The sequence below is a fragment of the Trichomycterus rosablanca genome, chromosome 4, assembly GCF_030014385.1.
Source record: "Trichomycterus rosablanca isolate fTriRos1 chromosome 4, fTriRos1.hap1, whole genome shotgun sequence".
In the NCBI taxonomy this organism is placed as follows: Eukaryota; Metazoa; Chordata; class Actinopteri; order Siluriformes; family Trichomycteridae; genus Trichomycterus; species Trichomycterus rosablanca.
In genome coordinates, this window is record NC_085991.1 from 45,115,248 (window position 1) to 45,247,534 (window position 132,287).

General features: G+C 39.3%; 1 protein-coding gene across 1 annotated transcript; it reads left to right on the forward strand.

Moving 5' to 3' along the window:
• Window positions 1-12,465: 12,465 nt before the first annotated feature.
• Window positions 12,466-108,975, forward strand: LOC134312444 (tensin-3-like). Its single transcript, XM_062994395.1, has 27 exons — window positions 12,466-12,635; window positions 43,438-43,587; window positions 44,747-44,797; window positions 46,177-46,299; window positions 47,105-47,169; window positions 49,835-49,918; window positions 51,498-51,610; window positions 54,857-54,917; window positions 56,402-56,477; window positions 58,160-58,286; window positions 59,739-59,804; window positions 62,700-62,801; window positions 73,205-74,278; window positions 86,566-86,717; window positions 86,843-86,975; window positions 89,253-89,342; window positions 92,535-92,646; window positions 95,941-96,371; window positions 96,859-96,945; window positions 99,188-99,319; window positions 99,867-99,965; window positions 100,603-100,680; window positions 103,327-103,404; window positions 104,210-104,378; window positions 105,709-105,777; window positions 105,905-105,934; window positions 106,670-108,975. The coding sequence occupies exons 2-27, from the start codon at window positions 43,438-43,440 to the stop codon at window positions 106,812-106,814; spliced, it is 3,897 nt and encodes a 1,298-aa protein (XP_062850465.1). The 5' UTR covers window positions 12,466-12,635; the 3' UTR covers window positions 106,815-108,975.
• Window positions 108,976-132,287: the final 23,312 nt, after the last annotated feature.

Here is a 132,287-nt window from a genome sequence, read left to right on the forward strand (position 1 = left end):
ATTACATATGTACACTGTATCACCAAACGTGTGTGGACAGTTCTCCTGACTACTGAGTTCAGGTGTTTTAGCCACACCCATTACTAACAGTGCTATTAGATTAATTATACAGGTTAAAATAAATAGATTGTCAACTTTGTGGGAACAGTTTAAGGAAGGTCCTGTTACCTGTTTTAGTATGACTGTGCCTCCATGCATAAAGCTAGGTTTATAAAGACTAATTTGGTGCAGGGAAAATCTAGACCTCCACCCAATAAACACCTTTGGGATAAAATGGTTAAAAAATGCTAATTGTGAGCCAGGCCCTTCAACATCAGTGCCTGACCTCACAAATGCCCCAGAGTAGAGACTACTATAGAGAAGCCTTATAGAGTTTGGAGTGAGATATGTCAAACATTCAAGGTAATAGGCCAAAATAACCAGAAGTGTGTAGGACATTTAAATCAACACTGTTTTGCACTGTTATAGGTTTAAAATCATTGGAAAAACTACTATCCTTTTAATAACCTTCCCAAAGCCCTGACCTCAGACATGTCTAGAATATGTTTGTTCCAGGAGTCTACTGTATGAGTTCATTCTTAATTTCATTTAATTTCAGTTCATTCTAAATTCATTCTTAATTTGCTGGCATCATAAAGTTCCAGGGAAAAAAAAACAATATCACAACACTGCTTTCTGTTTTTATTTGTATTTTACTATACCAACTTTTTTTGGGTTGTACCCCTCAGGAAACATGCATGGGTTGGACCAAACTTGGTTTAAAGTACTGAGAGCATTTAAAGCAGGCTGTATCCTAAACCTCAAAACTAAAAAACGGAATAGCATGTTTAGTTAGTGCACTACTGGTGTTATTATGTATGTATACATGGGTGTATGTACAGTGTATCACAAAAGTGAGTACACCCCTCACATTTCTGCAGATATTTAAGTATATCTTTTCATGGGACAACACTGACAAAATGACACTTTGACACAATGAAAAGTAGTCTGTGTGCAGCTTATATAACAGTGTAAATTTATTCTTCCCTCAAAATAACTCAATATACAGCCATTAATGTCTAAACCACCGGCAACAAAAGTGAGTACACCCCTTAGTGAAAGTTCCTGAAGTGTCAATATTTTGTGTGGCCACCATTATTTCCCAGAACTGCCTTAACTCTCCTGGGCATGGAGTTTACCAGAGCTTCACAGGTTGCCACTGGAATGCTTTTCCACTCCTACATGACGACATCACGGAGCTGGCGGATATTCGAGACTTTGTGCTCCTCCACCTTCCGCTTAAGGATGCCCCAAAGATGTTCTATTGGGTTTAGGTCTGGAGACATGCTTGGCCAGTCCATCACCTTTACCCTCAGCCTCTTCAATAAAGCAGTGGTCGTCTTAGAGGTGTGTTTGGGGTCATTATCATGCTGGAACACTGCCCTGCGACCCAGTTTCCGGAGGGAGGGGATCATGCTCTGCTTCAGTATTTCACAGTACATATTGGAGTTCATGTGTCCCTCAATGAAATGTAACTCCCCAACACCTGCTGCACTCATGCAGCCCCAGACCATGGCATTCCCACCACCATGCTTGACTGTAGGCATGACACACTTATCTTTGTACTCCTCACCTGATTGCCGCCACACATGCTTGAGACCATCTGAACCAAACAAATTAATCTTGGTCTCATCAGACCATAGGACATGGTTCCAGTAATCCATGTCCTTTGTTGACATGTCTTCAGCAAACTGTTTGCGGGCTTTCTTGTGTAGAGACTTCAGAAGAGGCTTCCTTCTGGGGTGACAGCCATGCAGACCAATTTGATGTAGTGTGCGGCGTATGGTCTGAGCACTGAAAGGCTGACCCCCCACCTTTTCAATCTCTGCAGCAATGCTGACAGCACTCCTGCGCCTATCTTTCAAAGACAGCAGTTGGATGTGACGCTGAGCACGTGCACTCAGCTTCTTTGGACGACCAACGCGAGGTCTGTTCTGAGTGGACCCTGCTCTTTTAAAACGCTGGATGATCTTGGCCACTGTGCTGCAGCTCAGTTTCAGGGTGTTGGCAATCTTCTTGTAGCCTTGGCCATCTTCATGTAGCGCAACAATTCGTCTTTTAAGATCCTCAGAGAGTTCTTTGCCATGAGGTGCCATGTTGGAACTTTCAGTGACCAGTATGAGAGAGTGTGAGAGCTGTACTACTAAATTGAACACACCTGCTCCCTATGCACACCTGAGACCTAGTAACACTAACAAATCACATGACATTTTGGAGGGAAAATGACAAGCAGTGCTCAATTTGGACATTTAGGGGTGTAGTCTCTTAGGGGTGTACTCACTTTTGTTGCCGGTGGTTTAGACATTAATGGCTGTATATTGAGTTATTTTGAGGGAAGAATAAATTTACACTGTTATATAAGCTGCACACAGACTACTTTTCATTGTGTCAAAGTGTCATTTTGTCAGTGTTGTCCCATGAAAAGATATACTTAAATATCTGCAGAAATGTGAGGGGTGTACTCACTTTTGTGATACACTGTATGTATGTTATGTATGTATATGATTATGGCATATTTTATACTTTTTTTTTGTTATACAGTCTTATCTCATTCTCAAACTTTAAACCTTAGCTCCTTTAACACCAAACAATATAAATACTACGTTACTTTAACTTGTAATGACAAGGTTTTTTGTCATTAGGCTTCACTGTACTATCCATCATCATGCTTTAACACTTAAGGTGTGTTACACCGCCTGAACTGGCGTCTTCTCGCTCCTCCAATCACTCTTGCAGCAGGTTCTAAGCCAATCAATCGCTTCTCTATATGGGGGCTGGGCTTGCCTTTGAATAACCTGCACATCTCTACAACCAACCAGGAGGCAGGAGCCCACAGTTTAAAACCAGATCGTAGTTTGTTTTAGAGCCTCATTAACGGACGGTTTGTGTAGCTGCTTCACAGCTTTGTTTGTAGAATGTTCATGTATAACAATCCAGCATACAACGAATTCACTAAAATGAATGATATAGGAGGCACAGTGGTGTGGTGGTGGCTGCCGCCTCACAGTTAGACCATCCTGGGCTCAATGCTCTACTTTCTGTGTGGAGTTTGCATGTTCTCCCCGTGTTCATGTGGGTTTCCTCTGGGAGCTCCGGTTTCCTCCCACAGTCCAAAGACATGTAAGTGAGGTGAACTGGAGATACAAAATCGGCCGTGATGGTGTTTTACATAAATGAATTGAATAATCATGTGTAACCAGTACTACCCGTCCTGTCATGAATGTAACCAAAGTGTAAAACATGACCATATATTTTTTTTTATAAATTAATGATATTCTTTAAATAATTATTAGGTGCATCTTTACTCTGCTTTACAGCCCATTATCACAGCGAGTTACTTCTAATTCACTTACTACTGGGCTAATGGCAGCACTTTTTTCTTTTTTTTTCAATTATTAATTCATTATTTTATTATTTTTAATTATTCAATGATTGTAATTATTGTTTAAACCATTCTGTTTGGAATTAGTTTTTTTATAAGATAATTTAATAACATATTAGCAGTGTAAAGTTTGAATCCCATTTTATACTGTCATTGTATGATATAAATGTTTATAATACCAGAAATACATGAAATGACTTGTTAAAGATTTATAGAGACACCCCAGAAAGTACTGTTTGTAATGTCTCCCAGAATCTGAACCTAGCCAGGTTTGAAAAGCAGAGTGATAACACTGGGTACTGTAAGATAAGTAAGTTCTAATCTACTACTACTAATGTTTAAATCATTAATTCATTATTTCTTTTTCCTGTTTCTTATCGACTTGTGTTTACACATGCATTAACCTGCTATTTACCCAACAAGAGTCCTAGGTCTTATGCACTATATGCATAGTATTTCTATATGCACCCTGTAAAACATTCCTCATTTGTAAGGATTTGATTTTGATGTTTTGTTGACACTTTGTTTACTTGCCTTGTTAAAGTGTAGTTCTGATTGTGCACATCATTAAACAGCCTGTATATTATGCTCCATGCATTATTACATTTTTACTTTTTAGAATTGAAAGGTATTTCTCTTATTTATTAATTAATTATATGTTGAGCGTTTCATTTAAACAGCTGATTGGCCAATTGGCGCACTCTTGCTTAAAATAACCTGCGGTTTGCCAATTTCTGACTGTGTTGCATCCACAATCCACACTTTGTTCTGCTGTTTACAGAGTTTCAGACTGTGACTTAAAAGCATTATGATCTAAAAGATGTAGTCACACCCAAGTGTAATGCGATTGCACCATAAATATTCTGCACAAAATTGAATATAACCTCCCTTTATGGAGGCTTGATCACAACACAACATCCAAATACAGGTAGGACATGATTACTGCAGACACTGCTGCCATGCAGTGAGGGTTTAAGTATTCAGCACCTGTAACAGCAGGTATAATATACTGTACATCATAGTTTTTTTTTTTGCAATTATAACTCTTCCAGAAAGGTTTTGTACAATATCTTGAAGTGTATTGGAAGAAATTTGTGTCCATTCCATTCAGTGAAAAGATCATTTGTATGGTCATGCTCTGATGGTGGACTAGAGGATCAAGTCACTAGTGTCCCTTTATACCAAAAATGTCAAGCCATGTTTTATGGACCTTGGAAGCATTTAAATGATTTTATATAATTAATTTAATACACCAGTTAGCAATAGTTGTTTAAAACAGCTTAATGATTAGAAGTGGTATCCACATACTTTTAGCCAAATAGTAAATGAGTAACTAATGCAGAAATCCTTTTACTTCTGACTCACACATGACTTACTCTTGGCACACTTGATAATGGAACTGGATACACTTCAAAGTTCAAAGTACAGTCAGCTTTTCATGTACTGGTTTAATGCATAAATACACAACCATTTGCTGTTTTCTTTTTTAACAGGTTATATAATTAACATTAGTAATGCTCCTGAAACCCTATTTTAAGAAACATCTGAGTCTGTAATTTGTTAATTATCTTGAGCTTTTACTTTACTGACAAAAGTACAAAGAAAAAGATTTGCAATGTTATTAATGACCAATTGCATTTTCTAAATAAAACTCAAATCCAAAAGTTGGAACAGAGACAAAATAAGAATGTAAAGTTTATAGAATGCTGCATTTAAAAGCAATCCACAATAAGCAAGTGATATGATAAAAGGTGAGGGAATCATGATTGAGTATAAAACATGGATCTTTGCAAGAAAAGAATTTTACTGCAATTTCCCTCTGGGATCAATAAAGTATTCTGATTCTGATTCTGAAAGATTGGTCTTGGATTACCACTTTGTGCCAAACTTGGTCGAGAGTACCAGAAATAATTTGTTTTTCACCTTCTACCGTGCATAATATTGTGAAAAGATTCAGAGAATCTGAACAAATCTTTGTAGGGCAAAGCCTGAAACCACAGTTGAATGTGCATGACCTCAGATGGCAATGCATCAAAACCTGTCATGCTACTGTGATAATTAACACAGCATCAATAAATGCAACCTGTAATTTTACCAAAAAATTTTGGTAAATATTTTGGAAAATATGTGCTGTACTCATATGTAATGTGCTGTGGTCATGGGTCCATGTTTCAATTTGTTGTCCTGAAAAATAGATGTTGAGACTGTTAAGCAGCTGAAGTCTTGAATGGGAAAAAATTTCACTTACAAAACTGCATATATTTGCCAAAAGGTGATGTAACATTGGTAAACATGCCCCTGTCCTAACTTTTTTCAGTGTGTTTAACTTTGTTTCTACATAGCCTACATAAAACTATTACGTAGGTCAGTGTAAACATTGAAAATGGTGTCTTTATAGCTTTGTCAGTTAAATTAGAAAATGTCCCAAATTGTCTGGAGGTGCTGTTTGTAAATGTGTAGCATAATTTAGACAGAATTTCTTGGATTAAAATAGTATTTTTCTTATTTCATATTTATTAGCTCCACTTACCATATAGAAGCACTTTGTAGTTCTACAATTACTGACTGTAGTCCATCTGTTTCTCTGTATGCTTTGTTAGTCCCCTTTCATGTTGTTCTTCAATGGTCAGGACCCCCACAGGACCACCACAGAGCAGGTATTATTTGGGTGGTGGATCATTCTCAGCACTGCAGTGACACTGACATGGTGGTGGTGTGTTAGTGTGTGTTGTGCTGGTATGAGTGGATAAGACACAGCAATGCTGATGGAGTTTTTAAATACCTCACTGTCACTGCTGGACTGAGAACAGTCCACCAACCAAAACCATCCAGCCAACAGCACCCCATCGGCAGAGTCCTGTGACCACTGATGAAGGTCTAGAAGATGACCAACTCAAACAGCAGCAATAGATGAGCGACTGTCTCTGACTTTACATCTACAAGATGGACCAACAAGGTAGGAGTGTCTAATAGAGTGGACAGTGAGTGGACATGGTATTTAAAAATTCCAGCAGCGCTGCTGTGTCTTATCCACACATACAAGCACAACACACACTAACACACCACCACCATGTCAATGTCACTGCAGTACTGAGAATCATCCACCACCTAAATAATACCTGCTCTGTGGTGGTCCTGTGGGGGTCCTGACCATTGAAGAACAGGGTAAAAGCAGGTTAAAAAAGCATGCGAGCAGAGAAACAGATGGACTACAGTCAGTAATTGTAGAACTACAAAGTGCTCCTATATGGTAAGTGGACTGATAATATGGACAGTGAGTGTAGAAACAAGGAGGTGGTTTTAATGTTATGGCTGATCGGTGTATAACATCTGCAGCAGGGCAAACTGAAAATCATCCTTTTGTTTTTGTTGTTATTGTTTACAGTTACCATGGGGTATTGGCACACATCAGTGTTTGTCTAGCATTAGCAAGAAGCATCTGTATGATCCTTAAACATTTGAGGTTAATGTTCTTTGAACGGATACATCACATATTTAATTTATTGGGCAGCAAGAGTCTCTTTATGCCTGCTAAAAAAAGTAAATAAAAAACACACACAATAATTGTAAGATTAGAAAATTCCTATCTAAAGAAACTGAAGTAAAGCTTTAGAGTGGCCAAGTCTGGACTTGAGCTCAACAGACATGTTGTGGCAAGACATGAAATAAGCAATTCATTCCTGAAAACCTAGAAGTGTTAACTTTAAAGAAGTTATGCAAAAACAAAATTTGTAAAATGTGTAACAGTTTCCAAAAAGTCTTTAGTCATTGTTGATAACGGTGGTGCAATCAAGGACAGTTTTCAAAAGTGTGAAATGAGTGTCAGATAACTATCTATTTCTTAAATAAATTATGTTTTATGAAATGTGTTATGTTGTGTGCTATTGTGTGCTCAAAACTACTAGTTGTAACCTCACAGTCTACAGTCCAGCTTGTAAGTCATCATTGAGCACCAGTAGAATATTTACTAGGGTTAGTTACCCACAGAGGGCACTCTTTACTCTTCACAAACATGCAAAATTGTCTTTAAACTGTTGTGTGAATAGAAATGTATTAATGTTCCTTGTACCTGAGAACAAACTTGAGTAAACTTGAGTAAATTTTAACTCAAATAGTATCCAACCCCTGTTAATGTTGCGTATTTGCTTTTTTCCACACCTGGTCTATTATTGTTTTTTTTTGTTTACTGTACACACCTGCTCCTCATACTTGTATAAGTTTATGTATTTATACTGTATACCTGCTCTTTGTTATTAGCAAGATAGCATATTATCCTGCATTAACAAACATTACTGTTATCCATGTATTGTTTTTTGTGTTTCCAGTCACTATGGGTAAGATTTCTCCATGGAAAGCTTTGTGGCTGTATAATTTTGTCTAGTTTCAATGCCCTGAGAATTTGGAGGTTCCTGATGGGACCAGGAATGCTGCACTACTCCCTTGTGGCTTGTCTGCTTTCTAAAGGCTTTAGGGATGTAGATCTGTTTCCTGAAAGCACCAACAATGCCACTTTTCTCCCTGCCAGCAGACCATCCTGCTTTAAAAAAAAAGCATTGTTGTGTCTCTAAATAGGGATTGATAATTCTTTCAGCCTTCAAATAGATACAGGTGGCACGTTGGTGACCCTCTTGTATCTCCTTTTAATGCCTGTGGTCTTTGTCTGTTTCCAGAGATTGGCAACCTGCTGGTTCATTTGGTCATTGTACACAATTGTTGCCCTTCTGGCTTTAAGAAGTTTGTGCGTTTATGCCTTATGTATTCATTTTGTTCCTTGCAAAACTTGTAGTATCTTATACTGCATTACCCAGCATTCCAGGTACTTTATATTCTGCATCTCTTACAGACCCTTTGACTTTATTGAGTTGTGAATTTAATTTTGAATGGATATAAATGCCATTTTACCCATCAATCAATCAATCTACACTTAATCACCAATAATAACAAAGTGAAAACATATTCATTGTGTTTTTAGAAAATTATTATTTTCTAAAATAATTCCCATATTTATTCAAACCCTTTGTTGTTTTGGAATTGTAGTCAGGTGCATCTCATTCGCTTTAATTGTCCTTGATATACTGTATGTCTAGAACTCAGTTGGGGTCTACGTGTTGCAATTCGAATTGACTGGACGGATTTTTGGAAATGCACACAGATTTTAATTTAATTAATAGATTAAATTAAATTATTCTGTGATATATCTCAGTACATAGCTCTGTTTATGTTGGAATCAGCTTGACAGCTGCTCCACCATGATACTGCTACAAATTTAAAAGTAAAATCTGTCATTTTTACTTCATTTTACAATCTTACTACTTAAAAGTAAGTAGAGTAAAAAGACTTAAATGACTTAACAATGCTTAATTAAGAATTTACCCACTAAAATATAATAATAATTATCATTATTGTAAAATTATGACAGGTTGTGTCATAACTTGGTTCAGATATTGAAGAAAATGGTAAGTCTGGAAGTCTATTTGAATAGTCCAGGCTTTTAGAAGCGATTCGATTCCAAGATTTGGAGTCGATTCCACATAAAGCTGATTCGGCTCAAACTCGTGCACGGACAGTGATTCGTTCGCGCGTGATGTTATCGATTACCTGACAGACGACTTTTACTCAGTTCAGGTAATATTTTACTTTAAAGAAAACAATGAACAATATACAGTATAAATAATAGTGACGAAATAGCTTACCTTGAAATAACCTCTTTACTACTTGCGTTTTATTAAGAATTAATTTACCAAAGAGAAGAAAGTCAGGTAACAGGTATAGAGCCTCTTAGTCAGGTTAATTTAGCCAAAGTTAGCTTTTCGACTGCTACTCGAATTGACAGTTGAATATTTAAATATACAAGTAAACAGCAGATTTAGTTTTGTAATTTTTTATTATTTTGTAAGATTTAAAAATGGAATTGAACATGTATACTTTAACTTATATGAAGGAACAAGTTGTTATTATATTTTGGCCAATATAGGGTTTATAATATATGTTCCTATCAGGTTGAATAGTGGTTCTGAGGTATAGGCCATTAAATATTACAACTGGAAATACTTTTATTAATTAAATTACTTTTACTTACTTTTTTGACTTTGAGGGTTGCAGTGGGTCTGATGCAACCCAGAAACACTGAGCACAAGACCAGAGCAAAGCATCAACCGGGGCATTAGGGTCAATTTAGAAAGGCCAAGCCATATTTTTGGAAGGTAGTACAAAACTGAATTACCTGGAATAATTTATTATATATTAAAGTTCCCACAGGATCAAACCCAGGTCTACAGGACCCTTGTTGCTGTGCACCCTTCTCTTTGCCACTGTGACCCCCCTCCCATCCCTGGAAAAGAAGTCATAGGAGTTCTTTTCAGTAAGGAATTGTAATGTCTGAATCACATTTCAAACAAAGTAATTTTTAGCATCTATAGTTTTACTTAAGTATTAAAATGCAGGCATACTTCAGCTTTAAACTGGTGAAAGTCAGCAATGCTGTCAGCCAGTCGGGCACCTACACAGACATAATATGGCCGAACAGCCTAGCCACTGGGAAGTGCACTTGTCGGTGCCGGTCCCAAGCCCAGATAAAAGTAAGGAGGATTGTGTCAGGAAGGGCAGCTGACATTAAAACAGTGCCAAATCGGGTATGCAGACAAGAATGATATGCTGTGGTGACCCTTAAATACGTGAGCAGGTGAAAGAAAAAAACAAAACTAGTTTTAGAAGGCCTTTGGTTAATGTACTTTGCAATAAACAGGCTCTGGATTTTTTAAAAGGGTTAGGTGGTTGTGATATTTTAATGGAGAGGTGTACATAAACTACAGTGTGATATAACTTAAGGCTGCTTTACATTCATGTTCTGAGGTACGATGCCTGTGTATGGTTGTAAAGGTGCATTGTGTGAGGCAGACAAGGGTGCTTTGAAAAGCCATATTTTTAAAACGAGAAGCGCACCCACCTCAGCAGTGATTGGATAGTGAAGATACACGGGTATAGGTGGAGCAGTTGGAAGCAGAAGCAGGTGGAATCAGGTTGGAAGCAGATACAGCATGCTGTAAAAGTACTATTTAGTGTTGTAACGACATTTAAATACTACTTAGTACAGCAGTACTTTAATCATGTTATTGCTCACATAAGTCATATTACATTCATCCATCCATTTATCATATTCTGAACAGAGGAAAATCCCTTGCACCCAGACTGCAGACTGCACTGTGATGTTTCCTTAAGTCTTTTCTCAGATACACTTATAAAGATTGCATAAAACCCTAATTGCATTAAATATCTAAAGGAAATCACAGATTATACTTCTTGCTTGTTGATACTTGTAATGCCACAGACATTTGTTTAAACCTTTTTTATAATAAGCCATGGGCAGTACATTGGTGCAATGGGTAGCGCTGTTGCCTCACAGCAAGCTGAGTGGAGTTTACATGTTCTCCCTGTGTCCACATAGGGTTTCCCCCAGGTGCTCCGGTTTCCTCCAAGTCCAAAGACATGCAGCCAGGCTAATTGTAGCTACTAAAAATTGCCCACAGTGTGAATGTGTGCGTGTGTGTTTTCCCTGTGATGGACTGGCGACCTGTTCAGGGTGTTTCCTGTCTTTTGCCCAATGAGTCGAACCCACCGTGACCCTGACCAGAGTAAAGAGGTTGTAAACAGTAAACAGTTAGTATTAATAAATAAATTAATGAATTGTACTACACTGTAAAATACAACACTGTACTATACACCATGTTTTATCAAACTTTGTGCCTTCATGTCTGGTAACGACATTTTAAAATTGACACATTAATGATTGAGATGGATCTGGGTTCTTTGGGTCCTGGGTCCTTTCTGAGTGGAGTTTGCATGTTCTCCCTGTGTCCACATAGGTTTCCTCTGGGTACTTCGGTTTCCTCACATAATTCCAAAGACATGCAGTCAGACTAATACTAATTGAAGCTACTACAGTGTAAATGTGTGCATGTGTGTTTGCCCTGTGATGGACTGGCGACCTGTTCAGGGTGTTTCCTGCCTTTTGCCCAATGAGTCGAACCCACCGTGACCCTGACCAGGTCGTAAACAGTCTGTTAGTATCAATAAATAAATGACTGAATTTTACTACACTGTATGTGCTGTAAACTTGTATAAAACCATGGTTTTATCAAACTGTGTGTTACCACGTTTGGCAAAGAAGTTTTAAAACTGATACATTAGGTCTTGGGTCCTTTCTGAGTGGAGTTTGCATGTTCTTCCTGTGTCCACATAGGTTTCCTCCGGGTGCTTCAGTTTCCTCCCACAATTCCAAAGACATACAGTCAGACTAATACTAATTGGAGCTACTACAAATTGCCCACAGTGTAAATGTGTGCATGTGTGTTTGCCCTGTGATGGACTGGCGACCTGTTCAGGGTGTTTCCTGCCTTTTACCCAATGAGTCGAACCCACCATGACCCTGACCAGGGTAAAGAGGTTGTAAACAGTCTCTTAGTATCAATAATTAAATGACTGAATTTTACTACACTGTAAAATACTACACTGTACTATAAACTTGTATAAAACCATAGTTTTATCAAATTGTGTGTTTCCATGTATGGGCAAAGATGTTTTAAAATTGACACATTAATGATTGAGATGGATCTGTGACACTGAAATAGATTTTAGAAAATCATAGTACAAACACAAAGTTCAGAAAAGTGATTCCTTGGTGTCCATTCAATCAAAATCCTATGAACATAACTATTGTTCTGGCACTAAGGCATGTGCTTTCCTGTTCGTGTGTTAAACCCCCTTCCCCCAAATCCACGATTTCAACCCCACTGCCACAGACCGGATGGAGGGAAAAGGATGAAGGGGGTAGAAAGAGAGAGCGACTGAGAGCAGGAGAGAGAGGTAGAGGTAGAGGCAGAGGGAGGGATCAGAGGGGGAGGACTCATGCTAGGGCTTGTGGCGCTCTCTTTCTCTGTCTGGGTTTAGAGAGGCAGAAGTGAGTCAGGTCCGCCGAACGTGTGTGGGACTCCATTCATCAAGCTTAAAACCAGATCAACCTGCAATTAAGCTCGGATAGAAGGCATCAGTTTATCTGCAGCCATGTTCCACATGTAATCCAATGGCAAATATTTTACTTTGCAGCTCTGTGCGAATGCATGCAGAACTTCTGAACTGGGATCATCTCAGCTTTTTATTGTATTGCAAAGACTGAAAAAGAAGAATATCAGTAAAAGTGCACTCCTGGACATTAGACGTAAGCGCTTTACCTTTTGTTGCACCTCTCAAACAACACTTAAATAAACTTTTCTCTGACTGTTCTCCCTTCCCTTCCTTTGACTTTTCCTACTTTCTGAATTGTTATGCATGATGACTGCAGAGCTTGAAAACTGAGAGGACTCACAAATGTGTGTTTATGTATTTTTTGGGAAGGGGGGGGGGGGAGTATTTAAGCAAGCGCTCTGAGAAGAGCTCATTGATCTGTGAGAGTGATTGAACGCTTTGAGCTGTCTTGAGTTTTGTGGCATTACTTCATTCAGCATTCAGCATATCAACACTTCGCAATTTTGTTCTCGTTTCTCACTGAGCTTTGGACCTTATGCTAATTGGAAGCATATGCTGACGTGCAGCTGAGTGAGGAAGTCATACATGTTTTTTCTTGTTGCTGTTGGCTCTGTGCTAAAGGTACTTTTGGAGCTTGAGAGCTGTATTTTCTCCAGTTATATACAGCTGTAATGAAGCATTTAGTGCCCTTAAGGCTGGAGTTTTTTTAATTATAGCTGTGAGTAATGTGTGTATAATGTGTGCATAGTCCTATCTGCTGGCACCTCAGGCATCTTGTACTTTTTCTGGTTTCAAAGTAACTTTTAATAATAATACATTTTAATAGTTTTGCAGATACTGGTATGATTTTGCATTTGCATCTCATAAATTGTAAATGTGGACTTGGTCATTCATTCTCTGAATTACCAAGTTTTATGGCTTTTTTCTTTTAAAGAGTTTAAATCTGATTGTGATTTTATACTTGTGGCGCAAATAGCATTTTCTGCTGTATAACAAACCCATGTAGTATTTTGTTTGTGCCACCACAAAAATTTCATTTTATTTTCATGTTTTACCACCTCTTTATCCTAGTCAGGGTTACGGTGGGTCAGGCTTCCCCAAAATAATTGGGCATAATGCAGTAACACACACCAGAGGAGAATGTCAATCCATTGAGGTCCCCTTCAGATGCTCGACCGGTTGATAGCACAGCTGGGGATTTGAACCCTGGATCTTAGTGGAAGTGTGCTGGCATAATTTACAGTTTAATACATTAGTAGTTTATTATTATTAGTTTGCCATTTTTTAATTGTTTTGTAGGTGAACAAAGTAAGGAACCTGCATAATGCCAGTGCTGGTACTTCATTCAAGTCTCATATGCTGCTGAAATGATTCATTATTAATCAAAAATACCCAAACATGATTGGTCCTGGACAACACAGTGGTGCAGTGGTTGGTACAGTTAGTGTCAAACTGCTTCAAGGTCCTGGGAACCTGGAATTGACCCTTGCCTTCAATTAATGTCAGTGTAAATCTGTATGTTGTCAATGTGTTCATGGAATGAGTGTTTGTCTGTGGATTTTAACTAGATAGTTTTGAGATATCCATGATTTATTAAAGTTATCAAATGATGAGAAGATAAAGAATTTGCTCAAATAGATTGTTAATGCCTCCCATGTTTTACTCATTCATAGTACATAAAAGTGTGTTGCTGCTCCAACAGATTTTCTGCATTGATAAGGTTTAAAGTGCAATCTACTAGGAATCTTCTATAAAATGGTTTCTTCTGTAAGGGTTTACTTAGAGTTAGACAAACTGTTTGTGTGCACTACTGTGACATGTCTCTTACTGCATATTCCATTTAATCATTTATCCTGATCAGGGTTACAGTGTGTCCAGTGCCACCTACAAAATCCAGACAAAAGCAGTAATACACCCTGGAAAGGTGTTGGTCCATTGCAGGACAACACACTTACTCATTTATTTACTCACTCACACCTAGGTGCAATATAGGGTAATCTGGAGTTTACAGAAAAGTGGGGGAAACCTACTGAAGAGAACATGGCCTTATACCAGAACTGAATAGGATCTTATAACCCTGACTGTTTTAGATCATAAAAAATCATGACATTACAGAAAGGAAACTTGCTCTTACATTTATCATTTCATTTTCATGCTGGTGGGTCTGGCTTCCCAGGAATCACTTTGTTTATTGCAGTAACACACCCTGGACAGGACACAAATCCATCGCTCCTCAGATCCAGCTCCCATCAGATACAACCAATCTTGTCTGTATGTAAATACCCGACCAGCTGATAGCACTGCTGGGGATTCAAACCCCATTATCCATCAAATTGGATGGTGAGTGTCTGTGATCTTAAGGTCTCTCCACAGATATTTGATGGGGTTTAAGTCTGAGCTTTGGCTGGATCACTCAAGCTAATTCAGGGACTTGCCTCAAAGCCACTCCAGTGTTGATTTGATGTTGGTAGTGGGCGAATTTCAAAAAAGTGCACTCCTGGACATTAGACGTAAGCGCTTTATCTTTTGTTGCACCTCTTCTCTGACTGTTCTCCCTTCCCTTCCTTTGACTTTTCCTACTTTCTGGATTGTTATGCATCATGACTGCAGAGCTTGAAAACTGAGAGGACTCACAAATGTGTGTTTATGTATTTTTTTGGGAAGGGGGGGGGGGGGGGTATTTAAGCAAGCGCTCTGAGAAGAGCTCATTGATCTGTGAGAGTGATTGAACGCTTTGAGCTGTCTTGAGTTTTGTGGCATTACTTCATTCAGCATTCAGCATATCAACACTTCGCAATTTTGTTCTCGTTTCTCACTGAGCTTTGGACCTTATGCTAATTGGAAGCATATGCTGACGTGCAGCTGAGTGAGGAAGTCATACATGTTTTTTTAGTTGTAAGATCACCACTGTGGTTCTGGGAACATTAAAATCCTTACATATTGTTTTATATCTTACACTGATCAATGCCTTGCCACGATTTGATTGTGGACACCCAGACCCAGGTGTGCGCCTTTCCAAACTATGTCCCATCAATTCTAACTGCAACAGGTGGACTCCAATTAAGTTCTAGACACATCTCAAGGTTAATGAACGCAAATGGGGTGTACATCACAACAACTTGGAATGCCACAGCAAAGGGTCTGAATGTTTTTGTGAATAAGACATTTTGGTTTTTGATTTGTAATTAACTTTTTAAAAAACTGTATTGTGGGTGATTAAGTCTAGATTGATGGGTAAAATACCAGTTACATTTATTCAGAATTAAATCCACAGCAAAATAAATTCCATAAAAACGTTTAGGGGGTTAAATACTTTCTGAATCCACTGTATGCAAAAGAAAAACACATGAAAAGGGACAATTTTAGGTTGGATTGTGCAGCTCTGGGTATGACATGATGATTTTTTTTAATACATGGCAACGAATCTTCCATGATATTTAAAAAGAAAGTCTACAACATATTAGCAAAGCAGTGAATTGCCCAAAGCAGAGTTTGCCAAACCCATTTAAATGAAGTAAAATTAGTAATAGTGTATTTATGTCCATTTGGTTGCTCTGCAAACTACCTTTGCAGAGCTTTTATACTGTCCCGAATATGCAGAGCAGCCATATGGTTGACATATGTAAACCATTACAATGAGGAGTTTCATGACCACAAAGGACCACAAAGCAATCTTGGAGTTTCCAACATGCTAAAGAAAGAGCGATGGAGCCATGGTGTCCTTCTGTAATTCATAAACAAAGCTCAGAATAAAAGTTTAAGACAAAAGAAAAGAAGGAAAAACCTTATAAAGACAAAGCAACATGTTTGAGTAAAATAAGTAATAAAATGGTAGGCATTGTAAGAGAACCAGAAAAAATAAAAAGGGAGAGAATATAGAGAAAACGTAATCTATTTGGGAGCACATTCTTTTGGTCCTGCGGCTCTGCAGGCCATAATTTTCAGCTGCATTAGGAGCTGTTATGCAGCCCGCAGGATCCTCTGGCCAGCCGACTTGGTGTATATTGTTTCCGGCAGATTTTTCCCTGTCGACAACATCCAGCGTGGGAGGCGAGACAAATACAGGTTGAAGTTCCAGAGAAGCCTAACAAACATGGCAAAAATAGCTTTTTCACTCCTCCCTGTGCCTCTTCTACCAGATTCTATGATTCATTTAGCGCAAGGACTGCATGCTGAGTTGCAACCCTTTAAAAGTAATTCTTGGAAAAGCACAGGTGGAACAAGGATAAGTTTAAACTAACACATGCTTTATGAAGACATTATTCTGAGGTTCTTAGGTATAAAAGAGCAAGTTTATTAGAAAGAAAGTGTAACAAGATTTGGGTGTTTTAGCCATACCTGTCCATTACATATATAACTTGGACTGTAAACTACAAAAGGCAGGGCAATATATTTCTGTAGATTTCTCAAGATTTTCCAAAAAATCATTCTAATTCATAAAAGACACTAAACAGAACAACTATACAGAACTTTAGCTTGGACAGATCGCCTCACAGCAAGAAGGTCCTGGGTTCGATCCCCAGGTGGGGCGGTCCGGGTCCTTTCTGTGTGGAGTTTGCATGTTCTCCCCGTGTCCGCGTGGGTTTCCTTCGGGAGCTCCAGTTTCCTCCCACAGTCCAAAGACATGCTAGTGTGATGAATTGGAGACACTAAATTGTCCATGACTGTGTTTGATATAACCTTGTGAACTGATGAATCTTGTGTAAAGAGTAACTACCGTTCCTGTCATGAATGTAGCCAAAAGTGTAAAACATGACATTAAAATCCTAATAAACAAACAAACAAACAGTTTGGACAGAAGGAGCTGAACCGGCATCACTACTGATAGCACAGCAGTTTCATTACAAACTGTGAACAATCTGTAAGGAGATTATATAACTCATTCAGAAATATGACTATACTGATGCTTGTGTGGTGCGGCCCAATGTGCTCGTCCACCACTATTGGCTGTACCTGAGGATGGGTGGTTGATGGGGTTCTTCATTGCTGCTGCAATAGCAGCCTTTGCTGGCGGGTTGAAGGCACATACATGAGAGAGGGATGGCCCACAGACAGCGTTGTGTGAGGTCAGCGAGTGCTCACTTGTTGGAAGGGGCACGTGATTGTCTGTGATTCTTCTCCATCAGGGCAGGGGTTTGCAAGGTTTGGAAGAACTAACAATTAAGTGTATCCTAATTTTACAGATCCAACAAGAACAACAGCAGCAAAAACCAACCAGACCAAAACTATAAACCAATTTGATGTGCTGATAGGAAGTCTTGCTTGATTACTGAAATATGCACTGTTATGCACTGCATTGTAGAAATCAGAGTCAGAATCAGAATCACTTTGTTTTGCCAGGTATGTTCAATGTACAGGGTGGGCCATTTATATGGATACACCTAAATAAAATGGGAATGGTTGGTGATATTAACTTCCTGTTTGTGGCACATTAGTATATGGGAGGGGGAAAACTTTTCAAGATGGGTGGTGACCATGGCGGCCATTTTGAAGTCGGCCATTTTGGATCCAACTTTAGTTTTTTTCAATGGGAAGAGGGTCATGTGACACTCTGTGTAACTTTATTCTTTCATGAGTTATTTACAAGCTTCTCTTTGTTTACAGCCATTGACATGTCGCAGAGGTTAACACGTGAGGAGCGGATAGAAATTGTGTTGATGTCTGGTGAACGCAGTACCCGGGTCATTGCAGCAGATTTCAATGCAAGACACCCTACGAGACCACCCATCTCCCATGCTACAGTTAGCAAACTGCTTGCCAAGTTTCGTGAAACTGGTTCAGTGTTGGATTTGCCAAAATGTGGACGCATGAAAACTGTCACTAATGAAGAAACATCAGTGGCTGTCCTAGCTTCATTCAGCAAGAGCCCACAGCGTAGCACTCGCCGCATGTCACTGGAGAGTGGCATCAGTCGAACATCCCTTCGGCGGATATTAGCTACTCACAAATGGCACCCTTACAAACTCCAGCTGCTGCAGCATCTCAACGAGGATGACCCAGATCGGTGCACTGAATTTGCAGAATGGGCAAAACAAAAATTGGAACAGGACCCTCAGTTTACACAGAACATTTTGTTCAGTGATGAGGCAAACTTTTATGTGAATGGTGAAGTTAACAAACAAAACCACCGCTATTGGTCTGACACTAACCCACATTGGATAGATCCCTCCAAGACTGTTGGAACACAAAAATTGATGGTATGGTGTGGTATATGGGGTACAAAGATAGTGGGGCCATTCTTCATCAATGGAAACCTCAAGGCCACTGGATATTTGAAATTGCTACATGATGATGTGTTTCCCTCTTTATGCACTGAAGCTGGCACGTTCCCTGAGTTTTTCCAGCAAGATGGTGCACCACCACATTATGGGTGTCAGGTCCGAGCATTCCTAGATGAACAGTTTCCTGGAAAGTGGATTGGTTGTCGTGGGCCAGTCGAATGGCCCCCAAGGTCTCCCGATCTGACCCCCTTAGACTTTTATCTTTGGGGTCATCTGAAGGCAATTGTCTATGCTGTGAAGATACGAGATGTGCAGCACCTGAAACTACGGATACTGGAAGCCTGTGCTAGCATTTCTTCTGCGGTGTTGCTATCAGTGTGTGAAGAGTGGGAGAAGAGGGTTGCATTGACAATCCAACACAATGGGCAGCACTTTGAACACATTTTATAAGTGGTCAGAAACTTGTAAATAACTCATGAAAGAATAAAGTTACGTTAAAACCAAGCACACCATTGTTTTTCTTGTGAAATTCTCAATAAGTTCTCACATGACCCTCTTCCCATTGAAAAAACTAAAGTTGGATCCAAAATAGCCGACTTCTAAATGGCCGCCATGGTCACCACCCATCTTGAAAAGTTTTCCCCCTCCCATATACTAATGTGCCACAAACAGGAAGTTAATATCACCAACCATTCCCATTTTATATAGGTGTATCCATATAAATGGCCCACCCTGTACAAGGAATTTATTTTGGTGACGTAATAGTACACGTAATACACATGTGTAACAGACCCGACAGGACATGGTCTGTTAACCAGTATTTAACCAGTATTTAATCAAAAGAGAATCTGTGGTTAAGAAGTGTTACAGCTCTGGGGAAAAAGATGTAAGCATGTCTGGTTGTGTTCGTTCGTTTTGGTTGCCCTGAGTCTTCTGCCAGATGGAAGTGTTTGAAAAAGGTGATGAAAGTGAAGTTTTTAGTGTGAGAGGCCCTAAAAGGAATTGGTGTTCTTTTCGCCATGGGTTAATGCATTGCGGCCAGTGATTCCGGGATAAATGGACCCACCGCAACTCTGACCAGGATAAAGCAATGGTAGAACATGAAAATCAAATGATATGTTCCATAATTTTGTGACCAGCCATGTATACTTTATTTAACTTTTTTTCAGCAAGTGAAGTGGATCAAAACCTTGTCAAAAATGCCATAACAGAGCCATCAAACATGGGACAGTCATGGGACAGTGGTATCTCAGGGGTTAAGGAACTGGACTAGTAATCGGAAGGTTGCCGTTCAAGTCCCATCATCATCATGTTGACACTGTTAGGCCCCTGAACAAGGTCCTTAACCCTTAATTGTTCTAAGTGTGTTCAGTCATAGTTTTAAGTCGCTTTGATTAAAAGCGTCTGCAAAATGCCACAGTAAATGTAGATTAAACCCCCACTCACTGTAGGGGTTAATTGTCTATGCATGCCATACATACAGTGGTCCACTTTTCAAGAATGTGGTAAAGCATAATCTAAACATTATACTCACTGTGCATTCTCCACAGTCTTGCTTTAGTTCTTTCCCTATTTTTCTGTTTATAAGTGGTCATCACAGGGAGCTTCCCTCCACCTCTCAGAGCCAGGTCACATTCCTGACTAATGGCCCCTGGTCTTCTCTCACAGAGCCCAACTATCTGGTGTATCGTCCGGTGTTCCCGCTGTTGCTCGGGGTGGAAAGCAGCTCTGAGCATCATTAATCACTCTGTTTCTTGTCCTGATGCTGACACAGAACGATCCCCTACAGCCAGAGATCCTTCAGCCTTACCTCAGACAGTCTGTTATGATCACTGGGATTTGATTTACTGGAACGTTTTAATGTTTGATGAGCAGCTTGGAAAATGATAAGTAATAGTTACGACACGCTTGCTGCTTAGAATGTGCTGCTCTGTTGTGGTTGATTTTGCTGTCAGGTTTTGATTATGTTTTCAGTGCAGAAGCTCTTGGATTTCTTAGTATCTGGATGTGTATTGTTCTTCTGTGTAATGAAAGGCAGCTGCCAGACAACAGAAGCTGGCAAAGTCTGTCTGCTCTAATATGACCCACAAAGGAGTCTTGAGTCAGTTTAACAGTGGAATAGAAATATACATATAAATAGCAGTTTGAGAAAACTCTATATGGGACGTTCCACATTCAGCACACAACAGGAAATTCTAAATCTGTATTTACTCCTTCTACTTGCAACATATTATTAACTTTATGGAATATAATACGAAACAGGGCAACACAGTGCGGTTGTTTCGTCTTTCAGCTTCAGGGTCTGAAGCTTTTTATTCATGTTTTTATTCATCACCTCGGTTACTGCCTGTGTGAAGACATATTTTCCGTGTAGTTCTTTGTATTTCCTTTGAGTAGTCTGTTTCTTTTACACCTCCCATGCCAACAAGTGGATTGCCTACTTTTAATTGCTCCTAGATGTCAGTAAAATGTCAAATGTTCAAGTAAATGATTGAGTTAGTGAAGCCCTTTAATTGATTGCGGGCCTGTCCAGGGTGTATTCTCACATTTGTGTTTTTAGTACTGTCCATCTTTCACAATCATAACTAGGGCCCTACTAAATTCACTGAATAATGTGCTTAATGTCATGGATTTCATGGGTTTTTAAAGGAAATTGCCACATTTCAGGGCGTCACGGTGGCTCAGTGGGTAGCACTGTCGCCTTACAGGTCCTTTCTGTGTGGAGTTTGCATGTTCTCCCCGTGTCTGCGTGGGTTTCCTCCGGGAGCTCCGGTTTCCTGCCACAGTCCAAAAACATGCGGTCAGGTTAATTGGTGACACTGAATTGCCCTATAGGTGAATGGGTGAGTGTGTATGTGTGTGTGTGTGTGTGTGTGTGTGTGTGTGTCTGCCCTGCGATGGAGTGGCGCCCTGTCCAGGGTGTGCCTTGCGCCCATTGAAAAGCTGGGATATCGCTAAACACATACACTGATCAGCCATAACATTAAAACCACCTTCTTGTTCCTACACTCACTGTCCATTTTATCAGCTCCATTTACCATATAGGAGCACTTTGTAGTTCTACAATTACTGACTGTAGACCATCTATTTCTTACATAAATTTTTAGCCTGCTTTCACCCTGTTCTTCAATGGTCAGAACCCCCACAGAGTAGGTATTATTTAGGTGGTGGGTCATTCCCAGCACTGCAGTGACACTGACATGGTGGTGGTGTGTTAGTGTGTGTTGTGCTGGTATGAGTGGATCAGACACAGCAGCACTGCTGGAGTTTTTAAATACCGTGCCCACTCACTGTCCACTCTATTAGACACTCCTACCTAGTTGGTCCACCTTGTAGATGTAAAGTCAGAGACGCTCACTCATCTATTGCTGCTGTTTGAGTTGGCCATCTTCTAGACCTTCATTAGTGGTCACTGGACGCTGCCCACAGGGCGCTGTTGGCTAAATATTTTTGGTTGGTGGACTTTATTGTCTGGTGACTTATTCTCAGTCCAGCAGTGACAGTGAGGTGTTTAAAAACTCCATCAGCACTGCTGTGTCTTATCAACTCATACCAGCACAACACACACTAACACACCATTGACACTATCCAGACCATTGAAGAACAGCATAAAAGGGGGCTAACAAAGCATGCAGAGAAACAGATGGACTACAGTTAGTAATTGTACAACTACGAAGTGCTTCTATATGGTAAGTGAAGCCGATAAAATGGACAGTGAGTGTAGAAACGTTGCATGATTTTCACAGCCGTGAATTGGGTAGGGCTTTATTTATAAAGAACCAAAGAATAGACAGTAGTCTCAACAATCCTGATCTTTGTTTGGAGACACAGATCTTTAAATCTGCAGATCTTTTTCAGTTCCTTCATTCTTGTTCTCTTAAGTACCGGTCTGTGTTGTGTTTCCTGGCTGTTGGATCCTGAGCTGTTAATAATTGATCCAAAAGCCTACCATGCCCACCACTTCATTATCTCCATCAAGAACTTTGTCTTCCTCATGTTGAGCTGAAGTCCATACAAGTTAAAGATGACAGTGAGGAAAGAAGAGGAAGGTCTGTTTGTTTATTTTCAGCCATGACTGAGGCTTGTTGATCAGGACAGAGACTCTTTATTAGAACAATAAGATGATCTGGTATTCCCACCCCCCTGAGGGCTTTTCCTCATTTTATGTGGTTAACAAAGTCAAAAGCTTTGCTATAATCAATGTAGCACACAGACTTTTTTGGCTTTTTCTATAATTCAGTGTACAGATAACATCCGAGATGATGTCTCTCGTTTTTCTGCCTTTTCTGAATGCTCCTTGCACATCTGGCATAATTTGGTCATCACTTTGTCTGAATCTTCTTTAGAATCTTGACATTTTTCTGTTGTGGTATTCTTGATTCCTGTGGCTAAGGGCTCGTCTGACTTCATCTTTAAGAACTGAAGGCTCTTTTATGTAGTTGAACCATTGCTCATGTTTAACGCCTAAACAATTATTGTTTGTGGAGAAAATGTAGTCCTACACTGTAAGATAATGTGATTTTATCTTGGTTGTAACGCTTTTATTGTTGTCTTTGTTGAGATGAGATGGCATTTTCTTTCATTTATTCATTCATTGACTGTTTTACCACCTCTTTATCCCGGTCAGGATCATGGTGGGTCTGATTTATTGCACGTAAGGCAGGAAACACCCCAGTTGCCAGTCCATCACAAGGCAGACACACATGTATTCTCTCTCTCTTACACACACACACACACACACACACACACACACTCAGGACAGTTTTTTAGTAGCTTCAACTGGCCTAACTGCATATTTTTGGACTTGTGGGAGGAAACCGGAACACCATGTGGAAACTGACGTAGATATAGGGCGAACATGCAAACTCCACACAGAAAGGACTCCCAGACTGGGAATCAGACTCAAGCCCTTCCTGCTGTGAGGTGACAGCACTACCCTCTGCACCACTTTGCCGCTGACCGCTACCATGCAGTTTCTGTTTGTTTGGGGAACAGCTAAACCCCTACTGTTTTAATACCACAAATACTCTGGGCTTAACAGTTTTTGAAGAGTTCTTGAGACACTTATAATGAAGCATAAACTCGACTTTACTTAATAGACCAATAAACTTGGCTTTACTCAATGGATCAATGGGTGGCATGGTGGCTAAGTGGGTAGCACTGTCACCTCACAGCAAAAGGGTCCTGGGTTCGATCCCCAGGTGGGGCAGTTTGGATCCATTCTGTGTGGAGTTTGCATGTTCTCCCTGTGTGTGTGGGTTTCCTCTGGGTGCTCCGGTTTTCTCCCACAGTCCAAAGACGTGCAAGTGAGGTGAATTGGAGATACAAAATTGTCCATGTCTGTGTTTGATATAATCTTGTGAACTGATGAATCTTGTGTAACGAGTAACTACCGTTCCTGTCATGAATGTAACCATAGTGTAAAACATGACGGTAAAATCCTAATAAACAAACAAACAAACATAGTACCTGGATTAAAACTCATACCCAATAAAATTTTACTTCTACTTCATTTGAATGCTTTCTTGGAAAGAACCAATTAAATTAGATGATAGTAACAGACTATAAACTCATTTGCGCACTGCAATAAAACACAATCCCAAATCATTGCTTGATAAACATTTGATAAATATTTTGCTACCATGGGAACCCTGTTTGAAATGCAAACCAGGATTGACCACCTATGTAGCATTAACACTCTTTTCAACCTCAGTCACGTCTGAGCACAGTTCTGAGGGCTGAGCTGAACCACCCTCAATGTCTTTGAGCAGCTGTGTGTGGGTGATAACAGATCATATATCTGTATGAAACTGGTACTTCCTGGGTTCCATGACATATGAAAAGTTTACTGTAACTGTTCATAGAGATTTTAACTAGGTATAGAAACTAGGATATAGCAGCATTTACAGCTGGGATTTAGGAAACCTCCATATAGAGCTAATACAGTAAAACACAGTCTAATCTGCAGACATGATGTGCACTTTTGTAGTCATTCCTTAACTGATTATGAACATAATTTTGGGTGCATATATGTCTTCTTTATCTAGAAATAAACATCTGTGTTTTGTCAGCTTTCCAGGTTCCAGGCTTATTAAAGAATACTATACACAGAATACCCCTCTGCAAAGTGGATTTTTGTTGCTGGTAATACATCTGTTTTTTGGGGGTAAAAATAAGAATTAATATTGTATAACATTGGCAGAAGATGTTACAAAACCATGGTCTGACAGCTCCTAGTGAGGCAGGGGCCCCAGTGCATGACATTTTCTGGAGGTCCACAATTCCTAGCAGCTTCCCTCTCCCACTTAAAGTAAAATATTGGCATGGCTTCTCCGGCTTTGTCTTATCCCATACATTTCATGCATTCCAGAGTACAGACAAACAGCAGCCTATATCATACAGATTCAATCAGCTTTGTTTTATCCACTTAGCTTGAGTGAAAAGTTTGAAATTTGTCTAAATGTTGTGTTTTTTAAGATATGTTTTTGTGCTTTCGTGGTGTTCAACACTTAGTAGACTTTTAATTAGATAAAGATACAAAGTAAAATAGCTATAGGTAGTAATAACAAGTAACTATTTAACTTACCAAAAAAAGAATACATTTATTTAAATGAGGTGCATGCTAAACTCAAATACCTTAAATCCCATGACATGGGCATGTGATAACACAGTATATTATGTATTTACTTGGACTGTGCTTGTAAATAATTAAATGAATTAAATAATAATTTCTCTAAATCAGTCGGGATTTTTCCCACATTGTTTCAGGTAGGGATGTCAAAACTAAAAAAAAGAATATTTTTGGCATCACAGTCCCTCCTAACTTCTAACAAGTCTTACCACTGGGATTTAAGCTTGTAATTTACTTCTCTTAAAGTCTCTGTGGATGAGCCGTAAGTTCTTGACCTCTCACTTCAAAGTTCACAAGGCATGATGAAGTAAAGTAGTAATGAAGAAGTTGTAATAAAGCATGAACTGTAAAATACATATTTAATATAGTCATTTAGCATGTGATTGTTTTATTGGATAATATTTACTGCTTATATAGTTTTGATAATGTACAGTAGAATTGTCCTTAATTGCATTTCTTTTTTTCTGTTTTTTCCACTACCAACTTTTTATCAACACAGCTGTAAGTTTAGAAGCTACATTTATACACAACCATGTATCTTAAATACCAAGTGTAACACACTGACCATGTGAGGCCATATTTACAGTCTCAAATCAAATTAAGGTTTATTTGTCACACACAGGTCATACATGGTATAACTAGCAGTGAAATGTTTTTTTATAACTGCCCGGACACATTTAGTACTAAAGGACCAAAGAAAAACGTTGAGTTGAAAAATAGGAAAAAGAAGAAAAAATGCGATGTAATGTGCAATATAAGCCTATAAAGTGAATACAGTGTGCATAAAGTGCAGACCAGTGTTGTGCAATTTTTGGTGCAATCCCCAGGTGGGGTGGTCCGGGTCCTTTCTGCGTGGAGTTTGCATGTTCTCTCCGTGTCTGCATGGGTTTCCTACGGGAGCTTCGGTTCCCTCCCACAGTCCAAAGACGTGCAAGTGAGGTGAACTGGAGACACTAAATTGTCCATGACTGTGTTTAATATAACCAAACAAACATATTAAGATTTGCATGATGGAAGTTGTTGGGAAGTACAATTTGTGTACAACACATATTATTATTGGAGTTTTCTGAACACGAGAGGACTGAATTGGTAAAAGAAGAAACCAGTTAGAAAGTACTTGTCCTTTGTCCTTTTTTGGCTTTGGACTTTGTGGGTAGTTCTTTTGGTCATCGTGGTTTGTATTGTGCAGCTCTAAAAGATAACCTATAAATTAATATTCTTAATATTGAAATAAACAAATCATGCAGATTTTGTGTTTAAGAAAACCAGTGAAGAATTTCAAAGATCTCTTGATGAAGCAAACAACAGAATAAACAACCCTGCTGTGCCATGTCATGTTTTTTCCACACATTAAACCTTGTATTTAGCAGATGGTTAGTAGATTAGTAGGTAGGTCTAATTTCTCTGAAGGCTTTCCCTCTTTACCCTCGGGTGTCAGATCCCTTTGTGCTGATCCAGGTGAACGGTGGGGCCAACAATCCTGTTTATTGATCCGAAATCAAAGTTTTCACCTCAATGCACCTTAAATGGCTCTATGTGTCCAATAAGCAGGCTTGTTTTTTCAGTCACCGTTGCTGGAGTCTATTATTAACTGTAAGCTCTTCTTTAACAAAGCAACATGAAATGGATATATAAACACATTAAATGTATGGTTTTCTTTAAGTGAAGAGGCCAAACTAGGGCATAAGCAATGGAAGAAAGGGCATTTTATTCATTAGTATTTTATTGGCCTGTGATAATCTAGGTAGGAGTGACTAGCTGAATAGCATTAGTTTGCTTTCATCTGCCTCAGAGGCAAGCCTGGAACTACACAAATGAAAAGTCACTGCATAAAAAAATAGAAAAATGTGTCTTTTAACTGGTGAATACATGTATTTATTGGTTGTAAAAATTCTCACCATGGATAAATGAAACAAAAAAGTTAATTTTGTCCTCTAATGTGGACATCACAAAGAAACAGTAGCATTAAGTAGAGAAAAGAGGAGTGAACTTCTCCAAAGCAAATGCATCACATCATGTGTAACAGGATTTTGATGACAAATATATTAATGGATGCAAGCCTGGAAGCCTACCCAAATTTAAATAATACAAAGAGTTAAATCTACCAGTGCTTTTAAATGTAAAATGCTCAGAATGGTTCTCAGTCACCGACATTTTGCATCACATTTTTTGAAGGTGCTTTGAAGAAGCTCTGTTTTGAAGGTACCTGTGTGAACAAGCCCCGGTGTCAAAGCCAGTGATCCCTCTACTGCTTCTGGTTGTTGGACTCATCCTTGTACCTTCAGGGTTGGAGCACACTTAAAATCTGCCCCAGACATGCGAGCCATGCGGTGGGCTTGTAGCAGCATGCTGCGTAGGTAATAGCATGCTACAGCACACTGATGCACCACTGCCAGTGTAAATGTGTTTGCAAAGAGCTGTTTAGGTGTAAGTTGTGTGCTTAAGTATTGCTTTCATACCATTAGCAGGTAAACAGACTATCTTAACATAGGGTTGATATTCAGCTTGGCTGGCTCATTTCTTATGCTGTACATATAATGTAATGTGAAACAGTGCCTTAGGCTGTACATTTTGCTAAAGCTTTTTTTTTTTAAATATTAGCACATTTGTACAATCACATTAGGGATGTTTTATTATACAAGATTAACTAATTGAACTAATTGAACTAACTCGTGAACTAATTGACCATTAACAATGTAAAGGTATTAAAAGGATGTAATTAAAAGTAGGGGCACTATTTGCTTTCAAAGCAGCTTTAATCCTTTTTGGAATGCTGTCAGACAAGTCTCAAACAGTTTGCGGTGGAATAAAGCATTCTTAAGGAAGAGAATCTTACTGTTATTTGCATAGATAAAGGAGGCAACCCTGTCCAAATATGATTAAATCTTTTAATTACCAATACAGTCTTGTAATTATCAATGCATTGTACTTGATTTTGGAGGGAAATAAGTTTAACTGAATCCACTTGACATAGTGGAACATCATCAGGAACCGGGACATCTACACCATAGGGTGCACATGTTTCTGTAAAATAGCCTTATACATGTTTGCCGTTCTACAACCCTACAAAGCAGTCATTGGACATCATCTAGATATTTGTATAACCATTCCATGACTTATGAAGGTCAACACACTTAATATTGTTAGACTTTTATCTTAGCCTTTCGGCCACATACTGTATTTTTTTTAATGATGGAGGAATTTGTCTTGATTGCATACATTTGGCTTAACATGGTCAGTTTTTTGGTTTTTAAACTCTATATTCATACTGTTGCATATTATTATTACTTAAAATGTTAAGATGCTTGAAATTGGTATTAATAACAATGCTTCTATACTGGTTGGGCCATATAATATATGATAATTAATATATATTTTTTTTAAATAGTTTGGAATAATAAATTAGATAGCTGATCACTTTATGTAATGTGTATAAAGTAAAAAAAAAATTTTTTGTTTATTTTTAGCTTGACTTAGAAACCAATAAAAGCTGCAACAAAATTGTACTCGGGGCCAAATTTGGCCCAAGTGGCACTTAAAAGGCAGCTTGCATTCCTATAAAACACTTCATATCTTGATTTATTGCTTCCTCAATGTGGGAAGTTCTCTGTAATTGTCATGTCAGAGGTTATCAATGAAAAACAATCATTAAAAACCTCAACGCAGTAAAGGTCAGAGGGTCACACTATGTGTGTTAGTTTGTGTGTGTGTGTGTGAAGAAACACTTTTAGAAGAAAGATGTTCTTTATTGTGAAATGACATTGTAATAAACCTAGGCAATGTTTATTCTGGTCAACTTATCAACTTAATGAATGGGTGGAGGTATGTAACAAATGTTAGGTTTCAGACAGAACCAACATGAAACAATTAAGAAAATATCAATCCTATCACGCTCTGGAACATGAATAGAAAAGCTGAGCAGACTGGGTTAGAGTTTAGTGATGCAAAAACCATCTACAGAGATAGTGAAAGAAGTAGTATGGTCAGATAAAGCATAAATCAGCTATATTTTTAACAGGTGGTTGAGTACCTGTTCCATACACTCAAGAGGGATCTGTACAGATGCGAATGCTTTTAATACAACAGTAAGAACGTTCTCTGTCTCTGTTTTGCAGTCAGAAGCATTTTGGGTCGACTTGTCCCCTCAGAGATAGGTCTGCAAATCAAATCAATGCAAAAATGTTCTTTTTTGTTTTGTTTATTCTGGTCATCTACCTGGATCATTATGCAGGAATACAGTTCACCTACAGAAAACTGTGCTACTAGAGGACGTGCAGACACTGGTAGATGTTACATGTTCCTGTAAACATGACCCAAACAGGACAGCTAGTGAAAGTTTTCACCGGTTCAGCCTGAACAGGTCAATATTCATTAATTTACCTCTATAATTAATTCTTTAAATGGCTTATTATGGCATTTAAACCTAAATTGAGCGTAAGATACAGTTGCCTGGGTCATGGGAAAAGTTTTTGCAAATTGACCAAAATTACCCTCATAATTGGTCCCATTCCTGCCTGAACATCCCTCTACAGATGCACACACATGAAAACAGATGACAAATTACTGGGAAAAACATCAACGTACTAAACGGGTGTAGATACGTAACAAATGCAGAAGGTTCCAGACAGTTGTAGTACATGAAACAATTAAGAAAATATCAATCATATTATGCTCTGTAGCATGAATAGAAAGGCTGAGCAGACTGGGTTGACTTTAATGTTGGATCAAGAAAGCCCGTATTTCCCCTTTTTTCCCTTTTGGAGAGTTTAGTGATACAAAAACCATCTACAGAGATTGGAAAGAAGTAGTATGGCCAGATCAATCATAAATCAACTATATTTTCAACAGGTGGTTGAGTATCTGTGGCATACACCAAGAGATCTGTACAGATCTTGACCACAAGAGTAAGGATGTTGAGTAGCTGTATTTTGCAGTCAGAAGCATTTTTGGTCAACTTATGCCAAGTTCACACTACGCGATTCTTGCCCTGATTTTTGCCGATCGAAACTCGGCTCTCAATCGCTATGTATGAACTAATCAACGACTCGATCCGAGCGGCTCGACTGGAGTTATATATCTAGCATGTCAAATATCTGGATCTGAGTCGCGTGACTTTTAATGAGTACTATGTCGAACAGCCAATGAGAACACAAGATATGGTGTGAGGGGAAACAGGAGAGGAGTTGTAAAAAGGTGGGACAGGGTATAATATAGTTTATATCAGAATACATCGGCACACACACAAGTTTTACAGTATTTCTGACCTTATTATTCTCTACAAAACAAAACACCCACGCTGCATTGCAAAAAATATTTATTAACCTCCAACTCACTATAGAACAATCCCTGCTGTTTGCGTAGCCAAATCCACTCAGATTTATTTTTTCTCCTTGATTTTACGCTGCACATCATCATGTTTTTGTGACAAAATGTAGTTTGGGAGACCAGAGAAGCTCGCCTGTGATTCCAGTTGGTGATAGATGGTGTAGTGTGAAACCCCCTATCGCCGATCAGTCGTGTAGTGTGAAATACACACTGACTTGAAAGACTCCCGATTACAAGAGATCCAGTTGTGTAGTGTGAACTGTGCAGCGACCCGACAACTTGGAAAGTCGTGTAGTGTGAACTTTCCATTAGAGAAAGGAGTCACTGCAAATCAAATCAATGCAAAAATGTTCTATAGGATGGAACATTTCCATCTGGATTGAAGTGGACTGATTTAGGAGGACAGACACCAGTTTTCAACCCAGTTTGATTTCAATGGGAAATTTTGATTCAGCATGTAACACAGAGCTTAAAACCATAGTGAAAAACAGTTATGGAACTGTGTTTTGGGGGGGAAAAAACAGCGCTTCTTTCTTCCAGTACACGTCTAAAAAAATCTTTCCTGAAGTGCACTGAAACTGTTTTTTGCTTAATCAAGATTACTCAACAGTCCAAAAACACTTAGTTTTACTGGGTTTGTTTTCTGTCTGTATATTTGTCCACACACAGCACTTACCCAGACGTTTTTACTACTCCATTAATATGTAATTAAGCAGCTCATAATGACTTTAGCTCTCTTTAGACTGTAAGTGCTGTGCCTGCCGTGGCCGAACTCCATCAACCCTTCCATATGTTACCCTGGTGATGACCTCCTACACACAGTCTCCTTTTCATTCTGATTAGTGGGGCCTTTAAAAGATCTCCAGCCCCCATTTGGATTTACAACTGGCTGCATTGTGTGTGTGTGTGTGTGTGTGTGTGTTTAAAGTTTGGAGTCACTTTAGACTTCAGTATGTGACACATTGAAGGAGCAAACTGTTAGAAAAACAAACAGTCCTCTGGCACAGATGTAGACATGAACTACACTGCTTGGTAGTAGGGATGCGGAATAGGTGGGTGGAAAAAAGAGAAAATGTGTAAAGACATTTTAATTAGACTTTCTCTGCCATGGAATACTTATCTAATGTAGGAATTTGGCATAATTCTGTACACTACTTGAATTTTCCAGTCAGCTATTTATACTGGTAGGTACACAAGTTCCCCATTCATTGGTGACTTGACTTGGGTGTGCTCATCATGAGCACTCATATAGTGGGCACCATTCAGTAAACTGTTAGTGCTTGAGCCTTTGAAAATTCTTAGCTTCTTCTATTAAAAAAAAAAGCATATTTTTGGCGATCAATTTGCAATTCTAAATAATGCTCTGTAGCTCTGGTTGACTTTAATGTTGGATCAAGAAAGCTCGTATTTCATCTTTTTCCCTTTTTGAGTTTAGTGACACAAAAACCATTTACAAAGATTGGAAAGAAGTAGTATGGCCAGATCAATCATAAATCAACTATACTGGTGCTGATCATAAAATTCATCATGAAATCATGAAAAAGTTGATTTATTTCAGTAATTCAAGTGAAACTTGTATATTATATTCATTCATTACACACAGACTGATATATTTCAAATGTTTATTTCTTTTAATGTTGATGATTATAACTGACAACTAATGAAAACCCCAAATTCAGTATCTCAGAAAATTAGAATATTGTGACAAGGTACAATATTGAAGACACCTGGTGCCACACTCTAATCAGCTAATGAACTCAAAACACCTGCAAAGGCCTTTAAATGGTCTCTCAGTCTAGTTCTGTAGGCTACACAATCATGGGGAAGACTGCTGACTTGACGGTTGTCCAAAATACGACCATTGACACCTTGCACAAGGAGGGCAAGACACAAAAGGTCATTGCTAAAGAGGCTGGCTGTTCACAGAGCTCTGTGTCCAAGCACATTAATAGAGAGGCGAAGGGAAGGAAAAGATGTGGTAGAAAAAAGTGTACAAGCAATAGGGATAACCGCACCCTGGAGAGGATTGTGAAACAAAACCCGTTCAAAAATGTGGGGCAAATTCACAAAGAGTGGACTGCAGCTGGAGTCAGTTCTTCAAGAACCACCACGCACAGACGTATGCAAGACATGGGTTTCAGCTGTCGCATTCCTTGTGTCAAGCCACTCTTGAACAAGAGACAGTGTCAGAAGCGTCTCGCCTGGGCTAAAGACAAAAAGGACTGCTGAGTGGTCCAAAGTTATGTTCTCTGATGAAAGTAAATTTTGCATTACCTTTGGAAATCAAGGTCCCAGAGTCTGGAGGAAGAGAGGAGAGGCACAGAATCCACGTTGCTTGAGGTCCAGTGTAAAGTTTCCACAGTCAGTGATGGTTTGGAGTGCCATGTCATCTGCTGGTGTTGGTCCACTGTGTTTTCTGAGGTCCAAGGTCAACGCAGCCATCTACCAGGAAGTTTTAGAGCACTTCATGCTTCCTGCTGCTGACCAACTTTATGGAGATGCAGATTTCATTTTCCAACAGGACTTGGCACCTGCACACAGTGCCAGAGCTACCAGTACCTGGTTTAAGGACCATGGTATCCCTGTTCTTAATTGGCCAGCAAAACTCGTCTGACCTTAACCCCATAGAAAATCTATGGGGTATTGTGAAGAGGAAGATGCGATACGCCAGACCCAACAATTCAGAAGAGCTGAAGGCCACTATCAGAGCAACCTGGACTCTCATAACACCTGAGCAGTGCCACAGACTGATGGACTCCATGCCACGCCGCATTGCTGCAGTAATCCAGGCAAAAGGAGCCCCAACTAAGTATTGAGTGCTGTACATGCTCATACTTTTCATGTTCATACTTTTCAGTTGGCCAACATTTCTAAAAATCCTTTTTTTGTATTGTTCTTAATTTTCTAATTTTCTGAGATACTGAATTTGAGGTTTTCATTAGTTGTCAGTTATAATCATCAACATTAAAAGAAATAAACATTTGAAATATATCAGTCTGTGTGTAATGAATGAATATAATGTACAAGTTTCACTTTTTGAATGGAATTACTGAAATAAATAAACTTTTTCATGATATTCTAATTTTATGACCAGCACCAGAATTTTCAACAGGTGGTTGAGTACCTGTGGCATACACCAAGAGATCTGAAAATTCTTAGCATATTTTAAAAAATATGCATATTTTTTGCGATCAGTTTGCACTTCTAAACCACTAGATGCAGCCCGTTGTTTTGAGACTGTTGGAAAGCAGGAGAACCTGGAAGGGTTACTGAAGCTGCGGCTGAAAACCTGGTTTTAACCCTCACATTTCTCCAGGCACCTTGGTTTCTTCCCACCTCCCCAGAGGGTAGACAGTCTTATCTAAATTGCCTCTTAGGTCTAAGCAATTGAGAATTGAGCACACGGGTGAGTATGTGGTGTCCTGCCTCTGGTCACTGTGAGGAGTTCGGCATGTTCCTTCCAGGTCAGCATGAGCTCTCTGGTCTCTTTGGGTTTCCCCACCTCCTCCCAAAAAGACACTCGTTAGCTAATCTAGGTGTTAAGTAAATGAGGAAAAGGGTGAGTGGTGTATGTGGAGCCTTGCATTTTTTCCAGGGTGACTTTCCACCCTGCATTCAGATGGCACTGGACCCACCCACCACTACAAACCAGCCAGGAAAAGCAAATAACTGTTAGCATGTTGCTAAATACCCTGCACACCTTCAGTATTTAGGCTTACCATTAAATGTAATGACTAACCCTAAAGATCAGTACATTAAGACAGAACAGCAGGCTTTGGGTTTATATATTTCATTTATATGGCCATTAAACACACATTTGCACATTTATTTACTTATTAACATTTTATTAACGGAAAGAAATTAGATCTAACTCCATTCACAAGCACTTTAATAGTATGATAATAGGACAACACTGAACCAAAATTGATCAGCCAGTATTTACAGTTTTGGTAGGTAGTGTGATTTTTGGTGAATCCTACAAAATACATTCCAATAGTGATGTGGTGGCGTCACTATATATACACAATCCAAATTACAATACTCTGTTTAAGCTGTTCGTTCACTGATCCAAAAACTGAGGGTGTCTTAAAGATAGGTTGGTAGGTAGGTAGGTAGATGCACTGAAGAATATTTCATTATTGTTACAACACCACTGGGGGCAGCACGGTGGCTCAGTTGGTAGCACTGTCACCTCACAGTCACCTCACTGTCACTCCCTTTCTGTGTGGAGTTTGCATGTTCTCCCTGTGTCTGCGTGGATTTCCTCCAGGAGCTCTGGTTTCCTCCCACAGTCCAAAGACATGCAAGTGAGGGGAATTGGAGATACAAAATTGTCCATGACTTTGTTTGATATAACCTTGTGAACTGATAAATCTTGTGTAATGAGTAACTACCGTTCCTGTCATGAATGTAACCAAAGAGTTGCATGATGTTAAAATCCTAATAAATAAATAAATAACAACATCACTGGTCATTTACTGGTTTTTGACATACTATGTTGTGCCCTGTACATGGTTTAAGACACGGCCTACACAATCTGTGTTTCTGAACATGCACAGTTGTAAACAAATTACATGAACATGCACAGTTGTAAACTAATTTCCTTCGGGATCAATGAAGTATCTATCTATCAAATGATCCAACAATGCATACACTATGACCAAAAGTATTTGGACACCTGACCTTGAGCTTGTTGGACATCCCATTTAAAACCTTTGTGACCTTTGTGTGGATTTTGTCAGCTATATCAGCTATATCAACAGCACCTTCTGTGAAGACAAGAAGGCTTCTCTCAAGACTCTGTGGAAATTCAGTCATAATAATAATAATAATAATAATAATAATACATTTAATTTGTAATGCACTTTACATTTGTGTACAAATCTCAAAGTGCCACAAGATAAAGACATCACTACAATTAATAAATAAATAAATAAATAAATAAAATAGCTACAATCACTACATAAATTAAAAATTATTCATAGGTTCTGCTAAAAAGAAAGGTTTTGAGTCTCTTCTTAAAAGTCCCAATCGGCTGTGGTGCCCTCAAATGGTCAGGGAGGGCATTCCAAAGGCGAGGGGCAGCAGAACAGAAGGCCCGATCACACATGGTAGTGAGCTTGGTTCTTGGGAGGAGAAGGCGATTTGAGTTGGTAGAGCGGAAGGATCGGAATGAGGTTTGAGTGGTGAGCAGTTCTTTCAAATAGGTGGGAGCATATCCATAAATACACTGGTGAGTGAGGAGGGAGACCTTGTATTCAATCCTAACAGAGATGGGAAGCCAGTGAAGAGAACGTAGAATCGGTGTGATATGCTCATATTTTCGCACTCTCATCAGGATCCTAGCGGCGCTGTTCTGAATGCTTTGTAATCTATGAAGACTTTTGCTAGAAATCCAAATGAGAAGTGCATTGCAGTAATCCAGTCTGGAGGAGACAAAAGCGTGCATCAGTTTTTCAGCATCTGATAGAGTGAGAGTGGGACGAAGTTTAGCAATATTTCTCAGATGATAAAAAGAGATCTTGCAGAGGTGTTTAATATGGGTATCGAAAGTGAGATGTGAGTCAAATCTTACACCAAGATTGGTGACTGATGAGGAAATGGGAATATTGTAACCAGAGAAAGTAAAGCTGTCTATGGAAGATGACTGAATCTGATGTGGGGTGCCAACCAAGATTGCTTCAGTTTTGGCACTGTTCAACTGGAGAAAATTGTGTTTCATCCATGACTGTATCTCCTCCAGACAGGCAGTAAGCAATGTCAGAGAAGATGATGAAAATGATGATGATGAAGAGGAGGGTGTGTTGATTTTCAAATACAGTTGTATGTCATCAGCGTAGCAATGGAATGAAATTCCATGGTGAGTAATGACATGACCAAGCGGGAGCATGTACAGATTGAAAAGGATGGGGCCAAGAACTGACCCCTGTGGGACTCCGCAGGTCACAGTATGTGTCTGGGACCTTGCATTACCGAGGGAAACATACTCTGTTCTGTCACTGAGGTAGGATTGAAACCAGGAAAAGGCAGCGTCCGTGAGGCCAATGGTGTCATGTAGCCGATTTAGGAGTATTCCATGGTCCACTGTGTCAAATGCAGCTGATAAATCAAGAAGGATGAGCAAGGAAGGTGAGCCAGCATCAGCTGCCATTAATAGGTCATTAGTGACTCTGATCAATGCTGTTTCGGCGCTGTGAGCAGAACAAAAACCAGACTGGAACTTTTCGAAAAGGTTATTGTCTCTAAGGTGGACCTGAAGGTGGGCAGCAACTGCTTTTTCCATTACTTTGGAAAGAAAGGGAAGGTTAGAAATGGGCCTATAGTTTGCAAAAACCTCAGGATCTAGAGTGGATTTTTTGAGAAGTGGTCTGATAATGGCAGTCTTAAGAGCAAAAGGAACATGTCCAGCCTGGAGAGAGTGGTTTATTACGGTGGTGATCAGAGGACTTATGGCAGAAATATTTGCTTTGACTAATTGTGTAGGAAAGGGATCTGAGGCACAGGTAGACTGTTTCATCCTCCTAATGATGTCTTCGACTTCTTGCTGTGAGGCTTCTGGAAAACAGTTAAGGGGCTGAGAGACCTCAAACTGTAAATGATTAGTCTGCATGGACAGAGGGGAGGAGCCAGGAAGGACAGAATGAATTGACTCTGTTTTCGTTCTGAAAAAGGTCATACATTTATTACAGTGCTCTTCTGTCATTTCCGCAAGTGAGGGAGCGTGTGGATTGAGGAGATGATTGATGGTGGAAAACAGCTGTTTGAATAGCATTTGTATGGCTGGGCACTGATGTTGGTCAAGAAAGTCTCAATGGATGATCCAATTTATTCCAGAGCTGTTCAGTAGGGCTGAGGTCAGGGCTCTGTGCAGGCCACTGGAGTTTCTTTAAACTGAGCTTTTCTTCATGTCTTTATAGAGCTTGCTTTGTGCACAGGGTCACAGTCGTGCTGGAACAAGAAAGGGCCTTCCCTAAACTGTTGCTGCAAAGTTGGAAGCATATACATTTTTCCTTTTCTTTTGAGTTATTACATGTTGGCCCATGTTGAGGCTGAAACATGAATTTAATCTAGAATTTAGAAGTGGTGTCCCAATACCTTTGTCCATATAGTGTGCACCAGATTACTCTTGTGCAGGTCTAAAATAGAGCTGACTTTGTAGGGTTAACTAAATATTTTAAATTTGTTCAGTTTTCAGAACCCTACATAAGTGTCTTACACTGAATTACACTTAAGGTTCATATTGGGCCAGATTGTAGCCCACAGTGGTCCCAACACTGGGGACCTGATTAAAGTGCATTATTTGGGGTGCCCAGAAATGACCCAATTTACAGCCTATTATTATTCTATGCATGGCCAGGAAGCATGTGCTGGCTGAATGCTAATTAGATAAGTTTAGAGATCTGATAATGATCAGATCATTAGTACTTGCTTGAGATATAGTTGCTTGGTTGGTTTCCAGATCTTGGTAAAATTCATCACTACACTTAACCAAGAATAAAATTTATTGACATCACAACGTTGATTTCATTATCTGGGGCTAGTCCGCTACAAGCGACACAAGACAGAGAACACTGGAGAAAGCTGACCCATCCGCGCAGCCAACCATCACAAAACGATGACGCATAGTGACTTGACATGACTACTCTATAGAATGTTTTGTTTTTCTGTCTCTGACCAAACTAATCAGCTTATGAAGCAACTGATGTGCTGAACCAGAGCAAGTAAAAGACACAGCTCAGGGTGACAGGGATCAGGAACTCCAGCCTCATGAGTTCATAAGCTCCCTGACTGAGCAGAATCTCGTCTCTGTTAATATCGGTGTGTTGGTATAAGCAGGATAACGGGAGATGCCCCAGATAAGCCATGTCAGGGAAAGTCTTTAGAAAGACAGGAAGTGCTTAGTGTTGAGCATGTAATAGCAATTCAGAAACTCTTTATTCACAGGAGTTAGAGGAATTTAACTGATAAAATCACTGCAAGACACCATATGTTCTCATTTATAGTTTGTTACTCTTACAAGGTTCTTCAAAGAAAAACTGTTTAAATTCATCATTTATTTGACTGGTTTTGATTTCGAAACAGCATAGCTGAGCCTTAACCCACTGGACCTGAAAGCTCAGGGGATTGGCCTATAGATGCTTATGGTGATAAACTGGGATCAAATTACTAACCAAATGTATTTCTAAATACTATAAATCTAAATTATGTTGGATTACGGGATTGTAGGCTTGTGGTGCAGTCACGTTTCACACAGCTCAGTGATTTATTCTGTCACTCTGTTACTGTTAGGTACAGATCCAACATGTTTGGTTGTTCATAACTTAATAAAATCCTAGTAAAATGATAACGTGGGCTAATATTAATTAATTTTCCATATGAACAGTTATACAATGTTCAGCTTATAAAAACACAGTACTCAGATGCATTAAGCCTTCTATATATCCATAGCCTTCCAACTTATCACTTGATCCTTATCACTTAATTCACAATGTTTTAGTGTCTTATAATTGACACAAATGTGTAAAGACATTGTTAAAATAAGAGTTTTGTCATTACTGTAGTGCTTTATATAAATCATCATGTACAAATTTACAAGTGTGTTAGGTTGGTTTAAGCACCAAGTGCATTCGGAACTATACATCATAACAAATGTGAGAATAATCAAGAATAATCAGTAATTTATAATAAAAATTAACATCATTTGAACAGACAAACAGATTTTTAATTATGATGCTGAAAAATCTAATCGTTACCACAAATATAATGGGCCCAACTAGTACAACAGAATGGCATCAACTGCTTTCTAATAAAGTCAAGGTTAAAGCAGTAACTAATACATTTGAATCCAGCAAAGAAGGAAAAAGCACTTTGGTTGTCTTTGCTGACGGTCTCATGCAGAAACACTAAAACATATAAAATATCCTCAAGTCTCTTCTTCAGACCAGTTTCACATTGTGTAACAAGTTCTTTGATTTAAAGTGCACATCTTGAGGCATGTCTGATTGAATCTGCATGTGCTTACACACACACACACACACACGCACACACACACACACACACACACACACACACACACACACTCCTCTATACACTGTACATAAACAAAAATATCCAGAAATAGATAATCAGTGATACAAGTCTTTTAGACATGACTAAACTTAACAGTATTTGGGCCGTAAACACATCAAATGTTTAAGGGGTTTTTAGGTATTTTGCACATAAAAATGTTGGGTATCCACAAGATATAAACATTATAAACTAAACTGAGGATGTGTGATCACAAAAAGATTGTTCGATCTTCAAGACTACTGTACTGAGTACATTTACATTTTCAGCATTTAGCAGACGCTTTTATCCAAAGCGACTTACACAATGAGCTGAACACAATGAGCAATTGAGGGTTAAGGGCCTTGCAGGGACCCAACAGTGGCAACTTGGTGGTGGCGGGGCTTGAACCGGCAACCTTCTGTTTATTAGTCCAGTACCTTAACCACTGAGCTATCACTGCCCTGTGTAGCTCAGTACAGTAGAGGGGCATGAAGGCCATTCGCTCCAGGTGGAAGTTTTTCTATATATTATAGTTATTTCCCCTCATGCTGGCCAGTTTCTTTGTTGGCAAACCTGTTCTTTTCTGAAACCATGATACCGGGCAGCTTGTTCTGGTCCAGTTTCGTGTGTGTGTGTGTATGTGTGTGAAGTGACTGGATGCCTGCCCATGGCGCGCTTAATGTTTTACGATTTGCTCTGAACTCACTGCAAACCTGACCAGAATATGGTGAATAAATGTACAATTGACTTGGTCAACCTGCTGACTGCATTTCTCTTGTCCAACCTTTGTGAATTTCCCCACTGTGGGACTAATAAAGGATTATCTTATCTTATTAAGCATTAATTCTGTCCAGGTGGAAGTGTCTCTATTTAATTACGGTTTACCCATCAAAGTTGCTGCCATCTCTGTTGTAAACCCTAATTTTTCCTAAATCTGTGATGCCAGGCTCTGTCCGGTCTGGTTTTTCGATGCACAAATGTTTACCCTCTACCTTTACTTTCTTTCCTGGGAACTCATTTGGCGTGGCACAACTTATCAGCCTCCTGAGGCACTGTGACTACTTCCTTATAATCGAGCCCCACAGGGCTACACTCTTTTTATAGAACACTGTGGTTAAAAGACTGTTCTCTTTACATCATATTGCTCAGGAGTCCAAGTTATGAATATTTTTAAATTTGCCTTTAAAACAAAAGGTTTAGAAATTGTAGGCATATCTTATATGTCCGCTTTGTATAGCCAGAGGTGAAAGTTTATTTTTATACTTATCAGGAAATTTGCAACCAGTTTCACAATGCTGATGCCATTTCTTATCGTTAAACATACACTGGCATTGGACTTTTTACCACTCGTTGAATAGTTCCTGACCTACAGCCTAATATAATCATTTATATTTTCAGCATTTAGCAGACACTTTTATCCAAAGTGATTTACAGTTATGTGATTGTATTTTTTCTAAGCAATTGAGGGTTAAGGGCCTTGCTCAAGGGCCCAACAGTGACCACCTGGCAGTGGTGGGGCTTGAACCAATGACCTTTCGATTACTAGTCCAGTACCTTAAACACTAGTCTACAACTGCCTAATATGATAATCATGGCACACTAAGAGATGGCAGCAATAACCTGCTTCTATAGGGAGTTTGCATGGTGGTACGCATGGAAACCACTGGAGTGCTCATGATGTGAACCGCACATTACATCAGTACTTACCTAAAACAGAAACACCCACTCCACAGACATGAGCTAACTTTCACAACACACTCATCAACGCAATGTGCGTTTAAGCGGTTACTGAAAATGAATGGATTAATCTAGTGTAGATTATGAAATCTAGCATGCTAGCATGGCTCACATTAAATCACACAAAACTAGTGAAAGTACGAATGGGTGAAAGGTTGGACAAGTGAAACACAGTCAGCAAGTTGGCCAAGTCAATTGCACATTTATTCATCATATTCTGGTCAGGTTTGCAGTGAGTTCAGAGCAAATCGTGAAGCACTAAGTTCGCCATGGACAGACATCCAGTAAGTTCACATACACACACACGGAACTAGACCAGATCAAGCTGCCCGGTATCATGGTTTCAGAGAAGAACAGATTTGCCAACGAAGGAGCTGGCCAGCATGAGAGAAAGTAACTATAATATATAGAAAAACTTCCACCTGAAGCGAATTACAGGTGCAAGTGATTGTAAATCACTGATACATCAATCATCTATACCTCCATGGCTCCTCTGTTGGCAAAAATGGCAACAGAGAAAGACACAACTCTTAACATGGCTCACTGTCAGACTCATTGCGAAATTCATGTTTGTGGTGAGTCTAACCCAGCTTAAAAACACTGAGCACACTGTATTTACAATGTTTTCCATTCCATTGCAGTGAATCCCACACTCAGTTATTTACACTCAACTATGCTGTGGTTCACTGTAGTGGTCCATCCATCCATCTTCTTGTTCTAGGCACCGTCGTGAGTGGCAGCCTCTCCAGTGGGTTTGTCAGTGTTGTACTTCTATAGCATTTATTCTTTTCTTTGTGTCACGTTTTCTCACTGTTATCAGTATTTTTTTCTGTTATGAATCTACCATCTTTACAAAACATGTTTATTCAAGGGAACAACTTATTTTTTTAAGGACGAAATGGAATGGCGGCATTGTCCACCACATACCGGAGGACAATAATTTCCCTCAGGATACATAAAGTATCTATCTATCTATCTATCTATCTATCTATCTATCTATCTATCTATCTATCTATCTATCTATCTATCTATCTATCTATCTATCTATCTATCCATCTATCCATCCATCCATCCATCCATCCATCCATCCATCCATCCATCCATCCATCCATCCATCCATCCATCCATCCATCCATCCATCCATCCATCCATCCATCCATCCATCCATCCATCCATCCATCCAGAACAGTACATTACATTACATTACATTACGTTATCATGGTCAGGTTGTGGTGGGTCTGCAGGCTTGCCAAAGGTCCTTGCTGGGCAAAATATACTAACACATACTGGACAGTGCTCCAGTCTATTGCACAGAATCATCACCTACCAACATTACATGCTCCAGTGTGATTTCCCACTGTAGCAGTCCATTAAATAATTAATGAAATAATTCATTACTTATTTACTACATCTTTATTACTTTACTTATAAATTACATTACTAATTTACTGTATTACTTATTTACTATAATAGATTATTTATTTATACTTCTAATTGCTTTATTTTATCATGTTGTGGTGTGTCTGAATTCTGTTCAGAAACTCTGAGAACAACATGCCTACATGGTAATATACCAGTCCAATTAAAGATATAGGAACCTGAGTTGGAAGTAAACATGGTCACTGGACCTGTGCATCTACATTATGTTCTCCAGCACCATGCTGCACACTAGAAGTCCATTCATCCTTAGTAACCACTTTATCCATGCTGGTGGTGTAGTTGGTCCAAAGCCTAATAAAAATCCAACAGAGCCAATCCACCTACTATCATGCAGTTGTGATGCAGAAGAATTCCACATGATTGTGGCAGGAATGTGCCAAACCTCTTACAGACAGTACAAAACAAACCTGTATTGATTGTGCTGTAGCTGTGCAGTACCAAGCCTGCATGCTCCACCACTCTGCCACTCTTTTGTACATATAGTATGTAGTGTTTTGAATTCTAAATGTTTTGAATGGCTTTAAACTACTAATCGTGTTACAGTCTTGAAGTATTAGTCTAAACACAAGATGGTATTTTGTTTTTGTTTTCAGATGGAGGAGGGCTACGAACTTGACCTGACCTATGTGACGGAGCGCATCATCGCAGTGTCCTTTCCTCAGGCCTGCTCCGAGGAGACCTACCTGCACAACCTAAAGGATGTTACGCGCATGCTCAAGTCCAAACACGCAGATAACTATTTGGTAAGGCACTTCTAGGTGTTTACACATGCGTGCAGAGGAGAAATGTCTGGTGGAAGAAGCAGCGCAGTATTACAGGCCTTAAAGGAATGAGTTTCTGCTTGTCTCGTGGACGTCATGCAGTGACTTTTGTATACAGAGCTTTTTTTTTCACAGTCTGGCATTATGAATAATAGCAATTAACACACCCAAATTAGATTGTATGGTATTATGGACATGGAAACGTATTGGAGGTGAAGTGTTTTTGAAAGTGTTAAGCATTTATTAAAGTAAAACATCACATTGTATATCAGAAAAACACCAACACATCAAATCTACAGCCAAACAGAAAGTCACATGAAAATAATTAATATATTTTATATAATAATTATCTAAACAAACTAACACAACAATGCAATGTTCAGTTTAAAATCTATAAAATACACAAAGTGAAAATAATTATTTAGTGTTAGGTGTAGGACCAGTATTTATCTTAGGCTTTCTTTTGACCATAGCTTAATGTTTAACCACTGTTAGATTAAACCAGTATTTTAAGTCACGGGTTAAAAAGGGTGGTGCTTCGTGCCAATAACTGAATGACGCATTCACTTTTATCTTCTCTCTGAGTGCTGAACTCTCCTGTATTACTAAGGATCAATGGTTTTTATTTGCCTCTGTAATCCCCGTTGCCAGCGTTGCCGTTGTTAGCTATCTTCTGATGAGTGTATCTGTCTTTCTGAGCCTCTGTGCTTTGATGTCATTGTTAGTGGTCGTGGACATTCAGGATGATAGGGACAAACAAACAGGTCTATAGATAACCTGAAAGTGCTGACAAATTAGCAACACTCAACCCAGTGCTAAATTTATATGGAAAGTGTTGTTACATTTCTTCTGAGAGAAAAGTAATAGAACATCAGTTTCCTACTATGGGTTTGTACTTGCCTTTGATGCAACAGGTAGTTTGGGACCTGGGTTCAGATTCCGCTTTGTTTTTTCAATGTCTGTATGAATTATAAAGCAGCCATAAGTGTTGGGTAATAGTTTCTCTTTAATGTGGTCAGAAGTGCCTTCATTAACTTCAACTATTGTTCTATACCCTCATAGCCATAAATAACACAATACAAAACAAGCCACATCATGATTTCAGTCTTGTAAAGGTTTGCTTTTACTGTTTTTGTTCCAGGTAATTAACCTGTCAGAAAAGAGACATGACCTGACCAAGATGAACCCCAAGGTAATGTAAATGGATCTGTTTGGAAATGCCTCTTGTGTAACGCTGTAGTGTGTGGGTGGAGTGTGTTGACTTCATGTTTGGTAATGCCAGCGCTAGTCATGCGAAAGACAGAACGAAAGCAGTCCAACATGCCCAGAGCGCAGAGGACACAAGCTAAAACAACACACCACAGAGTGCAAATTGACTTTCATAATTTATGTCCAGGTGGAAACTGTCTGATGCATAATGGTATTCAGACTTATTAATAATAAACCTTTTGCTCAGTTTGTAGATATTAATCAGTCAGGAAATCTCCTCTTGAATGGTAATAAAAGTCAGTCTGATTAATGACTGGCCTTGTTAAAACATGCTTAGGCAGAATCTTTAAAAGATGCTACTGCTTCCATTACCAGTAGAATTTGAGTCAGATTTACAGAAACTAGAAGACAAAATAATTCACCTCGAGTCAAGCCTGAAAGGAAATGTACAGATAGAGGTAGCTCAATTGATCACAAGTTAATAGACTTCACATATAGCATTTAGCAGACGCTTTTATCCAAAGTGACTTACAATTGCGACCGAACACAATTCAGGCAATTTAGGGTTAAGGGTCTTGCTCAGGGGTCCAACAGTGGAAGGTCCAACAAGGCTGTGGCTTGAATGCACAACTTGGGACAGTGGTAGCCTAGTGGGTAGAGCTTTGGGCTACAAACCGAAAGCTTGAGAGTTCAAATCCCAGCTCTGCCATTCAGCCAGTGTTGGGCCTTGAGCAAGGCCCGTAACCCTCTCTGCTCCAGGGGTGCTGTACAAGATATGTACAAAACGAGCTGTATATGTATATAAGACAAACAAAAGCATTCTATTCTGCTCCTTCAGATTACTAGGCCAGTACATTAACCACAGAGCTACCACTGTCTTTAGGACTATTATCAGAAGGTTGCTGGTTCAGTCCCCAGGTTGCCACTGTTAAACCCCTAAGCAAGGCCCCCCTTGCATTGTATTTGGTCAAAATTGTTAGTAACTTAAATAAATGTGTCTCCTAAATGTACACTGCCTGGCCAAAACCAGGATGCTGTTTGGATTATAATAAGTAAACACCTAAGAGCCTTTAATTGGATAATTAGTGCAGTGATTAATATGCTTAAGCTGCTAACAATTCTTTTAACCTGAACTGATGCAGTGAATAGCTTCTCATTTTATAAACAACCAGACTGGTAAACGTATTCCATGGTTGTGGAAACTGTTAATCAGCTGCATCAAACAAAGAAAAATTTCTTGGATTACAATAAGAAAGTCTAACGCTTTATTTAAACCATTAATTAAAACCATTATTAAAACACATTACTGAATAATGTAAATAGTCTAATTTGAGACTAATGTGTGTCACTGATTGTTCTCAGACTCTAGACACAGGCTGGCCAGACCTTCATGCCCCTCCGCTGGATAAGATCTGTACCATCTGCAAGGCTATGGAAAACTGGCTGAACAACGACCCGCAGCATGTGGTTGTCATTCACTGCAGGGTGAGACTGTTCATGCTTGAAAAGAAATACTTAACCACTTCACCTAGTTCACCTAGATACACTCATTTTAAATGAATTCACTTTAAATGAATTCACTAGTTCTGATTAACTCATTTTAAATGAATAAATTAATAATAATGAATTCACTTTGACTTGGCTTAAAGTGTTTAAGTGTTTCTAAGATGTGTAATGAAGCTAGATTATTACTAATAATCTGGCATGAACCTTATTTAGTTCAGCAAGCAGTAAATGGAATATTGTTTTGTTTCATTGACGAGCATTTGCTAAGAATTGTCATTACACAAACATTTTGTATAGTACTCCAAGGGTCTGTTTGAAAACCTAGTGAGCTGCCTTGCTGCCTACTGACTACCTAGGCAGCTGCCTAAGTAGAGAGGATTCTAATAAGACATCAAACTTATTCGATGGAAGGTTACTTAGACACATTACTTAGACAACGATTACAGCGTTTACATCACTGCAGTTTTTGCTTCTTGCCAGATAACATATCCCTCAGTGTACCAAAAACATGACACTTGTACACCTTTATAAAATTACAAATCTATGAGAATTTTCTGGTTGTTTCTGTGTGGAGTTTGCATGTTCCCCCTGTGTCCATGTGGGGTTTTTTCCCACAAGTCCAAAGACATGACACTGGAGCTACTAAAATTGCCCTAAGTGTGAGTGTGTGTGTTTGTGTGATGGTTTGGTGACGTGTTTGGGGTGTTTCATGAACTAGACCCACCACAACCTTGAGTCCTGTAGATTAATAATAAATGCTAATTATTTTTTTTCTGTCTTACAGGGAGGAAAGGGCAGGATTGGAGTGATCATTTCATCTTTTGTTCATTTTACTGACATCTCCTCCAGGTACAACACCAGGCTCAATGTCTCACCAAAAATATGTCTGTTCTGTACAATCAATCTGACTGATATTTTAGACTGTAACAGCATAAATCTCAAACCACTTTTCGTCACATGGTCATATAGTCATGGTCATATAGTAGTAGTACAAACTGTGTGATAAATTGCCTATCAAAATAACTGAAGTGGTAACTCTGTGGTTAAGATACTGTACTAGTAATCAGTAGTTTGCCAGTTTAAGCCCCACCATCGCCTAGCTGTTGGGCCCCTGAGCAAGTCCCTTAATTGCTGAACTGTATTTGTCATCATTGTAAGTCGTTTTTGATAAAATTGTCTGTGAAATGCTGCGAATGTAATGTACAGAAACAAATATTAATACAAAATAGATGCATGCTGGTCCAGAAGACACGGAAAGCAAGTAATCTCCACTTTAACCGTCATCCATCTAATAAGGCTTTAATGCTCACCCACAAAAATCCTGATCGAAAGGCAGTCTATACACTGATCAGCCATAACATTAAAACCACCTCCTTTTTTCTACACTCACTGTCTATTTTTTTAAATACCGTGTCCACTCACTGTCCACTCTATTAGACACTCCTACCTAGTTGGTCCACCTTGTAGATGTTCTTCTAGACCTTCATCAGTGGTCACAGGACGCTGCCCACAGGGCACTGTTGGCTGGATATTTTTGGTTGGTGGACTATTCTCAGTCCAGCAGGGACAGTGAGGTGTTTAAAATTTCCAGCAGCGCTGCTTTGTCTGATCCACTCATACCAGCACAACACACACTAACACACCACCACCATGTCAGTGTCGCTGCAGTGCTGAGAATGACCCACCACCTAAATAATACCTGCTCTGTAGTGGTCCTCGGAGAGTCCTGACCATTAAAGAACAGCATGAAAGGGGGCTAACAAAGCATGCAGAGAAACAGATGGACTACAGTCAGTAATTGTAGAACTACAAAAGTGCTTCTATATGGTAAGTGGAGCTGATAAAATGTGTGTAGAAACAAGGAGGTGGTTTTAATGTTATGGCTGATCAGTGTATATAGCTACAGGGATTACACAGTTTGTGTTAATGATTGGTATGGGCCAGCAGCAATGATGTATGGATAACTATATAGGGAGTCCTCCACATGGCCCAGTCTTGCTGGCTGAAAGATTGCAATGACATTTCAGTCCGAGCCAGCAGGGCTAGCCTTAAGATAGGAAAGGATTAAACTGCTAATTATAAAACGGATAGTTCCGGTCCTAAAATCTGATTGGCTGAGCCGCGTTCGAAGCCGCTGTAAAATCCCCGATAAACGCACACCTAGGACCACCTCACATCATTCCATATTAATACGCCACTGAATAGAAAAAATTTATGTTATTTTCGCCCTCATGTTGCCTAGCAACACTGTTAATCGAACTATTTTGCGTCGCGGAAGAATGCTTTATTGTAAGTTTATACACAATAAATACATTTATGAATTAAACATTGTTGTATTTATTATATTTTATGTTGACCGCCGTTTTATAAAAGCAATAAGCCACTCGAGACCGTGCATTACTGTTATGATTTTAGCACGGGGAAAGAAGTTTTAGGCACTCCGCTTCGGGTCGTGCCAAAAACGTCATCCCCGTGCTAAAATCACAGTAATGCACGGCCTCTCGTGGCTTATTGCTTTATTCTATTGCCTAGTAGAATCACTATCTATTCCAAACTCTATTTACAATTAGAAGTGATAGTTTCTCATTTGGATTGAATGATGTTGATCTGAACTGTACACAAACTCCTGTTATGATGACAGAGAGAGAGAGCTCAATTTGAGAGCTGTTCAGCCAACACACACAGGAAGCTTTTTAACAGAGGTCTTTCAATCACTCACACACACACACACACACACACACACACACACACACACACACACACGTACTGCATGTCATTCTTTGTCCATCCCACCCTAATGTTTACCTAACCAGGGCATTGTCCTTTTCCATGCTAAATCCCTGGCTTAATTGGATACTTTCTCTCCTACGCTGTGCTCTGTTTGTGTGTGTGTGTGTGTGTGTGTGTGTGTGTAAAAAATGACATCAGATGTGTGGTGCAGATTTATCTGATGCTTACATGTGGCAAGTCAATAGTGCCAAAGGTTGACCACAACAACATACACCACACATCATCAAATACTACACTAAATCTGACCTAATTTTAAGGGCAGTTGACAGCATCATTTAATGCTTAGGAGGCCAGTATACAGTATGTCAAAAATTTACTTAATCTATTTATAGATTAGGGAACAGTCATGCTATTTTAGAGCTGTTTTTGGGAAGTATGGTAGTTGTAGTTTAGTGGTTAAGGTACTGGGCTAGTAATCATAAGGTTGCCAGTTCAATCCACACCATTGCCAGGTTGCCACTGTTGGGCTCTCTCTATATCTAATCAAGATACAAACAAATAAGATAACTGGACCAGTGGCATCAGTGTGTCTGTCACATAGAGTCACTGAACATGGTCCGTGATTTATCAGTGAAAGGAAGTCCAGGGTATAAAGTTGGGTATACAGTATTTAATAAAAGGGGTAAGGTTAAAGTGAGTGGTGAGAGGATTTCAGAAACTACTAAAGCTCAGTTGTGTCCAGCTGTTTGATACATAAGCATGATTTTCCCCCTCTGTATTACAGTGCAGACCAAGCTCTTGATCGCTTTGCCATGAGAAAGTTTTATGATGACAAAGTCTCTCTCTTGATGACGCCCTCACAGAAAAGGTAAAAAGCTACAAAGCTCATCTTTATGAACTTAATGAGACCTGATTCTTAGTACAAACTGATCTTTTATAAACCCCACATGTTAAATAATACCACCATGTACCATGTATCTGTTTCATAAACCTAGATCAAAGTAGCCAGTTATACAAAACAACAACAGAAGTTTAGAGTTTAGAGTTAAGTCTACTTTGTTATGTCTGGAGGACTTTTAGATGTTGACTAGTTTTATATATTATTCGCTTGCACTGAAACATGTACTTAAATACGGGTTAATGATCTATAATAATATAATAATAATAGTCTTTATATAAAGATCACCTTTCATACAGCAGCAGTTCAAAGTGCATTACAGGACAGAAAATGGCACAAATACAACAATTCAAATCAATGAAACAGTAAAAGAATACACTATGAATCAGCAAGTCCCTGACACCCCAGGATTTTAAGCTAATTGTGATGTTTATGGAAATAGGACTTTAACCTGTTCCATTATTGTATTTGTGTGATTATGGGGGATTCACCCTCATACACAGAAATACATTCATGCCATATTATATTCTTACAGATAACCTGTATCTAGGAAGTATATTCAACACCTGATTATCATTCGATTAGTATTTGTAGATTATGTACAATTTATTTATGTTCAGTACATCCAAAAATTGGGTAATTAGACACACATTCTATACGACTAGTTGAAACTGTATATATAGTACTTATGGCTACGAAATTAAAGGACAAAATAACATATATTAACTGTGTAGTTAGTGTTAGTTCAGAAGTTAAGGTGCTGGACTATTGAGTGAAGGTCGCTTGTTCAAGCCCCACCACCTCCAAATTGCCACTTTCAAGCTGCTGAGCAAAGCTTAATCGCATGCAATGTACAGTATTTACTCTCAAGTGTAAATTGCAAAATATGGTCAAAAAGCATCTGCTAATTGCCTTTAATGGAAATGTTACTGACAGAAGATGATGTTGTGCCACTATGAGTTACTAAAACAGCTTAAATATACTGTACATTGGTGCAGATTCTACAAGGATCAGTTCAAAACCCATAAAACCATTCAATGACCCATTCAGTGCATTGTGGATTGGGGCATTATATTTCTAAAATAGACCATCATTTGTGATAATTTAAAGACATTTTTATTTAACTAAAAACAGCACTTTTGCTTTTCTTTACATATCGCCCCTATGTACACGCATTGCATTACTATTTTAACCCCAGTGTGCAACAATATTTATTGAAGCTTTTCCCATAGATCCCACATGTTAATAACAATATTGTCTTAATCAAGTTTACTTCTGAATGGGTGAACAGAAACAGTTTTAAAGTTTTGGATTGATCTAGTCCTGCCTAAACCCAGTAAAGATGCTTTGATCCAGAATGGGGCTCAGCTAGTTCTGCTTAATTGTATGCAGTTGAAGCATCTGTGCTTGTTGTACTTATATATTTTTGTAATTTCAGTATTTTCTTTCATTAATAAAACAGTTGTACCATTATATTAACAACAGATTATACATTACATACATTTCAGTGCAAATATATACTGAGATTTGTTCTGTCCTTTCTTTGTAGATATGTGTGGATCCTTAACAGTCTGCTTAGTGGCACCATGAAGATGAATGCATCTCCTCTGTTTCTGCACTGTATAATCCTTCATGGAATTCCCAACTTTGACAACTCTGGAGGTTTGTTTGATTCCATATTCCAATATTTTGGTCCTCTGGATTGTAATACTGCTTGTACTGTAAGTCAAGTGTCAAGTCAAGGAAAGTCAACTTTATTTGTAGCAAATTTTACAATAGATATTGTCTTAAAGCATCTTTACAGAATCCAGGACCAAAAAAGCAGAAAAAAAATCTATTGAGCAAGTCGAGGGCAACAGTGGCAAGGAAACACTTCCTTTAAAATGACCTAGACCTAGAATTAGAATTAGATTAAACAAACCACACAAAATTTCATAACCAGTGAAAAGGATAATGATTTTGAGTTCTTCATCATTCAGGCCAATCTGTGGTAAAGTTCTATAGCAAGTGCACAGTAAGGCATTCGTAGTACAACAGTCTAATGTGCTAGCTCAACACTGATTTAAAAAAAGAAGTCAGTGTTGGTACTGTGTCTTGTTAGAGGAAATTCATTCTTGATCAGGAAATTGATTCTTGAACAATGGGTTCATGCAACATGACACAAAACACAAAGCCGGTTCACATCTGAATGGCTAAATAGAAACAGAATTATTACAGTTTTGTAGAGTCCTAGTCCTGACTTACAGAAGTCCTTCGGTGAGATTTGAAACAAGCAGTTCATAGCTGAAAACCTAGCAGTGTGTCAGATTTGTCTTTGCATTTTCCCCTCCTAATTATAATAATTTTCAGATTTCTATTACAATTCCTTTGTGGCTTGCACCTCCCCACGCTGGCCGAAGAGGGCCACAGTCTAGCACCCACCTCATCTGACACGTGTGCAGTTGTCAGCTGCTTCTTTACACCTGTCAGCGGTGGATTCTCACAGAGAGCCGTACAGTGTACAGATAGTCATCAAGTTTGCTGCACTACTCATGCTGGCACTTTAGTCACATAGCAGGAGTCCCTATTATAGCGGCAATGAAGAGGAAATCTATTCGACCTTCCCTCTCTCAAATGTGGTCAATTGTGCACTCGACCAGACCGGTAGCACAGCTGACAACGTGTCTGATTTAGTTCTATAAAGTGGGCTAAAATGCCTCCATATTGATGTGAAAGAGTGATGTCAAATTTTAGAAAGTTGGTATGTTGCAGTCATTGCTGCTTAAATTGGTGCAATTACAATTTTACAATTGTAATATAGGAACTTTGTTCCTTAAATATGCTTAAATATGAAATTGCTTAAATTCTTTTTTACAAATTATGCTGTGTTTTATTCTTGTTCCCTTTGTGTGACAATATGTTTCATTTAACAATCTGGAAACATAAAATGTGTCAAATATACAATGAGTTAGTCAGAAAGGGAGGAAATACTTTACTGTGGAAGATGTTACAAATCAACACACTCACATGTGGAAGGTAATCCAACCCAAGGACACTCATCTACCAGCTTGAAACACACCTGAAGCAGGTGATCAGTGTTTTCCAGTGCTTTGGATTATGTGGCTCAGGGTGGAGTTTGGAGCTGGAGGAGAAGAAAGCTTGGCACTAGCTGGGTGTGTTCAGGGATTAGCCTGGGAAACTCATTCAAAAGACTGATGTGGAAACAAAAGAAAGATGGTTATTATTCATATAAAAACATTCAGAGTTACATGTACATACAGGACCCTTAATTTTCTGAGAGTCATTAATAAATATACACACATGCTCAGGTACATAAACACTCATACTGTACACTAAAAGATTGTGGAAGGTAGGATTTGCCATAAACATGCATCTCCAGGTGACTAACCAGAGTAATATGAGAGTGGGAGACACACATACGTGTCACACACGATATTCATTTCTTTCTGTTTTGTTAAGCAGAAAGTACCTAGGGTCACAAAAGAGGTCAGTTTTCCTACTGTTCCAGATTCAAAGATCTGACAATACAACACTAAATACACACTAAAGCCTATCAAAACCAAGGCCCATTCATATTTTGAATTTGTGGGGTTGTGAATTTCCCTACTGTGGGACTAATAAAGGATTATCTTATTTATCAAAATCAAAGTTCCCATGTTAAAACCACAATAAAACCAAAGTTCTGATCTCAAAATCACATCAAACGAAAGTTCAAATATTAAATGTACATCAAAACCAAAGTTCTAATCTCAGAATCACATTAAAATTACATTTCTGATATTAAAACCCCCTTAAACCAAAGTTACTATATTAAAATCACATCAAACCGAAGTTCTAGTATTAATGTTGATATAAACACTACAGCAGAACCAAAGTTCTGATATTAAACCCCCCTCAAACCAAATTCCCTATATTCTGAGTTCTGATCCTAAGCAATGTTCAGATTTTAAAATCACATTAAACTAAATTCTGATTATAAAATTACATCAAACCAAAGTTCTAATATTAATGTTGATGTAAACACTACATCAAAACCAAAGTTCAGATCTTAAAATCACAACATTATCTAAAGTTCTGATCTTATAAACACATGATAAGAATTCTGACATTGTATATCATTACTAGTCTGACATTACTAGCACATTATGCTCAACGTTTTGACATATTTTTACATTTCAACCAATGTTATGGCCCAAATCTACCTCACTTGACCATTTTTAATTTAATGTACCTTCAACACAGAACAATATTTTACTGCGTTTCCCTAATTTACATTTACAATTTAGTCATCTAAAATTCCCCATCATATTTTCATTGCCACTTGAACCACCTCCATTCTGGCAAAGGAGAGATGCAGACTATCACATGACCCCTCCATGCACACAGTTTCCAACCGCTTCTTATCACCTACCAGAGGTGGGTTCCCACACAGAGGCATACTTTGACATACCAATGGCTCCTCCCCTTTTAACTAGTCCAGACCAGTGCTGGACATTGCATATTGCAGCAGCAGCAAAGAGAAACCCCATCTGACCGTTGTGTCTGTTGAATACCAAGTTGGTAGCACAGCTGAGATTAGAACTCATGAGCTATTACACCTTGCAGTGCTATGCAAGCATGTTAGACCGCTGTGCCTCCTAACGGCCCCAAAGTTATCTTAATATGTTTATTAATATTCCCCTGGGGGAATATATTAAATTATTTTAAAAAATATTGTGAATATAATACTGTATGTTTATTTACAATATTTTAAATAAGTTTTAAAATTATGTAATTGAGTGTTTGCAATAACATTTGTCATGAATGTTTTACTGTAAAATATACTTGATTAAGACTTTAATATTAAATAACAGTTGGGCAATGCATTTGTATTTAGCTAATAAACCCATATTTCTTCATGTTTTGCAGTCTGCCGTCCCTATATAAAGGTGTACCAGGGAATGCAAGCTGTTTATGCTTCCGGAGTTTAGTGAGTTAATCACCATTTTTTTTTTTCTTTACTTCATGGTTTCATTGTTTCCATATGCAATAAACTTTGTCACAGGGTGGTGAGTGCCTCATGACAGAGGCATCAGGTGTAACCGCCACACCTGAGAAATTACCAAACTGCAGGAGAAAAAAGAAAGAAAAATAATCAGAAACTAACGTAATAAATTAAGAAAACCTGAGAAAATTATAAAACCAAACCACAACATAATCCACAGTCCAGAGCGGCTTTATCATGGTCAGGGTCATGGCAGGCTCAGCTCCACTGGAAAACACATGGTGCAAGGTTGCCAATCCAACGTAGAGCTTTGGCCATTCCCCCTTAGACATTGCCAATCATGTCTGTGTTGATGCCTTGCTGGCTGGTTTATAGCAAAGATTCGAACCCTGATCTCAGCAGTGGTGGGTTAGCATTATAGACCAGGCAACCACATTACTGCTGCTGTAGCACTCAATACAGCAGAAACTCCAGGACACACAGAAAACAAAAAGACAGACACAAAAGAACACTTGAATGGAACTCATCCAGCTACTTAGTCCACCAGCTAATACAACCCAAACACTCACCAGAAAACAAAAAAGAAAGTGTTGAAGAACGCTAGCGAGGGAACTAGGAGAGACATGAAAGGCACCCAGAGCTGAGTCTCCAAAACGGTTATAAAGCTTTGCACCTTAGAGTGTAGTGATTACCTTGTGGACTGGTGTCGCTATGGCATCTGTGCATCTTTTGCTATATTGAAAAACCTAAAATTTTTACCCTTTCCCCTTGGTGGCCTACTAGCGGTATGTATAAAGCTGAGGTCAGCGCTCTGTGCAGGCCAGTGGAATTGAACTACATAAAAAACATCAAACCAGTTTTATGGACCAGTGTGTGCGTGACTGAAAAAGCTGAGCTTAATTATTAGGAGGGTGTCCACATACATCCACATTTTAGCCATATTGTGTAACAGGTTTGCAGCTAGCATGACTATCTAAATAGATAACTGCTTTGCAAAACTAGCTCATCATTTTCTGATCATTTCAATAGATAATTGATTAAGCGGAGACACCCCAAATATTTACTGTTTTATTTACTTAGAAAGCCTCTGTTTTAAATTGACAAACTGCACAAACGTTCATATATTTGCATTTATGCAGTTGGCAGATCAAAATATCTTTGAAATGGACTCGTATACAATCTAGTACGTAAAGGGTCTTACAGTATCTAACAGTGTTTGAACCCTCAACCCTATAGTCAGTAGTCCAGGTGCCTTAAATGCAAACACTAATGCTAAACCCCACAATGTAGCCGTGATACAATTTAGTTCTTAAAATCAGGTCTTCACTATAATCCAGCAGATGCTGTGAGTGATTCCTGTGCATAATGTGTAACATTATGCCACTGCATACGTACGTTTACATCATCATTTTTGCTGTTCTGATTGGTGGTGCTGTTTGAATGATGTCTCTCTTTGTGTGTCTCTGCAGTAATATCGGACCCGGTCACAGACACAAAGTGTGCATAGCACTGGAGCCGGCCCAGCTACTGAAAGGAGACATAATGGTATAATAATTAACCCGATTTACTAAAGATTAACATAAGGTACCAAAATCTACTCAGAACATGTGATGTGTTTAACTGATTGTATCTCTATGAGAGTAAGAGTACAAATAAGCATTGCTGTCTCATCAGCTTGCGGTTCTAGCAATGACATGAGATAGAACACCTTTATTTGTCATATATACATACACCGATCAGCCATAACATTAAAACCACCTTCTTGTTTCTACACACACCGTCCATTTTATCAGCTCCACTTACCATATAGAAACACTTTGTAGTTCTACAATTACTGACTGTAGTCTATCTGTTTCTCTACGTACTTTTTTAGCCCACTTTCATACTGTTCTACAATGGTCAGGACCCCCACAGGACCACCACAGAGCAGATATTACTTAGGTGGTGGATGATACTCAGCACTGCAGTGACAATGACATGGTGGTGGTGTGTTAGTGTGTGTTGTGCTGGTATGAGTGAATCAGACACAGCAGCGCTGCAGAACTTTTTAAATACCGTGTCCACTCACTGTCCACTCTATTAGACACTCCTACCTAGTTGGTCCACCTTGTAGATGTAAAGTCAGAGACGATCGCTCATCTATTGCTGCTGTTTGAGTTTTTCATCTTCTAGACCTTCATCAGTGGTCACAGGACGCTGCCCATGGGGCGCAGTTGGCTGGATATTTTTGGTTGGTGGACTATTCTCAGTCCAGCAATGACAGTGAGGTGTTTAGAAACTCCATCAGCGCTGCTGTGTCTGATCCACTCATACCAGCACAACACACACTAACACACCACCATGGTAAGTGGAGTCGATGAAATGGACAGTGAGTGTAGAAACAAGGAGGTGGTTTTAATGATATGGCTGATCTGTGTATACACCAGTGCACTACAATGAAATTCTTTTTCTGTTTTCTCAGCTCAATTGGAAGCTGGGGTCGGAGCACAGGGTTGGCTGTTGTATGGCCACCCTGGAGCTGAGAGGGTTAAGGGCAGTTCTCAAGGGCCCAATAATAGCTGCATAGCAAAGCCAGGCTTTGATATTTGTAGTAACCAGTTTGATCGAGGTTGTGATGGTCTGTGCGAACACAAAATGCTTCTCATGTGAATGCGCCCTAATTTACTCAACCCTCCACCCACACTCACCTAAAGCAGTTAATTCATCTACTGAGATGAAGCTAATTATTCACCCACCTTCCTCTAAATTTCTGCCGGATGAAACATATACATAAATCAATTTAGATGATCAGTTTGATAGGGTAGGATGTTGTAATGTAATTTACCTTCTCATTTCCTGTTAATGATTCATATTTAATCACAAAATTACCAAGAAAAAAACAACCATGAATTTGAAGCATGTCAACAATCAAGGTATCATTACATCATCATGAGCTAGAAATCTTATAGGCATCTTATAGGTCAACTGAAGACTGTTGATCACATTGCCAAAGAGAAAGTAGAGGCAGGATCTTCTTTCTTGAGTGACAGTTATGGTGTAAAGCTTGTTTGACTGTGGACAAATAACATTGACAAACTTTTTCTCAATAACAGTGACAAAATACATAACAATAAACTATTTAATGTGATTTAAAATACAGGTGTAGAGTTAAAGTTGCTGCTCCAGAATCACATTCATGGTCCAAGAGACTCAATATTAAAATGCTTTACACTTCCTGTTGTGTGCAGGTCAAATGCTTCCATAAAAGTAGCCCATCACAGCGAGACCTTGTCTTCAGACTGCAGTTCCACACGGGTGCTGTGCAGGGATACAGCCTCATGTTTGAGAAGGAGGACATGGAGCAGACCAACAAAGGTCCACACACACACACACACACCAGAAAGTTTTGTCTTGATGATAGTGAGGTTTTTATGAAATACTAAACATGACCAAGGTATTCTGGATTCTTCTGAGGGAGAACATAATTGCTAATTATTTCATTTTTTAAGTAGATGATTTTTGTGTCTCATTTACTTGAATTTTGCTTCAATACACCCAAATAATCAAAGCCGTGTTTAGAGCTTAATGTCTGAAGTGACATCAGTAGATAGCACAGAAGTCATATTAATCTATTCGGAACAAAGTTAAAAACGTTTGCACTTTTGAGTACAGTTTTTGGGTGATTTAAGGTGTTTGTCTTTAGACAATATTAAACCTTTTGCATATACAGTAAATATCTGCCAAATTGCAGAAATTAATGAACATATGTAATAGGATTACCATGCCATGTCCACGTAAATGTAACGCTGGGCTAGACTGGACAAGAGGGGGGCGGGCACACGCAGGGATGTTCAACAAAAATATATTTAATAGTAACAAAAGACAGGACAAGGGAGCACAAAACCAGACACACACAACCTAAGCTAACTACTAAACTAAGCACACAAGAACCAAGCTAAATGATAAACTAAATGCCAATCTAAACATAAACAAAGCTAAACATAAAATAAACATAAACAAGACTGAACTAGACTTTTAGCAATGAACAAACAAGAACATGGGCTAACTGCACCAAACTGAACAGGACACCGCAAACCAAACCGTCATGAGAGAGAGTCAAATCAAAATAGTCTCCAGTGACTGGTCCCCAGCTGCCTTCTTAAATGCCCTCAGCTCAGACGAGGTACAGCTGTGTCTAATTAGCAGGAGACCAATCACAAAAGGGGCGTGGCAGGTGCACATAGAACACAGAGGTGCACATGGCAGATGCACATAGAACACAGAGAGCACATAGAGTGCACATGGGAGACCACAGAGGGGCTGAATCCGTGACAGTGAAATGCATGTTTCTAATTGGTTAGTGATTTTTTTTACCTTACAACGTGACAGGCGGCTTTATGGCTCGGTGGGTAGCACTGTTGCCTCACAGTGAGAAGGTCTAGGGTTTGATTCCCAAGTGGAGCGGTCCTGGTGTTTTCTGTGTGGAGTTCGCATGTTCTCCCCATGTCTACATGGGTTTCCTGCCCAAGTCCAGGAAACACTGAGATCCGCTGAGATTCAGACTCTGGACATGTTGCCAATCAATTGCAGGACTTTGATCCACCCAACATACCCACCCAGCCAATAATGTCTCTGTAGATGAGCATCCAGCATATACCACTGCTGAGATTCGACCCTGAACGGGCTTTAAGTTGTTAGCACACCTTAATTTAGTATGAATACACTTCTAGTTACACTTTCTTGCCCCAAACCATAAGAACAGCATCTGTTTAAAACTACAGTGATCCATTTGTTTGCTGTGCTGAAATTCTGCTGTTTGGTTTTCAGATCCCAGATTTCCGGATTACGGCAAAGTGGAGCTGGTGTTCTCCGAAGGTCCAGAGAGAAGCCAAGGTATTATTAAATTTTTCTCCTGTCTTTTCTTATGATTGCTTTGATTTAGTGTCCTTCACCGACATAGCTTTCACACTCAAATACATACCACTCCATCCAGCTGGGCACTGTTACCGAGCACTGTGGCATGGCCTGCTGAGCTCTATTGCTGCCCTGTCAGCACACACTTCACACATTTCCCCTTCAAGGGGTTCCCAGCAGGAGGGGGGATGACAGTGTGTGTTTATGCAGGACAGATTCCACATCCTCATCCTAGCAGCCAGCAGGGCATGAAGAGAGTGTGGATGTGTGAGAACAGAATGAGCTAAACAGCAGAGCAGTAGTCCATTCAGAATTTGCTTTGTCATTCAGCGGTTTCTGAATTAAATGCCTTTTCTTATCTTATGACGTCTTTATTTTCCCTGTTCCTTAACTGGGGGGGGAACCAGGGCACCAGTCCGTTGCAGGGCAGACACACATACACACACACATTCACCTATAGGGTATTTCAGTGTCTCCAATTAACCTGACTGCATGTTTTTGGACTGCGGGAGGAAACCGGAGCTCCCGGAGGAAACCCACGCAGACACGGGGAGAACATGCAAACTCCGCACAGAAAGGACCCAGACCGCCCCACCTGGGGATCGAACCCAGGACCTTTTTGATGTGAGGCGATGGGTAGAAGACCATGCGTAGGTGGATTAAACATTATGGGTGGGTTGAGAAATTAAATACAGCCCCAAATCCAAAAAGGAACAGTGTGAGTAGAAAGCATTGATTTGCAAATCCTTTTTAAACTTCATTGAAAAGGGAAGGCCCTTTCCTGTTCCAGAATGACTATACCCCTGTGCACAAAGCAGCATCTATAAAGACATGAAGAAAGGTCAGTTTAATGAAACTCTAGTGTCCTGTACAGAGCCCTGAACAGCTTTGAAATGAACTGGAATATCAACTGGCCAACATCAGGGCCTAGCCACACAAATGCTCTTTTGACCGAATATGCACAGATTGTGAGAAGCCACCTCAGAAGAGTGGCAGCTGTTATAGCTGTAAAGATCAGATAGAGGTCACTTTATTTTAATAGTATTTGATTTCCAACAAGCCTATGGTCCGATGTCCAAGTAGTTTTGGCCATTTGGAAAGAGTTAACAGGGCATATGTATTTCTGTCTCTGCCTTTTCTTTTAAGATGAGTTGTAGCCTAGAGGTTAAAATACTGAACTAGTAATCGAAAGGTTGCTGGTTCAGCCCCACTACTGCTAGGTTGTCCCTTAACCTTTGCTTGGACAAAATATACTGTCACAGTACTGTAAGTCACTTTGGATAAAGCGTCTGCTAATTGCTGAAAATGTAAATGTTTTAAAAACATTAATTGGAACGACACAATATGTGTTTTTTTGTTGTTGCTTGATATAACAGTTTGGCTGTTCTAGGGTCTTTGTTGTTTTTGCACTTCAAAATTTGCCACATGCTTTTAATAGGAGGCAGGTCTGGACTACAGACAGGTCGCTCTAGCACCTGCACTGTCTCACTATTAAGTCACACTGTTGTAACATGTAAAATATGGTTGGTATTGTTTTAATAAAACGAGCAGGGATGTCCCTGAAAACGACATTGTTACCCATACCATTAACTCTAATGATGTAACTCCTTTGGCCTGGAGAACAACACAAAATGTCCAAAAACAATTTAAAGTTAAACTTGTCAAAAACTGTACATGTTGTACCCTGAGCCTAGAGATGTCTGCATCATTTCTGGTGATATTAATAACTGGCGTCCACTTAGTGTAGTAAAGCAGCATTTCCCAACCCTTTTTGCACCACGGACCTGTTTCATATAAGATATAATTTCACGGACCGACAGGGACGGGAGGATTAAATAATATTGCTCACAAACGATGTAAAATGAGCTTTTTTTTGCTGCAACGAGACGCTGCTCCCACTTAGGGGTTACAATAAGACAATAACACCCAAAATAGAAACAGTGAAAACTGCCTTTCTAGCGATCTCTAATTATTCATTCTTTCTGTGCGATCCGATAATAAATAGCCCATGGGCCCGGTGGTTGGGGACCACTGTAGTAGAGTCTTAACTTGTATTAGTAGATGCAGTGACAAATTGTGTTTACTGAGAATGGTTTTTCGAAGAAGTCCAGATCCCATGTGACTATTCACTATGTACTATTACTTGAACTAGAGTAAGGTAGTGTTTACTATGGAAGCTCTTCTGTAAGTCGCTCTGAATAAGAGCGTCTGCTATATGCCAAAAATGTAAAATGTATTCTCTATAGAAGCATCTCGGTTCTAATGCATTGCTGCCTGAGAGACTGGAGGTCGATATTGGTTTTCGTCCTCACCCTTTCCTTTCTGTTCTTATATTGTCCATGTTTTTTATGTGCTGCAGGAAACCAGTTAGGAATCACAAAGTATTTACAAAATGAATATCTCTTCTTTATGGTTTAAAATGATTTGTGTTTTGTTTAACATTTTACTTGTCCAACTTTTTGGAATTGCATTGATCTGTGAAATGGAAAGAAAACAATAAGATGTCTTTACCAGTAAATAGGCTGAATTTAAAAAAATCTGAATATTACTTTAGGTATAATGGCTTTAAGTATATCTGATCCTATTCAAGCATTGCAAATTAAAAGAATAGCAATTTAATTATTAAATACAATAACAAATACATAATTCCATATTTGGTTTTATTTGTTTAGGGTTTTAACCTCAAGTAGGTACTATTTAAAAACTGCATGTCATGGTGACTCAGCAAGTAGTGTGGCTAACGCACAACAGCTGGGTCCTGTCAACCTCAATCCCTAATGTACTGCCAGTTACTGTATTTGAGGTGAAGTCCTGTGTTGTGTACTTTATATTTACCTGTTAAGTCATTGTAAAGGAATCTGTGTGTTTTTTTAGGAGCTGAACACTGGCAGAACGGTGCAGATGTTTCTATAGATTATAGCTCTACAGACTCCCTCACCAGATGGGACTCATACCAGGACATCTGCAATGGGGAAGGTAACATGATCAAACTTCGAAGGTGTAAGAGAAAGCATCTGGCTGTTTAAATGCCTTGAAATTGCTTTTTAATTTGCATTGCATTATAAAGCCGAAGCGTATAACCAAGCTGCTTGATAGCTCCCAGCTGTAGGAATGCTAGTCTCTAACTACTTACTGTACATATGGATGAACTTTCCCACGCTTGGCTTTTTTTCTTTGCAAGTGCAAGCAACTGTTTGGCATGGCAAGAAGGCATTTCTTGATTAACTTAATACAAATGAGTTATGTTTGCTAACCTAACTTTGCATTTTCTTTGCAGTTCAAGTGTTTACATTTACAGCATTTTGAATATGCTGAAGTAAAAAGTGACTCGTGCATACTCAGAATGGACTTACTCAGAATACCATTTAACTCCTGTCTGGGTTAAAAAATACAAGTTCAGACATTTGATTAATTAAGTCTGGTGTTAATACTTATTTAACCACTTGCTGAAGACGGTAACGTACACCCAGATGTTTGTACAGCCTGGGAAAGTTCATTCCAGCACTTGTAAATGATGTGATGCTTGTATTTCTTGATTTTAAGTGATAATGAGTCTGGTTTTGCCATACTTGTGTCTTAGAAGGATATCAGGTGCTGAAAAAGCAGTTGTTATTTAAATATTTATTCAATATGGGCTTCTATAGGTAGCTAGTTTTGAAATGCAGCAGTGTTATGTGGATGTAGTTGAGTCTACTCAAAACCTGGCATGCAACAGTGTTCATAATTACTTTTAAAGGTTTATACAGTTAAGGTTTTTAGGAGTGATGTTAGTAACAACCTAGTTATGAAAAAGGAATGGAACTGTGATAATGAATCTAACGCTGATGACTTTAACACACACAGACACTCGTTTCTGTTCCAACTCATTGGATGATACCAATGGAAAAGTAGCTCATATGAGTCTATGGCTAAATATTTTCCACTAAGCTGTCTGACAGTAAAAATGTTCCCAAGATGCACTTCAGATCAAGACAATGGCCAAAACCTGCAAGGAGATGTAAGGTGGATAAGTCACACAGAACTGTGCTTTTTTTATTAGACAGATGCATCCAACTGAGAGTTTGAGAGAGTTCAAGAGAGGCTTTATTGTCATTTCAGTTATATACAAGTACATATTGAAACAAAACAACGTTCCTCCAGGATCAGGGTGCAACGCAGGGTGCAAATCATTACAATAAACACAGTGCAGATAAAAAAAAACAATACAGTAAATACGAGGACCTGCAATGAATACAAGAGACATTTCTAATTAGAAATATTTACATTGAATTCTTAGGCTGTAGCTGGTGATAGCTTCCATTCATAAGCATACATTTGTTTATTCAAATGAAAAAAGACAGAAACCATGGATTCATAAAGGAAAGGAATGTATGCTTACACTTGAAGTCAAAAGTTTACATACACCTGCAAGGAACTTGTATGTTATAGTAGTTAGGGGATTTCAAATATATATGAATCTTATTATGTCTGACTTTATAAAAACTACTGTACTAATAATTGGAAAACACTCCTTTAATAGGTTCATTTTGTGGATTTTTTTTATATGACAAAATTATATACAAGGGATCTTCAAGAAGTTTCCGGTGAGGGTGGGAGGAGTAGTAATTGATCGTGTCCGAGAGACTGAGAGACACTTATAGTCCGGATTTAGCTCCATCTGATTTCCACCTTTTTGGACGCTCAAAGAAGCTTTAAGGGGAAGAAGATTTTTATGTGATGATGATGTGAAAGCAGCAATGCATCAGTGGCTACGGGCTCAACCAAAAGCATTTGTGCTGATGACTTTAAAAAGTTGGTACGACGCTGGGAAAAATGCACTGGAAGGAGACAATGTAGAGAAGTGATGTAGCGCCCCGGTGGTGCAGCAGGATATTCCACTAGCACACCAGCGCAGAGATTCTGAACTCATCGGTTTGAAACTCGGCATTGCCACCGGTCGGTTGGCCTCCATCTAGCGGGTATAATTCGCAGTGCCTAAAGCAGACATGGTTCTGCTAGGGCGGGATGACCAGACTATGTGGGTGGGGTGACCAGAATATGCGGATGAGGTCTTCATACTGTGTAAGGACCCTGATTAGCAGAGGCACCTGTGCAGAGTGCATGGGTAAAAAAAGGTTCTGCAAAGGGCTGCGCGCGGGTCAGAGGACGCGTGAGCAGCAATATACCCACCTCAACTGCATTCAGGGATCCTCCAGCAGCGGAAGACAAATTGACTACACTTAATAAAATAGAAAAAAAAGAAAAGTGATGTAATTTGTTTTTAAAATTCTTAATAAATAAATTATAAAAAGGGCAGAAACTTTTTGAAGAAACCTCGTATATTTTTCAGTTTCTCATTAGTTTTTCATTAGCGTATATGGCTGACAAGATGATGAACTTATCAGTGTCAAAAAAGGGCTAGTTTGACTACACCAATACAAAAAACATGGAACAGTGGTCTGTTTCCCAAGGTCAAGAAGAGTGAGGGCGATTGTAGCCTAGTGGTTAAGGTGCCAGGTTGTGACTGCTGGGCCCATAAGCAAGGCCCTTAGTTCTAAATTGCTTAGACAATGTACTGCAACAGTGCTCTAAGTCGCCTTTGGATAAAAGTGGCTGCTAAATGTCGAAAATATAAATGTAAATGTTTACAGTCAAACAAGTTTTACATTGCCATTAGCTTATGCCTAGTTCACACTATACACATTTTTGCCCAGATTTTCGCTCGCCGACTGGTCAGCGCTAGATTTGCCGGCTCTGGAGCAACTCGGGGTTCGCTCGGCAATCAAAACTCGGCTCTCGATCACTATGTGTGAACTACTCAAGAACTCGATCTGAGCCGCTCTGAAATATATCTAGCATGTCAAATATCTGGATCTGAGTTGCCCAACTGGCAATGAGTGCTATGTCGAGCAGCAAATGAGAACGCAAGATACGGTGTGAGGGGAAACAGGAGAGGAGTTGTAAAAAGGTGGGACAGAGGCATAATATAGTTTATATCAGAATACATCGGTACACACACAAGTTTTACAGTATTTCTGACCTTATCGTTCTCTACAAAACATAACACCCACGTTGCATTGCAAAAAATATTTATTAACCTCCAACTTACTGTAGAACAATCCATGCTGTTCATGTAGCCAAATCCACTCAGATTCATTTATTTTTCCTACTTGCTTTTATACTGCACATCAGCGCACAAACTTTGATCGCTCGCTACTTGTTGACGTGCATTTTTGGACGTGGTATCATTAAACCCCTCGTCACTTCCTGCGTGACAAAATTTTGTTTGGGAGACCAGAGAAGCTCGCCTGCGATTCCAGTTGGTGATAGATGGTGTAGTGTTAAACCCCTTATCGCCGATCAGTCGTGTAGTGTGAAAGCCACACCGAAGGACTCCCGATTACAAGAGATCCAGTTGTGTAGTGTGAACTGTACAGTGACCTGATGACTTGGAAAGTCTGTAATGTGAACTTGGCATTACAGGTTGAAAACAAAACAGGAAAAAGCATCTCAAACCTCGAATGGAGTTTGTTGCTGATCACACAGACAAAAGGAAAATCAGGAGAAGATTATAATTTTGTCTAGGAATTATGTTCTCCAATTATTCCGTCTATACAGACATTTTTTTTTGCTGAAATCATAAAGACTGCCATGACATATATAATCCTAACAAGTGTTCACAAACTTTTGGCTTTTCACAAACTTGAGGTTGTCTTGACATGTTTTCTTGTTTTTGTACCTATCTCTCTCTCTCTCTCTCTCACACACACACACACACACACACACACTATCTTTGTCCTACTTTATTTTTCTATCTCGCTCATTCCATCTTTCAGCCTGTGCATGCTTGTATTGTACCAAACAACCAGACTCAAAAACCAGACATGCCCCCACCCACACAGTCTCCTCACCGCTGCGGTAACACACCAGAATATTTGTTCTCCTGCAGTGGCCACTACGGCAAACCTCACCAGTCTGCCACGGAATTCACAGGCTTCTGAAAATAGACAAATATATATGGAGCCGCTTCCAAAAGGCAGGCCATGGGTGTCACTCTGCCCACCAAGTTCAGTCGTGACTTTACCTCGGGTGGTGCTTTGAATTATGAGCAATGCTAAAAGTGAAACTCGTTTCAGCGTGATTTTAAAGCAGGGTGGCTTCTCAATAAAACAGGGCTTTCATAAAGAGCTAAATCAAAGCCAGATTAAAGCAGTTGGGAGAGGCTCTTTAAAGAAGCAGTTCGGAAAGGCTCTTCAAAGAAGCAGTTGGGAAGGGATTTTTAAAGAAGGTCCACTTCTGTGGCATTTTTAGCTCTTTTTTCACACGTAAACACAACGTTTGAGAATGCCGATTCAAAGCTGGGAAGAAATTCAACATCTCTTTACCATCGGCTAGCTATGTCATTCCTTCATTTTTCTCTCTTCTCTCTTTTTATTTTTTTTTCATGTCTTGTCATTTTAAATTACTTACGCCAACTTTACATTTGCATCTGTGGAGATTCAATTCTTCAATTAAGTACATTTTGTAATAAGCTCTTTTGGTGATTTAGGGACCAATTAGTAGTAGTGACAGTAGCAGAAGTAGCAGTAGTGATGGTAGTAGTAGTATTAGTGGTAGTAGTAGTAGTGAAGGTAGTAGCTGTAGTGATGGTAGTAGTAGTGATAGTGGTAGTAGTGGTAGTAGTAGTATTATTATCATTAGTAGTGATGGTAGCAGTAGTAGTAGTAGTAATCGTAGTAGTAGTATTAGTAGTGATGGTAGCAGTAGTAGTAGTAATAGTAATCGTAGTAGTATTAGTAGTGATGGTAGCAGCAGTAGTAGTAGAGCTAGTGATGGTAGTAGTAGTATTAATAGTAGTGAAGGTAGTAGTAGTAAAATTAGTAGTAGTAGTGATGGTAGCAGTAGTATTAGTAGGGGGGGTAGTGATGGTAGCAGTAGTATTAGTAGTGATGGTAGTAGTAGTGATGGTAGTAGTAGTAGTGGTAGTAATAGTAGTAGAGGTAGTGATGGTAGTAGTAGTAGTATTTATAGTTATGATAGTAGTAGTAGTAGTGATGGTAGTAGTAGTAGTAGTAGTGATGGTAGTAGTAGTAGTAGTAGAAGTAGTGACGATAGTAGTAGTAGTGATGGTAGTAGTAGTAGTAGTGAGGATAGTTGTCGTAGTAATAGTAGTAGCAGTGGAAGTAATAGTGATGGTGGTAGTAGTAGTAGTATTAGTAGTAGTTGTAGTGAGGTAGTGGTAGTAGTATTAGTAGTAGTTGTAGTGATGGGGGTAGTAGTATTAGTAGTAGAAACAGTAAAAATAATAGTAGTAGTAGTAGCATTAATGGCAGTAACAGCTTTAGCAGCTTTACCAGCATAAGTAGTAAATGTAATAATGGTAGTGATGTTAGTAGTAGTAGTAGTAATGGTAATCACAGCAGCAGAAGTAGTAGTATTAATACTAGTGATGTTAATAGTAGTAGTAATAACCATAGTTATACATTAGCAGAAGTAGTAGCAGTAATGGTCTTAGTAGTATTATTTAAACAGTAAATCTAAAGTATCCGGATGAATGCTTACATAGTGGATCATACCTGCCTAAAAACACATGCCCATATTCATCAGTAGTAAAATGGCTGAGACAGTTTGTGTAAAGGCAGTAATTTTGGGTGCATGCACATCTGTTTCTGTAACAGCAGTGTGTGTGTTGACAGCAGCAGGCGTGTAATTTTGTAACACTGGAGAACATGGCTTGAGTTTCATATAAAAGCGGCTTAACTAGAAGGCATGGCTCTTCTAATTAAAAAGCTCTGTTCACTCAGCGTGGTGTTTAGTTTCTCAAAGGAATGCTGTCTGTATCTCCTGATAAAGAGATGAATTCAGTTATCTCTCCTCCTCGACTGTCTGCGATTTTATCTGCATAGCAAATTTGAATCATAAATAGACTTGTTTTTAGTTATTCTGTTCAATACGGCACTGTAGAAGTACTGTGTGTTTTGAAGTAAATTACTGGTAATGCTGTAAGGAAAGTATTGTGATGCAACAGTAATTTGCTGTGGCGAGATATTACATCATATTACTAACTTATGAGAACAGCATTTCATGTCAGTAAATGACAGAGTACTGCAGCTTTTTACAAGAATTGTGGTTCAAAATAAATATAACCAACAGTTGTCATTTTTATAATTACAGTATCGACATGACAACTCAATGCAGTACTAAAATACCTTAATAATAATGTTTTCGTTTTTATATTACTGTAATTTGACTTTCCTTTTGGGATTAATAAAGTGATCCATCCATCCATTCATTCATCCATTCATCTAACCATCCATCCATTCATCCATCCATTCATTCATTCATTCATTTATTCATTCATTCATTCATCCAACCCTTCATTCATTCATCCATCCATCCAACCAACCATCCATCCATTCATCCAACCATCCATCCATTCACCTAACCATCCATCCATCCATCTAACCATGCATTCATCCATCCATTCATTCATTTATTCATTCATTCATTCATCCAACCCTTCATTCATTCATTTATTCATTCATTCATTTATCCAACCCTTCATTCATTCATCCATCCATCCAACCAATCATCCATCCATTTATCCAACCATCCATCCATCCATTCATCCAACCCTTCATTCATTCATCCAACCCTTCATTCATTCATCCAACCCTTCATTCATTCATCCATCCATCCAACCATCCATCCATTCATCCATCCATTCATCTAACCATCCATCCATCCATTCATTCATCCAACCCTTCATTCATTCATCCAACCCTTCATTCATTCATCCAACCCTTCATTCATTCATCCATTCATCTAACCATCCATCCATTCATTCATCCAACCTTTCATTCATTCATCCGTCCATCTAACCATCCATCCATCTAACCAACCATCCATCCATTCATCCATCCATCCATTCATCTAACCATCCATGCATCCATCCATCTAACCATCCATTCATCTAACCAACCATCCATCCATCCAACCATCCATTCATCCATCCATCCATCCAACCATCCATTCATCCATCCATCCATCTAACCATCCATCCATCTAACCATCCATCCATTCATCCATCCATCCATCTAACCATCCATCCATCCATCCATCTAACCATCCTTCCAACCATCCAACCATCCATCCATTCATCCATCCATCCATCCATTCATTTATTCAGTCATTCATCCAACCCTTCATCCATTCATCCATCCATCCATCCATTCATTTATTCAGTCATTCATCCAACCCTTCATTCATTTATCCATCCATCCATCTAACCATCTATCCATCCATCCATCTATCTATGACAGCTAAGCATGACTAGCCCACTACTACTGGGTCCAGGGTTCAAATCCTTAGAGTCGAGTCAGAAGTCTATTCAGACAAGATTGGCTCCACCTAAGAAAAAGTGAGGATTGGTCACTGCTTTGTCATGGCATTTCAGCAAGTAATTCTGGGAGTACACTGCAACCCTGACCAGGATAACATGGTGATAAATTCATTTAAGCAGCTAAGCACTGTTAACTTTGCAGTAATGCTTAGTGTATGTGTGATGTATGAGGTGCAGCAGTGTTGTTGGGTTTTCCTGGCCACTTCATTAGGAACACAGACCCTGTAGGTGTATAGTGTGAAATTCTCCCTCTAGTCTTTTATCTGTGGTCACTTTCTGATCACAGGATGCTGCTGGGTGTTTAGAAATCCCAATAACACTGCTACACCTGACACACTAATAGCAGTACAATACACGCTACTGTGACATTATCATGTTAGCATGTCATTGCCGTGCTAAGGCCGGCCCACCACCATTTCTACATCGTTCCCTTGGACCAATATGGAATTGATTTGCTTGCGATTGCTGTACAGCTAAATTAGCCTCAAAGTATTTATTAGCATTTTAAATTTGGCATCTATTCAAACTGACTTACATTGAGCTGTTAATCAGAGGAGTTCCAATTCCTGCAAGACACTCAATCTGACCAGGAAGGATTGCAGGCTAGCACGTGCCTACTCCAAAAATGTGTTTCCTAGAGCAGGGTCGCAAGACAAAAAATGGGTCGCAGAGAAAAATAATTTCAATTAAATAAACTAATTTTAACAGGCACATAAACACAAAGTGAACTTGTCCATGTACGCCCCCATGTGGAGGCTTTATCATTAATTTGGTATATTTGTTTTGTTTACATTTACATTTCCCACATTTAGCAGACGCTTTCATCGAAAGCAACTTACAGTACTGTGGCAATATATTGTCTAAGCAATTGAGGGCCTTGCTTAGGGGCCCAACAGTGGCAACCTGGCCGTGGTGGGGCGACCTTTCCATTACTAGTCCGGTAACTTCATCACTAGGCTGCAACTGTCTGTGTGTTGCTCGAAAAAAAAAGTTTAAAAAACCCGGTCCTAAGGAGCCTTAATATGTAAGGTAGATCATGCTATGCTTTGTGTATTCCTCTGCCTATTGTACTGGCACCAGTAGGAGTCACTGTTGTAGCGGCAAGGAGGAAATTTTACATACATGCTTACCTCAGACATGCCTCAGACTCGAACCTGGGTCTCTGCAGTGGTGTGATGGCTGTGCACCTTAACTCTCAATTTTTTATAAGAAGCCCAGCTCCATTCATCTCTCTCTCTCTCTCTCTCTCTCCTCTCTCTCTCTCTCTCTCTCTCTCTCTCTCTTTCTTTCCACTCGCATATTTTTCCAAACTTTTCTTTTAAGCCCAACCTCTTTGTTTACATTTCTCGTTCCATATTTGGAATCCTCACCATGCCCTCTGTCCTTGTGTCGAGTGCAAACACAAGAACACACACACACACACCTTCCTGGTTACAACACGTGAAGCAGCTCAGCACAGATCATAAGCTGCAGAACCACTGAGTGAGCTGCTCTGTAGTGTAGCAATAACTTACAGCACTTCACATTTAGTCTTGTATTAACATTTTACATGGGAAGTGAAGGAAGAGCTTTGTGAATCCCATGCTGGGCTGAAGGAAGGAGGAGGTAAGAAACATGGATTGTTCCCCCTCAGAGGGGTGGTGAAACTGAGGAATGTGGGAGGGGGTAGAGGAAAAGAAAAATAAAAGGTAGGAAAGGGGAGAAGGTAGAGAGACGTCGAAATGCTTCATGAGTTCTTTAGTATTTTTTCTTCTTTGAGGTAGAGGAAGAATCATGCCTTTTGAGATTGGATTGAGACTCTGAGGACTGGACGTACCTGGATTTGTGCATGTATGTATGTATGTATGCGTAGGTGATTGGGTGAATGATTGTGTGAACGAGCAGACGTGTGAGGTGTGAATGGGCAGTCTTGCCTGATATCTGGAGCTCTAAGCTCAGGTTCTTCATTCGGCCGGTGAGAGTTGGCAGTTAACACACACAGGCTCTCAGCAATGTTTCTCTCACACAGGCTATATGGCTGGGCCAGCAAGGGTAACGTATATGCAGTTTTTTTAACTTGTAATAGCACGCTTGTAGGCAGTGGATATGAGTCAACATTTTTATGAGTTCCTGTCTTTTTACCTCGTTGAATTTGTGTGCCTGAAAGGCTTAAATTTCAGGAAACTGGGCTGTAGATCACATGATTTTGTGAAACGCTTAGGTTAAATGTGGGAGAGTTTTGGATTTTTGATTAACTACCTACTCGGTGCAGCATGTGTGCAGAGTCATCTGAGTTGAAGTGGATTTATTTTAATGCTTTACAGACTGTAAAACATGGTACATGTTATATATTACGTATGTGAGTTTAATTTGCTTTAACAAAGTTATATTTGTGTATAAAATCTTAAAGGGGGGGGGGGGGGCGGAAGGTATGTTTGTCAAAACTCTGTTATGTACAGCATAGGTTTTTATTTTAATTAGGGTACCATTAAAATGCACTATTAAATTAAATGAATAGAAATGTATTCAGTTGTGTATTACAGGTATTTTTAAAGGGTAAAATGTGCAGATATTATTGAGAATTTATTAGTTTAAACTGCAATTGGAATTTTTTGTGGTACTATTATGGAACTTCTTGTTGACTCCTGTTGGGCAAATCAACCAGCCAGCCGGTGTCCTAACATAGCGTCCAGTAGATCATGCTGCTGGTTTGTTTGGGTCCTGGGATCTCTTTTTGTTAAGGTCTTTATATTTAGAAAGAACAAAACCTTCAGAAATGTGTATTTAAACATTAATGTAACTCACTTAGCAACTGTAAGCACTGTGAACATTGCCTTCTAGTAACCTTAGGTGTTGTTGGTGCCATATTTCAACAGCCACCTGTGGTACCATACATAAAACGTCATGTCTGGGGTTTACCAATGTAGCCTTTTTTCTCTGCAAATGGAAAATTGTTGTTTGTCTATAAATATGTTATTTAGCTGATCTTTTGAAGAGCTACATTTCTTCTCTCCCTCAGCTCCACCCTTGCAGCCCCAGATCGCAACTCTGGACAAATTCTCCCCTAAACAAAGCCAGGGCAGCACTGTCATCCACAGCCGATCCATCCGCACCACGTCGGTCACCTCCAGCCCAGAGCACAGCGACCACGCTCTGTCAGCCAGCAGCGACTCCGGACTCTCAAGTGCCTCCCTTTGGAACGAGCGCTGCCCCACGACAGGCAGCAGATCCACAGGTCCTAGCGAACAGGAGAAAGCCGATTTAAACCGTCTGCTGAACGGCATCGGGCTCGATGAGCCGCCTACAGTCGACAGCATGGAGTCAACCGCAACTTCTCAGGGAGTCCACCAACACCCCGTACAGGTGCACATTAACGGAAACTCCCGGCCTAAAGAGCGTGAGACCGACATCCTGGATGATGAAGTCTTGATGTCGGGCCACGACCTGCGCAGCGTGGACAGTATAGGCACTCTGTCATCATCATACCATAAGAGCAGCCAAAACTCACTGCTCTCTGACGGCTTCTGCAGCCCTGGAGTTGCCGAGGATGCCTCACATCATGGCCCAGTGGCCGTGGAGGAGTACGAACGAGCGTACGCTGAGGCACGCAGAAATTGCTTTGCCAGGAGAACGGTTTCCAATCCTGTCACGACCACGGCTAACACGGCGTCCAGAGTGCAGCAGTTCCAACAGGGCAGCTACTCCACCCAGACCTGGGTCCGGCAGCAGCAAATGGTAGCAGCTCCGCATTACTCCTACCTGCCTGAGGAAAGCGGAGTAGAGGAGAGATTCCAAGGAAACAAGCAAGAGGTTTTGCCTAAAGTGACTGTCAGCGATCAAATCCACTCCACGTTAAACGTAAAGGCATCTCAGAACCAAGAGAGTGAGAAAAGTCACGACGAGGAATTTAACTCGCTCACAGTTGACATCGATAACTCCATCGACCAGCTTAACCAGCTAATCCTGGACCTGGACCCTACGTTTGTGCCGATTCCAACACGGACCAACTCGGTTAAGAAAAATGGAGGGCTGGCAACTAGCAACAATGGCATGACACTCCGATTCAGTGAGAACAGCAGGAGTCAGCAATCAGGTAAGATGGTGAAAAGCATCTTTGGGGCAACATATTATATTGCATCTGATTTTTGTTTTCTGAGTTAGATTAACTGATTAGAGAATCAATAGTTTGAACATTTTAACACAAAGGTCAAAATTCAATGTGACAACCTCTGCTTAATTGTCCTGTGTACATTCTGGTGATGGGTTTGGTGATAGTGCCTACAGGAAAATATAACCATGGTAAGCATAGTGTGCTATCTGAGCTATCTATAGTTTCACTAACGATTTATCAAGTACAATTTGCACAATTTGTGAAGCCACTTCAGAGTTGAAACTTCAAACGAACTGGCAAGTTTACTGTAGAGACTTTATAGTGGTACAGTTATCAGGTAAAAATCAAGTATATTTTTATTTTTTAAAAATCTGATACGAAAATACTAAACAGAGTAATTTGAATAATTATTATTGTGTTAAATATCTGAATAAACTGCTAATTTTAGGACACAATTTCTATTTATTTGCTGAATTTACATTTTGAAGAATACCTAACATTCTAGCCATTGGGAGGTGCACTTGTCAGTGTCCTTTCAGTGCTGGTCTCAAGCCCAGACACAAATAGGAGGGTTGCGTAAGGAATGGCATTCAGAGTAAATCAGGTTTGCAGACCATAATGATAGAATAGAATGCCTTTATTTGTCATATATACGATATATAACGATTTCTTTCTTCGCATATCCCAGCTTGTTTTGGATGCTGGGGTCAGAGTGCAGGGTCAGCCATTGTACACCACCCCTGTAGCTGAGAGGGTTAAGGGCCTTGGGATTGGCAGAGCTGGGATTTAAACTCTCAACCTTTCAGTTGATAGCCCAGCCCTACCCACTAGGCTACCACTGTCCCGAATAATGATCCCATGGCAGAGCTGGGATTCAAACTCACAACCTTTCAGTTGATAGCCCAGCCCTACCCACTAGGCTACCACTGTCCCGAATAATGATCCACTGTAGTGACCCCTGTATATATATACAGTGTATCACAAAAGTGAGTACACCCCTCACATTTCTGCAAATATTTCATTATATCTTTTCATGGGACAACACTATAGACATGAAACTTGGATATAACTTAGAGTAGTCAGTGTACAGCTTGTATAGCAGTGTAGATTTACTGTCTTCTGAAAATAACTCAACACACAGCCATTAATGTCTAAATAGCTGGCAACATAAGTGAGTACACCCCACAGTGAACATGTCCAAATTGTGCCCAAATGTGTCGTTGTCCCTCCCTGGTGTCATGTGTCAAGGTCCCAGGTGTGAATGGGGAGCAGGGCTGTTAAATTTGGTGTTTTGGGTACAATTCTCTCATACTGGCCACTGGATATTCAACATGGCACCTCATGGCAAAGAACTCTCTGAGGATGTGAGAAATATAATTGTTGCTCTCCACAAAGATGGCCTGGGCTATAAGAAGATTGCTAACACCCTGAAACTGAGCTACAGCATGGTGGCCAAGGTCATACAGCGATTTTCCAGGACAGGTTCCACTCGGAACAGGCTTCGCCAGGGTCGACCAAAGAAGTTGAGTCCACGTGTTCGGCGTCATATCCAGAGGTTGGCTTTAAAAAATAGACACATGAGTGCTGCCAGCATTGCTGCAGAGGTTGAAGACGTGGGAGGTCAGCCTGTCAGTGCTCAGACCATACGCCGCACACTGCATCAACTCGGTCTGCATGGTCGTCATCCCAGAAGGAAGCTGACGCACAAGAAAGCCCGCAAACAGTTTGCTGAAGACAAGCAGTCCAAGAACATGGATTACTGGAATGCCCTGTGGTCTGACGAGACCAAGATAAACTTGTTTGGCTCAGATGGTGTCCAGCATGTGTGGCGGTGCCCTGGTGAGAAGTACCAAGACAACTGTATCTTGCCTACAGTCAAGCATGGTGGTGGTAGCATCATGGTCTTGGGCTGCATGAGTGTTGCTGGCACTGGGGAGCTGCAGTTCATTGAGGGAAACATGAATTCCAACATGTACTGTGACATTCTGAAACAGAGCATGATCCCCTCCCTTCGAAAACTGGGCCTCATGGCAGTTTTCCAACAGGATAATGACCCCAAACACAACCTCCAAGATGACAACTGCCTTGCTGAGGAAGCTGAAGGTAAAGGTGATGGACTAAACCCAATTGAGCACCTGTGGCGCATCCTCAAGTGGAAGGTGGAGTAGTTCAAGGTGTCTAACGTCCACCAGCTCCGTGATGTCATCATGGAGGAGTGGAAGAGGATTCCAGTAGCAACCTGTGCAGCTCTGGTGAATTTCATGCCCAGGAGGGTTAAGGCAGTGCTGGATAATAATGGTGGTCACACAAAATATTGACACTTTGGGCACAATTTGGACATGTTCACTGTGGGGTGTACTCACTTATGTTGCCAGCCATTTAGACATTAATGGCTGTGTGTTGAGTTATTTTCAGAAGACAGTAAATCTACACTGCTATACAAGTTGTACACTGACTACTCTAAGTTATATCCAAGTTTTATTTCTATAGTGTTGTTCCATGAAAAGATATAATAAAATATTTGCAGAAATGTGAGGGGTGTACTCACTTTTGTGATACACTGTATATATATATATATGTATATATATGTATATATATACAGTATATATGTGTGTGTGTGTGTGTGTTTATGAATTAATATTAAGAAAGGTTTACTTTGTGAAGAAACAATACATCTAGTATCCTAGTTATGAGTCATACTGAGAAGTCATTTGTGAGTGAATCATGTTAACCAGAGTAAAAAATTTACACCTTTATGCCTAAATTTCACCAATAATTGTACCTATGTGGGATGTGTCATGTGCTATCCAGTAAACTGCAACTTTAAGATTACAAATGGCACAGTTGTGTCATCAAATACAAGTAAAATTGGTTTACAATACGCCTCTATTGATTTAGTTTTTTTCTATTAATTAGTTTGGGCATCATTATTAACTACTGTAGCCGGTATGATATACTGCCTACATGGCAACATCACACAGTTCCACTGTTTACACTGTACATTTTGGTGAGTTTGTCACTGATATTAAAAACATAAGTATTCCGTGCATTTCGGAGTAATTCCTCATAAGGAGTGTGACTTAGGAATCTGGTATTTGTTAAAAGTAAAGCAAAACATAAACCAGCATTAAATTAAGCCTTAAATGCTTGACAGATGAGGTTACACCTGAGAAACAACACAACAACAGCAAAAAATGTTTGAATCCGAGTAAGGCAGTGAAGCCAGTGTGTTTTTCACACAAATGAGAACTCAGAGCTTCTGCCAGGGCCTCAGATCTAGATGTTGGGACTTGCCTTTACTAGTAGATGCTTCTCAAAGCAGGTAGGGCAATGTCTTATCGGGTTCTTTTGAGGGGGATGTTTATGCCCTCATGGTTAGCAGTCAGATATAATTCAAGAAACTTGACTATTAAGAATGAATGGCATGTTTATTAATAATTTTTAATCTGTTGGTGGTCAAAACGTGCTCTATTTTTAAAAGCAATCCTTGATAAATTGTTTATGCAGTTTTATTGTGGGAACTTCTTGTTCTTGTTTGAGTAGATCACTTTAAAGATAGCAGTGTACTTTTCCTTTGTTAAAGTCTGGTATGTTCTGGTTGCTACATTTTTCTATGGATGTGTCTTAAATCAAGTTCTTAAGCAAGCATGTAGTGTACTTTAGGATTGTAACACAAATTTGCAGTGATTTTGGTGATGCCCATGTGTATTCTGTATACACATACACCGATCAGCCATAACATTAAAACCACCTCCTTGTTTCTACACTCACTGTCCATTTTATCAGCTCCACTTACCATATAGGAGGAGCACTTTGTAGTTCTACAATTACTGACTGTAGTCCATCTGTTTCTCTGCATGCTTTGTTACCCCCCTTTCATTCAATGGTCAGGACCACTACAGAGCAGGTATTATTTGGGTGGTGGATGATTCTCAGCACTGTAGCGACACTGACATGGTGGTGGTGTGTTAGTGTGTGTTGTGCTGGTATGAGCGGATCAGACACAGCAGCGCTGCTGGAGTTTTTAAATACCGTGTCCACTCACTGTCCACTCTATTAGACACTCGTACCTGGTTGGTCCACCTTGTAGATGTAAAGTCAGAGACGATCGCTTATCTATTGTTGCTGTTTGAGTTGGTCATCTTCTAGACCTTCATCAGTGGTCACAGGACGCTGCCCACGGGGAGCTGTTGGCTGGATATTTTAGGTTGGTGGACTATTCTCAGTCTAGCAGGGACAGTGAGGTGTTTAAACTCCATCAGCATTGCTGTGTCTTATCCACTCATACCAGCACAACACACACTAACACACCACCACCATGTCAGTGTCACTGCAGTGCTGAGATTGAACAACTACCCAAATAATACCTGCTCTGTAGTGGTTCTGTGGGGGTCCTGGCCATTGAAGAACAGAGTGAAAGCAGGTTAAAAAAGTATGTAGAGAAACAGATGGACTACAGTCAGTAATTGTAGAACTATAAAGTGCTTCTATATAGTAAGTGGAGCTGATAAAATGGACAGTGAGTGTAGAAACAATGAGGTGGTGTTTAATGAAAATAAGAAAATAAGTATCAGTATCAATTACCAGTAAAAAAACATTTTTATTATTATTGTTGGTTATTTAGCAGACCAAAGATATGTACAATAAGCATTTTAAATGGATGTCCAAACAGATCTAACGTATTCAGGACTCTTATATGTCAAGATAAGTTTTACCCACATAATTCTTTGGAACTTATTTAAGTACTTGTATTTTTTATAGCTTTTTCAATCTTTCACCTGAGTATTTATTTACCACCACCTCTGCCATTGTCCCTTTACTCTCAGATTGACTGACAGCTATAAAAGCCATTCAGGACTTTCAAAGCACAAAGAAAATTCTGGAATAATGCAGAAAATGATTGACACACATATTGAATTGTTAGGACCATTGAAAGGACCAGCCACGTTAGAAGCATAACAAAGTCCATGGATTCGGTTGCTTGGATCATATTCAGAGGTCGTACCTGAGCCCTAGAGGGTGGAAAGGAGAGATTTGAAAGCAGGGGTGACGAGTCATCCTTGGAATTCTTTTGAATTGAAAAGCTGCATTTACTGTACACCCACGACGTGTTAAAAACATGAAAGATAGAAAAGAGAAGGAAAATGGGGAGCAGAGAAGCTGGTGGCAATTTAAGTGGTGTTTACTATTGAAAAGCAAAATCTTTCTTTTGTATTGCACACTATGGCAGTTGATTTTGGTTAGCATGCTGCCTGTTTATCCAGCTGACTGGGAGTTGTGGGACCACCCCTAGGACACCGACAGTCACCTGGAGCTAAAATGTGCCTGGAATGTGAGGAATGTTTTTGAACAATCTGAAACAATGAATGTGTTTACATCTTATAAAAATCTGATCACTGATAAATCACACTTTGGTAATTACATGATAACTGGGTTTACTGGTATTTTGAGAATGTGATGATTCAACCCTGGGTGCACATTAAAATAATTAGAATAAGTTCCTTTATTATCATTTATATAAATAGTAACGCTGTTTGTCACTTTAATGTCTGTAAATATTTAATCTTGTTCTTTATTGTTGCGAATTCCTAAATGGTTTCTATTTTGATCCTAGGCTGTGTTCTAAACAGTCATCACATACTATGACCTAAACAGTAACAGCATTACTGATGACCACATATTACCAGAATTACTGAAAGAAAACCAAAATAGATGGTTTGTTGCACATTCAAGACTTTTTACTACAGTTTACATATTCTTGATAGATTTGAGGTCAGGACTTTAGGAAAGCCATTACAAAAACTTAATTTTGCAATTACAAAACCAGTTTCACACTCAGAGCTATCTGACATAGCTCCTTAGACTCCGTGTAATGCTTGCAGCCTTCTAATGCATGTAGTAAACTAGGGCTGTCGCGGTGAAAGAATTTCCCCTTGCGATATTCAACCTGTCTTAATATCGCGGTATGCGGTAATATCGCCATTTTTTTTTTTTTTTTGAAAATTACTCAATTAATCTGGATTTTAGAGCTATATAAACAAGCTTTATTGTTAGGCTATGATTGGGTATATTATTGCTTTATAATGACAAAGATGAGACAGCTTTAAGACCAATGAAATACGTGTTTAATGTTAAATACAGAACAGAGCAGGGATGCGAGCCTTTTCTCTATTAAAAAAAGGTTTAAATTTAGCTCCTAGGCTAGATATACAGTGTGAAACGAAAAAAAAAAGTGTTTAGGCTAAATATTGTAAATACACATCTAATCAAAATATGGTAAAAAAGAAATATAATAAAGTCTGTAAGAGTTTAAACCTGCGTTATTATGCGCGCTAGAAGAACCAACACGTTCATCTGATGTGGTTTAGAGAGAATCTGAGTGGGGTAGCGATGTTCCCCTCGGTACTAAAACTCTCTCTGATGGGGCTCGTTACACTAATACACGTGTACTGTACCTGCATGCGACTTTACAATGCGACAAACTATCTATTTAGTAGGTATAATTAACATAACAATATATACTACATTTCAAGTTATTATTCGTTTCAATACATTTTTATTCAACGAAAAAATACATTTAAATCATTCCAGCAAGACCAGAAAGAGAATATTTGCAGGCTGCAATGCCATATTAACCGTCATTAAGTGTTTTAGTTCACCAAGGCTGTTTGAATATAGTCTAAATTACAAGTATTTATTGAGTGTGAACTCAATTTGATCATTAATAAACTTGCCTATAATTCCTGTTGCGATTGTTTACATTTTAAAACACAAAGCCTGACACTCAGCAGCAACGCATGAGAACAGGTTGCGGGAAAATGACGCTCCTAGCTCATTTTCATTATGAATTCATTTAACATTTATTACGCCCGAATGTAAGCGTAAAACAAGATGGACCCTGCAACAATATAAACAAAAAAAAATAGAAGAAAGAAAGAAAAAACGTGAACACCGCGGTGTTGCGGTTGCTTGGCATGCCCTGCGGTTGGCTGGTCTATACCGCGATATTTCAAAATTGCGGTTAGCGCGACAGCCCTATAGTCAACTACCCCTATTTATAAAGACCAATTACAATTATAGAACGTTAAACACTATTAACTTAAAGTGCTGTGTGTATATTTTGACCCAGCAGATATTACCAGGAAACCAACAATAAATGTATGAAAAATGTAACTGCAAAAAATCATCACGATCTTAGGACTTCCATCCAAGTAGTTTACTACAAGTGTATGCTAATCATACACCAATCAGGCATAACATTTATGACCACGGACAGGCGAAGTAAATAACACTGATTTTCTCTCTGTTAGTGGGTGAGATATATTAGGAAGCAAGAGAACATTTTATCCTCAAAGTTGATGTGTTAGAGGCAGGAAAAATGGTCGAGCATAAGGATTTGATTTGCCAAATTGTGATGGCTAGACGACTGGGTCAGAGCATCTCTTCAAAACTGCGGCTCTTGTGGGACGTTCCTGATCTGTAGTGGTCCGTATCTATCAAAAATGGTCGAAGGAAGGAACAGTGGTAAACCGGCGACAGGGTCATGGGCAGCCAAGGCTCATTGATGCACGTGGGGAGCGAAGGCTGGCTCATGTGGTCCGATCCAACAGACGAGCTACTGTAGGTTCTGATAGAAAGGTGTCAGAATACACAGTGCATCACAGTTGCAGGGCTGTTTTGGCAACAAAAGGGAGACCCACACAATATTAGGATAATAATAGGTCATAATGTTATGCCTGATCTGTTTATATGCTGAATAATTGCTTAATTTTGGGGCTCTTTTAGATTTCTTGAAATACATTAACAGTTTTACTCCTGTTTATGATATTATAATATGCTGTTAAATGATTTATCATTACTGATTTATAGGGCCATTCAACTAAAGTGTTTAGAATTACACACCACAGCAGTTCAGAAAGGTTGTAATACTGTACAACACTACTAAAAGTTTGGTATAGATAGTTAATAAAGTGTGTACCATTGTTAAGAAAATCTCTATATCTCTGTTATTGAAAAATATGTGCATACCTTTAAATTTGTGAATTGATTTCTTTAAATGAGTTTGTTTGTATAGAAATAGTACAGAAACTCAGCTGAATGTATCTGGTCTGAGTACACATCAGAAAATATCAGACAAAATATCAATTTCACTATTCGATCCTCATCTGAATGAACCTTTTTAGCCAGTAACTTTAACCCAGCGTTGAATGACTTTACACGTATAACCTAACACGTGGTGACTCACTGAGTATAATGGCAGGATTTCAACCGTGGAGCCTGAATGGCTGGGTGAGAAGGAAGTTGGTATAAACAGACAGGAATTTCCAGGTGAGGAATAGCAGTGGCCTGAGGCTCAGCATTCTCCACTGCCACAGTGAAATGCAGTGCAGTGCAGCACCCTGAAGACGTGAAATCACATATGTGAAATTATCACACACGGCCCCGACATGTCAGGGATGTTGCAAAACATCGGTGAGGTATGTGTTAGTCTGCGATGTGTCAGTCATTTAATTGTCTTTGTTTTCTGGATCTGAATGTTTACGAGGCTATTTAGGCCTTAGTTCAGATACAATACAAATATGCAGTGTATTGCATACATCTTATTTTTTCTATTATACTCATGTATACTACATAGCACATTTACTACCAACTATCAGATAACCTCTACTATACATAAGCTATAGTACGCATTCACCCTCTACAATTCTCTTACATATTATGTATTAGTATATAACCTCATTAAGGGCAGCACGGTGGCTCGGTGGGTAGCACTGTCGTCTCATAGCAAGAAAGTCCTGGGTTCTATTCCCAGGTGGAGCGGTTTGGGTCCTTTCTGTGTGGAATTTGCAATATCCTCGTGTCTGTGTGGGTTTCCTCCGGGAGCTCTGGTTTCCTCCCACAGTCCAAAGACATGCAAGTGAGGTGAATTGGAGACACTAAATTGTCCATAAGAACTGATGAATCTACTGATAAAACTACCGTTCCTGTCATGAATGTAACCAAAGTGTGTAAAACATGACATTTAAATCCTAATAAATAAATATAAACTAATTATTGCAGTTATACTGTAAAACTTTCTCACATTTACAATCATACTGACATATTATTGCGTTTCTACTCATTAATTTTCTTTCTCACATTACTATCATACTCGAGTGGGTAACACTGTCACTTCACAGAAAGAAGGTCCTGGGTTTGATTCCCCGACTGGGCGGTCAGGGCCCTTTCTGTGTGGAGTTCTTTCCATGTCAAGTCAAATTTATTTATATAGCGCTGTTTACAATGGACATTGTCTCAAAGCAACTTTACAGAATCCAGGACCAACAGACCAAAAACCCCTGTTGAGCAAGCTTGAGAGGAACCAGACTCAGCAGGGACCTCCATCCTTCTTGGGTGGCCTGGATGATACTTTAAATAAATAGGATTTACACAAATCATACAAACACAAAATTAAATTAAACTGAAAGTTATAACTAGCAAAAAATATAATTGGAGTTCTTCATTATTCAGTCCCGTCTGTGATAAAGCCCATTGTAAGTTCTGGGCATTTTTGGTGCAAACATGCCAGGTTTCCGTCACATCTAGTAGAAGCAGCATTGTTGGCACAGCAGTCTCGACTTGCAGTCTTTAACCTCGAGAGGGTGAACAGGTTTCCGTCAGAACCTCCTCTGGGTAAAACAACAGAAGATGTAGTTACAATGTGAAATCGTTAAGAGTAAAATGTCAGTTTTACAGAGAGCAGCTTTAGACTCTGGCACCCTTAATTATTACAGCATAACTAAGTTCGTTTGTTTAGTTTGAAAAGATGAATCAAAAGCCTGAGTAAATAAATATGTTTTCAATCTAGACTTGAACATAGAGACTGTGTCTGAGTCCCGGACAGAGGCAGGAAGATTATTCATGTCAGTGTGGGTTTTCTCCCACGTGTCCACGTACATGCAGTCAGGCTAATTGGAGCTACTGAATAATCTGAATAATGAATAATCACCCTAAGTGAGAATCTGTGTATGGACCGGTGACATGTCCGGGGTGTTTCCTGCATTTCCTGCCAATGAATCAGACCCACCACAACCCTGACTAGGGTAAAGCGGTGGTAAAACAGACAGTACATGAATGAATGATTATTGTATGCTATAATCTTAACACATTATTGCACTCTTACTCATTATACGTCCTCACACACTATTACACTCATACACATGCAGCAACACTTACACTGTCAAACTCAACACTCACTGTGGAGAGACCCTGAAATGCATTTTAAATGCCTTGTCAAGCAGATTTATGGTCGTTTTGAAAGCCTCCATGTGTTTTCTCTCTCTTTATAGGCACTAGTTTAGTCTCTTTATTCATTTAAATAGTAGTTGGGTATTTTTTTACGATATTTAAATGAGGCTGCATAAAGATACAAAACATACAAATCATGCTATGATGTCAGTAATAGTCTCTATATATATAAAAAAAGAAAACTACTAAAGGATCATCTGTGTTTATCATGCTACTCTGTATAAACTGGGTTCTGTAGTTTGGATACTTTTAAGAATACACAAAGACCAGTTGAGCTCTGGCCAGACTTCCTGCTGAGAGAAATGCCAGTTAGGAGAAATGAGGCTCATCAACTTTCCTCTATGGGATTATAACACACACAATTGGCTCTGAGATGGTAATGGTCCCATCTTGCCCCACATTAATGCCCCCCATATTAACATTCCAGAGACAGAAATAGCAGGACACTTTTGTGAATAGCTGAGATTAACACTTCTGTGCTAACTGACACTTCAGCCAGACGGACAAATAAACGGCCGTTTGCTCAGTCTCCAGAGGTGTAGTTGTTGTTTTCTTGGCATTCTTTAGAAGATTGATGGGCATTTTGTATGTTCTTAGCATGGACATGTGACTTAGAGTTGACTTTATATTTCAGTTAGGGTTAATAACACTGGTATAAAGTTGAGGTTCATTAAAGATCATAAATGCAGGATTGGTTGACAATACATTGCAATACTTTTCCAAGCTGCAGCATGGTGACTGACTGCTAAGTGCATGCATGTTTTTTACATTATGCCTTTAACCTTTATACTCCTGCTTTTGTATGTGCATTATCTACTTTTGTTCTGTGACATTTTATGCTCATTAAACTGTTTTTTTTGTTTGGGTACAGAAGTTTGGATGACTTTCTTAGCTGTATTTACTGATATAAATGTTTGTAATCTATAAGAACTGAAGAAAACAGAAATAATATTAGTAATCAGGAAACAAATCCACATAAAAGTATATATATACTGATCAGCCATAACATTAAAACCACCTCCTTGTTTCTACACTCACAGTCCATTTTAGCAGCTCCACTTACCATATAGAAGCACTTTGTAGTTCTACAATTACTGACTGTAGTCCATCTATTTTGCTACATACTTTTTTAACCTCCTTTTACTCTGTTCTACCTTCAGAGTAGGTATTATTTAGGTGGTGGATGATTCTTAGAACTGCAGTGACACTGACATGGTGGTGGTGTGTTAGTGTGTGTTGTGCTGGTATGAGTGGATCAGACACAGCAGCACTGCTGGAGTTTTTAAATACCGTGTCCACTCACTGTCCACTCTGTTAGACACTCCTACCTAGTTGGTCCACCTTGTAGATGTAAAGTCAGAGACGATCGCTCATCTGTTGCTGCTGTTTGAGTTGGTCATCTTCTAGACATTCATCGGTGGTCACAGGACGCTGCCCACAGGGTGCTGTTGGCTGGATATTTTTGTTGGTGGACTATTCTCTGTCCAGCAGGGACAGTGAGGTGTTTAAAAACTCCATCAGCATTGCTGTGTCCGATTCACTCATACCAGCTCAACACACACTAACACACCACCACCATGTCAGTGTCACTGCAGTGCTGAGAATGATCCACCACCTAAATAATACCTGCTCTGTAGTGGTCCTGGGAGAGTCCTGACTATTGAAGAACAGCATGAAAGGGGGCTAACAAAGTATGCAGAGAAACAGGTGTACAGTCAGTAATTGACTACAAAGAACTATAAAGTGCTTCTATATGGTAAGTGGAGCTGATAAAATGGACAGTGAGTGTAGAAACAAGGAGGTGGTTTCAATGTTATGGTTGATCGGTGTACATGTATATTCTACACTGAATGTTTTTGCTTCTGTGCAGTACTGTTACCATGTTATAATTGGAAATAAAATGGCTTGAGTCTGGTGTACTGAAACGTTTTGACATTTTTGAAATGCTATTAATATATTTGTGTGTTTGTGCGTCCGATCAGCTGTTCCTCCTGCTGGGGAGAGTTTACGAACTTTGAGTCGACAGGGCAGTGAAGTGGCCAAGAGCCCGGCAGTGTGTGTTCGAGGAACCTGGGAAATGGAGCCACAGTTTGGGGACAGAATGAAATACACTCACAGTGTAGCCCCACCACAGGTAATAAACAAAATAGATATTTAGATTTTTTTATTTATTTGATCCCAAAGCACTGTACATAATCAAAATCAGCCATACTGTCTGGCTTAGGTGGCACCTTAAAGTGATTTTATCTTGTGTTGCAGCGAGCTCCATTGTACAGAGCCGACAGCATGGAGTACAGTAGTCCAACTGTCAGATTCAACACTGGACTGGACCCGGGCAATGATGAGGTTCCTCCAACTCCAGCTTTTCCCATCTCACCACCCACGCCTTATGGTGAGATACTCAGTTGTTGTTTGTTGTTGTTATGGATACGTTCACGCTGTAAAACCCTTGAAATGTTGTGTTATGACAGAGTTATGTAACCATCACGCTGATGGCATAAACCTGCCAGTAAATGCTAAACCATTCAAACATTCCAAACCCTATACTCACCTTCAACATGCTGTTTCAAAAGTTAAGCCATCTACATCTTCTACATTTCCAAATTCTTTTTTAAGTCTGTACTCATTTCTTCAATTTGGAGCTTTTTTGGAGATCTAACATCATTCAAATGGTAAAATTGCCATGCCTTACCTGTCCCTTACCAGCGTATGTAACCATTTCACTTTACCTTGAGTTGCATATTTTTAGATACATAGATAGGCAGACAGACAGACAGATAGATAGACAGACAGATAGAACTTTATTAATCCAGAGAGAAATTGTTCATATTAATATTTTGATAGCTCAAATTTTTCTCAGAACATTACACAGAAGGTGCATCTCAGTCACCCCAGTAGTTCCCTGTGAAGTGGACTAAATAGGGGATTGTGACATTTTTAAGTGAAAGTGTTAAGTGTTTGGTTTGAAGGGAACTTCAGACTGTAGTGAGTAGTGAGTAACGGTTCATCACTACACAAAAAGTTTCCATTAAAGTTTACCCTCACTCATCACGTCTTGCTGTTTTGTCTTGGAGACCAGCAAATAGTACAAGCAGGATTATACAGACTAATATTTCTTTAATCTTTGTGGAAAAACTACCAACAATGTGAAAGTAACCAGTGAACCTTCAGAAATTATGCATAATCCCCCAGAAAACCAATTTAGCTTGTTACCTTTCACATAGCTATTCATGAGCAATACAACACAACGTAAACCTGATTTGTCCATAACATCACATTTATTCCCATATTTAACGGCTGTGCTTCATTAGTTGGCTAGTTACTTTAGAAAGAAAAGAACGATCAACGATTGCTGTCAAGGTGACACTCCGGACAGGGCATTCCGAATAAAGGACACAAAGAAACTTAGCAAACTTAAGTTTTCTTAGTCGATTTTACATGATTAATGTGTAGAAAATTTACGGTCACTGCTTAGGCACCCTGTGAAATGGAATCCAGCTACTCTTTAACTTCTTGTTTCTAGCTGTAAAATGGGGCAGTGGTAGCTTCGCAGTTAATGTACAAGACTAATATTCAGATTCGCTAGTTCAAAGCTCCACCACTGCCAAGTTGCCACTGTTGGGTCCCTAAGCAAGGCCTTTAACCCTCAATTGCTCGAGTTGTATTCAGTCATACTTGTTAGCCGCTTTGTATATACTTGTATGCCATTAATGTAAATGCATTAGTGTATAATATAATAACACATTAATCCTTTTATTTTTATTAAACTTACTTTAACCTTTCTAGATTGCTATTTCATTTAAAAGGAAAACATTGTAGTGTTTTGTCTATTTATTTATGCATTTTTTCTCCCTTTTTCTCCCGAGTCAATTAGTCTTCCGCTGCTATGGATCCCTGATTGATTTTGAGAAGTGTATATTTGCTGCTCACGTGCCCTCGGATGCGTGCGCAGTCCTAGTGGACCCCTTCTTCACTCCCGTGCTTCTGCACAAGCCTCTATATGCTAACTAGGGTTTTTGCACAGCGTTTGAAGACCCCACCCACTTAGTCCGGTCATTTCCCCACCCAGCGTACGCAGTGGCCAATGTGTGTCTGCTGCAGGCACTGCCAATTGTGCCTGCAAGATGGCGCCCAGATGACCGGTAGCAGAGCCGAGATTCGAACCGGGGTGTTCAGAATCTCGGCGCTGGTGTGCAAGCGGAACATCTCGCTGTGCCACCTGGGCGCCTCATTATAGTTTTTGATCTCACATTATTTAGCCTTGAAATTAAAGTAGTGAATAGTATTTTATTCATGTTATAATAAAAGGTGTGGTGATGAATTGTTTCTGGATTCGCTAAAAGAAAAACCCAGTGTTTTGCGGTCACAAAGTGGGAGTTACGTTTTTCCCATAATTTATCACCACTGACTAATATTGTTTCTGCATTTACTTCATTCACTAACAGAGAATGACTAACGTCTGACTGACTGATGCTGTTGCTTTTCACAAAAAGTTAAGCAACATGTTGCAGGTAGTGCTGTCATGATATTGTTTTAACATGTCTGTGTCTTTTCTTTGCCGTTTATATGTTCCGTCTGCCCAAATCCATTTTTTTTTTCAATTTAAGTGCTCACTTTTTATCATTATTATTGACATCAAACACACTCATTTTTATTATTTTTCCTACAGTGAAAAACATGCCGGCGTTTTCACACTTTGCAAACACTCCAAGTCCAGTAAGCAGCATGCCGATGTTTGGAGCCTTCAGGACTGAACATGGTAAGTGTCATGAAGCTGCTTGATTTTTTCTGCTTTTTTAGATTAATAGAAAAAGAAAATTGAGAGAGAAATTGTAGACTGCAGTTGACCGGGATGTTGCTATGATAAAAAGATTCCCCATTGTAAAAATGTGATCATTGTGGGTACAGCTAAACTGGTTTCATGCTGACTGACATCCAGTAATGACACATCATCTAAAAACGTCTTTGTAAAAGTTAGTATGAACTGTGCTGAAATGTAAGCCCAGGCTACACACAGGCTTCCTAGAACCCAAATGTATTTAACTTCTAGGGAACTTTAATCATCTTAAACTTTAATCTCTGAAGTGTTTTCAATACACTTTTCCTTTTTTCCATCCTGTCATAGGTCACAGTGTAGCTTAGCACTGTTGCACATTCTAGTGTTGACATTCTAGTGAATATAGCAGCCAAGACTTTCGACCTAAATGTCAACCTGATTGTGTTTAGCAGAGTAACACAGGCTCCCTATTTACTTTTAGCTACGTACTCAGAGGTACCATGATGCTGTCTGCTTTAATTAAACAAATGATTTTTTTCAAAGTGTTTATGAGAAATATCTTAAATCGTAAAATCACATCAGCCAAGAAGATCAAATTAATGGCAACTACAGTTTTGTTTTGGCAATGTTGTCAAGCACCCATGAGTGATTTTCTTGTGCATCCCAAACTGCATACTGCTGTGTGTACTAAGCAGAATGTAATGCTAAATTTTACTTAATAAAATTATAATAGAAATGAGCTTTAAGAATACTAAACAAGATATAAATTTGATGCAAATAGGTTATTCTTTAATAAAGCTTCAAAGCACGGAACAAAACATGTTACCAGTGTAGACACCTTGACCTATTTTATTTTATATTAAGTCTATTGTTCATAAAGATCTGTGGTGCTTAATTCCTCCCTTTTGTTTCTGTAGTTCATTAAGACTTGTAGATAAGCTCAGATCAGCTTCAAGGGCAAGAAAATATCTCACACTGTCTACTGGCAACCCAGCGGCAGACGTTGGAGGTGTGGCTGTATTGAAATGTCAAGCCTTTGTACACACGGCGGTGAACATATGTTCTTTTTGACCTCTGAGAAAAGGCCAGAATGGGAGGAAGCCATTGACTGAACAATAGACGAAAGGCCGGCTCAGTAGAAGAAGGTTCACATCGCTCTATTTGATTGTCCGTGCTTTGATTCGGTTTGTGTTTGACCAGCCGTGAGAGGGTTCTATAGGTAGGAGGGTACATTTCTTTAGAGGTGATAATGGTTTGTTTCCAGTAGTAATCCAATACACTGATCCACTGTCAAAAGCCTTCATTACTACTGGAGTAACTGGAGGAAGATGGAGCTAGACGTAGTCCTTCTACAAGAAGTCTAATGTATAATGTATTATGACATTATAAACTATTGATAATATAATTACATGTTAAACATTTGTGAAATTTCTATAATTATCCAGCAAGTTAAGGGGCAGGTGATAATATTCAGTTAGTGAATACTTTGATAGGATAAATCATAAATAGAATATAAATAAAATGAAATATATATTGTGAAGTAAACCTGGTATGTGTGTCGTCCTAGGAAAAAAGTGACTAGAAAGTTTCCACCAATCAGTGGGTGGGTTTGTACTTTCCTGTCAGTCGTGTTTAAATATGCGAATGCAATGTGTGTTTTTGGGGCGGCATAGTGGATCAGTGGGTAGCACCGTCGCCTCAAAGCAAGAAGGCCCAGGTGGAGCGGTCTGGGTCCTTTCTGTGTGGTGTTTGCATGTTTTCCCAGTGTCCATGTGGGTTTTCTTCGAGTACTCCAGTTTCCTCCCACAGTCCAAACACATGCGGTCAGGTGAATTGAAGCTACTAAAATGTGAGTGTTTGCTCTGTGATGGACTGGTGATTTGTTTCCTATCTTTTGCCTGGTAAATTGTACCCACAGCAACCCTGAACAGGGTAAAGCGGTTGTAGACAGTGAAGGAATATGTGTTTTTGGTATAATTGTGGAGAAAAACTTTTCACAAAATCATTAATGCTTTATTTAAGGCTGGGTTTATTCATTTATTCATCTTTGGTATCTGCTCAGTTTACTGCCAGAATCAGGATGGGTCCAGAGCCATAGCTTTACCCTGGTAAGGATCCCAGCTAGGCCCAGGACACAACAATTTCACTCACTCTCATGTATAGATTCAACTAAAAGGAGAAAGGCTAGCTATTGTTATTGTATAGCTATTGTAGCATGTTTTAAAAAAGTCTGAGAAATCTAAAGATCCCTAAGGAAAGCCACACTGACACAGAGAGAACATGTTAAATTTCACACAATCAGTAAGCAGAAACAGCGATGAAACCAAAAACTTTTGAGCTGTGCATCAACAACACTATCTGTTCCATATAATGTCTACCTAATAATCTGAAACTTCCAGGAGTCATGACTGGTATCTGGGTGGCCTGCTGGTGCAGGAGGTGCTGTTGGTCCTGCACATCATCAAAGACTTGGAGCCAATCCCAAATTTTATCAGTGTTACTGTCAGTGTGGACTTCATAATGTTCGGTTCTGGGCAGCAGTAGCTCAGTGGTTAAATACTAGACTAGTATTCAGAAGCCCCACTACTGCCAAGATGTAACTGATCGGCCCTTGAGCAAGGCCCGTAACCCTTAATTGCTTGAACTGTATTCAGACGTAATTGTAAGTCGCTTTGGATAAAAACGCCTGCTAAATGCTGTAAATGTAAATGTTTATGTGGGTACGTACATTATTTTGCTCCCACCTCTTAAAACATTCCATTATGGTAAGTTATATCTTTTTAATTGCCCCTGTGCTTGAGTATAAACAGACAAAACATTCCACAACCCTGACCATTAAGTGGTCATTCAAGCTGAATGAACCGAGTGTATTACATTGCTGGTGTGTAATGGTGTTGTAATCCTTTTAATTCTGCCTGCTTATCGTCCGCATGTTTAAAAAAGTGGCATCCAGACACAGCGTTGTAGTATTTCTTGAGGTGACATTTACAAGAGACCTTCTCGTCTGTCCAAACATGGTCATAAACCTGCAGTCTGTTGCCACAGTTCTCAGTTGCTGGGTGACTGTTATTGCCCTTTTGGTCGCATTTCTTTCGGCTGGATTGTTTTCAAATAAAAAATCCAATACTGTTTAACACAGTTTGTGTGTGTGCATGTGTGTGATTTTTATTACAGAAGTAAAAGCTTACACGGAGATGATGGGCCCGGATGAGAGCAGAGTGAACGTATCTCACAGACCCTTCATTCACTCCACGTCCAGCGGAGGAATCATAAACATCACAGAAAGGTAAAAAGAACCAGCTGGTTTCATTCTGTCTACTGATAACCCACCAGTCCGTATAAATAATTTTTTTGCTTGAAATGGCATAAACAAATTATCAAACAAAACAACACCACCACAAAGCACTATTAGAATCGGATGTCATAAAGAACTTGCAAGAATCATTGAGCTATAAAAATAATTCACAATGTTTGATATATAATAAAAACCTCATATTAAAATCAATGTTCGTAGTGTTGTAACCTCACAGCAAGAAAGACCTGAATTTGATTCCCTGGCTATGCGGTCAAGTGTCCACCGGGTGCTTTGATTTCCTCCCACAAGTTCAAAGACATGCAGTCAGGGCAATTGGAGCTACTAAAAATGGTGTGAAGTGTGATTGTGCGTCTGCTCTGTGATGGACTGGCGTGTCTGGGGTGTTTACTGCCTTTTGCTCAATGAAACAGACACACCGCAACCCTGACCAGGATAAAGCAGTGGTTAAAACACAATGGATTAATGAATACATGGGTTTTATTTAACCAGTTATTACTAGATAAGAGGTAAGAGCTTGTTGGACATCCAGACATCCTGGTACTAAACCATGAGTATTAATTTGAGCCTCCTATCCCCCCGACTATTACAGACAGCTTCTGCACCTCTAGAAGCTTTTATAAGATTCTGTAGTGTGTATGTGAGAATTTTATCCCATTCCATCAAAAGATCATTTGTAAGGTCAGATATTGATGTCTGGTTAGCTTTCAAATGAAAGATTGAGAGTTCGAATCCCAGCTCTGCCATGCAGCCACTGTTGGGCCCTTGAGCAAGGCCCTTAACCCTGTCTGCTCCAGGGGCGCCGTATGATGGCTGACCCTGCGCTCTGACCCCAGCTTACAAAACAAGCTGGGATACGTGGATAACGAATTTCGCTGTACTGTACGTCTGTATATGTATATATGACAAATAAAGGCTTTCAATCAGTGGTTTAACACGTGGTAGCAGTGGGTGTAAGTGAACACAATAGTTGGAAAGGGTGTCCACATACTTCTGCTCATATTATTTGAGTTATGCTCATGTTGTAAAGACACACATCTGTTTCCACCACTTTGTTATTATTTCCAGGTTATCATCCTAGTTTGATAAAATGCCTTTACTGTAATATTTACATAAACAAATGTATAGTTCAGCCTGTTATGAAGTGGGGTCAGCGCAGGATCAGACATGATATGGCAACCTGGAGCAGAAGAAGTTGGGGCCTTGTTCAGGGACACAACATTTAAAGCATGACAGGCAGAATCTTAGAGTCAACGTTTAGACTGAAAGCTCGTAAATTTAATCACTGTTTGTGGTCATATGAATCACTAGTGTGCAAACTAAATCCTACCGTATTTTCAGTGTCAATGGTGGCATCTAGTGGTCAGGTGTTGGAATTGCATTTTCTTTAAATGGATTTTTGTAGCAGATTAATTAATCCTGTAAAATGTCTGCTTTTGCAGTTAAAACTTCATTTCAGTGTATACCAAGAACATACTTGAAAATAGTTAAGAGATTGATATATAAATGTTCAACTCCCCAAAGAAAACAGCTCTTTCATGATAAGGCAAATGGATATTTTTGTCACAATTATTCAATTACTGTGGTACCTTGAAACTCAATGTCAGTTGGTTCTGGGAGTGGTGTTGAATTTAAAAGGTTGTTGAGTTTTAAGATATTTTTCCCCCTGAGGATGTATGGGAAACCTGTTAATGCGTTCCATGGTCCTGTAGAACTGCATATATTTTAGGCTAATGTAAAATAATGGGGCTGTTTTTGACAATTATTTACATTTTCAGCATTTAGCAGACACCTTCATCCAAAGCGACTTACAGTACTGTGACAGCATACAGTCTGAGCAATTGAGGGTTAAGGGCCTTGCTCAAGGGTCCAACAGCAGCAACCTGGCAGTGGTGCTTGAACCAGCAACCTTCTGGTTACTAGTCCAGTACCTTAACCGCTAGGCTACAGCTGCCCCTACACTGAAAATAACACAAATATAATATAAAAACACTGAAAACAATTGAAAACAGTGAAAAATCAATAAGAAATACGATAAAACCTGCTCTTGAAGTTTACCTCTTTATTGTTTTCTTACGCTACCTATAAGCAGTAATAATTAAGAGAGGTTTAGTGTTTCTGTGTCGTTCTTTTAATACATTAAGTTACGTTATTTTTTAAGATAAGCATTTTAGTCTCTCTTTGAAAAGTTTATTCTTACAACTTCTCAGAACCCTGAGCTACGTATAACACAAGTTTAAAAGTGAAACAGAAAAAACACAGCTGAACACAGATACATGTGGAGCTTTCAGAATAAATTTGATGGTCATTCCACACAAATGCTGATTCGTCTCGTGTTCGCATGCCGAGCGCTGAACAAAGCAGCAGTCGCACACACGTTAAGTTAAAGGGAAACGCTGAGTTTATTTATTTTATTAGGATTTTAATGCCATGTTTTACACTTTGGTTACATTCATGACAGGAGCGGTAGTTACTCATCACACAAGATTCATCAGTTCACAAGGTTATATCGAACACAGTCATGGACAATTTTGTATTTCCAATTCACCTGACTGCATGTCTTTGGACTGTGGGAGGAAACCCATGCAGACATGGGCAGAACATGCAAACTCCACACAGAAAGGACCCGGACCACCCCACCCGGGAATCGAACCCAGGACCTTCTTTGCTGTGAGGCTACAGTGCTACCCACTTCGCCAGCGTGGAAACGTTAAGTTTAAGGGTACAAATTTATCGACGAAGGGCGTTGAGTTTTAAAGATTTTAAGTTTAGGGGATGTTGAGTTACAGGGTACCATTGTACTCCTATATAATATTGCTGATCTTTAAAACTACTGCTAGTCAGTATGACCTAAAGTTGGGTAACAACATGATTAAATAATTAGGAACTTTATAACCACCCTTCATTTGCTTTGATCCTTCTTCCAACACATCACAGGACTTACTTATGTTCTGGCTAGTCAGTGTACATGTATGAGATCAGGATTGTTTATTTATATGAATTTATATGCATCATATCATCATCATATTTTAATATGATGAGCTCAAATAATTGCAATGTTAAAAACAATGTAAATGATAGTAAAAAATGTAACGGGCCTTCTATCAAACAGCAGGGTGACTATAGAAAAATAAGCATATGCTCTTGTTAAAAATAAATTCCAAAATTGTTTATTCATGTTAAACAGTATTATTGTTTAATAACATTATTTAAAATAGATGCTATTGAATGTTAGAGTTAAACTCAAAACATGTTTGTTCTCTCCAGCTCGGCTCAGTCCTCTTGCCCAGATGGCGCACTCCTGAGTCGCCACACCTCCATCAACACCCAGCGCTCAGGCTCGATAGATTATAGCCAGAACTCGCCTCCATCCCTCCATCCTCACACACACAGTCACCCGGCACCCAACGCCCACAGCTCACCCCGGGGCAGCCAGATGAGCCGAGTGGTGCAGTACACACTGAACCGCAGTCCAGCACTCAGCTTTGAGGAGGAGCCCGACGGTCTGAACTACGAGTCTCAGCTGCCCCCACTGCCTGAGAAGATGAGGGTTTCAGACTGCGAGCGTTCGTTAGGTTCTGTCTCGCCAGCACCCAGCGGGTTCTCCAGCCCACACAGTGGAAGCTCGCTCTCGATACCGTTCCCTAACGCGCTGCCTGAACTGCAGGGTGGAAGCATCAGTGTCAGCCCTCTACCAGGTCAGTTCCCATAATGCAGGGTTTTTTAAACTTTTTAAGAGACCAACATTTTGTCCATGATTTTTACCGCGACCAAGGCAACACAAACAATTAAACATCAAAGCAAAATATGAAACGAAATATGCTTAATTACGGTGGCAATCTGGTCCCATTGTGATTTACAAAATGTAACGTAAAACCTCCACAAGGGGGCTTTCAAGTACAAGTTCAATTTGTTTTTATGTCTGTTAAAATTTGGTTATTTTATTATTATTATTTTTCTCTGCAATCATTTTTTTTGGCTCGCTCGTGACCCACCCAAGGGTCAAATTCCCACTGATTAGTCAGGGCGGGGGAGGTGCAAGTGGTGAAGGAAAATGCTGATTAAAAAACTACAGAAATTAAGTGCTATTATCAGACTAACAGACTTTTAATATGACGTTTTTTTTACTGATCTATATGATTTTAGTAATTATTGTTTTAACTAACTACTTTCTCTTTATTGTAGATGTGCTGGTGAGCAGGCAGGTGACAGTAAAGTTTGTTCAGGACACGTCAAAATTTTGGTACAAGCCAGACATCGCAAGGGAACAAGGTGATCATTACAATTATTTTAGTTTTAGGGCCTTAACATACAGAACTTGTAATTTCTCATATTCTGCATATTGCATCCATATTTTATATCCAGATTAACAATCTTTAAAAAACTCTACATACTATATTTACATACATTGTGACATACAGGAAATAATGGTCAATAAGCAGACTTTTTTTTTCTTTTTACTGTATATATTCACTATATTTAACAGAAAATGTGCACAGTCTGCTATATAAAACATATAAAACATGCTATATAAACAGTCATTTACATACAGTCAAACAAAAAAACAAAAATTTTTTGTTCTTGATTTTTCTTGAGTTCCATTTCCTTCACTTCTAATTTGCTTTTTAATTTCCCCTTTTCCTTCCCTTTCACTCTCTTTCATTCCCCCTTTTCTTTCCTTTTTTTATTTCTTTTTTATTTCCTTTTTCCTTTGTTTTCCATTCTTTTCTCATTTTGTTTTCTTTCCTCTTTTCTTCACTTCCCCTCTCCTTTCCTTTTCATTCCCTTTTTATTTATTCCTTCCTTTCCTATTCCATTCTATTCCCTTTTTATTTATTCTTTCCTTTCCTATTCCATTCTATTCCCTTTTTATTTATTCTTTCTTTTCCTATTCCATTCTATTCCCTTTTTATTTATTCTTTCCTTTCCTATTCCATTCTATTCCCTTTTTATTTATTCCTTCCTTTCCTATTCCATTCTATTCCCTTTTTATTTATTTTTTCCTTTCCTATTCCATTCTATTCCCTTTTTATTTATTCTTTCCTTTCCTATTCCATTCTATTCCCTTTTTATTTATTCTTTCTTTTCCTATTCCATTTTATTCCCTTTTTATTTATTCTTTCTTTTCCTATTCCATTCTATTCCCTTTTTATTTATTTTTTCCTTTCCTATTCCATTCTATTCCCTTTTTATTTATTATTTCCTTTCCTATTCCATTCTATTTCCTTTTTATTTATTCTTTCTTTTCCTATTCCATTCTATTCCCTTTTTATTTATTCTTTCCTTTCCTATTCATTCCCTATTTATTTATTCTTTCGTTTACTATTCCATTCTATTCCCTTTTTATTTATTCCTTCCTTCCTGTTCCATTCTATTCCCTTTATATTTATTCTTTCCTTTCCTATTCCATTTTATTCCCTTTTTATTTGTCCTTTCCTTTCCTTTTCATTCCCTTTTTATTTATTATTTCCTTTCCTATTACATTTTATTCCCTTTTTATTTATTCTTTCCTTTCCTATTCCATTCTATTCCCTTTTTATTTATTCTTTCCTTTCCTATTCCATTCTATTCCATTTTTATTTATTCTTTCTTTTCCTATTCCATTCTATTCCCTTTTTATTTATTCTTTCTTTTCCTATTCCATTCTATTCCCTTTTTATTTATTCTTTCTTTTCCTATTCCATTCTATTCCCTATTTATTTATTCTTTCCTTTCCTTTTCATTCCCTATTTATTTATTCTTTCGTTTACTATTCCATTCTATTCCCTTTTTATTTATTCCTTCCTTCCTGTTCCATTCTATTCCCTTTATATTTATTCTTTCCTTTCCTATTCCATTTTATTCCCTTTTTATTTGTCCTTTCCTTTCCTTTTCATTCCCTTTTTATTTATTATTTCCTTTCCTATTACATTTTATTTCCTTTTTATTTATTATTTTGTTTACTATTCCATTTTATTCCCTTTTTATTTGTCCTTTCCTTTCCTTTTCATTCCCTTTTTATTTATTATTTCCTTTCCTATTACATTTTATTCCCTTTTCATTTATTATTTCGTTTACTATTCCATTCTATTCCTTTTTTATTTCTCCTTTCCTATTCCATTCTATTCCCTTTTTATTTCTCCTTTCCTTTCCTATTCCATTCTATTCCCTTTTTATTTATCCTTTCCTTTCCTATTCCATTCTATTCCCTTTTTATTTATTCTTTCCTTTCCTAGTCCCTCTTTATTTTTCCTGTCCTGTCCTGTCCTGTGCTTTCCAAACCAAAACATACCAAACCAGATACACCCTGGACAGGGCCCCAAACAATCACTGTTTTACTCACTCACTCACTCACTCACTCACTCACTCACTCACTCACTCACTCACTCACTCACGTTTATAAACTACAGATGTTTGATGTTTATTATTATCAGTGACCAGGTTTAGTTTGTTTGTATTGCACACTTTTATCAGTGTATATGAAATAAAAATGAATAACTAATCTGTACACACATCTCTCTCGCTCTCTGTGCAGCCATCGCTGTGCTAAAAGACAAAGAGCCCGGCTCCTTTATTGTACGTGATAGCCACTCATTTAAAGGTGCCTACGGATTGGCTATGAAGGTGGCCACGCCCCCTCCTTCAGTCGTGCAGCAAAGCAAGAAAGGTAAGGTGATTATTACATAGTGATTTTATAACTGCCTCAAGAAAACTGGTTATTGAAAGATATATTTACAGTTTATTATCAACCTTAGCTGGGAATAGAGAGGTCTGCATTTCCGTAGACCTTTTATTACTTCCTAAATTTACATTTATTGCATTTAGCAGATGCTTTTATCCAAAGTGATTTACAGTTGTGGCTAAATACAATTTAAGAAGCTGAAGGTTAAAATCTTGCTTAGGACCCCAACACTGGCATCTTGTCAACCTTCTGATTCGAGCCCCACCACTGACAAGATGCCAGTGAAGCATCTCTTGATTTTTTGGACGTGTTTGCATGGCAGAGCCAGTGGGGTTATGGAGTGCTGACACACCAGTGCTTTTCTGATGTGTTTGTATCTAACCAAAGCTTGGTCAGAAGTACATCTACAAATCGGTGTAGATTCTGTGTACAAAATAATAAGAAAGAAAGAAGCAGAAGGATAGCAAATTAAATTTGATTAATTATGATCAGCTTTTTGTAATATTATTTTATCTTTGCTCTCTTTTTTTAGCAGGTGGAGACCTGTCCAATGAGCTTGTTCGTCATTTTCTCATCGAGTGCACCCCCAAAGGGGTTCGACTAAAGGGATGTCCCAACGAACCTTACTTTGGTAATATACATCTACCCAACCTATTATTCTACCTATCAATCCTTTCACACATACACCCGCTCATCCAACTCATCTTCATATCATCTATTGGTCCATTCATCCATTAAATTATCCAACCATCCATCCACCCGCTTCTATCTATCTATCTATCTATCTATCTATCTATCTATCTATCTATCTATCTATCTATCTATCTATCTATCTATCTATCCAGCTATCTATCTATCTATCTATCTATCTATCTATCTATCTATCTATCTATCCATCCATCCATCCATCCATCCATCCATCCATCCATCCATCCATCCATCCATCCATCCATCCATCTTTCAATCCATTCATCCATCTGCTCATTCATATACATCTGTCTATCCCCACCCATTTCCCCACCATTTATTCACCTAACCATTAATCTGTCCAGCCATCCATATATCCATGCCCCCTCTACCCCTCTATCTATCCATCCAATTCATCCGTCCATCCATGCAATCTTTCACTCACATGCTTTCAGAAGTTTGTTTCTGATGATTCTCAGACCTTCTTCTGGTTAGACACACACATACACACACACACACATTAGAATAAAAAGTTATGCAGTGCTGAGAACATTACTTAATAATTGTTTTTTGTTTTGCAGGTAGCCTGACTGCACTGGTGTGCCAGCACTCCATAACCCCCCTGGCTCTGCCATGCAAACTGATAATTCCCAGCAGAGGTATGTTCATAAGAGTCTTACCTTCTGGCAACATAATTTTCAGCCAATCATGTAAATGACCAAGCTAAAAGTCAGCTTTTTAATTGTTCAGATGTAGGAAAAAATGCCTTTTTAACCTTTATTTGCTTATATGAACAAAAATATAAAGATAGAAAACAAACAGGGCTATATGTACAGTGTAGAAGGCACAGAACAGCATATGGCTGTGTAAAATGTTTAAGTGCTTTCTGGTACAGCACATCACAGCAGAGCCACTGACCTGGCCGGGCATCCACACAAACACAAAGGGCTGTTACTATATGCAACAAAAATCTCCTGAATTGGTCCGAGCACCTGTGCGAGTGGCGAGGAGTCACATGGAGCCTGGCATAGCTCTGTGTGCACGATACGACTCTGTATGGGAACCCTATCACTGGAAGGTGATAAGAAGCGGCCGCAGATTGGACACGTCAGAAGGGGGCGTGTGATGACTCGGCTCTCCTTGATCGGATTGGGGGTTGTTCAAACAGCAGCGGATTTATAAATGGGAATTGGAAATGACTAGATTGTGAGGGCAGTACCAGGCTTAGGATATTCAGGTTCATGGGCAAGAAGATTTAAAACCACATTATTATTTTTAATAATTTAAAACAAAAAGGTTCCTTTAAATGTGTCCTATACATACAGTGTATCACAAAAGTGAGTACACCCCTCACATTTCTGCAGATATTTAAGTATATCTTTTCATGGGACAACACTGACAAAATTACACTTTGACACAATGAAAAGTAGTCTGTGTGCAGCTTATATAACAGTGTAAATTTATTCTTTCCTCAAAATAACTCAATATACAGCCATTAATGTCTAAACCACCGGCAACAAAAGTGAGTACACCCCTTAGTGAAAGTTCCTGAAGTGTCAATATTTTGTGTGGCCACCATTATTTCCCAGAACTGCCTTAACTCTCCTGGGCATGGAGTTTACCAGAGCTTCACAGGTTGCCACTGGAATGCTTTTCCACTCCTCCATGACGACATCACGGAGCTGGCGGATATTCGAGACTTTGCGCTCCTCCACCTTCCGCTTGAGGATGCCCCAAAGATGTTCTATTGGGTTTAGGTCTGGAGACATGCTTGTCCAGTCCATCACCTTTACCCTCAGCCTCTTCAATAAAGCAGTGGTCGTCTTAGAGGTGTGTTTGGGGTCATTATCATGCTGGAACACTGCCCTGCGACCCAGTTTCCAGAGGGAGGGGATCATGCTCTGCTTCAGTATTTCACAGTACATATTGGAGTTCATGTGTCCCTCAATGAAATGTAACTCCCCAACACCTGCTGCACTCATGCAGCCCCAGACCATGGCATTCCCACCACCATGCTTGACTGTAGGCATGACACACTTATCTTTGTACTCCTCACCTGATTGCCGCCACACATGCTTGAGACCATCTGAACTAAACAAATTAATCTTGGTCTCATCAGACCATAGGACATGGTTCCAGTAATCCATGTCCTTTGTTGACATGTCTTCAGCAAACTGTTTGCGGGCTTTCTTGTGTAGAGACTTCAGAAGAGGCTTCCTTCTGGGGTGACAGCCATGCAGACCAATTTGATGTAGTGTGCGGTGTATGGTCTGAGCACTGGCAGGCTGACCCCCCACCTTTTCAATCTCTGCAGCAATGCTGACAGCACTCCTGCGCCTATCTTTCAAAGACAGCAGTTGGATGTGACGCTGAGCACGTGCACTCAGCTTCTTTGGACGACCAACGCGAGGTCTGTTCTGAGTGGACCCTGCTCTTTTAAAACGCTGGATGATCTTGGCCACTGTGCTGCAGCTCAGTTTCAGGGTGTTGGCAATCTTCTTGTAGCCTTGGCCATCTTCATGTAGCGCAACAATTCGTCTTTTAAGATCCTCAGAGAGTTCTTTGCCATGAGGTGCCATGTTGGAACTTTCAGTGACCAGTATGAGAGAGTGTGAGAGCTGTACTACTAAATTGAACACACCTGCTCCCTATGCACACCTGAGACCTAGTAACACTAACAAATCACATGACATTTTGGAGGGAAAATGACAAGCAGTGCTCAATTTGGACATTTAGGGGTGTAGTCTCTTAGGGGTGTACTCACTTTTGTTGCCGGTGGTTTAGACATTAATGGCTGTATATTGAGTTATTTTGAGGGAAGAATAAATTTACACTGTTATATAAGCTGCACACAGACTACTTTTCATTGTGTCAAAGTGTCATTTTGTCAGTGTTGTCCCATGAAAAGATATACTTAAATATTTGCAGAAATGTGAGGGGTGTACTCACTTTTGTGATACACTGTACATATTACCAAAACTACAATGTGGTAAAAAAAAAAAACAGAATTAAAATTAATTTAATGCCATGGTATAAATGGGAACCTGGAAACCTCCTGCTTCCAGGAGCACAGGTGCGGTAAATTTACGTCTGGTTATAGGGGTCGAAAGAAATTAGGTGCAAAACTGTCTGTGGCTGATTGTAAATTATAGAAAATAGGAATATATAATGAAGCAGATTTTAATATGTAAACTTTTTTTGTACAGTGAAGTCAAATCATGAGGCCGTACCTCAACCTTTGTCTGTACCTCAACCCTTCAAATGCTATCCATGTTTTGAAATGTGTGCTCTGCTTTGTCCTTTAGATCCTTTAGAGGATGTTGTTGATTCCACACCTCAGTCCATCACCAATTCTGCAACTGAGCTTTTAAAGCAGGGTGCAGGTAAGTGAGGATGCCTATAAGAACCTATTGTCCATAACTAGGTAAACTTTAGCCACAACAATTGGTGTTAGCAGGTGTAATACTATACATCAATTATATAAAGGAAATTATATGCTTCCAACTTTATAACATCCAGCATGACTGTGACCATGTGCACAAATCAAGTTCTATAAAGACATGAAGAAAGAGTGGTTAAAGAAACACCAGTGGCCTGAACCTCAGCCCCACAAAACAGCTCTGGAATGAATAAAAAAAAACATCAATTGAGGCTTTCTTGACCTGCATCAGTGCCCAGCCACATAAATGAAATAGCACAAATTCCCTTAGACATATTTTGAAGTCTTGTGACAAGCCTAGTTGTTATAAAGGTATTTTTATTTAAATTCCATTTGTTTTTTAAATGGGATGTCAAACTAGCTCATAGTCAGGAGTCCAAATACTTTTGGCCATAAAGCCACTCCAAAAATGTTTTGGAACACCCTCCCAGAGGAGTGGATGCTGTTCTAGAGACAAATGAATAGGGAGGGGGGCAGTTAGGTAATTTACTGCTCATGGATTTTGACAGGAAGAAACAACAGCCCTGTGGTCAGCTGTTTACGTAATTCTGGCAATTTAGTGAATGTTGTACTGAAAATATACACATAAACACAGACTTGCTTCAAGATTAAAGTAAGAAGGAAAACACAGTGCATGATCTTCAAAGGAAGTACTAGTACAACTATAGCACAACTCTCCATAGTGTTTTATATACTGTACATTTAACTGTTCCTACTGACACTGAGCTGTGTTCTGTTCCTCTGGGCAGCGTGTAACGTGTGGTTCCTCGGTTCTGTGGAGATGGAGTCTCTGACGGGATACCAAGCCGTACAAAAAGCTGCCACGGACCTGTTGAGCTCTGACGTTTCACCTTCTTCCACTGTAGTGCACTTCAAAGTGTCCTCACAGGGTATCACCCTCACCGACAACCAGAGGAAGTGAGTGTCCATCTGTCTGCTCACACATGGGGCAATAAGAAAATATTATATGTAAACAAATTATTAAAAATATAAATGATTCATTTCACAAACCAGAAAATGTTAAGTGGTGGAACTACACAGATATATTTTATTTACAATGTGTATTTTTTTTGCTATCTAAATTAAAGTTTAGTAAACAAATGTAATTAAGAAACTCCCAAAAGTCTAAGAAATGCTTGTTTATAAATAGGGTAGATAATCTTTATTTGACTTTTTATGATGGAACAATAAACGCTTTCAAATTTTATTTTATAAAAAAAAATAAAATAAATAAAAATAAAAAATAAAAAAAATAAAAATAAAAACTCGTTGGTTCTACACTCAGCAATTCCACCTCTGCTGGCTGATTGATGATGCCTGCACATTGTTGAGGAATAATGTGATCAGGGTGTGGCTCTCTGTACACAAGGCTGATCCACATATGAACTTGCCTCATGCAGGTGAAAAATATGCAGTCGGCTACTGCACACATGTCGGAGGGGGGCGTGTGTTGGTCACGCTTTCCTCAATCAGTAGTGGGGATCAGCATCAGTAGAGAGGAAGCGTAATGCAATCGAGTAATTGGATATGACTAGATTGGGAGGAAAATTGGGAAAAAAATTATATGAAATAATATTAAGCGCTCTCTTGATTTCTCTGTTTAAAATTTCTGTTGTTCTATTGTTCCCAGTAAATTTCCAATTTTCACCTTTTCTGGGAACATTAGGTTTCTTCACTATTCAAAAAAATCAGCTTTTGGATTTACTTGTCATACTCAATTTGGCATTATTTCACTTTCTTTCTTTATTTTATTATTATTGATTCTATTTTCCACAGCAATAGTATCTAAAAATGCTGACTACTGCCACTCGTACTTAGCATGAGTCGACCATTATTTTATTTGTTCGCAGTAAAGATCAGGGTCCTTAAAGGGTAAAGGGTCCTTCATGGTGTACCTATGCTAAGACTACAGGAAATATAAAAACATCCCAGATCTGTGTTTACTTTTTATGCACTTTTTTAAACATACAGTATGATACACTTCACCTTCACTGTGACATTTTTGTATTATGGATTCTTATGATATTTCAGATTTATGTATAAAAGTAAAACAGCAAGCAATTGAGGGTTAAGGGCCTTTATCTGGGGCTTTAAAGTGGCAACTAGGCACAATCAGTGATCCAGTACCTTAAATGATGAGCTAAAAGATGTAGATCATGTTAGTGACACATTCTGTAGTTATGTAATCAGGTAAAGATGCAGCATTTTAATATGTCCTGTCTTATGTGTCTTTCCTGTCTGATTGCAGACTGTTCTTCAGAAGACATTATGCTGTCAACACTGTTATATTTTGTGCTTTGGACCCTCAGGACAGAAAGTAAGCACTAAGCTCTGACAGAACACTTACAACAGACATTAATAAACAATGAGCTAGAACTTTCATTATGATTTCATTATTATATGTATACATCTTTTATATAATATATTTGTTTGTTTACACACAGATGGAGAAGGGATGGATTCCCGTCTGCTAAGTAAGTCAGCTTTGTACAATCTACATAATAACATTAAAAATCTAATATTCCAATATATTTACACAGTAATTGTAAAATCCCAAATGGCATTCCATTCAAGTTCATTTCAACACAGGCATCACCTCATTCTATTTAATTAGGTAGATTAAATTATCACCTGAACCAAATAGTTTAAAAGTATAAAAACACAATGTGGTCACCACTGTCCTTAGGGTATGTGGCCATCTGGGTTCTAGTAGCACCTCAAAAGTAACTGGAATAAAAAGTAACCACCGATCACGCTAAAAAAGTGAAAAAATATGTTTGCCTCCATGCTTAAAACTTGGTGGCAGTTCATTTGAAAAGAAGGTCGAGCAGCAGATAGACTGACAGCTGAGGGTAAAAACGACTCCTACTTGCTGCCATGTCATTTAATGACCCACAAAAAGAATGGTAAACAACCAAATAGAAACAAGCTGGTTTTATTTTTGCTCTAGGAGTGCCAGTACCAGTTTTATTTAAGTTCACATTGAAATAAGGCTCAAGGAAACAAAATAAAGTATTACATTAATTCTGTAAATACATTAAAGTTGGCTTTGTGTTAGTTATAAAACATTTATCAACACCTAAATAATCGGCAGCAAAATTGTGTTCACTGAGAAAATTATTAATTTGCAATCTCAATTATTAAAGTGAAATAAATAAAAAAAACTTCTATATAAATTATTTCTAATGATTAATTTTGCTTCTCTGCAGGATCTTCGGCTTTGTGGCTAGAAAGACTGGCAGTGCTATGGACAATGTGTGCCATCTGTTTGCTGAGCACGACCCCGAGCAGCCCGCCAGCGCCATCGTCAACTTTGTCTCAAAGGTCATGATCGGCTCACAGAAAAACATCTGATTTTATCAGATGTCTAAACACCACCGTGGTTCTCTGGACGTTGCTAAAAGAGGCCAATTTATTATAGACTTAATGGACCTGCTGCCCCAAATAATACCTGCTGCCATCAATAATGCCATCAAACACCTAATTTTATCCAAGATGTCTGAACACCATCGTACTGCTCAGCACGTTATAACCTCGGTCATATTACACCTGTCATTTCATTTCTGATTATATCCCAGAGGTCTCAACACCATCATGCTGCTTTGCACATTTCTGAAGGCATAACAAATATGGACCTACATATTTCAATGAACCTAATGCTTAGTAATTATTATTGGCATTAATTAATGATCGTGAACGATTAAAGGCGCATCGAACAGTGTTCCGTATGAACAAGATGAACAAGGACTCTGATCTTCATTAACAAGTAAGGAGTCAAAGACTTTGTATTCATTATAAGGACTATATATCGGTATTCGTCTGCTTTAAGCAATCTTTAAAGAAACATTAGAAACATGAATAGTCATGTATATTGTAAATGTATGTACTGGTATGTAACCAAATTCTATTTATTGTTTTGTTTATTGTTTCGTTTTTATGTTTTCTTTTTAAAATTAGTCAGTATATAAACTTAGTGCCTGGAGAAATGATGCTTTCTCATTTTTTCTTTTCTTTCTTGAGCAAAAGTATTTTATGGCTGTTAATTGAATTCTTACTACTGAACATTGATAAACTATATGGCAACAAAAGTATGTGGACACCCATATGAATTATTACGTTTGGGTGTTTTGGGCACACCTATTGCTAACCTATGTATTACTTCAACTCATTTAATTCAGTTTCTACAGAGTCTAGTCTAGTTTATAAAGACATGGTCAAAAGGAACTCCACTGGCCTGCAGAGTCCTGACTCACCTCAGTCTCTGTTACTGAATGGGCACAAATTTCCACAGATGATGTACAAAATCTTGTGGAAGGTCTTCTAAAAAGGCCAACTCTACATTTACATTTACATTTTTTGGCATTTAGTAGACGCCTTTATCCAAAGCGACTTACATTACAGTTACAGTATACAGTCTGAGCAACTGAGGGTTAAGGGCCTTGCTCAGGGTTCCAACAGCAGCAACCTGGCAGTGATGGGGCTTGAACCAGAAACTTTCTGAGTACTAGTCCAGTACTAGTAAGCTCAAGGTCAAGTTTCCACATACTTGGCTGTATAATATAGATAAAAGAAAAACACATCAGGTGAAATATAAAGCTTTGTTAAATGTTAAATATAGACACATGTATCTTATATTTCTTATAATGAAATTTGTATTACATTCATTTCATTTTTAACACCGCTTTTTCCTTGTAAGGGTCTCAGTGGGTCTGTTTTTTCTGGAAACACTGGGCACAAAGCAGGAATACAAACTGGACAGGGCACCCATCCATCATGGGTGATGGATTCCATTATTTTTATATAGTAAATAAATATATTTCTAATCATATAACTCTGTTTAAGGGAAATATTGCAAAAAAAAAAGAAGCATGTATTTCTTGAAAGACACATAATATACCTGCATATAGTTTGAGAGTACATAATGAGTAAATATGTACAACAATAAGCTTAAAATAATCTTATAACCTCATAATAAGAATCATAAATCTTCATATATTTATTTAATTGAACTTGCTCTATTAGTATTTTTGCAGTGTTCCTTGTACCTAAAAATTGTACTTAGTCATATTGTTTTTTTTCCACATTAAGGCTTGTACTACAGTGTTGTACAGCACAAATTTAGCATATTTTTCCTTCCTGAAAACATACATTTCAATTTTTTGTTCATTGTTATCTATGCAAAATGTGTATTAAAGGGCTGAATGTTATTTACAACAGGGATATATTTTATGGAGAAAATACTGGAAGCATTAAAGCTTTTTGGCCACTCACAGGACCAATGATTATTTTTTTAGGCTTTGTTATTTACATGCTGGAATATATTCATCATTACTGTCAAATCCTCTGGTGTTGTATTAAGAAATAATCTGTAACCAAAGTGTTGATAAAGGAAAATGTTAAAGCATCTTGATTTTATAATCTGACTATTATAGTATTGGAGCCATATACACACACCCCATATTTTTGCAAATGCCTCAGTTACTGTGCTCTGAATTTAAACCATAGATCAAATAAAGAACTGATGTTTTTATATAAAAAAAAAAAAAAAAATTTATTGAAATGTTTGACTTGGTAGTGGTTTTTTATGCTTTTACAACTTATCATATCATCTTTTGAACTTCATGCCATAGAACAGCTGGATATTTTTTGAGTCTCTGTCCTGAAGATAGGACTCCTTTCACTCCTCTTGGACAACTTAACCTTCCTACAGACAAACTCCAATGTTCCTGTCCTCTACCTCTCCTTTCATCTTTCTCCTCCTCTTCAACAACAGCCCTGTTACACACAGAGAAAAAACATTTCTGTACCTATCAACAGCTGGCCACACTTAGCTCTTGACCTCAGCTTACATTGGGTTTTTCTAGATTTCTTACTATCAGAGTGTTACAGGTTCCAGGTGAAGGTAGAAATGCTCCAGCAAAGGTTGTGGAATATATTAAAGAAATTATGGCTAGCCATAATTGTACATCAAGAGCAGGGGTGTTTATTTAGTAAAAAATAAATAATATAATAATTTAAAAAACAAAAACCCTACTTATAAAATTGACTGTGAGGATGCATCATTTCCCCCCTCATGTAACCAGTAACACAACTATCCACTCCTGTAAATGAGAAAGTAAATGGGCCCTTAAATAGACTTCAACTGATTTTACCCCACCCAGAACATACCAGTTCTTCTCCTCTACAGGGGGAGACACTTATACCCACAAAAGATAACCGATTAAATTAATACAGATTTCAAATCAACTTGTTACTTGACTCATATCGAGCTGCACACACATGAACAAGATTTAAATGAAAGAAGAGGAAATGGGTTTTGTACTATATATGTATATATACAGTATATATACTGTATATACAGTGTATCACAAAAGTGAGTACACCCCTCACATTTCTGCAAATATTTCATTATATCTTTTCATGGGACAACACTATAGACATGAAACTTGGATATAACTTAGAGTAGTCAGTGTACAGCTTGTATAGCAGTGTAGATTTACTGTCTTCTGAAAATAACTCAACACACAGCCATTAATGTCTAAGTAGCTGGCAACATACAGTAAGTGAGTACACCCCACAGTGAACATGTCCAAATTGTGCCCAAATGTGTCGTTGTCCCTCCCTGGTGTCATGTGTCAAGGTCCCAGGTGTAAATGGGGAGCAGGGCTGTTAAATTTGGTGTTTTGGGTACAATTCTCTCATACTGGCCACTGGATATTCAACATGGCACCTCATGGCAAAGAACTCTCTGAGGATGTGAGAAATAGAATTGTTGCTCTCCACAAAGATGGCCTGGGCTATAAGAAGATTGCTAACACCCTGAAACTGAGCTACAGCATGGTGGCCAAGGTCATACAGCGGTTTTCCAGGACAGGTTCCACTCGGAACAGGCTTCACCAGGGTCGACCAAAGAAGTTGAGTCCACGTGTTCGGCGTCATATCCAGAGGTTGGCTTTAAAAAATAGACACATGAGTGCTGCCAGCATTGCTGCAGAGGTTGAAGACGTGGGAGGTCAGCCTGTCAGTGCTCAGACCATACGCCGCACACTGCATCAACTCGGTCTGCATGGTCGTCATCCCAGAAGGAAGCTGACGCACAAGAAAGCCCGCAAACAGTTTGCTGAAGACAAGCAGTCCAAGAACATGGATTACTGGAATGCCCTGTGGTCTGACGAGACCAAGATAAACTTGTTTGGCTCAGATGGTGTCCAGCATGTGTGGCGGCGCCCTGGTGAGAAGTACCAAGACAACTGTATCTTGCCTACAGTCAAGCATGGTGGTGGTAGCATCATGGTCTTGGGCTGCATGAGTGTTGCTGGCACTGGGGAGCTGCAGTTCATTGAGGGAAACATGAATTCCAACATGTACTGTGACATTCTGAAACAGAGCATGATCCCCTCCCTTCGAAAACTGGGCCTCATGGCAGTTTTCCAACAGGATAACGACCCCAAACACAACCTCCAAGATGACAACTGCCTTGCTGAGGAAGCTGAAGGTAAAGGTGATGGACTAAACCCAATTGAGCACCTGTGGCGCATCCGCAAGTGGAAGGTGGAGGAGTTCAAGGTGTCTAACATCCACCAGCTTCGTGATGTCATCATGGAGGAGTGGAAGAGGATTCCAGTAGCAACCTGTGCAGCTCTGGTGAATTCCATGCCCAGGAGGGTTAAGGCAGTGCTGGATAATAATGGTGGTCACACAAAATATTGACACTTTGGGCACAATTTGGACATGTTCACTGTGGGGTGTACTCACTTATGTTGCAGCTATTTAGACATTAATGGCTGTGTGTTGAGTTATTTTCAGAAGACAGTAAATCTACACTGCTATACAAGTTGTACACTGACTACTCTAAGTTATATCCAAGTTTCATGTCTATAGTGTTGTCCCATGAAAAGATATAATGAAATATTTGCAGAAATGTGAGGGGTGTACTCACTTTTGTGATACACTGTATATATAGTATATAGTACGTATATGGGTGATTCTTCAATTGGGGGAACTTTTACGTCCCTAGGTTATAAATTTGTGTTAAAAATTCTTTATTACAAAACAAATATTTTAGGTATTAAAAAGATCATTCATTGCATTACTAAAAAAAAATACATATCAAAATAATTATGATTTCTATTTTTTATGATGATTTAAACATCAATATTTTGCTGCTTTGGCCTTGTCTCCAACTCAGACTTTTAAACTTCTCTGCTCTAATAAAATGCTAAAAAAAAACAAAGTGTAATTTTTTTTTCATATTTGTACAACCTATGCATATTTTTGAGCAATATATTACTGTCCCCAGCATTATCGTAATTACCGCAACAGTGTATGGTTTCTGTAGGGAATCATTTGAAGGTAACACTTGTTTATGTTGTAACCATGGAAACACAGACTTGCAAGGAAGCACATGCCAGCCATGAGAGAAGATTAACATTTTAATGTCTGGAAATGTGAGTAATTTAATCATGTATTCCTCCTGATCATAGAGTATATTTATTCAGTGTCATTACCATTTACATCAATATGGCAGTATTTTACCAAAAAAAAAGAAATGTACACATTATTTATACGTATTGAAAGTGCATCTTGTACTAGCTGTTGACTAGCTTTAGCAAATCCATGGCCTAGCTAGTTTTTTTCTTAAAAAAAAGTAAACATTGTCATTACCGCAACACGGCATTACCAACACATAATTACATTTTGCTATGCCACTTCGCAAATAAATATGAAATATTGAAATTATATATAAGCTCAATTGTAGCCATCATTAAGTCTTTGCTCTAAAGCATGTAAGCATTATCCTGACATAATTAAAACTAAATTATTACTAATTTTATTTTTCAAAACTTAAGAGCCCGCAATTGAAGAATCACCCATACATGTGTGTGTGTATATGGGTCATTCTATAATTTGGGGTACATTTCACATCACCAAAAAAGTACAAAAACAATGTTCTCTCTCAATAAAACAATCAGTGGTTCAAGTTAATATATTCTTTAGTATAACATATCCACTATTTGCAAAGCTTAAACATTAATTTTTTTTATTTTAATTTTAAAGGGACAGTAGATGTAGACTACTAGGTAACTTAGTTGACAGGTAACATAGTTGACAATTTCCCTATTTTGACCCATAACTTCAGTGGTAGACCTTGCCTGGCTGACCACATGTCATTTCTTGAACAGAATAATGTCTAATTTGAACATACGTTTGAATTAAAATTATAAAAAAAATTGTAACCATAACAATGTATGTAACATAGTTGACGGTCAATTAATATACTCATTGACAATGTTCTATTATAGATAAAATATTTTAAAAAATAAGAGGACATTCACCACAGTTTGTTCAATATACCCTCCACAGAGAAAAATGATATCATGTAATGCTGGTCACATAGTTTTAGAACAAACCATTTTTGAGTTGCTGAGTGGAGTTCTGTTAGTAACATAGTTGACAGAACTTTTGCGGACATTAATAAATAAAGATATTTAAATTATTTAAAAGAGAAACTCAATTTAAAAAATATTATTTTTCTTTGGTATTTAAACTTTTAAAATAAATAAAAAAATAGATGTTGTTGCCCTTAATGATTTTATTCATTATTTTAAAACCAAGGCCCCCTCAACTTAAAAAACGGACACAGCAAAAACTGTTCATTTAGGAACATCATGAAAAATTTCAAGTTAAATGAAGCATAGGATGCACATAATGTTTTTGTGATATTACAACATGTTTTCCATTAATAGGTAAAATATGACATTTTTAAAGAAAATAGTTAGAATAAATATAATTATTATCATTGGACATGGAATGTACCCCAAATTATAGAATGACCCATATACAGTATATAGTACATGTTACGGAGCCCCTAATGTTGCTAGGAGCAGCATGTTACTCTTACTCGTTAACTGCATTAAATAAAAGCATGGTGTTAAGAAGTATCGTGAATCAGTGCTTGAAGTGGTTAGAAAAGTGCTTTGTGTATTCATATTATTCACATGTTGGTGTGTGTAATCCTTAATTATTGCATTCTGATAAAACGTTATTTAGACTTGCATTAACGTTACTGGTCTTGACTTGTAGAGAGAAAGGCAACAGGTGAGCATCACCTGGGTAATGCAGTTCATTTACGCTCATTATTCATCGCCCAGGAAGCTGTCTGTTATGGTGATGGCAAAAAATAGTACCGTTAGCTTGAGAGAAGTGCTTTAACAAATCTTCCTGCGACACCCTGTTCCACCAGCAGATGGGTGCGCATGATAACTAGTTATAGTAGATCCAGAAGAACTACATGTCCCAGCAGCCTTTGCGCTCATTAGCGTTAACGCATTGCAACTAAACCGACACTGAGTTTTGAATCTTGGTGTGCTGTATAACGAAGCAGGTAAGTAGTTGGACGGTTTACCACGAAATGTTAGAATTAAAAGTGAATATTAAGAGAAAAGGAACCGACCAGTGTTGTCAAGCTTTCGAGGCCTGATTGCATTCAACAAACTAGAAGGGTTAGTACATGTCCCCCTCAATATTAAGATATACCCCCCACACACAATATACAGTAGTTATGTACAAATATAAATAAACCTACGCTGCCTGGCCAAAAAAAAGGTCACCACCAGAATTTAACTAAGCAAATAGGTAAGAGCCTCCCATTGGATAATTACTGCATGGGTGATTATGTTTCGGCTGGCAACAAGTTATTTAACCCTAACTGATGCAGTGAGTAGCTTCTCATTTGTTAAACAACCATGTGGAAAGACTCATCCTGTGGTCATGGAAAAGATGTTAATCTGTTTCAGAAGGGTCAAATTATTGATCAAAAACATCTAAGAAGATGTGGTCATGTGGTCTGATGAGTCCAGATTTACCCTGTTCCAGAGTGATGGGCGCATCAGGGTAAGAAGAGAGGCAGCTGAAGTGATGCACCCATCATGCCTAGTGCCTACCGTACAAGCCTGTGATGGCAGTGCTATGATCTGGGGTTTTGTTAAAAAAGGATACATACATAGGAAACAATTTCCTAAACCTTGGTCACAATAGCTGCACTTGCCTTCATATAATACTGCATACACCGACAAGGCATTACATTATTACTACTGACTACTGACAGGTGAGATGAATAACACTGATTATCTCTTCATCACGGCACCTGTTAGTGGGTGGGATATACTAGGCAGCAAGTGAACATTTTATTCTCAAACTTGATGTGTTAGAAGCAGGAAAAATCAAGGCAAGCATAAGGATTTAAGCGAATTCCACAAGGTCTAAATTGTGATGGCTAGACGACTGCAGCTCTTGTGGGGCGTTCCCGGTCTGCAGTGGTCAGTATCTATCAAAAGTGGTCCAAGGAAGGAATAGTGGTAAACCAGCGACAGGGTTATGGGCGGCCAAGGCTCATTGATGCACGTGGGGAGCGAAGTCTGGCTCCTGTGGTCCGATCCAACAGACAAGCTACTGTAGCTCAAACTGCTGAAGAAGTTAATGCTGGTTCTGATAGAAAGGTGTCAGAATACACAGTGCATCACAGTTGCAGGGCCGTTTAGGCAGCAAAACGGGGAGCAACACAATATTAGGAAGATAGTCATAATGTCATGCCTGATCGGTGTATGTTTCTGTTTATGATTATGGTTATGATTGTACTGTATTGATCACTTATCTCTGCCATTACAATACTCCACTAGCCACAATGGTTAAATGTAAAATAAATAAATAAATAAAAAGTAAGTTAATCTCGTGTTAATAAATTTGGTCCCATCCAGCGTCCCCACCCAATGTCCAATTCACGGCTACAATTTTGGGTTAGTTCCCATTGATTTAGTTATTGTACTTGGTTCTAATTCCAGGATTAACGAGTGTCAGAATATTTTAGGCTTTTAAACATATATTTGTTTGACTTATTAATACATATCTTTAACATGCATACTGTTCGTGACTCAATACATACACTGATCAGCCATAACATTAAAACCACCTCCTTGTTTCTACACTCACTGTCCATTTTATCAGCTCCACTTACCATATAGGAGCACTTTGTAGTTCTACAATTACTGACTGTAGTCCATCTGTTTCTCTACATACTTTTGTTAGCCTGCTTTCACCCTGTTCCTTAATGGTCAGGACCCCCACAGAGCTGGGTGGATCATTCTCAGCACTGCAGTGACACTGACATGGTGGTGGTGTGTTAGTGTGTGTTGTGCTGGTTTGAGTGGATCAGACACAGCAGCGCTGCTGGAGTTTGTAAATACCGTGTCCACTCACTGTCCACTGTATTAGACACTCCTACCTAGTTGTTCCACCTTGTAGATGTAAAGTCAGAGATGATCGCTCATCTATTGCTGCTGTTTAAGTTGCTCATCTTCTAGAGTCTAGACCTTCATCAGTGGTCACAGGACGCTGCCCACAGGGCGCTGTTGGCTGGATATTTTTGGTTGGTGGACTATTCTCAGTCCAGCAGTCCAGTATTGCTGTGTCTTATCCACTCATACCTGCACAACTCACACTAACACACCACCACCACCATGTCAGTGTCACTGCAGTGCTGAGAATGACCCACCACCCAAATAATACCTGCTCTGTAGTGGTCCTGTGGGGGTCCTGACCATAGAAGAACAGCATGAAAGGGGGCTAACAAAGCATGCAGAGAAACAGATGGACTACAGTCAGTAATTGTAGAACTACAAAGTGCTTCTATATGGTAAGTGGAGCTGATAAAATGGACAGTGAGTGTAGAAACAAGGAGGTGGTTTTAATGTTGTGGCTGATCAGTGTATGTGTATTAATACTCCAAAATAATTTTCTGCAGGCCTACCTATCAAGTGATACACAATAAGGTATGGTTAATTGTTTATTAGGAATCTTATTTTTTTTTGTCTGTTGTTACACTGTCCTGAATAAATTTTCAGGTTTTTTTCTGATTCATAAAGAACAATCATATCCATTTATAGCCAGAGGTTCCATGACAGTGGGTTCAGCAGCTGACCTCCACTATTGTGAGTAATGGAACCATAAACAAATTCTCTTTTCAAATCCAATGAAGCGAATATTAAATTACTGAAAATTCTCCTGGCTTTCTTAGAACTAACACATGACATCACTAATTCATGACCATCGGGGACCTACATTTACAATTATCTGCCCATTGTGTCAGTTTAAAAACAAAAACAATGTTAGTTGGAGAAAGGGTGCTCATTTATGGCTTGTCTGGAGTGGGGGAAGAAGTCACCATCTATTTGTGGTTGGAGCATGTGGGGCAGATTGGATACAAGTTTGGCTTAGCCGAGGGAACAGCGCAGGCCAGTGATTATATAATTACCTTACAGCACTCCATCAAAGCATTACCTAATGTAGCTGGGTCAATGTGAGGACACTTATTACAAAGTGAATATAAAACATTATAGTATTTGCATAAAATGAAAGTCTATAGAAATTTGCACAAGACTAAATGGTAGGGTGAGGTATACACAGATCAGCCATAACATTAAAACCACCTCCTCGTTTCTACACTCACTGTCCATTTTATCAGCTCCACTTACCATATAGAAGCACTTTGTAGTTCTACAATTACTGACTGTAGTCCATCTGTTTTTCTGCATGCTTTGTTAGCCCCCTTTCATGCTGTTCTTCAATGGTCAGGACTCCCACAGAGTAGGTATTATTTAGGTGGTGGATCATTCTCAGCACTGCAGTGACACTGACATGGTGGTGGTGTGTTAGTGTGTGTTGTGCTGGTTTGAGTGGATCAGACACAGCAGCGCTGCTGGAGTTTATAAATACCGTGTCCACTCTATTAGACACTCCTACCTAGTTGGTCCAGCTTGTAGATGTAAAGTCAGAGACGATCTCTCATCTGTTGCTGCTGTTTCAGTTGGTCATATTCTAGACCTTTACAGGACGCTGCCTACAGGGCGCTGTTGGCTGGATATTTTTGGTTGGTGGACTATTCTCAGTCCAGCAGTCCACCAACCAAAAATATCCAGGCAGCAGCTCCCCGAGGGCAGCGTCCTGTGACCACTGATGAAGGTCTGACTTTACATCTACAAGGTGGACCAACTAGGTAGGAGTGTCTAATAGAGTGGACAGTGAGTGGACAGTGAGTGGACACGGTATTTAAAAACTCCAGCAGCGCTGCTGTGTCTGATTCACTCATACCAGCACAACACACACTAACACACCACCACCATGTTAGTGTTACTGCAGTGCTGAGAATGATCCACCACCTAAATAATACCTGCTCTGTGGTGGTCCTGTGGGGGTCCTGACCATTGAAGAACAGGGTGAAGGCAGGCTAAAGAAGCATGTAGAGAAACAGATGGACTACAGTCAGTAATTGTAGAACTACAAAGTGCTTCTATATGGTAAGTGGAACTGATTAAATGGACAGTGAGTGTAGAAACAAGGAGGTGGTTTTAATTTTATGGCTGATCAGTGTGTGTTTGTGTACAGCCCTGGTGAATATCTCACTACAAAAGTGAGGTAAAATTCAACCTTTCCCATTTATATTTTACTTATTTAATCTGAGTTTTTTGGAACTTAGCAGTAGTCCATGAATTCTTGTTTCTTTGGGGTGTACATAAGTTCACAAAGGTCAAATCAACATAGAAAAGACGACAGAGCACAATCCAAAGTGTGATGACCTCACAAGTCAGGAAATGTCTGAAATGCCTATAATTACATTATGGAGAATGATTAGTTGATAAAAGTTCCAATCAACTGGAATTGTGACTAACTTGCCTGGTTGAGGACCCACACAGTGCAGAAGATGGTGAGACATAAAAACTATCCCAAAATCACTGTTGGAGGGTTACAGGAAAAATTTGGTCACAAAGTCTCAGACGCCACCTCTATGCCAACTGAATTTTAATAGGCTTGCCAGTTAACAGTCTTTTCCTTTCATCTAACCGCAAAAGTAATTGCCCCGGGACTTTGACTGGCACCATGTTCTGTGGTAAGATGAAATAAAAATTAAGTTTTTTGGCCAAAAAAAAACACTTAAGGTAGGTTTGGTGGAAAAAGCAGGATGACTCACTATAAACATCCTGATACCCACTATTGAGAATGGTGAAGGGGCGGATGTTGTGGGACTGCTTGTCCTTCAAAGGCTCTGGGAACCTTGTTAGGATACATGGCATCAAAGACACTATTGGTGTGTTCGAAAACCTAGTGAGCTGCCTTACTGTCTTACTGTCTACATAGGCAGCTGCCTAAGTAGAGAGGATTCTAATAAGTCATTGACTTATAAGGCAGGTTATTTGAACGCGCTGCTTAGACAGCGATTACATCAGTTTTCGCTAACTAAGCTAACATCATTAGCCGCATGCCATTCAAACCAATGGGATGAGGTGGCACAATGCGCTAGCATGTCAACTAACATCTCCCTCCGTGTACCGAAAACGGTTAAATTTGCTGACAAGCCCGAATTTGCAAATAAAAACACTTGTGCAAGTTTATACAAATTAAAATCAATAATAATTTATTTACGTTTGAAAATAACTCGTTCGTTTCTCTGCACCACCAGCCATGTTTTTTATTTTTCTGTGAGAAAAGTCGTGCCGCACTGAATGCTGGGATTGCCTCCACCGCTAAGGCAGCATCGGATGCTCACTCGTTCTTTAGTCAAAATAGCGTTAATATTTTAAGATACCTTACTAGTGAGCATATTAAGGCATCTAGGATTTCAAACAGCCTCCTTCTCGGGAGCGCGCATAGGATGACGTAAAATGCTGTCTTTGTAGAGGGCTCACTAGGTTTTCGAACACACCCCAAATACCGTTGAAATTTTAAGATATCCTACTAGTGCGCATATTAAGGCATCTAAGATTTTGAACAGCCTCCTTCTCGGGAGCACGCGTAGGATGACGTAAAATGCTGTCTATGTAGAGGGCTCATTAGGTTTTCGAACACACCCTATGACATACCAGGGCATTTAAAATTAAAAAATCTGTCTACCTTTGCTTAAAAAAACTAGAGATGGGTTGTTGCTGGATCTTAACTTGACTCAGTATTTGACTCAATGCTCAATTTTGCTCAAATTGTTTTAATAAACTGCTACTGGTAAGGGTAAATATTACAAATAGGCAATACAAATCTGAAGCAGGCTAAGTAAGAATGCCAACATTGTACCACTATTTAATGAACATTTGCAAAAACATGAACAAATGTTTGCAGTAAAGACCAGCAATAAATACATTTTATACAGTGCTATTGCAAATTTTGGCTCTTTTCTCTTGTTGTATAAGTAGAACTGTAATGTAAGTGTATAAGCTTTTTGGATATCACAAAGCTGGTCTTGATTGCACCATCTCTGGATAAGTTAAGCTTTTGCATCTTAGCTAGCAAAGCTGCAGTCAAGTATTGCTTGTATTTCTCTGTGTGTTTAGTCCCATAATGTTGATTCAAACTCAGTGGCGGCTCCTGCCAAATCTCTCAGGGGGGTCAATTGTTGCGATGATGGCCAAGGTGACCTGTTCAATGGGTAAATTAAAGCTTAAATACTTAACATCTTAAGTCATCTGTCAGTTTGCCCTCACAAATAACTTTAAACATGGAGAGAGACCAGGTTTACCATTAATCATAAAATTAAGTAAAGCTTCACTCTAACAATTTAATTCAGTCTTTATCAGATAGCATTTTATTTTAGGTGCAGCAGATCCAACTAGGGTTGCCAACTTTCAGAACTGGAAATAAGGAACACCCTGGGCTGACGGGTTGGCGGAGGGCATAGGGTGGGGGTGGGGGGGGGGGGGATGGCGGGTGTTTACCTGAGCGGGAGCGGGGTGTAGGCGGTTAGGGTTGCACCTATAAAAAATATAACGGGTCTTACAGTCATAGGAACATTATCAAAATGTTTTATTTAGGCTGTTTAACATTTATTATTTTCATTCTTTATAATAATAAATCAGAACCATATTTTAGGCAAAACAACATAAAGACCATCATGTAAAAATTTTTCTCAGTAGTGTAAACAACATTTTTACATAATCCATCTTCACACTGACATGCAGCCCCGGTTCTGGACTGCGTTGCTTAGGGGGGCAGTGAGAAAAGTGCCGGCCCTGCGTGTGTTACTTTACTTTCACCCTACACACGGCGTTACTAAGACTAAAAGTGAACACTACTTACAATAATAACCAAACGCTTTCTAATTCCCACGGTAGCAGCAGTTTCCTTCTGTTTCATACATATCACTCTGTCTCAGTCTAATCTGCAGCATTTCTCTCCCATTGATAAAAATACGGAACATCACGTTTAGTTTCCAAATAAGGAATGATTACGTGTGACACAGGCACGTAAGTGTGAGCCCCCCCGGAAGTCATTCAATATGCATTGGAGCGCCTGTAAAAAAAAGAGCCTTAACACGAAAGTCTATGAGAGCAATCTGGGGCGATTTTCAGTTAGAGTGGAGTCGCCCCAAAAGGGGCGGTACTGTACGGAACACAACTCAATGCTGATTGGACTACGATATTCAGAGGCAAGACAGACTCCAGAACAGTGAACAGTCACAGCTAGTTTTACACTGGTTGAATGTGATAGAAAAATTTCTTCCCTTTCGCCCTTTGGTGGTGCGTCGCCCGATCGCCCTAATGAACGAGCCGCCCCTGTTCAAACTGTAATACTTAAACAGAGTGATTTGTTTACCACAAACTAAGCACTTGGCTTTACCTTTGACTTCAGTAAATAAATACCCAGAAGTCCACATGTTAGTTCTACATTCTGTATTAATCTTTCTAACGCATCTCTCCTAAGTGAAGCTGCATACACTCGCACACAAGTACTTACAACGTACAAACTTGGGTAAATTGTCCCTTAAAAAAAACCAATGCATTTGATTTGCATGTATGATGTACACGGGCGGCACGGTGGCTCGTTGGGTAGCCCCCACTCGGTGCTCGGTGGGTAGCACTGTTGCCTCAAAGCAAGAAAGGTCCGAGTCCTTTCTGTGCGGAGTTTGCATGTTCTCCCCGTGTCTGCGTGAGTTTTCTTCTGGGAGCTCTGGTTTCCTCCCACAGTCCAAAAACATGCAGTCAGGTTAAGTGGAGACACTGCATTGCCCTATAGGTGAATGGGTGTGTGTATGTGTGTGTGTATGTGTGTCTGCACTGCGATGGACTGGCGCCCCGTCCAGGGTGTTACTGTGTGCCTTGTGCCCGTTGAAAAGCTGGGATAGGCTCCAGCAAGCGACTCTAATTGGATAAGCGGTTAAGAAAGTGAATGAGAGTGAGTGTATGATGTACACTTATTAAAGTTTAATTTCTAATTACCACTGACCTCACACGGGCCAGTCTGCAACAGCTAAAGGGCTGAATGTGGCCCAGGGGCTTTACAACACCTGTCTGCCTGTCATGTTATGGATCAATGTCCTGCTAAAACAATGTTCAGATCAACAAAAAATGGTTAATGAACACAAGCTCCTGACATGGTCACCTTAGTCCCCTGATCTAAATGCTATAGAAAACCTGTAGGAGAGCAGAGTGCTAGAGGTCCTAGAACCCTGTAGGATCTGGAGAGATTCTGTAATAAAGCAACCTTCTAAGAAATAGAAGACCAATTGCTGTTTAATTAGAAATTTGAGCTTGTGAAAAGTATTAAATGCAGGGTGGCCAATAATTGTGGCACATGTGGTTTTTTGATCTTTTCACCAAAAGACAAATTATTAGGGTGCCAGTAATTGTAGAAGAGACTGTAGAGTAAACATACACAACATGGCCAAAATATTGTAAACCACAGACATCCAAACATTATATCCAAAACTATAGTCTACTATAGTTGGGCAGTTCTTCCCATATTTACCATAAGACCCCTACACCAGTTCTGAAAAGCAGCAGAATGTCTGGTTTATAATCAACCCAAAATGTTGCCAACTTACCCCACTAATTCACTCTGTCTCTAGCTTCCTGTAGTTTCAGTAATTTAAAACGATGCTTATCTGCAAAGCTGGCCCCACCCTAGCTTAGAGAACCTATCAGAACTCAAGGAAGACAGGCATCAAGGCTCTTTGTACCAGCACCCAGGTAGAATTAACATCCCCTGTCTGTTCAAACAGTCTCTTGCTGTCCTCAAAAGATGATGAAAGATTCACCTCTTCATTAAGTACTTAAATTTATCTAACCTTCATTTGTTAACGTCCCAAGTAACTAACTTTACTTAAACAAAACTTCTGTTCTACCTAGTTCTACGAGTTTCAGCAGATTCTTGTTCTTAGACTGTTGTCTACTTGCACTATTTGAGCTAAAGGCTGTAAATAGGGATAGATCATCTTATTTGATTTTGGAACATAGGTACACGAACGTGCATCCTCCAGATTTATTTCAAATAAATCTCAGCTCTGCCATCAGGTTGGGCTGGGCGGCCACATGAACAACGATTGGCTGTTGTTCAGGGACGGGAAAGCCAGACCAGGGTTCCTCATAACTGGTGCAATCACGACCTGGATGATTGATGGTGCCTGCACAGGGTTGGCTAATAATGCTGATCAGGGTGTGACTTTCAAGCTGTGCACAAAGCTGGTCCGCATATGAACTCGTCTCGTGCAGGTGAAAAGATGCAGTCGGTACTGCACACTTGTCGGAGGGGGTGTGTGTCAGTTGCAAAGCTCCTCAGTCAGCAGTGGAGGGTTGTATTCGTAGAGGTGAAGCGTAACGCAACCAGGGTAATTGGATACAAAATCTTTCCACTGCTTTTGTGTTTTTAGGCTTGTGTGAACCTTCTTTAATTCCTGAGAACAATGTTAGCTCAGTGGTTAAGGTACTGGACTGGTATTTGGAAGGTTGCCACTGTTGGGCTCTTGAGCAAGGCCCTTAATCCTCAATTGCTTGGATTGTAAATGCACCTGCTTGGCAATAATAACACAGTTCAATAAAACTACCCACTTACTTGCTCTCCGGGGCAGTTTAAAAACTTTCAAGTGTTGCAAGAAAGATGACGTAAATGAACAAAATGGCCAAAAGTATGTGGACACCTGACCATGTGCTTTTTAACAGCCTCCACTCTTCGGTTTTATTAGAGAACTCACAAATTCCATTTAAAAGGTCTAGTTTGTTTGTTTATTAGGATTTTAATGTCATGTTTTACACTTTGGTTACATTCATGACAGGAACGGTAGTTACTCATTACACAAGGTTCATCAGTTCATACAAGTTTATATCAAACACAGTCATGGACAATTTAGTGTCTCCAATTTACCCCACTTGCATGTCTTTGGACTGTGGGAGGAAACCGGAGCACCCGGAGTAAACCCACGCAGACATGGGAAGAACATGCAAACTCCACACAGAAAGGACCCGGACCGCCCCACCTGGGGATCGAACACAGGACCTTCTTGCTGTGAGGCTACCCTTTGACTGATCCTGACTTCCTGACTTCCTTCCCTGTTTCATTTATTTAATAATTGTCTGAGTTAAAGCTGCTAGCTGAAATAACAGCACGGCTGTACTATATACAACATGTTCCACTTAGCCGATTATTTCATTGTTTAAATACCAATGGAAATACTTTATAAACTGTTCTGAAATATAATCCATAATTTAGCAGTCACAGACATCTCTCAGTGCCATTTATGGGGTCCAGACCAGGGTATTGCTGAAAGTGCCTACGTTTTGTATTATAAAAAGGCTTAGTTTGAGGAGAGAGTAGATAATTAGTGCTAGCTGGAATGCAAATTGTAAATAAAACAATGATGTAGATGAGGAAATTTCCCAAAAAGTCTAGTCTCAGTTCGCCAAGAATCAGATCGCAGCTCGTTTTCAAAAATGTGTATCATTAACAGCCACAGGAATGTATTAATGCTCAGCATAGGAAAAATAAATTAGCTGGGAGGCCTGGGCAAGGAAGACCTTTGTTAAAGCTGTTTGGACTAGCGATGCCAATCCTTTTTCTTTTTTAATTTTTGAACCCTGATAAGGATGTCTTTTTCACCCTCCTTTACCACTTTATTCTAGTCATGGTTGCAGTTAATCTGCAGCCTTTCCCAACAATACACCATGGACAGGGTGTCGGTTCATTACAAGGCATTATACACTGATCAGCCATAACATTAAAACCACCTCCTTGTTTCTACACTCACTGTCCATTTTATCAGCTCCACTTACCATATAGAAGCACTTTGTAGTTCTACAAGTACTGACTGTAGTCCATCTGTTTCTCTACATACTTTTTAGCCTGCTTTCACCCTGTTCTTCAATGGTCAGGACCCCCACAAGACCACCAGAGAGCAGGTATTATTTAGGTGGTGGATCATTCTCAGCACTGCAGTGACACTGATATGGTGGTGGTGTGTGAGTGTGTGTTGTGCTGGTATGAGTGGATCAGACACAGCAGTGCTGCTGGAGTTTTTAAATACAGTGTCCACTCACTGTCCACTGTATTAGGCACTCCTACCTAGGTCCACCTTGTAGATGTAAAGTCAGAGACGATCGCTCATCTATTGCTGCTGTTTGAGTTGGTCATCTTCTAGACCTTTATCAGTGGTCACAGGACGCTGCCCATGGGGCGCTGTTGGCTGGATATTTTTGGTTGGTGGACTATTCTCAGTCCAGCAGTGACAGTGAGGTGTTAAACTCCATCAGAATTGTTGTGTCTGATCCATTCATACCAGCACAACACACACTAACACACCACCATGTCAGTGTCACTGCAGTACTGAGAATGATCCACCACCTAAATAATACCTGCTCTGTAGTGGTCCTGGGAGAGTCCTGACCATTAAAGAACAGCATGAAATGTGGCTAACAAAGCATGCAGAGAATTAGATGGACTACAGTCAGTAATTGTAGAACTACAAAATGGACAGTGAGCGTAGAAACAAGGAGGTGGTTTTAATGTTATGGCTGATCGGTTTATACTCACTCACTGTAATAGTGACTTACACCTGGTCATTAAACATCAGCCTCGCCCAATCTCTATCACACATGAACCTTATTATGCCAGTGACTTTAAATACTTGCTCATAAATCTTGCAGTCTAGACCTGTTCATAACATTTTCTCTGATGTTAATGACCTTGGTGTAACAATTTGTTCTGCTTTATTTGATTCCAATATAAGTAAAAATTTTTTATTTGAATTTGAAAAAAATAAGACTTGTGGTATCGTGGTATATGGTATAATGCTGACAAGGTAGTGGAACCTACATTGGACTGTTGCAAGCTGACTACACTGCAGCTACTAAAAATGAAGCTTTTGCTAGTTGAGCATGATGCAGCTCATCTCTTCTTTCCATCAGCATTTTACTATAGACTGTGGTGTCTTGTACTGGACAACTTTAGTGCCTTAGGTGTGTTCCTCTCCTCTGGTTACAGACTGTAATGAATTTTATATGTTGTCTAGGTGGATTTCTTACCATTTAATTCCGTATTCTAATGAATTAATATGTCCAACTCACCATGAAACTGTTCATCTGTCCAGCCTCCAGGAAGCAAACAGCAAGCAAACAGCAACTCTATAATCAGGCTATTGTACCACAGTGTCTCACACACCTATTTAGGTAAAGCTCTGCGGAATTTGACATTGATTTTTGGTGAAACTAGCCCCAATTGCCACTCAGATAATAAATGAAATAGGACACAGGGCTGTTTGGCCCTTGAGCAAGGCCCTTAACCCTCAACTGGTTGCATTAAATACTGTCACAACTGTAAGTCACTGTAAGTCACACCTTCTAGTGTCAGCAGGAGAACATAAGCTCTTATCTTTACTTAGTCAATACCTCTTCCTAATAATCCTTTACTATAGTGATCAAAAAATAAAACAGCCTTGACTTTGCCATTGTTACAGATAGTGTCAGTGAGGCTGCTTTTGAACAGTTAGTATTTCAGTTTGGAACTGAACTGAATTAAGAATAACATATTAGATAACAATTGTAACCATAGTGACAATGCTACCAATGTCTGATACAAGCCCTGCTATTGGCATACAGTAAGTTTTGAATTAATGTAACTTGTGGCCATGTTGTTGCTGTCTTTGGATGGAAGCTAGTGATGCTGTGCCCCAGTCCCATATAAGGCAGCCTTTTGGAGTAAGTGCAGGGTTAAAAGCCATCCAAAAACATTTTTACCCATTTTTTTTATTAAACCTTGAACTTGTATACAGAACCATGTCTGGGGGTGCTAGGAATAATGAATTGCCATCCGACAGCCTCATGACTTGCAACCAGTTCCATCAACCAGGGGAGCGACAGAAGTGCATTTAACAGCAATTGAGTCTAGTGACTCTCATTTTTAACAGTTAGGGCTAATTACAGTTCTCATTAGGTTAATGGCAGACGGTGTGTAATGCTAGAACAGCAGAGTATGCTTCATAAAGCCGGAAAGGTGTTTGTTATGATGACAAATGACAGACATTGACTTTCAATGCTGGTACACTTTGTAATGCAACATTTGAATTTCCTACAGACATAAAACTGGTATAAGCAGCTCTGGTGGAAAGAGTAAATCTTTGGATGAAACATAGCTCTTAATCCCCCCCCCCCCCAAAAGTCTGTCTCTGGGTCATACTGTGAGATCTTGGAGAATGCACTTATAACGTGTTCACTTTAAGGCTACCAATGACCAGTTGGCCAGTGCAGGTGTACATTCAGTACAGTATACACAGATCACCCATAACATTAAAACCACCTCCTTGTTTCTACACATATTGTCTATTTTATCGGCTTCGCTATGCTTTGTTAGCCCCCTTTTATGGTGTTCTTCAATTGTCAGGACCCCCACAGGACCACCACAGAGTAGGTATTATTGTGTGGATAAGACACAGCAGCGCTGCTGAAGTTTTTAAACACCTCACTGTCACTGCTGGACTGAGAATAGTCCACCAACCAAATATATCCAGCCAACAGCGCCCCGTGGGCAGCGTCCTGTGACCACTGATGAAGGTCTAGAAGATGACCAACTCAAACAGCAGCAATAGATGAGCGATCATCTCTGACTTTACTTCTAGTGTCTTCGAGTGTCTAATAGAGTGGACAGTGAGTGGACATGGTATTTAAAAACTCCAGCAGCGCTGCTGTGTCTGATCCACTCATACCAGCACAACACACACTAACACACTGCTGAGAATGATCCATCACCTAAATAATACCTGCTCTGTAGTGGTCCTGTGGTGGTCCTGACCATTGAAGAACAGGGTGTAAGCAGGCTAAAAAAGTATGCAGAGAAACAGATGGACTACAGTCAGTAATTGTAGAACTACAAAGTGCTTCTATATGGTAAGTGGAACTGATAAATTGGACAGTGAGTGTAGAAACTAGGAGGTGGTTTTAATGTTCTGGCTGATCGGTGTAAGTAATGTACCCCTCAACTTAAGAAGTGACTAATCAAACATTACTGGTAGTCACTTTAACATTTACTCCCTGCCAAAGCATATAATCATGTGTGTATGAAAACAGATGTGGTAAACGTCCTGCTGAAGTATAAACGTGTTCGAATGAACACTATATGGCTAAAACTCTGTTAATTATGTATTAAATGCTTTCAACTTTATGGCAACACTTTGGCAGAGGTCATTTTCTGTCTTAGCAAGATTGTGTTCCCATGCACAGAACAAGTTTAGTATGAGGGAACTCTAATGGCCTGTACAGAACCTGACCTCATCCCCACTGAAAACTTTTGGGATGAACTGGAACGCTGATTGGGAGCCAGACGTTTTGTCCAAAAACAGGTCCTGACCTCACATATGCCCTTTTAAATAAATATAGCAACTTTATCACATGATGTCAATTCCTTAAATTCCAGGTTTGCTGAGCGGTGCTTGAGTCAGATGGGCGGTAGCCACTCAGGGCCAAACGCTGCAGGGGGTTTGGGATGTGATCCTGCCTACCACCCGGGACGGTTATTAGAGAAAACACAGGGCAGTGTTAGAATAGAACACTTGGCCTTTTCTGTGCAAACGTCTGCCTGTTTCAGCCTCTGTGTTTTTGTTTTGTGTGAGGTGAGCTGCAGATGTGGTCCGCTGGACTTGTACGTCGCGCTCGTAATTAGGCCTTGGAATCTTTTGCGTCTAGGTGAGGAATGCGCCGGCTATTTTCTCCTCTACCTCGGCAATGCCCCCCTCTGAGCGGAGAAAAAGAGACCCCCCAGTTCTTTTGCCACACACATTGTGCCCACTGACTGGTAATGGGCAGAGCAGGAGTAATTTGGTCACGTGCGTTTGCTGCTCCACTGCTAAAACCTCACATTCGAGTGCAGTGACTCAGGCAGCGATGTGTCACAAAGCTTCCTCAGCTGGCTTGCTTTTTACATCCATGGCTGCACTAATGACTAGCCAGTCGATCTGTATTTTCCACTCTTTTTTATAAATCTACCTTTTGTTTTCGTAAATTACATTTTACTAGGATCACAGCACCCCATCTCCCTGGTGCTGAGAATTGTGCCTTAGTGCAAGTCAATTACATCCAGTTGAAGTCAAAGGTTTACCTACACTTATAGTGGATGTGTATGCTACACAGTGATTTTACTGTGATTTTTTTGTGATTTAATAATTGAAGCAATGATTCTTTGATTGAAAAACCTTTGACAGATTGAGTTCTTTTGTAAGTTTATCATGAATAAAAACACAAACTACACATACAGCAACTATGACATTCTTAAAATGTCATTTAAATTTGTGGTATGACCTTCAAATTCCTTATTACTGATAATGACTACAGCTGGGGAGTTCTCTATGCCCATATACAAACCGAAGATGTTTTAATGTTTAATGAGATACCCAAGTTCTTAAGAACTGTATGTTTATGGTGCTATTATGGTACATGTATACAGAAATAGGATACGCACTACACTGGGGATGTCACCTGTATTTACAATAAGGTACATACACCGATTAGGCATAACATTATGACCACTTTCCTAATATTGTGTTGGTCCACCTTTTGTTGCCCCAGACGCAACAAACTGTGATGCACTGTGTATTCTGACTTTCTATCAAAACCAGCGTTAACTTCTTCAGAAATTTGAGCTACAGTAGCTCAGCTACAGTAGCTCGTCTGTTGAATCGGAACACACCGGCCAGCCTTTTCTCCCCACGTGCATCAATGACCCTTAGCCGCCCATGACCCTGTCGCCGGTTTACCACTGTTCCTTCCTTGGACCACTTTTGATAGATACTGACCACTGCATATATCCCACCCACTAACAGGTGCCGTGATGAAGAGATAATCAGTGTTATTCACTTCACCTGTCAGTGGTCATAATGTTATGCCTGGTCAGTGTATCTGACCGAAGCATGCATTTTCACTGCCTTTCAGCTCATCTGACATGAGCTCAGGTCCTGGCAGCACTTTTACATATAATTGATGTCTGGCTTTCTCTTTTCAGGATGCATTTCTTGATGCAGCGGTAAACTGTGTTAAGTAACAATGGTTTATGAAGTACCCCGAAGATCATGTGGCTGTATTTATTACAGTAGCATAATGTTTTCTCATGCAATGCCATTTCAAAGATTTAATGTCAAGCACATTTACTAGTGGTTTCCATTTTTGCCTCACAGGGACTGAAATTTCTCTGGATTCCAAAAAACATTTCACAAGCTTTACAAGAAGCCTCTGCTGATCATTAGGACAAAAAATGCAGGGCCCACCAGACAAATAACAGTTTATGTTTATGATGCCAGTTTATGATACTAGAGTTGTGAAGAACTGTCTATTTTTGGTGCTATTATGGTACATTTTTGTCTTGCTACCATCCAGTCATTCACATGTATTTCTTCTGCAGTATCTTGTACTTTTTGCAACATTTTGCATCAGGTTTGTATTAGTAAAGAGTTTGGGACTGGATCCATTTTGAGGTTTTCCGTACCATATGGGGTTCTGTATCACTGTTTATTTACCTTTTTGTCAGCTGGGTTGCCAAGGTCTGTCTGACGTGTCCAACAAAAGCCTTATTAGGTGATTCATCCAGATTATGTTAAGGTTGTTGTGAAGCCAGAAAGGTCACTAATGTTTTGGTGTTTAAAGTACTATGAAGTTGACCATGACACTAGTTTAACAAGGATGATGAGAAACTGGGACTTTTTCAGTGGTCAGTTTGTGGGATTATTGGAAACAAGCAGGTGAAATGCCAACCTACAAACTCTACCTGAATTCCACAACCAGTAATGGAAAAGTGGGTCTCAAAAATCAAGTTTCTGCCATAGTTTGAGCACTCTACTTGACATAATAAGAATCAGCTTTATTTGCCAAGTGGACAGCTTGGTGGCTCAGTGGGCAGCACTGTCACCTCACTGGAAAAAGGTCCTGGGTTTGAGTCCCAGGTGGAGCGGTCTGGGTCCTTTCTGTGTGGAGTTTGTGTGGAGCATGTTCTCCCTGTGTCTGTGTGGGTTTCCTCTGGGAGCTCCGGTTTCCTCCAACAGTCCAAAGACGTGCAAGTGAGGTGAATTGGAGATACAAAATTGTCCATGACTGTTTGACATTAAACTTGTGAACTGATGAATCTTGTGGAATGAGTGACTCCCGTTTCTGTCATGAATGTAACCAAAGTGTGTAAAACATGACGTTAAAATCCTGATAAATAAATAAAATAACAAGGATGATGAAACACTGGGTGTAACGCTGGTGAAATGCCAGCCTAAATTCTCAATTCTACCTGAATTCCACACCCAGTATGTGAAAGGTAGACTTAAACAAGTCTCAAAAATCAACCTTCTGACATGACTCTAGTTTGACCACTCTACTTGACGGAATCGCAAGAAGGTTCTGGGTTCGATCCCCAGGTGGGGCGGTCCAGGTCCTTTCTGTGTGGAGTTTGCATGTTCTCCCCATGTCTGTGTGGGTTTCCTCTGTGAGCTCCGGTTTTCCTCCCACAGTCCAAAACCATGCAAGTGAGGTGAATTGGAGACACTAAATTGTCCATGACTGTGTTTGACGGTAAAACTTGTAAACTGATGAACCTTGTGTAACGAGTAACTACCGTTTCAGTCATGAACGTAACCAAAGTGTAAAACATGATGTTAGAATCAGCTTTATTCACCAAGTAGGTTTGCACATACAAGGAATTTGTTTCCAGCTCTCTACACTTTACAGATGATACAGTATACGGACAAAACAATAAGGTACATACACCGATCAGGCATAACATTATGACCACCTTCCTAATATTGTGTTGGTCCCCCTTTTGCTGCCCCATACGCAACAAATTGCGATGCACTGTGTATTCTGACACCTTTCGATCAAAACCAGCATTAACTTCTTCAGCAATTTGAGCTACAGTAGCTCGTCTGTTGGATCGGACCACACGGGCCAGCCTTCGCTCCCCACGTGCATCAATGAGCCTTGGCCGCCCATGACCCCGTCACCGGTTTACCACTGTTCCTTCTTTGGACCCCTTTTGATAGATACTGACCACTGCAGACCGGGAACACCCCACAAGAGCTGCAGTCTTGGAGATGCTCTGACCCAGTCTTCTAGCCGTCACAATTACGCTCGCCCACTTTTCCTGCTTCTAACATCAACTTTGAGGATAAAATGTTCACTTGCTGCCTAATATATCCCACCCACTAACAGGTGCCGTGATGAAGAGATATTCAGTGTTATTCACTTCACCTGTCAGTGGTCATAATGTTATGCCTGGTCGGTGTATTTTGTGTATATACAAAAAATAGAATTCTGACAGAATTGTTAAGTAGAGAGCTGACCCCCTTTTGGATAAACTGAAACGTCCTTTGTGAGGCAGGCCTTCTTATCCAATGGCAGTGCCTAACTTTACAAAGGCTTGTTTAACTAAATGGGCACAAATGATCACAGAAACTTCCAAAATATGTGCAGAGCCTTAAGCCTCTATAGAAAAGTGAAAGCTTTGATAGCTGCTTGAGGGTTAACTTGGACAACCCTGTGATGCCCATGGTTGTGGAATGGG

Coding starts and splice junctions, on each gene's coding strand:
- LOC134312444 (XM_062994395.1), top strand. CDS start 43,438: ATGGAGGAGGGCTACGAACTTGACCTGACCTATGTGACGGAGCGCATC. Junction 47,170..49,834: donor TTTACTGACATCTCCTCCAG/GTACAACACCAG, acceptor TCTGTATTACAG/TGCAGACCAAGCTCTTGATC. Junction 86,718..86,842: donor ACAGTGTAGCCCCACCACAG/GTAATAAACAAA, acceptor CTTGTGTTGCAG/CGAGCTCCATTGTACAGAGC.